At 45.4% G+C, this 144,179-nt stretch overlaps 2 protein-coding genes across 4 annotated transcripts; one reads left to right on the top strand and one right to left on the bottom strand.

Annotated features, from left to right (window-relative positions):
- The first annotated feature begins 33,728 nt into the window (after nucleotides 1–33,728).
- LOC144127524 (uncharacterized) lies at nucleotides 33,729–138,854 on the top strand. 3 transcript variants are annotated; one of them, XM_077660518.1, is made up of 5 exons: nucleotides 33,729–34,218; nucleotides 38,820–38,863; nucleotides 113,648–113,942; nucleotides 127,882–128,081; nucleotides 138,158–138,854. In XM_077660518.1, exons 3-4 carry the CDS (start codon nucleotides 113,651–113,653, stop codon nucleotides 127,989–127,991), a joined length of 402 nt encoding a protein of 133 aa, XP_077516644.1. In that variant the 5' UTR covers nucleotides 33,729–34,218; nucleotides 38,820–38,863; nucleotides 113,648–113,650; the 3' UTR covers nucleotides 127,992–128,081; nucleotides 138,158–138,854. The 3 variants fall into 3 exon arrangements, with proteins under 3 accessions (XP_077516644.1, XP_077516643.1, XP_077516642.1); XM_077660517.1 differs by lacking the exon at nucleotides 38,820–38,863 and having other exon boundaries at nucleotides 33,803–34,218; XM_077660516.1 differs by lacking the exons at nucleotides 33,729–34,218; nucleotides 38,820–38,863 and adding an exon at nucleotides 60,649–60,785 and having other exon boundaries at nucleotides 138,158–138,295.
- Nucleotides 64,733–66,500, bottom strand: LOC144127523 (uncharacterized). Its single transcript, XM_077660515.1, has one exon. The coding sequence runs from the start codon at nucleotides 66,462–66,464 to the stop codon at nucleotides 64,752–64,754; it is 1,713 nt and encodes a 570-aa protein (XP_077516641.1). The 5' UTR covers nucleotides 66,465–66,500; the 3' UTR covers nucleotides 64,733–64,751.
- Nucleotides 138,855–144,179: the final 5,325 nt, after the last annotated feature.

Raw genomic sequence — 144,179 nt, 5'->3', positions numbered from 1 at the left:
TTTTTATGGCAGTCGTAACTATTCAGTTCTAGCGCTGAAAATACTTTAAGAGCAAGATTTTGTTATGCATCAGAACTATAGAACAATTAAATCAATAATTTTAAAACACTATCATGCAATATTTCATAGTTGCCACGCAAAAGTGATATAGGATCGGAGAAGCAGCGCTTTGATTGGCGGATTTCACTGAGCCAACTTGTGTATGCGTAGTCCGGATGCACGCGCGCTCAATTAAGTTGTAAAAAATTAAAATGGTTATAAGCCTCTAAATATTTCATTAGAGCTGGAAAAATATCACCTATATTTCACTCTCTCACTCATTTTCAGGATGTTAGCGCATGAACGGGCTTACCGCCAGTTCCAGCGTTAATATGTTCAAAATCAGTGACAGATACTAAACAAGAACTTCGTGCCTAATTTGTCGCCCTCGTCTTGTGAGTCACGTTCATTTACAAGATTTCCTCTTGTAACACTAACCTAAAACTCAAACGTACCACAAGAAATACGACACACACATGCGGGCGCTAAGTATTACAAGACAGAAGCCTACCAACTCGCCCAAAAAGAAGCTTTACTCATGATTTCTTTGGAAGCCCAAAAGAAACATTTCAGCTTTTCAGTTCTACTTTCAATTTATTTCATTTGTAATACATAGTGCGCAGTAAGAACGATAAACAACGACGCCCTTAAGTTTACATTGACAGCGGTGCCTCGTTTTAGTAAGTACGTTTATAAAGCTCACAAATATCAGCTAAACAATGCCAGAAATATTTTATCAACAACAAATACGAGTAAACAGTAATAGAAAATATGCAAGGTCTATAGCTATCCTTATTTCACCAGAAACGAAATGTGGTTCGATATATAGATTTGTGATGTCCGTCTGCTATACTGTGCTCTTATAATTTGGTTTTAAAAAATGCGAGAAACCAATAGATTTCCTGACGTAGATGATCTTGTTTCTAATTCTTCCTGTTTTGTGACTGACGTTTCATTCCACAAAAAAAATACACACAAATTAAAGTAGCCTGCAAACCCTTAAAACATTCCGTATCCCTGCCACATAGGGCCGCGTGCCAAAAAACGGGCCCTCGCAGCCTAATAGATGCATTGCAACCAACGCCACTCGTACCCACTATAGCGCGGATTTACTCTGGCGGCCTACAGCGAACCGGTTTGCGAAGGACGTTCCTTGCAGTGGAGAACGCCCCGTCGAGAGGAAGGAGAAAAAGCCTATAGTAAAATGACACTCACATCGGGACAATGCGTCCCATCCAAGCGGCTTAGCCACCTGACTGAACTCGCAATATGAAAGCGCTCGCTTCCCCTGGCGTCAGTGCCTTCCGCTGTAGGTGCCAACATCGTCCTCGCTACATGTCAGAGACTTTGTGTGAACACGGAAACGGGAGAACGAAGAAAGGAATGAAAGGGATAGTGTAGGAATATCGCTTATCGTAGCTTCTCAGTTCTGGTGGAAAGAAGCGCGGAGGATAGCAGAGCAGTGATGTAAATGCGCGCAGAGAGACCCTATCGTAGGGACGGACCGTGTAGTGAAGCTCGGAAGTTTAAAACAGTGTAGAAGGGGCGAAAAAGAGTCAGCGTACCAAGGGTGACCCCATTTCGAAGGTAGCGGCAGTATCGGTGTTAGGAGAGCGTAGTCCGTACTCCCGTGCTGAAATAAAGCTTTTTATGTGGTGGTAGGGAATAAACATAGATGGCGCGCAAAAAAACAAAAACAAAAGAGGACATACGTTTAGTAACAACAGGCAATTCGAGCTATCCGGTGGTCAGAGCTTACGGGTAGAAGAAAATAATCAGACGTTCACCCATATCATAATGCTAATTTGAGTGATAGCTGGGGTGATGCGAATGCTGATGTCAGTCGCCGGTGTGGGCTAGAGTTTTCAGGACAACGTGCGTCACCCTCTGTCACGCAGGGTCGCTGATCAATCTACATGAGGCGGGCGGTCGGCCTAACGGGGAGAGGCGGGACAGGCAGCGTGGCGATTTGCGTTGACATAATGCGTGACGTCACTACATTCTGGCCAATCAGCGCGTACCTGCTTTCTCCCTTCCGCTCCTGTTTCTTCCTCGTACTCATTCGTGTTACGACAATGCAGCCGAATAGGAAAACGTGCCGTTAGTAGCTTCCAATGTATAAAAAAATTCAAATAACGCGGTAAAAAAGCCCAAAACAGGTTAAAGTAGTACCAGTAGAGTAAGAAATATTGATGTAATCTATTGCACATCACATTTCGCGCAAACGATTGCGATGACAAGAGAAAAGACACATGTATACGCTTGTATGGAGTGGAGAATTGCCGGTAATTTAAAGGAAGAAGTTTAACAGATTGGGTTTTGCAAATGAAGACCCCGGTGTTGAAGAAATGATGCATTTACTTTGCACGCTTCTATGGACACTCCATGCACGTGCCGAGACAGGCCGATCGCGTTATGTCTTATGCCGGCGGCACAAATAAGTTGTGTACTGCTTTTAGAAACGTTACAAGTTACGACAGATCAACAACTTTGGTAATTTGGCTCGCTTGTGTAACTGCGCTTCTGTACATAGTACCCGACATCATAAATGGCTGCAAAAAAAAAGAAAGAGCTACAGTTGAATACCACGATTTTTTACAGCACGAAAGTAACATGAGTTTTCGCATATAACCTGGGGATAACACATTCGTATAGCACGGAGTGCTCTCATAGGCTGAACAAACACGACCGTCGTCATGTTGGGCAGCATACTGAATGATGAGAAAGAAACAGCAAATTAAGATGATCAAGTGTCGGGGCGCAGCTGTCGTAGCGTATGATCAGCATTTGAATTATCGCATACGAATGACAAAGGCTGGCAGACTTGAAACCACTGAAAGGTGAAGGCGCTAAAACGCGTCTTCAGGTTTCGCATCGCGTTTGACTAAACGAAGATGTCTCGTTTTTTGTTTTTCTTTACGTCCGCTTTCTGATACACATAGGTGACATGGGTCTGGTCACCGTGGAACGTGGCTACCTGCCCATTGTGTTACGAGATACCTCCTGCATGGCACGTGGAAACGAAATTCAAATAAATTCAGCGCAACTGCAACGTGCCCACCGTGGAGCGGCGCACGAGGCTTACGGGAGCTCTGGAAGAGCAACCTGTACCTCACAAACCGCACCGGTGGCTGTGTCTTAAACAGCTCCTTAATTGCAGGGCGGTGGCACATCGCTCAACCGCTGCACCACTCCACGAGAAGCGGCATGAGGACTCCTAGCCACCTATGAATGCGACTGAGAGGGTCGTGACGTCATCAACGCCACGTGACCACCAGTGGGCCAGTCACAGGGCACCACCAAATGTGGAAATCTGAGGACCCCCAAATTTTGGAACGTGCACAACCCCCAAAACTTCAAAAGAACCTCCCATTTTTGAGTAGGCTCATTGCAGGAAAATGATTAAGGTGGATTAGTGGGGAGTAGTGGATCGGATTAGTATAATTTCTTAAGATAACTCAGTGGATTGTAATCATAGAGGATGATGACTGATGCATACGATATAAGGGCTATGAAGCCGGTTCCAAGTTCCAGCTAGAGTTTTGGCGGGTAAATAGCCAAAACATCAGACACTCCTTGGTTTATGGTTTATGGGGTTCAACGCCCCAAAGCGACTCAAGCTATGAGGGACGCTGTAGTGAAGGGCTCCGGAAGTTTCAACCGCCTAGGGTTCTTTAACGTGCACTGACATCGCACAGTGCACGGGCTTCTAGAATTTAGCCTCCATCGAAATTCGACCACCTCGGCCGGCATCGAACCCGCATCTTTCAGGTCAGTAGCCGAGCACCATAAAGACTGAGCCACCGCGGCAAGTTTTGGACACTCACTGCATAATCCGTAGTAGCAACCTAAATGTTGTCTTATTTTCTTTCGGAATGCTGTTAAGAAGGGCTTTGGTTTATTTTTCCTCTTGTATTCGGGGAATAAGTTTTTATTCTTCGTATTTTAGCCAGCAGATAACCAATGTGGTGGTACACGAGTGAGTGGAGGTACAAAGAAGGGGGATTCGGTTGCTTGTAGGAGCAACATTGAGCAGACAAGGGTAGCGAATTAAGGGGATCGTTGTTACGAAACAGATATAAAGAAAGGCAACAGTCATTGAAGTTTGAAGGTTTATTTCCGCAACAAAGTTTAGGGAGGAAAGCGTGCAAAAAGCTGTACACAGAGCTTCAGAGGTTCTGACTTCCTCTTTACAGAGCCGCACTGACGGTAGTAAAAGTATGATATTAAAGAAAAGGAAAAATATGACTATAATTTGAAGACCACGTGTGCTCAGCATAGAGAAGCCAGGAAAGTACCAGGTAATTTCTCTCTCTCTCTCTCTCTCTCTCTCTCTCTCTCTATATATATATATATATATATATATATATATATATATATATATATATATATATATATATATATATATATATATATATATATATATATATATATATTCAATTTGTGGCGCAAGTAAGTGGCAAATGAATAGCGTAATTACCTTTTAAGCTGCAATATAATGACGTAGAAAACACAAGAAAAGCCAACCACATGGCGCCGGTGAAATCCGAAACCACGATCTCCGAATTCGAAGGTCGTGGGTTAGGATCCTACTGTCTGTGATTTGTATTGCACTCTAAAATGTTAAGTGCAAAGACATCAAAATGTAAAAGGTACGCCGTAAGTAATCCACACTTTCTGTGATCACACGCCGATGCGCTAAAATAAAAAAAAAAGCTTTTTTCGCGTTAAATGGTAAAAGAGCCATGGTTCGTGTTTCTAGTAGTTAGCAGCAACCTTATCCTTAGCATGAGTGCCGCTACATATATGACAGCGCAGAGGCCCTTTTTATTTTTATTATTATCATCACAATAAATAGGAAGCTCAGGATGAGTAAAGACCATGTCTTGAGTCTCGTAATGTCCTCAAGGAGTTCTGTTACAGGTATACGCAGAATTACCGATGAAAACTTTTGCAGTATTACCACCGTCGTTAAGCTCACGCGCCTTCCGTTTCCTTTTTCTTTTATGTTTTACTTCTGAAAGAACTGAGCCCGTTTTGAGGCGCCTCTAAACAAGATATTCCTTTTAACGCAATGAGCTAATTCAAGCCAAGCCGAAGACTTTACATTAACCCAGACAAGATGGATTCAAGCCGCGTCCTATGTCCCAAGCACGGCTATGGCTTGCTTGTTTGACAACAAATCAAGAAATACGGCACACGGCTTTCTGGCCAAGCACTGAACCGGATAGCTATTTAAGGCTCACAAATTTTATTCACTCCCTTTTCAGGGCGTATTTCTTCATCAGTGAAGCGCGTGCTGCCTTTAAAGCCGCATGCGACGCGTGTTTACTAGTAGCTTCCTGTGGTCCTTGGTGAGTGATGCGAAAACTCTTTCGAGGCCGCTTTCCTTAAAGAAACAAAAGTGTGCGGAATTCACGAGACATTTACCTGTTTTGCTTCGCTCATTATGCGCTTCCAGTGAAGAGGTAAATGCAAGATTGAGGTTAAGAATGCCAACATAAGCGCTGTTACATTAGCCTCTATGCTTTGAATGTTTTCAATGGCACAGCGTGCGAAACATTGCGTATCAAGGGCAACTGCATCCAGTACAGCTTCCTCATCTAGTGTATTTATTTTAATTTCTTATTCTTCATATTTCAGTGACGGCGCATGTAAGCTCCAAGTTTGTCTCCGAAATAGCATCTGAGGCCACGAGCTGCAAGCCCATTAAATGCGCAGAGGTCGGCTTTCCAGTTTCAAAGAACCGAAAGGGTTTTTTTTTATTCGCAAGCTGTCGAGGTAGTCCTTGGAATCGCTAAGAGTGGCAATGGTGAGCTTGCCATGACCTTGTTGGTTCGTCAAAGAGATACCGAGGACAAGGCCATACGATCACTCTTTTCGATAGAAATTCAATCTTTTGCTCTTTCTGGGTATGTTGGCGTTTGTCGGGTCTGGGAATACGCATTTATCGATAAAAAATCTGAATTAAAAATTTCTCGCCTGTTAATTCAAACTTCTAACTTCTTCGCCGCAAAGGACAAATTGCCGCCGATTTGAAGGGAATGCCGATATGACGGAGCTCCTGAAATCTGCGCCCCACAACCAGTATCTACGCGGGCATTTCTCTTGCAAATTCGGCCAACGATAGCGACACCTGCATTTCGTTTTTGGCTCTCTCCTAACTTATAAAAGTTCTGATTTCGGTGAAAATGGTCGCCTTGAGATTAGAACGCGATAACCAATCGACAAAGCAGGCCTTCTTTAATTTCTCCTGAGGGTTCTTTTAAAAATGATATACTTTTAACTTCCATCCTCGGAAAATTCAGCCGCACATCGCATGGAAGCCGCGACGAGCCTGAGTCGAGAAATCAGACGAACATTTCGGAAACTGAAATTTTTTTCGCAATAGTTCGAAGCCCTAATTACGGCGTCTTTCATAGCCCAAATGGCGCTCCGTGGCGTTTAACCACGAACGCCATGCCACATTAACCATACCACGCCATATTATATCATATATAACAACCATGAATACCACACCATACCATACCATACCATACCATACCATACCATACCATACCATACCATAACATTTTTGTCGTCAATTCATATCCTTTATCCTTTCAGAGTTCTTCTTTCCTGCATTATTCGAGAGTAGTGAGTACTGTCAGAATCGCCCTGATAAATCACCAAATCCACCCCTCCCTCACTAAATTATACTGTGCATCAACCAGAATCCTTCATTGTACTAGACAGTAATAGACACTACCTATAACACAGTCAAATCTCTAACTTTGAAGCTCAAACCTCGTCGCAAACTTGGTGAAAGCCTACCTTTTGAGATAGTCGTGTGAATGATTCATGAATTTAAATACAGCGCCTGCCACACATCGCAGATGTCACGCCAGAAAATAGAAGGAAAGCGAACTTTAGATTAACTGCGAGTGTGAAAACAGGCAGGCCTTCTCCGCCGTTCACATACACGGAATAATTAAAAAAAAACCGCAGCGCCAAAACAATTGAAACACGCAAGAAAGCACACACGGGACCAGCGGTGTGCTGTGTACTCTTTCTACCGTGTCTTTGTGCGTGTCGCACTGCTTTTTTCAAATTATGAATTGTACACCAACACGCCCAACTCGTGGTCCTTCTTCAGTACGCAGACGGCAGTCTGGCGCAGAGGCTGCCAACACGCATTTGCAAGGACAGATCTACTTACGGCCACGACCAAGCCCCCCTCCATTCCCTTGGTTATTTCACAGCCAGTGCGCACATAAACTGGCGTCAAGTTTGCATGCATATTCATGCGCAGGTTTAAAATTGCAGCGGCCTCGAGAGACACAACCTCGGTAGGAGGAAGAAAAAAAGGAAAAATGCCTTGTTCAGAAATTGTAAACCAGCCCGAGGTACCTGTTTACACTATGTTTTTTTTTCGTTTTTCAACGTTCGACCCGTAATAGGCGAGTGGGGAACTGAACTCCGTTTTTAGTGGCACACGTGCCTACTTCGTCTTGTCACACCGACGGGTTTTTCAATGCGTTGACGCGGCGTTACAGTTGCTCTAATCAAAAAGCTTCAACAGCACAGAAATTCAGGGCCGTTAAATTAAAACATATGTTCACCCTCATAACATATATCATAACTCATTTAATTCATAACAGCATCAAAAGGCAATGATAAGTTTTTCACTGTGCTTCTTCGACGCATTTTCTTCTAGCCGTCCTTCAAACAGAGCGACATTCAATCCTGATTTGTGCCGTGAGGACACTAAATGATTATCACAAGCGTCCTATTTTTGCCACATCCATGCCATTTTTTTTTTCACTGGGTCATGGATTAAGTAGCCATGTTCTGGTTGATTAATACTTGTTCTGAAACCTCGTTGCAGTCTGCAGGCAAGGCGTTCAGTGCATCAAATAAATAGGGCCAACAAAGCGAACTACACAGACATCCACCCACTGCTTTAATCCCTGACTACGTGAAGATTTTCTGAGGAATCAGGTCACACGACTGTTAAAAACACTGCTGTGTGCGATAGAACCTGAAGCGAAGGCTAGCAAGCGCCCCCCCCCCCCCCCTCCCTTGCATATTTTTTGCAGAACCAGAAGTGGACGTGACGTAAGCCTCGCTTATCGTCGAGGCCAATTTACATTGTGCCAGGGTGAAGCTTCAGCACGGTAAGTTTACTGACCCCAAACTTGGCTCGTGTTCCAAACAAATGATGTCGATAGATCAAGCCTTTCTTCGTAAATGCGCCCGTCGGAAAGTGGGGGAGAGCGAAAGAGCGTCTTAAAACTCTTTCATGGCGGAGCACCGTCCCGACGTGAGTTACAGCTTCACCGCCGAGAGGGGCCGCCGTAGTGGCTGTTACCAAGAGTGGCGCAGAGGAGTTTTACAAGTGCGTTTCAGCGCAGGACCAACACGCTACTAATGTCCGTGCCGAAAATAAATAAAAATAAGTCTACTGCCGCTGGAGCTTAGCAGAGACTTGGATGTGTAGCGCTGTTCGTGGGAATAAAAGCAGTCCGTTCAGTAATACGCGCCACTCATACAGAGATCTTTCAAATAAGCTTGGCCTCCCTGGCGAATGATGAGTGGGCGCCAAGTTGCGAAAGACATTAGAAGATTGCACAGGTGCGATACAAACAATAGTAAGGGCCTGCATAACATAACGGCTCAAAACGGCAATTGAAAAAAGCAATAATTCCACAAAAAGTGCAAAAAATAATAATTAATAAATGAGCAAGAAATTTAGGTAACAATTACCGGACCAGCAAGAGATGGTAATCAGCGCTTATTGTAAATAAATTAATTTGCAGGAAATTGAAGTAAAAAACAGACTCAGGAGAAAACAGCCGTTGACGATTGGTAGCGAGGCGCTGGAAGTAGTAAGGAAATAGTCTACTTAGACGTGGTATTGACCGCAGGTCCGGCTCACGAGAGTGGGTTAACTAGAAGAATAGGAGTTCGGTGGAGAACGTTTGAAAATTTTTTTCTGTCCATGACTGGCAGTTTACCAATATTCCTCAAGATAGAAACATACATCAGCTGGCATCTTACCGGTACTGAGCAACGGGGCCGAAATATAGAGGCTAACAAAAAGGGTTCAGTTAAATTTAGATCAGCACAGCGAGCTATGTAAAGCAAAGTTTTAGGTGTAACGTTAAGAGACATTAAGAAAGCAGAGTTTTTCAGGGAACAAATTTGGGTAAACGAAAGCCTAGTCGAAATTAAAAAGAAGACATGATATTGCAGGGCATGTAATACGAAGGCAAAATAACCGATAGTCGTTAAGTGTAACGGAGTGTATTCCAATAGGATGCAAGCGTGGTAGAACGCAAGGTCCGGAAATGACATTAGGAAGATTGCGGGGATAGGGTAGTCATGGCTGGCACAAAACACGGTTAATAGGAGAGATAAGGAAGGGGTCTTTGTCCTGCAATGGGCTTATCTAATAGAAACCCGGCTTATCGAAGCAAAAAAAAAGTTACAGCGTGCGAAACAAAGCATGCTCGTGAAATTAATCAAATGTAAAAGAAAATTAGCATTATGCATTCCACGTTCTTGGAAAACATTCAGCCAATGAGAACTGAATTCTTTCTAATAAAAAAAGGAATAGCAGAAAATAAAGGTTCTGCAGAATTCAGATCACTGGTTGCTATTGTTTGCGGCGTATGCTGTCTTCATGACGAAAATCAGACACTGACGAAGGAAACGTTCTGCTTGATTAATTTCCAGCGGACTAAAAGTCTACGAGATTTAAGAAGGACCATTATAGTGCCCGAAAAGATTCATGTGAGAGGATTTGATTCTCCAGAAAAGAAAAAATATGATAAAGGACAATAAAACAGAATATCCCCAAATATTCGGATGGCATAAGACAAAACTTACATTTTCATTTTGTCCATGAATGTTCTCAAAAATTCGTCGGTAGTATGTCTAAGCAAGTTTTCTGCGGAGACCTCTTCCTGTATGGTGCAAGCAAATTTAAGGAACGGCATTCGCACCCTTTGCCAGTCTAAATTCGAAAAATATTTCTCAATGCACTTCAGTGTATACTGACTCAGCTAGTATGCACTAAAGGTACAAGCGTCTAGTAAGCCTCCAAAGCTTACATGCAAACATGCAAAAGCTTCCTGTCCTTTTGCCGCGTGTAATGATGTACAAAGACTTCAACAACAACTTTTCATATATTGAAGACGAATTCGAATCAATATCGGCACCGACCCCATCAATTTGGTATCTACAGGTTCTTTTGTACTAAGATTAGTATATTTATGTTCTCTTAACCTCCTTTATCTCTTGTCACTGGTCAGAACGGTGGCAGGACAGCGTTTTGAGACTGGGACTCTCGAAGGCGTGTCCTCGTCAAACAAAGAACAAAAACAAAGCGCTCTTCACCATAAAGAGTGTTATTCTTCTTGAAATTCAAATTCATCTATTGTACTTCTCGCACAGAGATCAAAGAGGCTCCTTTGCGTCATAAAGAATGCAAGAAAAAAAAATCATTCTGTATTGTGCAGCCAGCACGTACGCAGTCTACAAACACGAAGGAAATATTCAGGCTTTCTGGCATCACTACTTCTCTGGTTCTTTCCGGGCACTGTATTATTCATACAACTGGTTTCGACAAGGGTCGATAGAAGATGTCGCGGGGACCATCGCTGCGCCCTCAACTTAGACACCGGGCAGAGCAGAGCGTAGCTAGTGTTGGACGTGACATCCTATATCCAAGAAGAGAAACGTTTTTTTTATCTTTTTGTCTTTTGTCTGTGCAAGGAAGACATGCATGGTCAGAAAAAGTATATTTGACATTGCCAACGGGAACGAGAGGTGACAAGACGCAATACAGCGTTCACATCAGAACAAGAGAACATCACACAAGTACAACACAAAATGGATCGCTATGTACATGACAGAGCGTACAGCTTCGTACGGATTTAACTCGTGGGCTTCCTGAAACATCGTGGCTTCAGCGCTGCTGAATATTGGCTTGGCAGTGTCGGCTCTTAAGTCCCCAGAAAAGAGCCAGGTCTGTGGCTAGAAGCAAAACGTCGCATCAGAAACACTTCCTGAAGGACAAACGCATTTCACTGTTTCTGCATTGTTTCGGCCTTTACCGCTTCCCCTCCCGGGACATAATAATAGTAATAATAATAATAATAATAATAATAATAATAATAATAATAATAATAATAATAATAATAATAATAATAATAATAATAATAATAATAATAATATTAATAATAATAATAATAATAATAATAATAATAATAATAATAATAATAATAATAATAATAATAATAATAATTGGTTTTTGGGGGAAAGGAAATGGCGCAGTATCTGTCTCATATATCTTTGGACACCTGAACCACGCCGTAAGGGAGGGGATAAAGGAGGGAGTGAAAGAAGAAAGGAAGAATAGGTGCCGTAGTGGAGGGCTCCGGAATAATTTCGACCACCTGGGGATCTTTAGCGTGCGCTGACATCGCACAGCACACGGGCGCCTTAACTAGCGTAATGCTCAATGCAGTAGTTGTAATCTTTTATAGAAATTTTCCAACTGGAGACGCCAGCAGAAGCGTGTGTAAGCTCGTGAGCACTGCGTTCCTAGCTTTCTTTTCTTGCTCTTTCTAATCTCCCCCCCCCCTCCTTCTTTTTTTTTCCTTTTCCGCTCAGTTCTCTCGGCCAATAAGCGCCAACCCCACCTCATCGATTCGAGCAGAACTTAGCACCAGTGTTCACTTAACCATACGTGCTGGGGTTAAAAATATCGGTCATGCAGCGAGTGCCAAGATTCTTTGCTGAGAGAGCGGCCGCGTGGGTATGAGATTATTCATCTCTGAAACGCCCAGGATGTCGACACGTGGCGGAAGAAAAAATTGGCGGCGGTTTAGCTCTGGTTAAACCTGGAATGGCGCGATAGCGACAGCTGGCTGAGTGGAACTTGGTCACGTGACCAACCACGTGACGAACCAGGTGATCAGCCACGGCGCCGCGCTGCCGGCAGCTGCTCCGCGCCACGTGACCAACCACGTGACAGCGTGGCGGCGTCGCCACGCTGAAGGCTCGAAATGCTACTGTAATATAGCTATAGCTACAAAACTCTGAATGCACTTCATCATTCGAAATGCAATGCGGCTGGTCTTTGTCTTACTCTGTATAGTCAAAGAGAATTGGAATTGTAGTCCTGTCTAACAGCTTGGATTTAACACCAGTCCTGAATAAGAACAGGGTTCTTTATTCATTCATTTCATGCACCGTACGATGGTGTAATGCGCTGTTTGATGAAATAGGCACAGTACTTACTCTAAAATGCTCTGAGCAGTTTTACCACCTGGATGCGCAGTGGATGTCTAAAAGCGAGAGAACAACAGGGCTTGGCAGTCAGGAAAGATACGATGTTGCCAAAAATACATGTCACGAATTAAAACAAAGGATGCTGCTGGCCACAAGAAATTCGAATTTCTTAGTCCTTTTTCCCGCTGGCCAGGGTAATTACTACGATCTCTTCTGCGATTTCAAGAGTGAACAGATTGGCCCGTCCAAAAGCAAACCAGCTGTCGGCGTGTCCCTTATTTCATCAAAATTTCTCTACATACACCTTTGAAACGAACAAAATATAGTCACTCAGCCACTGTTCTCCGAAACTCACTTTAGCCGCCCGTAAGCTTTGAAAGCTGTTCAAGCTAGGTGTAAGAGGGAGGCTGATGAACAGGTTTTGTTCTCAGAACCACTTAGGTATCGAAATGAGCAACTGAGGAAAAGGAAAGGTGCATAAATTGCCGTCAGAGGCTTGAAGGTTTAAACGAACATGGTTTTTATGAAAAGGCTACATTTTAGCCAAGAGGCACGCCAAAAGGGTCGATCCTGTGTAATTCTTTTCTCGTATATGTCTTATAGTTTACTGAAACATCGAAGTAAGATGGCTTATACGTTCCGCCCTGATTGTTGTGCGGCCTCTGAAGCAGGGTAAAGATTCAGCGACCCTATCTAAGCAGCGAAACGAAAACAGCAAGTCAACTGGACGTGTACGGATATTAAGGTTCCTAATTTCTAACTGCATTAACTTTTGGGACAAAAAGGAAATAATTTATTTTCTTGAAAATACTTTGTAATAGTTTATCAAGCGCATGTACGTATCTTTAGAGTTCATAGGCAATTTCGCCTGAAAAAGTCTTCAAACTTTATGACATGGAATTTCAAGCTATCGCCTAAACTTATGCTCCCACTCATAGCAAATGAAGAGAGCTACTGTTGCGAGCAAGAAACTCAAATCAGTGACATTGCCTAGTTAATGTGGGTCACAGTGCTGTAAGAAGTGCGTGAAACATGCTTTTTATGTTAAAATGCGCGAAACTTGCAGGATTCAGTGGCCACAGAGTGCGCAGATAAATGCACTTCATTTGCTTTGTGTTCACCAGTTTGAAACCACCAGAAACAGGGTCGCCGATCACGACATTTTTAAAAATATTTTTCTTGACGCGATTCGTGGGTTTCCAAACAACAGCTACTCAATGAGTTACCTTTAGGTGCTTTGTTTTGGTTCAGTGCAGTCTTAAATGAGAAAAAGAACTATAAAAATTGGCTACATAATAGGTCGCTGGTTAAAGTCGAAAAGCAAAGTCGTTGCCGTGATAACGAAATTGACCAAAATCTTATAGCAGACTAACTTCGCAGGCGCTGCAATCGCGGCAGCGCGCAGATAAAGGCAATTTAAGGCGGGATTAAAGAAACAAATACAACCACAATTCACCTATGTGATCTTTACACGCGTAAATAAGGCAGCCACCGTATAAATCCACGGAATTTCTTTCAAACGCACGCGTAGTCTCGATGTCAAGCTAGGGTTGTCTTTCAACACATTACGCCGTTTTTCAACATCTCCACGCGAATGCTCGCGAGTGCACTTCATTTAGTCACCCCCTCTGGTCCACTCACCTAAACGCGCGCCACTACCTAGCTTGTTTTGTGGACTTTTATCTCTAATGCGACATTACAAAGTCTCATTTTAACGTCAACTGTAAACAGAAAGGGCCCGAAGGGTGATATTTAAAGTCAGGTCTACCCTTCTTGCTCTCCGCAGTAGCAACTCGCTTGCTCGAATCTAATGCTGAGGTACACAACGCCCGTCTCCCCCCCCCCCCCCCCCCCCCATCCTCCTCTTCATGCATTCCACCCTGTCCGCTTCAAACCAGGCGAACCCGAAAGTGCTTCCCTCGGAACAAAAGCCGCCGAACCTCATTTAAATGGGGCCGGCTGCACAGAGCGCTCTGCACCTCGCAACTTCGTGCTCGAGCTGGCCCCTTTTGTTGGCGAACTGCCGTGACCGCTTGCTGCTGAAGCCGCTGATTTGCGCCCCGGCGCCGCCATCGGATTGCACGCCACGTCTGTTTGGAAAGGGGGTCCGTACACGTGTATACTCGACTGACGCCGGCTCGCAAGGCGCGGCCGGCTGTTCTCCGCGGCTCTCCCGAGCCGGGAGCCCACTCTTCCCTTTCCCCACTTCTCTCTCTCTCTCTCTCTCTCTCTCAATTTTCTGGCCGTTTCTCCCCTTGAATTACATGAAGCGGACGCACCGCACGAAGATGTCAGCGCTGACGGCACGACCTCGCACACGCCTGCCAACGACCTCGCCCATTCAATCGTTCTTTCGCGGCCTGATTCTTCGCGTTTCCCCTTTTCCCGAGATTCGTCACGGAGACAAACGTATCGTGACAAGTAGGATGGCGAGGAGGGCACTGAAAAGCAGAGAGAAAGAGAGAGATTATTTCCTGTTGGAAAATAGATAAGAACTTGTGCTCCGGGATGATTTCGACCACCTGGGGATCTTTAACGTGCACAGTGCGCTGTCAGTGCACGTTACAGATCCCCAGGTGGTCGAAATTATAATTGTTTTTTTTGGGGGGGAAAGGAAATGGGGCAGTATCTGTCTCATATATCGTTGGACACCTGAACCGCGCCGTAAGGGAAGGGATAAAGGAGGGAGTGAAAGAAGAATGTATTCCGGAGGCCTCCACTACGGCACCACTTTCTTCCTTTCTTCTTTCACTCCCTCCTTTATCCCTTCCCTTACGGCGCGGTTCAGGTGTCCAACGATATATGAGACAGATACTGCGCGATTTCCTTTCTTCAATTATTATTATTATTATTATTATCATTATTATTATTATTATTATTATTATTATTATTATTATTATTATTATTAACTTGTGCACCTCCGTGCCACTGTCTCTGGGGGCGGGGGTCACATTAGCTGCACTACATTGGGTAAAGAATGGGATGTGGGATCAAAAGGAAGGCTGAGGAGGACGGGTCGGCCAGAAAGGACGAGGGGAAAAGAAAGCTAGAAGAAACAATCGGTCCACGTGGCTTGCCAAAGTTTGTAGACAGTGAACGCTCGTTTGGATGCGTCTCTGGATGGATACATGTTGATCTATCCGCAGTGATCACGTGCCGTGACGTTTTAGCATTAGCCTGGGCTTCTGATGTGTGCCGGTGTTTGAAAACTCTAGCTCTGCTGCCTTTTCATTTTCATTTTCACAATGAGGTCATGACCCCTGGTACGCATTCCGGTTGTCCTCGTGTGTACATTTTATCAAACAATGAAATCCTGACACCCGCCGCGGTGGCTTAGTGGTTAGGGCGCTCGACTACTGATCCGGAGTTCCCGGGTTCGAACCCGACCGCGGCGGCTGCGTTTTTATGGAGAAAAAACGCTAAGGCGCCCGTGTGCTGTGCGATGTCAGTGCACGTTAAAGATCCCCAGGTGGTCGAAATTATTCCGGAGCCCTCCCCTACGGACCTATTCGTTCCTATCTTCTTTCACTCCCTCCTTTATCCCTTCCCTTACGGCGCGGTTCAGGTGTCCAACCATATATATGAGACAGATACTGCGCCATTTCCATTCCACCAAAAACCAATTATTATTTATTATTATTAAACAGTAAATTTGCTGGTTATTTGCGCGATATGCTGCTTATTTTTTGCAACCTCAGGCGCTTGAAAGCTAACACGAAGATCCCCACAACTCGTGCATGATAACACGCAATGTCGTTCTGGTAATTAAGGACACACTAGCTATTATACATTAGTTTCCATAATACACAAAGAAATAAGAAAATGTAGACAGGCGAAAACGAACTTGCGAATTTTATTTTTCTCCACAGTGCTACGTTATAGCAGCCAAAGAAATACACGCATGCCAAAAATTGAACAAGAGCACATAAAGGAGGCCACAGTGAGTAGTGATGTCGATATGTTGTTGGGATAACAAATCAAGCGTTGCAAGGGATGCAATTTATAAGAACGTGGAGCTGAAACATCTAGAAAGAGCAGCAACGTGATCGTATTATTGTGTTGCCCTTGCCTAATACGTAGCAACAGAAACCTGCGTCCTCTTATTGCACCAAAGACTCTTCGAAACGCGATTAAAATGGTCTCTTGGCGCTGCTATCCAACTTTTCTTCCTTCGAGCTACGACCAGCTCCCGCACCCCCAGACAAGCCAACTAAGCGAATCGATGAAGCACTGCTCTTCAGAGCCACCATCGAAGGCTGTTACCATAAAATAAAAATTCTGTTCGAAAGCAACGTACCCGTTTAGTGACAAACATACAGCAGTTTCGAAGAAATACTTTACCACAGAAATTTCGAGCTTCACATATTGTCTGCAGTTTCTCGCAATCCATCGAAAAACGAGTTCGAGAAGAAAAAAAATAAAAAACTTCGAGACGCAGCATCAACTACAACAACTCATTCGAAAAGAGAAATAATTAGAAGTGAAAGAGACGAGAATGAAATGTCTGTCCTGTGCGTGGTCTCTAAGACGCAACACTTAGTCGATGACCAAGTCGCAATTAACTCTGCTGTTATGTACGTACTAGCATTAAGCCTGCGTGCTTCAGCTAAACCTGCGTGTGTGAAACCGGTAATGTAAGCAGCCACGGATTTCAAACGGCCGAATCACTTGCGTGCTTTCCTATTAGATCGGCTGCAGTGATGGATGGCTCTTCCATTTAGGACGACCTGACAGTGTTATCCCAGCTGTGTACCTACGCTCGAGGTGCTGCTAATTTCACCACAAGAAGGATTGAGAGAGAATTCTTCGGGTGACTTCCAAATCTGACCGTCACATATGCCTGACAGGCTTAGGTCGCTCGGCCCCTGTTCCGTTACCCACACCTCATGTGAACTTCATACGAGCAGCTACGATCAGCAGCTTAGAAAATGCTCTCCAGCACAAGGCACTGTCATCAGTGCTTCGAATTGCAGGAATTTTTTGACGCTGTCAGACTATAATCAACGTTAAAATAGAGCGGCTTGGTCGAAATCAATGTCAAGGCTGAACTAAGCATTTCTATATTGCCTGTGCACCGTGCACCATAATGTTTTGCAAAACAGGCAGTCTGTAATAGCAGCACACTTTGTGACGACTGCGATCTTGATTGTATTTTGCCCGAGCTCTACTGTCTTTTACAGTTTGCTGACCTGAGATTTGCGGCCGCCATCTTGAAATCTCGGACGGACAAGAAATGTTCGAACGCGAGTAGGAAGAGCTCTGAAAACTACGACGGCATTGAAGCAGCTTCAGTGGAGAAAAATGCCATAGCATTGCGTCCTGAAGTCTGCTTCAGTGGAGAGAAAAGCTAAGTATTGCGTTTGTTGCACCTGCTGCGTTTGTCTGCTACACCACTTCAGCAATTTCCGGCTACGACTACTACAACCACTTCGTTATATCTGGTGTTGTTCGTTACATCCATTTTTGGTTGCGCATAGTACGACACGACACCGAAGAACCGGTGCGTCACAATTTTAATACGAAAATTGGTTTTCGAGGAAACGGAAGGGCTCAGTAACTCTCATCTCGACATCTCGGTGGACGCCTCAAAAATGCCTTAAGAGAAAAGGCAGTCTCACAAAGCATAGAATTGAAGGTGCATATGTAATTGCTCCGAACTCTGTCGCAAATTAGCCTCCAACTCGACTTAAACATGCAAGTTATGTGCAGAGAGAAATGCAATGAGACCATCCGGAACGCTGTACGAATAACGGTTTCTCAAATTTTTTGTGCGAAAGTAGTCGGGAATGCTGCCACCACTTGAGGTCAACCAGTGACGGCATCGCTGGGATTTCATCAGCACCTGCGTAGTTGTTGCTAAAGCTAACGTGGTCGCTCCGGCGGACGCCCTTTTGTGCCGCACGTATGTCGTGTTAATGCGTCCGTCATGCCGAGACTTTTTCTAGCCGCGTCTGTTGTTTCAGTCATTCGCTCAAATTCATGAGTTCGGTTAAATTATCGATTAACGTGTGAAGTGATTAACTAATTGAACTGATTAGTTATTTCGGTTTATATATTTGGTAAACAATTAATTAATCATTTGGTACTTTAATTAAATGTAATTGAATTTAACTTCCATTGAATTAAATCAGTAATAAAGAAATTCTTCAATTCTGTTAAATTACTGTTATTTTGTCAGGTAATTCAGTAATCCAGCTCGTGAATTACTTCGTGCAATTATTAAATTAATTGTCATTTTAATTGATCATTTCGGTGACTTAATTATTCATTCATGCCAATTACATAATTATGAAGTCAAACTAATTATTTAATTGTTGAACGAAATAATTACGTAATTCATACATTCGAATAAAATGTCGATGAATGTGTGAAGTAATTCGCTAATTTAAGAGAATAATTAATTCAGTCAAATAACCATCAAACTACGCAATCATTTGCTTCAATATATTGAATTTAATTATTTATTTAAATCAGTAATGAACCAATTAAACTATTCGATTGAATCAACGAATAATTTCTGCGGTAATTGACGAATTAGAGTAATTAATCATTGTGCCCAATTAATCCACTGTTTAAATAATTATCTGGTGACTCAATTATTCATTAATGCTGGTTGCAAATTTTCTTAGACAGCTATTCTATTAATTACTCCTATAATTAATTACTGAGAGTTCGCGAGAACACGCTTCGATCACGCGCTCTGTCCACATTCTCTGCCGACATGCTCTGATATGACAGGTTCTGTAAACGTCACTCATTAGACAAGAAATTCGTTCGCATTAAAACTCCATTCCACGAACCGACTTCGAAGTTCACCTTCTCCCTCTCCAATGTTGCGACTTCTCACGTAGACCATGCACACCACAAAACAATCTTTATCACGCCGACTTCCCGGCCCCCAAGGCACTGAAACACAAGCGATCTCTGCCACCATCTGTCACCACCGTCTACCAATAATATCATATAGTATTATTGTGGGCGCAAGGAAAACCAGGAAGTCTTTCATAACTTAGTCACATAACTTAGTCACAAAGAACATGGGCATGTCGAGTACCTCTACCCACAAGCACACCCTCCACCACGTTTTTATGGAATGTGTCCTCGATTCTAAACTGCGCTTTGGCTCTTCACGATACGTCCCCAGTCAACCCTTTCACTTTCAGTGGATGATTGATTACACACACCAAAAACTAGCGAGCCATACACCACAAGCTCAGATGAAAACACGCCAATTAGTTGCCTCTTCGCGTCAATACCTCGAATTATATATTCCAGAGCCTGTCTACTTTATCTCCAAATTGAACGATAATTTGCAACCATCCGACCCTAAGGAATAATATTTTTGTGGAGGGATGGTAGTGATAGAGTTATACTTAATTCGAAGTTTCAAATGTCATCACTTTTTTACATATCCTCTTCTCCTCTCTCGCTCCCCGCCGTCGTTATTATTAAAGAAGAGAGGCCTTTATCCCAAGAAAAACCGATTATAGGTAGTACACGACATTGCAGTAACAGTTACAGATTGAAAACACCAATGCGCACTAACTTCGTTAGCAATTCAAACCTATTAGCAAGCACTTCATGTCTGTCAAGGCTAAACAGCTCACCAGCGCAAGGACGATGGAAGAAGAGACGGCACGCAGCGGTTATGTTGCCAACCTATTAAATAAGGCTATCTGCAGCTTAAGACGGATGCTTAGGAAAGGTTGGCTTGGTTTATGGCGGTTTAACGTCCCAAAGCGACTCAGGCTAGGAGGGACGCCGTAGTGAAGGGCTCCGGAAATTCGACCACCTGGGGTTCTTTAACATAGCAAAGCACACGGGCCTCTAACATTTCGCCTTCATCAAAATTACACCGCCGTTGCCGGGGTTGAACCCGCGTCTTTCGGGCCAGCAGCCGAGCACCATAACCACTGAGCCACCGCGGCAGCGCAAGGCTTCAAAAATCTATAAATAAAATACAAAAGCTATATAAAAAACTGGAGGCGACACTTAAGCTCTCCCTTAAAGGTATGACGCGATTACGTTAATGGGTTAATACGGCAACTGGCAATATGCCCAATTGGCCATGCTCTACTTTACAGTCACACAGCGCTGGGAGTAATTATACTACTCCAAGCGCAGCGTTCCAGCGGTTAAGCGATGCGCCACTGTCCGGGCAGGTGCTTGTTTCAAACGCAGCCACCGGTGGAGGTGGTGAGACCCAGGTTGCTCTCTACCGAGCAGCTTCTCGCGACCAATCATTAATTCAACTGCTACCTGCCACGGTGCGCAGTTTGTTCACAATCCTGTGGACGGGTTGTGACGACGTCACAAGGTCACGTGACGTATGTGGACCACTCGCCTCATGAGTTGCTTCTCTCGGGATTTTCCTCTCTCACCACCGCCGACGAAGGGTTTTGATGATTGTGATATTTTTACGGCGCAAGAGCATCTGGGTTCAAATGGCACAAGGTATATTTCTTCTTCTCAAGGTGGGGTCAAAGACCCATTTCCCAAGCTTTCCACCCAAAAGAAGCCGAGCACCGAGTCAGGGGAAAGCATGCACCCATTGTGTCATTAGTGGGTACCCGGCGGCACTGGGGATCGAGCCTTGAACCTCCCGCATGCGAGGCGGATGCTCAGACCACTAGGCCGCCGCTGCGGTTAACGACGGGTTTTCTGCTGAACGAGACCCTAAGCGCTATCACGTTAAACTCTAAACTGAAACGACTGGGGTTCAATGGCGTTTACCAGCAGTATGTTGGCCACAACACATGTGCCTAACTTTAAACACGACAGCCAGCAGTACAAAGCATGCAATGCGATAACGTCGAGTAAGCTACCTTATACGTGACACGTACTACAAAAACCATAAATCATGGACAGCCGTGACAAAGCTACAGGTTCATGCAAGCACTAATACTTTCTTCGTGTTTATACGCACCCTTCGTTAGAACCAGTGATTCTGACCTGTTAACCTTACATGCTTCTGTTTACTGTGCGAGGTCGGAGCGGTAGAATGCGGGGCCGGTAAGTGTTACTGTGGCCATGAGCTGCCAATGTACGCCTAGACACTTAGCCATGTTGTACGCTTTACTCTCAGCACCGTTATCATTTATAAATTTCAAAGAACAATATACACAGCTGCAAGTTGGTAATGCGAAATCAGAATTGGCAAAATGTTAGTCATCATCATAATATTGAAACAGCGCTAAGCAACAAGGACAAAGAACGAAGGGAACACACACAACGGCGCTGATCTTACAACCTTCGTTCTTGGGCCCTGTTGCTTAGCGCTGCTTTAATATTATGGAGCATTTCCTACTCGCCCAGTCTGCCGTTCCTCTATAGTCGTCATAAGCCTGACTGCACCCACTGCAGGGCAAAGGCATCTCCCATGTCTCTCCAATTAACCCTGTCCTTTGCCAGCTGCGCCCGCCCTATGCCAGCAAACTTCTTAATCTGATCCGGCCACCTAGCCTCCTGCCGCCCCCTGTTACGCTTGCCTTCTCATGAAATTCACACCGTCACCTTTAAGCGTAGCTTTTTAACTCCGTTTTCATTATCATCACCACCAGCCGTCTCGATGATTACATAATGATAAGCGGAGTAAAAAGTCAATTTTTTTCTGTTTTCAATGCTGCAAATGCTTATGTGAAGAGATGTTACGTGAAGAGTCAGTGCTTCTAATTATAGATGAGTTGTTCGATAAAGCGCTTGAAGCGGTCATGGTTATGTTGGAAAGCAGCAGTAGATGTCATCCAATGCCATCCTTTAATTAAGATTTATAGCGCAGTAAACAGCTAGTAGCTGTAGGCGATAAACTTGCCTGCTCGTAAGATACCTCGTAACTGACTTTTAGCAAACTTTTTTTTAGGCGTCACCGCCATGGGTGCGCCAGAAGAACGAGGATGGTTGTTTTGTCTGACCCCATTATAGCCAGGACTTCGCACCGTCGAGCTTTTGGCTCCTTCCCAAGATTAAGGGACATCAGACGGGCGTTGCACTTCGTGACGGACGGAGGGATCATCAATGAAGGGCGTTGTTGTTGTCGTCAACAATCACTTTCGCTCTTATAAACGACGGCCTGCAGCGATCACTCAACCAGTGGCCGAAACGCATTACCACTGGTGTCGACTAAACAGAGAAGTGGTGAGCTTCTGGACAAAAGCGGACATTCCAAGCTTTCGTTCGAATATGGCATCTATGAATTTCGTCGCATAATAAAGAAGTTGGAGCTCAGGAAGCGGAACTTATTGAACACCCCTCGTAACTGGAAAGTGAAGCATAAAATTGCGTCATTGCGTTAACGCACGCTGCGCAGTTTGCTCTTCTAGAGACACCTGCAATTCTGCCTGAGTATACATAAACCGGTTTTACCAGAGATGTTTCTGCAGCTTCTTTTTTGTTCCCGCTCATCTGGTACTGAAACCTGCGCATTGCGACACATTGTGCGGCTTTACTAATAAACAACTGCGAAAAGTGACACCGGATGGTTTAAGCATTGTGTATATTTTGAGAATACGCGCGCAATACATATTTCATCTTTACCAACGCTGGTAACGGGGACCTTTGAGACGAAAGCCGAGTCGACAGGCTATTAGGCCCTAAAACAGTCGGGCAACAAAATTTCAAGCAAAAAAAATGTCTACCCGGATCACAACTTCATCAGTGAGCGTTTATCGCTGCTTGAAAAAAATAAAAATTCACATGTGAATACGACGTTTGCATTAATACAATAAATAATAAAAGAGAAAAGGCAATAACCAGATACCGCGATGCATTTGTTACCGATTCAAACAGAAGTTCTTTAAGTGAAGACATCAAATAGAGGGGCGTTATTTAGCAAGGAGGCTGTATCAAATTCTTTTTTGTTTCTTATGGTATAGGGCAGCCTCATCAACCGTAGCGAAATAGACGAGTGTTAGAACTCGCTAACTATCAGCCATAACGTCACAGTGGGCTCCTACCGTTCGTAGAGCGGCAGAATAAGGTATTGAAGGGGCTGCGTTTTGCCTCTGCTTGCTAGTAAAATCTGCGTCATTTGACGGTGTTATGAATAGTTAATCGAAATTCAGCGTACCGCTAATGTGGCATACCGAACATGTTTCATGGTGTGAACAATGCCTCTCCTATTTTACCAACGCTGATGTGTTTTTCTTTTCTTTCCGTTTAGTTCTGAAGATGCCTCTTTCGCGTCTTGACTGCTCCGAACCTACGAGCTACATTCAGTTGTGTTAGTTTAGCGAACAACATTAACTGGCAGCTTTGTAATAATCCTCTTTATATAAGCACGCTTATTACTCAAGACATGCCTTGAGGTGATGAATAGATAATATCTGAGAACGAAAAAGTTGAAGTAGCATATGCCGTCAGGCGCTTCGGCGTCGCTACCACCTTCGGTTTATGATTAAGTTTCGGTGCCGATTTTGCCTCAGTTTCGAAGCGATGGTCCTCGGAGATTGCAGAGAGTGGGGGCTCAAACCATTTCGTGCTTCAAATTGGCGGAGAAAAGGTACAACCGCCTCACTCATTCTATTTTAAGTGCCTTTGATTGCTAGTAAACAAATTTTGGCTGATATAAACATTCTACAACCAACTGGAGCATCCACTGCAGCCTTACCGAGAGAACAAGTTCTGATTTACTTTGGTGACTGCAGTAAAGCCGATGAAAATTCTGTGTGATAGAACAATGTCAGTAATTAAGACAGAAAAAGTGTTCACGAGACTTTAAATATTGGACGCTAATTATCAAATTTGGCGAGAAATCATAATTTCTTTCATTATGAACAGTGAAATGATAGTGACTGTCATAAAAAGTAATGTTTGAGCACATAGACAGCATGCAAAATTCAGTTGCAATAATTAAAAGTGATAACACTTTATGTATATAATCTGCTTTTGCTAGAGAATATTTTGCGCTTAAATGGAGAAGTTTTTCTGTCATATGTTTGTTTTATTCTTCAAGAAGTAAGTATCCAAATTCATTCCTTCGTGCAGCTAAACCAAACGTGCGAATCTTTCCGCGATGTCCTGGCGTAATTCTAAATATACGAAAATTCCCAGTTCCACCCATTCTTCTCTTTGCATCTATCTTAGTGGAAACCTGTGTGGAAAATCAATGCTTGTAGCGAATTTCTGCGTCTGTGTATCTTAAGAGCGTCGACGATGTATGTAATTGTTTAATCAGTGGAGGTACTGTTCTTCAGTTATGTCTCTTTGTTATTCGTAAGTCGCACCATTGATAACCGATTTGACAAATGACACAACTTGACAGCCATCAACAATGGCGTCACAAGTGGTTGATACAAATTGGTAGAGAGGAAAAAATTAAAACGGAATAAAAAATATTGTTGAAAGATAAGACTCCCATTTTCGACATGGTACAAAAAGCAAGTAACACAATCATCCCAGTAACTGATCAAAAGGGCTAGAATTTTTCCCTGAGGTTAAAAATTTGTGAGACGCTTAAGCACCGTCTTAAGCGTATGACACGACAGCTTTAATGGTTATTTGCTACTTTCTATCGTAATTAGTAAATCTTTCTAATCCGACTCACTCGTTAGCATGCATCAATTAGGCATACTAGACCACGTGATACAACACAAAACACATAACTTCTCCCTTCAACCAAGCCGACCAAACATGCTTAATGGCCAATGGGTACAGCGTCCGACTCGCATCCCGAGGGTCATGGTTTCGATTTCAAACTAAAGCCCCTTCTGCTTTTTAGCGTAATAAATCTATTTCCATCCTCATGTGTCACAATGATATTTTAGTCATGCTAAGGCCTCATAGTCACAATCTAACACGAGTTTGACTACAAACTTTTCAGGTAGTTCTGAGAGATTGCATTTTCGAGTGCACAGCCAACGATGAGGTCTGAAACGAGTGTTTAAATCTGGCTTGGTTTGCTCTAAAACGACGTTTTTCATCGTTTTAAGCACGAATACATGCTTTTCATGCAGTTATGAAAGACTGCGTTTTCGAGTGCATAGCCAAAAATGAGTTGTGAAGCGAAAGTTCTGAAATCTAGCTGGTATGTCGTTTTCATAACACAGCTCAACGTGAGACGTCTCAACACTACCGACCCTTCCTCAAGTAGTGCGACAACGCACGCGGATTTTCCTCTCAAAATCCGCTCTAACACTTCGCGTTAAAGAAACAAAAAAAAAACTGTTGCCTATCTCGTTGGCATGAAATGAAATGCGCAAGCATGAAATGCGTTGCAGGAAGCGCGCTGGGCATCTAGCACGGCTCACAGATGGTGGCAGACGCGCACCAGTACAGGCCGGGGCCATCGGCTGCTGAATGTGGAACTGTCTTCGCTGGCTGCTGTAGTTCGAACTTGGCCCAGCACGCATCTTCTGCCTGGCAGTTTCACGCTATGAGAAGCCTCTGCCAACACCCGCTTCCTTCGCGGCTTTCGAGGCTTTATGTGCCTCCGCGATCTCCGGCTTCTGCTGTCCGGGATGAGCAGCACACTGATCATCGCTCGCCGCTTACGCTGTTTGACGCATGACAGCGTTAGCTGCTTTCAGCCGCCCTTAGCGATGAGCTTTGTCGCCTTGGCCACAATCTCTGTTTTCTGTGCGGCGGCATAAACCTGCAATTGGCGACACAGTCGAGCGTATACGTCGGCAGCATGCTAGCTCCAAGCATTTGGAAGCGCGGAACGAACGGATGAATGATGAATACGACGTGAGAACACGTTGCGCCCACAGGCTATCAGTTAGAACAATCTTCGTGACAGCCTGCGGCGGTGGTAGAGTGGTCTCGGGAAATGAAGCTCCTCTCTTTGAGTCAGCTCTGCTTCGAATCCCGCTCACGGCACAAGTGTGGTAAGCTTCAATGAGTTAAGTTTCAAGCGCCCAGTTCAGCGGTGAACCGGACGGCGTCGGCAGCGTGTCGAACAAATCCCAATCGGTCGAAAAGTGTTGAAATCAGACGTAGGGTAGCGCGGAATTTGAAAGTAATGAAAACATTGCATAAATTGTGATTACAAGGTCGCAAAATCATTCAGATATCATTAGGATATGTAAGTATATAAATTACATGAAGTGCGCTGAAAAGAAAAATTGCTAGGTATCAGAGGTGGGTAACCCCATTAGGTTTTGACCTCATGAGGTCGACTTCAACCTCAGAATGACCTCAACATCACTTCGTGAGGTGTGGTTGAGGTGAAGTCGGCGACGGCTCGAAATTCTGTGACTGAGGTCAGCAAATCAGACCTCAACCTCACGCGTGAGTTTGAGGTTGACTCTGGTCATCATTCAGTGAGGTAGAAATTTTGAGGTTGAGACTTTTTGTAGTTGTCACGCCCTACTCCGACGAGTGCCGCTTCCGAGGCGGAGTTGCAGCGCATCACCGCAATGTTTGTGCAATGAAGCTTGGTGTTCGGTTTCCCTGTTTGGACAACCGGATGCCACAGTTCCCTCTTAGCATCCGGTGCTGCGCCGTAATGTCCGATCAGTCCGAGCCTACAGGAAGACGCGCCCCTCTGGTCTTCCCGGAAGGAGCGTTACTGTCACAGCACGCCACTCTCCCTCCCCCTTGCCCCGCTGGCGTAGCACCCAGCCGCCTGTCGGTCGGCTCAAACTCCCGGGAGCGTGCAAAGCACGTAACTCACGTTAACCCGCGGTAGTTTTGTTTGATGCCGCAAACAAATAAGTTCAGTAAAACAAGCACGCAATAAATTCGTCGTATCGCGGATGGTCCCAAGCAAGACTGCTTCGTGTTCATGCTCGCTGCCGGCGCTGACGTCATGGCTCTTACCTTGCAGTCGAATAAAGGGGATCCTGCGGTACGTTACAAGCTGACTTAACAGAAACTGGAGTAGTCGGCACAGGCAAGAGAATGTGATTCAGGTGGTTCCTAACAAGGATACCTGCCGATTTGATTAAAAAATCATGAAGCCAGAAAAACCTGTGTAACAGTGTCGAAGCTTTTGATCGGTGACTTCCCCTTTCGAATCTTACACTAATTCTGTATTTTCCCGTTCCTTAATGCAAGCAGATGCAAATATAATTTCACTTCTTTATCCTTCCGAATAACATCTCTTTTGGCCTCCGGTTCCTTGTTCCTTCTCGCAAACTCACATATTATGCCGAAATACCGCAGCACGGGGCGAACGTACCAGCATATAGCGGTGTTACAGCGGTAAAATATGCAAAACTATAATGAATGTGTGGTGATGTGGCAGCCTTTCTTTTAATGTTTGAATGAAACTGATAACATGCTCACGCTTTGCTGCTGAGTAGCTGTTTCCAGCATAATGTGACGTTTGATGGGGCACACTGTTGTTCGCTTTTGTTTTTAGTGAGCGATTTTTGTATGTATGTTTCTAATCATTCTCTGATTTTTTTCTTTTCTCGTGTGGGATCAGTTAGGTTGGCGGCCTGCCTCGCAGACGACCAGGCACTACACGTTATATTTCTTTTAACTATTTTGCAGAGACCCATTGTTCGCCTTAAACGGCTATGCAGAATTCTCGCGCGGTGCTCGTTAGTAAAAAATGTCGAGGATGCTGGCGTACCATTGATTAGTTCAGTTTTGAAGGAAAACAAGTGACTGACTTGAAGCAGCTTGTCTGAGACTGGTTGACGAAAAGGCATCCAGAATTCTGTTGAGGCATATGAATACATAGGCGGGTTTTTTACCCCGGGGTAGGGGGGGGGGGGGGTAGGAGGGATGTGGAAGGGGGGGGGGTGGCTCGGAAAAATATTTCGCTGCGGGGATATTTGAGCGGAGAGCCATGGTGTTCTTGACAGAGAGAGTGGTTCACGCTTCACACTCTAGGCCAGTTGTTTTGACACGTGTGATTTTAATAGTTGGTACACTGTTCGAAGACGTAATCTAGCCCTTTCTTTCAAAATGCCGCGGGTTCTCCGAGTCATCGGAGAATTCCCAGGATTTCGAAACCATTACCTTTGCCACCTGGAGGGAGGTGGCGGAAACGTGGGAGGGTCTTGACCTCCCAGGAACATCAGCATCATCATCCTTAATTATTAGCTGCAGGTATTCCTATTTTCCCGCACAATAATTGTCTTCGGTTGCTGGGTAATGTACAATATTTAATAAATATTCTGGCAACATTTAATTCGGTAGCGGTATATCAGACTTCCCTGGGCTCATAAGGATACATTGTTAGCATCATCATGATCGCCATCATCTCGAGAGTCGAATGCTTGTGTCGTGTCATGATCTTTGCAGCATGTCATGCATGAGAACTGGCGCGTTTACCTGCTGGACAATCCGAATATCATTAATGTGGACAGGGTTGTGGGCACGCTTTGTAATGCGTCATGCGCGCATGTGTAGTAATGTGGGATCCCTATGGATCTTAAAATGGGGTGGAAGGGGGCTGGGTGGGAGCCTGGTATGACGAGAAATTACATCGTTGTCAAGTGAGTAGGCGTTATGTCATATTACAGAGTCGTCACGTGACTAGGCTTGATGGCGCATTACATCGCTGTCACGTGACCTGGTATGACGTCACATTCACATGACATCAATAATTATACTAATCAGTCTTAGAGTTACATAGTTATATTAATTAGCATTATATAATTATGTGACGTCAACATCTTCGTCGCGTGACTCGTCGGCTTGTGACGTCGCATGGCGCCGTTTCTTGCGGGCACTTTTTTGCGGATAAGACCTTGAAAATGAGCCATCTAATGCTTTCGGATTAATAAAACAAGCCGCTCGCTTGTACACAGACATAAATACAACGTGCTACTGTTGCTGTACTACAGTCGCAGCTTGTTAAGTGTTTTCGAAGGCAACATACAGAGGAATGAAAAGAGCATTCGCGCAATGCCGGATAGAGCTAGAAAATCGAAATATACTGATATGCGTCTGCATAACCGTCATATTGTAAAGAACATCGACGACCAGTTTCTTTTTATTCGGTAACTATTTTCAAACCTGAAAAGAATATCGTGAATGCCTCCCCCTCCTCCCAGTTTATGGTAGATGGTGTAGAAGAGCTGAGTTTGTCAATTTCCGGTTCGTGCGTGAATGAGCGAGAAGCTTCGAATACGAACAAGTATACACAAAGCAGTGTGCCAAGTATTGACACATATAAAGTACTGACCGACGTACTGGTGGTAACCACGTGTGGGACACCTCTGCCCGCAGGCACTCTCTGAGGGTTCATCCCAGATATTAAGCTTCTCCTATTGCGTGCACATCAATAGTGTCGGTTTAACGTCCCAAAGCGACTCAGACCATAAGGGACGCCGTAGTGAAGGGCTCCGGAAATTTCGACCACCTGGGGTTCTTTAACGTGCACTGCCATCGCACAGTACACGGGCCTCTAAAATTTCGCTTCCATCGAAATTCGACCGCCGCGGCCGGGATCGAACCCGTGTCTTTCGGGCCAGCAGCCTAGCGCCATAGCCATTGAGCCACCACGACGGCTTATAGCCCACTCGGAGAAAAAGCTGCGAGGTCGCTATGCACATGGTCACGTAGCACGCGCCTTTAAAGGATAATAAAACGGTTGTCTAGTTCCACACCGCAGAACCTACGTGGGAGGCCGAACTGAGAGCCCGTTGTCCCTATTATCATTAATTATGAATATCCTAGCTCATTTTATTGTACTAACATTTTTGCGCCACCTCTTTTGTTTGGGGAGTGTCGGATGTACGTATGAACGCAGCAGTCACTCAGTTATGTGCGATTCATTAAAGCATAAATTGTGGTTTCGTTATCCACGGCATTGCAAGCTGCTTGCGTTTACGCTCAGGATGGTGATAAGCACGGTTGTGCCCTTCTTGTGTGTTCGTGCTGAAGGCCGTGCGCCATGCCTAGCGAGCCGCTGAATGTCATCTAGGTAAAAACACCGGCGCCTCAATCGCAGAAGCTGACCAACGCGTAAGACATCAATTCGAAGAAAGCGTTCCCAACTTTGAAACGCGCCCGATGTCACGCGAATCAAGCGCGCTTTTCATCCTGACGCTGCGGCAATGAGAACCCAAAAAATGAAATATCTACTTATACTGAGCGTGGGACTCACTGCCTGCGGTGAACGCAGCACCAGAGGTTACAGGTGGGACGTCCGTTGCATGTTTTTTTAGGGAGGGAAAGAGTGTAAGGAATTACAGGTTTATCACACATATCTTCATTCCTCATGCAGTCCGTTCTAATAGATTACAACACTATTTTTTTTATTTTTCTCTTTATCATACATATTTCTATGCGGCCTGGCGTGTAATATTTGTTCTGCAGGCAAAAACAGCCTAATGAGCAAACATTCAAGTAACACTCCAGCAGCTATGGTAAATATGCGATCTCATAAGGATAAACAAATTAAAGCCACGCGCTCTATTACAAATCGCAAGGAGCGCTGAAACTGTTACTAAAACATAGGAAGAAAACGCAATCTCTTAAACTGAAACTTTTAATTTTAATGCACTGAAAGCAGAAAAATATGTCGTGTAGTCATTAGCCTAATAAAGTAGGATGGTATGCGATTGCGGTTATGTGGTTGCGTCGATTTTATGTGCCTGCCCCAGCACGTTTCACCTTTTATTAGCCTAATGTCTTGTAGGAAAGATACGCAGTCGATAAGGAAAGGCAAAATACAAATTCAAATATGTACAAGCAATCTCGAACGCCAATAATTTGGCGTGCGGAATTGTTCCACAAAGCCAATCACAAAACATGTTCTGCTACATGCTCATCAGTTGCCATGCAGCGCAGTCATGCTAATCGTTCTTCGTACGCCCAATCCTTGCAGTACCGCTGAAAAAACACGTTGCCACTTTTTAATTGCGCGATCATAGCACTGCCCTAACCAATTAAGCTGGGCTTGGTTCAGCCACCTGTGTTCGTTTACAGTTACGGTCAGTTGCTGCTCAGACAGAAAGCGCAGAGTCTTAAGACGCTAAAATTTCCCAAGACTAAAACTACTCTGTCTCTGTAGGACCGTTTTTCAGTGGGCGTGCAACCATGTTTTTTATCTTCAGTTCTCAGCACGATGCACGCAACCTAAGATATCGTTTCGCTTTGCTGTGCAGTTTAGTACTTACATTAAATTTGTCTTTTCCAATTTTTTTTTTGCAGTACTGAGCTTTCACGACAGTCTCCTAAAGCCGGAAGGGCTTTACGGTGATCTCAGTTCCACAGACACAAACACGTAAGCGGAGAACTTGAGTTGAGTTGTCGTTTCGTTCGTAGACAGTCGGCGTGTAATTCGGTGGATCAGAAAAAATGTTAAGAGATTTTTGTGTTTTGGTTTTGCTTTCTTGACGCTTACAAAACTTTCATGAACTGGCACCAAGTTAGCTCAGGAGGGAAAAGAAGCAGTTACAAAACGCACATTTCTGTTGCATTTATACAAAAATATTTTTCCCACTTGGAAGACGAGCCTACGCAGGCGTTTCGACAGCATCAATTTTACATCCTTCTACACCATGGAATATGCGCATTAAACGTACAGAAAATGCGCAATCTCAATGCTTGAATGCTTGCGCAACCGGAGGCTATGTTTAGCTTCATATTTTTCGCATGTATTTCCTGAACGATGTTGCTATAGCGTATCTGTCCTGTTTCTGGGTGGAAACAAACGGTTTCAATAATTTTTTTTTTGTAAAATTATAAGCGTATCTCCCTCTGTCCTATACGCACCTCACGCTGCATTTTAAGAGTTTATTTCCTATTTCCCCATTTACTGCTTCTCACCGAAAAGTATTTGGTCGGAATGAGAAAAGTTGTGGCTTAATTCAACCATGACTTCCTGCTCTGGACTCTTTTTTTTTTATTCGAGCAGGCATAGCAGCTGGGATTCCGAAACTCAAATAAGTTAAAGATGGCGACACGGAACTGAGCTGACAGATCACCCCCTTAAAAAAAATGGCCTATAGAAATTAAGTAGATTTCTAACAGACTCTATTGCATTCTATAGATATTTCTTTTTCTCTATTCATAGTCTATAGACAGCCTGTAGACAAAAGTCTGCTAAAAGTGTATGGCCATACATCTATAGATTGCGTATAGAATCTCTATAGGATTTGCATTGCCTAAAGACTGTTCTGTAGGTTTTGTCTATAGAGTGTCTATAGACTTTATGGACAAAAGCTTATGAACAGTCTATAGACTGTCTAAAGAAATTTTCGTAAGGGACGCTAGTATGCTAGCTTATTCTATGACTCCGTTTAAGTTTTACTGGAGCTAAGATTATACAATCGCTAATAATTTCTGGCAAGTTAGTGATTCTCTGTGTAGAGCATATCAATGTGGCAGTGACCGCTGTGGTATTTTTATTCAGCGCGTTTGGAATTTTCTCGAACTCATTTAGACTATAAATTAAACCGCTTCGCGTGTTCTAGACACTTCTGTCGTGTGTCAGAAACTCTAAATGTAAGTCATATCTGCAAAAGAAAGCACTTATGTTCCCAAGCACTCCACCTATGCTCGACACATGCTGATTGCTCACCTCCCCACTTTCATATTCCCCACAAGTACCGCAACTTGATCACTTCAATGTATTGTAACGGCCGTGAAATAGCATGAGCTCTTTTTAAAAAGCACCAAATCTTTCTTCTCATTTACTGTTATGACCGACTCAGCGCAGATGCTGCATGCAGAGAGGCAGTCATATACTCTTGATCAACTTTAGAGCTCACTTTTCAGGATAGGCGAAGGCCTGCTATGAGAGCCAGTGGTGCAGTCCAACTAAAACCTTTACTATCGCTAAAAATAACCCTTGATCAAGTTTAGAGAGTTCGCTTTTAAGGACAGGCGAAGGTCTGCCATGCGAACCAGTGGTGCGGTCTATCAAGACCTATACTATCGCTAAAAAACAAAAACAAAATAACCGGCTTCGTTGACTAATCGCCAATCGCCGAAGGTACTTTGCTCCCATCCCTCCGCAACGATCAACCGCTTCACGAGTCTCAGAGTCGTTGAAAACGGCCTACAGCCCGCATCGCGGAATAATGTCCTTTGCAGAACTCGGGGGCGTCCAAAAATTACAGCCTTCACCGAAGAAGGCCGTGGCGGCGGGAAGCTGTAGCGCGGCGCGCCTTTTATAAGTGTCCCTATACGTTCGTGGGGAAGATAACCGTTGTTTCGATATGGGGACGCAGTGGAGAGGAGGCGAGGAAGGAAGAAGTAAGGTCGGCCGTGATTAACCCTCGAACAGGCACGGAAAGAAACAGCACAAACAGCGGCGGCCCGTGGCAGCATTGGCAAAGGCACGCGCAGAAACTGGGAACGATCGGGCAACCCTTCAAGGGAGCCGGCCCCCCTACAAGCGCGCGCGAGCTCCCATTGGTCCGCGCTGGAAGTGACGTGAACGGGCCAGCGCGCGCTCCCAAACTTGCGGGCGAACGGTGCGGAGGCAGGGAGGAGGAGGAGTGAGGGGATGGGGACGAGAGGAGGAAAGCGTTCCAAGATGGCGGCTTCCACACTTCCGGCGCCACAACGCCCACGCACAGGGCGCGCGCGCGTCAGCCGAATCCCGGGTACAAAAGCGACGACCGCGAGCGGCTCCGATCCCGACTCCGGAGTCAGGACCCCCCCACCCGTCTGCGGGACGCTTGCGAAGAGGCGCGAAATCTGAGCACGCGTGCGACCTCTAAAGAATATCGAGCGACTAGAGCGCAAAAGAAGTTTGGTATTGCGAGGCATAGGGAAAGTGAGAGAACCGCAGAAGGCAGTTTCTTTCGGCTCGACCTGAAAAGTTTGTACCACTTGTTTCCGCGTTGCCCGAAGAGCGCGATCGCCGGCAACTTTTCCTGAAAGATCGGCGACTGCGATCGAAAGCCGGCCTCTGACCCCGAATTCGGGAAGCGGTGAAAAGAACCGACCACAAGGCCAAGCTACCATCGTTGGCAGCGACCGGCTCTGAAGCATTTCGCTCCTGAGTGTGCCCCTTCGTCCGCTGTTGGAGAAAGACCTGCCTGAAGAGTGAGTCTCTCACTGCATGTGCACGTTGGGTGACCATCTTGATAACGGAGAAAGTGTCTTAACTTTTAAACGCATGCAGTTGGTTCCACCTTCTTTTTTCTTTCTCGCACTGGCGCGTATGTTCGTTCCGATAGCCGCAAATAAGCTGTGAAAGAGTCCTAATAAATGTGCACGCAGAGAGGGTAAAAGTGCCGATAGGTGTACCTTCCAGATGTGGATTTACAAAAAAAATTTTTGTAACTTGATACCTTTGATGCGAAGACCTCTTTTTACCTGTCTGCGGCACACAATAAAGGATATCTTTGAACTTAAAGCGGTGTTTACGTTTCTCGCAGCGTGATAAGATATGAAAAGGTCATATCGTGATATTAAGTAATGACATTGAATTTGAACTGGCCACGATATCAGGGTACTGTACTACAGTGCAGTTAGCCAACACTATTTGTGAATTAATTAATAATATCTGCTATAAAAAGTAAAAGACAATGTTTACATAATTTTTGAGACTTTTCACAAATAGAACAATCATATTTGTTTAAAAATGTAGTATCTATGTAGAAGCAGTGTCAAAAGGCGCAATAAGTGTCTCTAAAAATACGTCGTAAAAATATTAATAACTTGTCTAACATCAACTTGTACCTTATAAAAATTGCCGCTGTAGTAAAAAAGCCAGGCTTGGAAGACGGAAATTTTTCGTTGCAATCAACATTTTTCAGAGAGCCTTAGAACAAATACTGCAATGGTGAGCAACTTCCGCGACTTACCCGGCGGATAACAAAACGCACCAAAGACCGAGTGAGGGCCTTTCTTCTTGTATGCCAACACGATAAGGGATGATTATACAGAGGGCAGGTGCTAAGTTCTCACACTCTTTTGACAACATCTTTAAGCTGGCATGCTACTTTGAAGTAACGCCCGAGAATGTTCTCGTTTATCTGATGCCGTTTTTGGAACCGAAGAAAATAAAAATCTTTTATCGCATGTCGCCAGGTCAGAGTTAAGTGCCTCTTAGCTGCGCGTCCATTAACTCGATAAGGTACGCCGTTCCTAGCATACCACTCGGATACATCTTAAACGCAACTTGTATATGTCCTGGCGACAATTCACAATGTTTGTAACAGCGCTCGCACGCAAGCAGGGAATTCCTGAGCATTACGATCTGGTTGCTGCGCGTGTGACCATTAAGCTGACGGTGCACCTCTTGTTATAGCAGCACATTAATGAGAAATAAAAACAAGCAAACTGAGAATTACTTCCTTGTTGCACGAGGCAAAAAAAAAGAGAGCTTGGGCTACCTTTGTTATTTTTGCACGCATAAAGGGTGCCATCGAGGTAAGAGAGGAGGTTTAAAGAAGAAAACTTGCTACGCTAGCAACCTTAAGGGAAATCTGCGACGTTTTATTTTGGTCTGATTTGCTCTGTTCATAAGCTGTTCCGATATCAGTTATGAACTGTTCTGTCTTGTACACTGAAAACGATATATTAAGTAATGACATCCGTACCGAACTGACCATTAGCATTGCACTGAGTGAACTGAGTGTCCATTAAGAGAGTGTCGTTAACTATGCCAAATTAATTTACCTTCCTTAAGGACTATACGAATGCAACATAAAACAACTGATGAAAGACATAATAAAAATGAGGTGAAAGGCATTTCGGAGACAAATCTCGAAGCGTATCTCTTTTGAAGTAACGTACATGCAATGCCCATTCGATTTTGCTCGAGTGAACAGGTTCAAAAGAAGGCCGAGGATTAACTGCCTAATTTTGTAGCCAAAGCATTAAACGAACGCTTAAATTATATCTAGCAATATGAAAAAGAAAATACTCCGTCAAGTTTCCGAATCCTCTTCTAGTTTTCAAATTTAATGAATTAGAAGGCCAATGTGCAGTTAGCTGCTGCTGTTAATCACAAAATAAATATTCAAACTTTCATTGTGTGCGCAAAACACTTCCTTATGAGCAAGGAAATATATATGGTTCAAATATAAAATAATGTCGATTGCGGGGCCGGGAAGTTTAACTTTTAAACGGCAAAAAATCAATTCATTAGCCCGCTCGAATTTCCCATCGCAATGCTTATCTCGAACTCAAGGCTAAGTAATGAAAATACTTGTAGCGATATTAAACGGTAACACCAGATATATCTATTACGAATTTCATTTCATCCCAAGCTTTTCTTTTTAAGGCGAGTTGCCGTGTCTGCCTTGTTGCTTTGTTAAGCAGCGAGCTTAAAGCTTGACGTAAGATAGAATGAAAGAAGAGGAAACGTCACGTTAGCAAGACCTGTTTTTTCCTGTTATGTGCACTCCACGCTCACAGAGAGACGCGAACCAGGTCTATCTGAAGAGTCCTGGTGTTGATCTGCCGTGTAAAGCATCGAAAGATTTGAAAGCAGGCACTGGGTTATACCAACCCTCCTTTCGTGCTCTAACGCAACCACATACACATGCAAAACGACAGTCATGAGCACCGTGTCGCTATAAAGGTGCTGAGCTGAGAGTATGCTTCATTTTTTCATCTGCATACTACTCCACTTGCCTGCTAATGTCTGTACCTGGGACTTCTCCATGCATTGGGACCGTAAGTGAAATTTAAGTATTTCATGATCAGCACTGAACTGCTCCGTTGATGCCCCATGATTTTGATGTCAGTGGCCGACACTGAGTGAAACTGACACGCTTAAAACTGGACTCTAAAACAGGCGCGAAATTAAAAAAAAAAGATTTCTGGGGAAAAATTACGAGCGTCTCGGTCAAATTGTTTGATTAAAGAATATTCCTCAAAAAGCTTCCCGTTGAAATTTAAGTGCAACAAATAAGGAACGAAATGAAAGAAAGTGCCAAGAGTTGATTGCGGCTCTGATGAAGCCATATTGAGAGACGCCACGAGGAAACGTCATGGGCTTGCAATAAATAGAAACACTACAGTCGGGTTAAAATCAGTTGCTGTGGACAGACTGCAATCACGAATGCCTGTTAAAAGCGGCAGTCTAGTTATCGCAACTGATTTCAAGCTGCAGAGGTAAGAGCTGTGATATGCGGATAAGCGGAAAGAGACAGTAGGATGGGCTATAAAATAAACAAGAATGTGCGAGTTGAAGTTTTCCGGCGCTAGAAAATCTCTTGCTTTTTTGTGAAGGTGCAATAACTTAGATCGCATCTGGAAAGGGGTGGGGGGCATTCCACATCGCCGTCATCTCGTACCTTCAAGCGCAAGCTTAGTTTCCTTTACGAAGCGATCTAAAGGAACTAAACGACCGTCTTCTTTACAAGCACATAATCCGTATGCGTCTGTGAGCTGAACCTTTCCCATCGCGTGCGAAGCGCCCAAAAGGCAGAGGATCGTTTGGGCCTCCGCTGATGGCCTTTTCAATTTGTAAAGAATGATCAGCTATTTTGCCTCTCAAAGGTCCCTTACAAAAGAGCCCCTCCCCCAGGCGACGCCTCAAGATCACTTCCAAAAATTAAAAGTTTTTTTTTTATTCCCGGAAGTCTGGCATTCTTTGCTCACAATTTTTATCTCCTAGATGGGCTTCTCAGCTAGTTAAAATAAACTAATTTCAGCCTTTTAGAAGTCCAGAACGTAAAGCAATGTTTCGGCATTTATGCGAGACCTGTACGCAGTTCTTGAAAACTAAATCTCCCCGCAAGAATTTCCGGTAGCGAGCCCCTGGTCGATCAACATGCACCCTAAACTAAGCGAGCTTACCGACGTTTTCGTTCTGTTTAGCTCTCCAGCCAATCTCATCGACCAAACAATCCTGGACGCGAGCGCCAAACACAGAAATGCTGGGACTGCCACCGTTTTCTCACAGCACGCTAAAAACGGCACTGCGCCGCTACAGTCTGACAAGCACATCTGCACGGGCATGGTTGGGGCGTCTATCACTGTACCATTTTAAAATTTTTGTTTGGGTTTCTAATAAAGGAACGGTGACCACCTCTTGTCCTTAATTAAAGGTTATTGGTAGCGTTGTCACCGATAACTATTTAGTGGACGCTGAAGATTACTACCATGGAACTCGACGATGTGTTGGCAGCCAAGCTATTTTCCCTTCTGTTGTCCTAATGGACGCTTAATATAAATAAAAGATCTCTGCGACTCCTTAAATACAATTTTGAAAGATAAATTTTCAGCCTGTTCAATTCGTTTCTTTTGACCAAAAATTATTAATTTATCTGTTTTTATTGGGTGGTTTTTCTTTTTTAGGCTTGATATTACCGTTTGTTTGTCTGTTACTCATCACCACATTATGATGTTATGTAAACGCTGTGTTATGAACATTCAAAAAGAAGCTCTCCAGCTTATCTGCTCTTTCAGAAAATGTCTTTTTAAAGGCATTTCTGCCGCATATGACATGAAATGTCATGAATGTCATACGCCATTCGTACGTTTCATATTAGAGCATACACGATGTGGATCATTCGTGTACAGTACCGAAAGAAATGTGCGTCCAATTGTCTCCTCCACGCACTTTCCTGGTTTCGTATACTTTTGTCGTTGGCTATCCGCACGGTTGATGATAACCGATTGAGCATGTGCCAGGAGAAATGAGATGACAGTGGTGTTTAATTACCCCCCTCCTCCTCCCCTTTCAGAAAACTCGCAAGGCTCTTCAAGGGCCTACACGACACCACCACTCGTGAGTGATCGCAGTCCAAAGCACACCATGCTCGTGCCCATCCTTTTTCAGAGAATGAGCTGAAAGTTTTTTAGCCAATTTATATTGTATTTGCAATTTAGTCGCATTTGAGAAGATTTCTACTAACTTCGCGCGTTTTGGTTAGCTACTAGACCGCGAAAACAGAACTGAACGAAAAACCATGTTTCGATACCAGCGCCTTCGAACGGCTGTCGAACAACAGCTGCCTGTCTGTCTCACAATACGCTCACACTGAAATTTAAGCTACAGTTTGCTCCACCGGATAAGGGACCGAACTATCAAAGCGTCCGTATTGACATTTAAGCACAGTGTGATTCCAGGGGAAGACAGGCATAGCAGGGGCCAGCAGGAAGTTAAGTGGGCGGATGAGGTTAAGAAGTTTGCGGGGATATGGCGGCCGCAGCTGGAAAAGGACAGGGTTAGTTGAGGAGATATGGGCGAGGCCTTTGTCCTGCAATGGGCGTATTCAGGCTGCTGCTGATGACGGTAACGAAAAAACTCCTTTTAAACAGAGAAAAAGACGCCGACGTAGAAGGGACACACAGGACACACAAAGCGCTCTCACTGTGTGCGTCCTCTCGCACGGGATGGGCCCATGAGTAGTGTAATGACGTACTAGACTATACATTGCAGAAGACGCTATACGGCTCTCCACGCCACGAAGGCGCTATCTGTGAAAGGCCTCACGGTGTGTCTTTGCATTTAATATACAATACGTCAGTGTGCATGGATGTACTGAATACCTTCACTTATTCTCTCGTGATCTCTCCCTATCGACGACTGTAGCTTGTACAAATTGCTGAGTGCACTGTTTTTTGCGCTAATGTAAGATGCACTGGGCATAGGCATCTGGCTAGCTGGAAGTACCCACTTCTCAGGCCTAATGATGTGAGCAGATGCTCGCTGATAGAAAACAAGAAACAAAGCATCTTAGAATAAACATTTTAAAAAGGCACGCACTGTATTTTTGGCGCTGGTGCCTCAAAACACCACTTTTCGCCACTTTGATGTTAACATATTTAATAACGGCACAAGTTTAAAAAAAATGTTCGGGCTAAAAAAAACATACAGCAAAATGGTACACCAGCTTAAGCAGCAGAGATGCTAGCTCTGAGTCTGGTAAACCTGTAAGGCAGTACATTTAATGTGTGCCGTTTACTTTGTGTCCTAATATACTGGTGAAAACAGGAAACTTCTTTACTTGCTGCGTATTGGTATTCATTTGTGGATAATGGAAATTACAACAACGCTCATTACGCGTACAGTCTTGTCCTGTTCGATCGATCGACGTGATTCCTATTACTCATGGACAAGAATATATCCATAAGTTGAAGTTCTGTGGACCTCGTGTAGAGGAAGAAAGCAACTTGGCCAATATTAATTTCTTATTGTTCCACAGAAACCTTGGTACTGCCAATTGTGCTTAGTCACTAACTCCAGCATACTCTGTTCTTTACAATGAAACTTGCAACATTTGCAATGACAACTTCAGTTGCATTCATCACCTGCACGACAATGTAAGTTGAGGTTTGTCGCATTCAGGTTGAAAACCACTGACGCTCAGCTGGTCGTTTTTGGGCCCTTCTCTGCGTCGCACGGAAGCACTGATAAGACCCCGCTTTTAGCCATGGCTAACTTCCTGCCTAACAGCATGTTGCGAGAAGAGAACGTGAGCATTAAGTACTCAGCCTAGAAAGCCAATTTGGTCGAGGTAGTACGAGTGATTGTGAATGCGGGCCCTTGGCCTCTGGTTTGCTTGTTATCGACGCCGACAGCTGCCCGCTATTGTGCCACTACAGTAGACAAGCACGACTTGTCAGAACAAAGAGGAAAAAGTGCAGAACGCTGCGGCCTAATGTTTTTGCGATCCGCGTCTTGGATCTTAAAACAAATGTGGGCTGTGCAGTGCGGAGTACCGTGTTTCCTTTTCATTTGCCAGCGCCCTCTTTTCCGGCTCTCTCACTTCAAAGCCATCACGTACTTCAAAGAGGACGGAAACAGCCCGGACGGCTACTTCTTGCTTGACATTGCCTGACGCTATAGAAGCCTGAAAAGCGTTTATTAACAGATGCGTCGTAAGGAAGTGCTAACAGGTAAAGGCGAGACGGTTTGAACGCGCTTTGGATTGGGTTAAGTTCCGGACTCTAAAGTGGCAGATCATTCTAGCTCGATTATTTGGAACGCATTCATAGGACACGCGGACGCAGATGGCGCCACAAGTAGCTTGGTCATGGTGAATTTAGGCACAGCATGATTTTGTGACTGAGTCGTCAGTGCTCTCAGTCCGCGGACAAAAACGCGTTTTCACCTGCTCTGTGCCCAGCTGAGCGTTACCACTCGGCTACAGAGGAAAGGCTTCGCAGTCGAAGAAAATCTGTCCTGGCTCAGGGATCGAACCCGGGGCTACCGCCTGTCCAAGGCGATCGCTATATAAACTAAGCGAACTAATAAGGTTAGCAAGAGGTGTTGAGAAGCCGAATTAATCTGCAGCATGAACCGGGAACGGTGTTAGTCCAGTGCACTTAGGGGAAACCCCAAGGTAGCGTAGGTTTCCGCTAGAGAGTAATTACTCATTAGGATCCACCTGATAAAAGCTCATTCTAGCTGAAATCTACTTCACCGGGTTTTCCCTTAAATACGCTGAACTAACACCTTTCCCGCTCCAAGTTGTTGAGAAGTTTGCCCTCTCTTATCCGTCTGCTGGCCGTCCTGGTTAGCATAGCTTGAGCGGGGATTTTCGCTACGAACGGGGCACCTCTTTTGTGTTGTTATGGCGGGAGTCAGCGGCGAGTGATGTGTGGAGGTCTTGCTAAAAGCACTCAAATTACACACCGTTTGGTTCCTTTTAAATGCTCAATACAGGACAGCCGCCGTTACTTAATATACAATATGCGATGACTGCCCAATGTACCTCAACACTACACAGTAGTGACTCACCGTCTTGACACCAAAGCAGCGAATTTCTAAATTACGCTAGCCAAAATGACGCCAGCCGAAGAGGACGGCATGTCTCGGTGATACTGTTACAATCACGCGCATGACGCGTTAACGCAAACGCAACAGGACTAGCCGCCTTCAGATGCTTGCCATTGCTCAATGGGCCCGGAATTTGTGAGCGGAATACCATCCCAAGCCCTCCCTCGCGTCTACGCAATCAACAAGACAAGCATCTAAAAAACAAAAAACAACCTCTATTTTGCACCTCCGGAAGACGCGACTGCTTTTGAAAACCGTCGGACGCTGTCGGCACCCCCTCCTCTTCCCAAGCTCTGCCAAGAGATTACACCGGCACGTTCTATTAGAAGCAGGAAACATCTCACGTGATGACACATCTAACATTTAAGAGACAGTATCACGTGTTCACGCTGTATGGAAAGAAAGAAACTAGTGATACTACCTACTTTATCATTTTTTCACTTCGTGCGCAGCTAAGATGCCATCTACACTTGTAGTGCCATCAAAGCTCGCCTGCCTTCTTTCTTCTTCTTCTTCTTCTCCTCAAGTAATATGGCACACTGACTTCTTTGCCGTCCCTGCTTCATCTTTCACAGACAAATTACGCGGGTATTTCTAAAAAGTCCCAAAAGAGAACTGGCTTCAGACTTGAATTATGAGAGAGTTCGCCACGGGAAGCAGAAAGCTAACGGCACCCCATCTAACGGTTTTTCCGTCCGCGCATTATTTTCTGGTATTTTTTCCTCCTCCTCTTTTTACCTTTTTCTTGCATCGTCGTTTATATTTTTCTGCGGCAAATTTATCTCCCAGCTAGCGCAGCGGTGGGCCACATTGGAGATGACAGCGGCATTATTAGGGGACAAGTTTTGCCACGTCGTTTGGCAAAGCTAAATGATGCAAGAGATCTCTTTCACGTAGGATTAGAACAAGCCGCGAGGCTGCCTCGTCAAGATATAAGCCTGTAATTGACATTTTATAAGAAATGGAAGCGTATGTCAGGAAGGTAGGCGTTCAATGAAAGCTCTCTTACGAGGGTGCTAACCGATGATTCGGTATCAGGACTTTCTTGATGAGGAAAAGACCAAAACAATGGCTAAGACTAGACGGTTGCTTGTTCTCTTACCAACACACCATTCCTCAATTTGAGTTATTTTTGAACAGCCAGGACTCAAAATACGTATGATCGCAAGAATTTCCAATTCTTTTGGACAGCTGTTGTTTTCTTTATAATTGAGAGACGCCGAGGTATCAGAAAGCGCTCCGACATGAAGTTAAGCAGCTCTTTTGGCTGGGAACTTCAGCTCAAACACGTAGAACACTGACATAACTGTGGCATAGAATTAGTTATCAGTGCTTAGATTTTTCCTTTCGTTAGCCAGCAGCCACAGCTCAAATCGAATGATAAGCGCTCCTTCAACACATCACTGTGGCCAGATCTCGGAAGCCAGAAAGGACCACAGAGCGGCCAGGTCATGCATGTCCCTGCATTTCTTCAATACCCACTACTGACCGCAAAAACACCCGCCCCCTGAGCTTGCGCTGGAGCACACAGTGAATGCAATTCTCATGTATGAATCGCACGTCAAGTCACACCTGCCATTACAGTGGACGCCATATTGATAGCATCCACTGGGGTCATGAGATCAGATGGCGGAATGCGGATTAGATAAGAGCGCAGACTTTCACCGGTGCCTCGGTCCTTCAATATGTAAACCTCCTGTGACGTCAGTGGAAGGCATCCATACTGCCTTCCACAATATGTTCTTCAGTAAAGGGATCGCTACAGCCAGCGCAATAAAAAGCTGTTTACACGTCTTAAATATGCACAAGAGAGACGTGAACTTTGCTATCCCACAGCGGGTTATCACGGTTCGCGAAGCCGCACTCGGGTATTGGTCACGATGTCAGTGCACGTTAAAGATCCTCAGGTGGTCAAAAATATTCCAGAGCCCTCCACTACGGCACCTATTGCTTCCTTCACTCCGTCCTGCACCCTTACCGCCAGGCCGTGGCTGAGGTATTCACAAAGAAGTCGTACAGTTAGAGGACCTTTGGTTTTCTTACAAAAAGTTTTTTTAAAAAAAGCACGCCATTGGAAGCGCGAAACTAAAGAACTTAAAGAGACGAAGACGACTAATAAATAAGCGCAGTAGCACCAGAGACAACCCATTGCAACCGACACCGTATGCGGCTGCGTTGATAGGCAAGTGGTTTCAGGTATCGGGATTAACTGCTCTTTTTCTGCTGGCGATGGTTTGAATCCTTTTCGCGGCTAAAGTTTCCTATCACCGAGTACTATTCGGATGGAAAATTTCGAAAGTCTTCGAATAATTTCGGCCTTATGTTCGGCTGCATGTTCGCCGCAGTTTTCGAATGGCGTTCTTCCTAGTTTGCCGAGCATAGGAGCTTAAAAGATTTTACGCTTAAAAATCGCGAAGTAAAAAGATCCACAAATTGAAGCGCAAAGATTCTGTCACGTGCCAGCATCATTGGTGCAAATGGGAATCCGCAAACAGAGCGCCATTCCAAAGGCACGGATAAGCATTTTATTCAAGAAAATGCGACGAAATTTCGATCTGCCAACCATACAAAGCCAGGCAGTTGGGACTGGCTCAGATGATTCGCTGGTGCTTAGCAGTATCCAAGGTTCTAGGCAAGAACACAGAACTATGCGATTACCGAACACGACGTACTAGTTGCCTTGTTTCTAGTGATGATGATGATAGTATCATTGTTGTCATTTAAGTTATAAAAACCAGAAAAAAAAGCCCTGTATTCTCATTCCTGTTGGTTCCTTCTAAGGCAGATCTGTTACAATATGCTCTTTCCACGCATCTACCAAACAGCACTTAGACAAAAAAGGCAAACTGAAATGTAAACAATTTCAGATACTGCAGACAAGACTATGAGTTGTATGAATGTTTTGCCCACGCGGCTGCATCACGCTGGTACCACGTCTGGAGGGCTAATGTCAATATATGTTGTTTTTCATTGCTTTTTAAAATAGCTCGAACTGTTCAGTGAAAATATTGAGCTAAAAAACACACATCCTTTATTCCCGGTACATTTTGCGCTTGGCCCCTGCCACCGCTGCTCGGTGCAACGCACGTTCCAGCCGGCATAGCCTGTTAGACAACGTAGCCTAAGACAAAGTAACACGTTGTGCTTGGGATATGGCTTTCTACTCTTAATAACCGTTACAACACATCAGATCGGAAGGCCAATGCTATGCTTGCAATTTCTTTGTGCTAGAAAGTATGTTTATGTTGCCTTTCAAGCGGTAATTCAACGCGTGCTATCAAGAGTGATGCTCCAAGTGACAACGGGCTTAAGAGGCTGTTCGCTGTCAATTATGTTCGATTGCAATCCGATTCCTTACAGGGAACCACATATAGTTAAACGACAGTCCTATTGGACCTCCGAGACAACTTTTGGCGAAAGCATGCAGAACGCTACAGATGCAGACCTTAAAATACCTTAATCTATGAATAAATGCAAAATTATTTTACTTGGCATTTTCTCCTTCATGTGAATGACATTGATAAGGGCGGTTAAGTTTGTTTTGCAATGTGGTGCGTGCGGCGTCAAAGTGCAGGCAACAGATGCGCTGCCATGCGCGCGCTCGTGTGTGATTTCCTATTCTTGCTAAGAGAGCACAGACTAAAACAACTGCAGCCGCCAGAGAACGCGTCAGTATTCAAAAGTCCTTTCACAGCGCGCTTCGCAAGATGCTTCGACTTTGAGGGCCCCCGCTTCCGTTTCCTCAACAGCTTCTCTTGCGAAGTTCATCAGAAGTGTGGTCCTCTGAGTGCAAAAAGCCCGCCCACGTCACCGGACGTTTCCACGCTGGACGTCGCCCCATTAAGGGGACCTTACTAAGAGCATCCCCGAATGCAGCTTCCTTCCGGCTTCATCGAGGCTTTTCTGGGGAACCGTACATTTTTAAAAATCTATCATCTTTTCCTGGAGGCTGCTTGCGTCCGTTTTTACTAACGCGATGCAAGAAATGTGAACCTCTGGGTGCCTCCGAATGCGCCGGCACAGTGACTCGGATTACGCTAAGCTGAGTGGGCTCGCCAACCATTCGAGTGGCCACAGGCGCAAACGAGAACCTGAATCTGGGTGCGGAGTGCGCTGGCCCATGTACTTTCCTTGAGAAACGTGCGATGTGTACCCATACGTTCCGATGGTGCTGTTTAAGTTTCATATTGAAGAAGCGAGGTTTGCTTTATACAGCTTTTGCAACACCCACCAGTGAAAGTGAATGAAGGTTATTAATGCTGCCCTTGCAGTGATGAAGGTATGAAATTTTACTGAAATATCAGTCTAGAACTCGAAGAGGCCATCATTAAGCATTACACCAGGAAATGAACAAATACTTGGAGGCAGCTCCAGTCTGTCAGCCAACGTATCGACTAGAGGATTCATCTTCGTCGCGTCAAGTTCATTGCCAGGGTTTAAACAGGGCCCCCTTCACTTCACGCCCTCACACCCGCCATGGGTGCTTCCTCCTCGCAGTGAAGGCCCTATTTAAACCTTGCCTGTGATGACCGCAGTTGCAGACAAAGATAAGTCATCTTGTCGAAACGTTCGCTAGTCGACTGAGGCCTCCCACCTTGTTAATGTGTGCTGTCAAGAATTCCATTTTGCATGATTTTCTCTTCCGTGGATCACTGAACATAATATCTAGCTTTCGTTACTGATTTTTTACCGGTTCACCCTGTTTAATACAACGATTCTTCTCAAGTTAACTGCACTATTCAAGTTTGCGTTTTTTGCCCTCTCTTGGGCCTGATGTGGTCCTATGCTTTTACTCGTTGACATCACTCAAACTAAGCGAACTATATTTGCTCCGATGAAGGTTCTGTGCATCAGCAGCTTTCCGCGGACGTAGTAATAACTGCTCGTGTCAGTCGCAAACTTAGATTGGTTTTAAGTTCTTAATCAGAACATCTATCGTGTCGATAGCACATGAAACGTCAGACGCATCGGGATCCTGTATACACAGGCAAATATAAACAATCCTCATTCTTCACAAACTTCGCCAGCCGCTTAAAGCGATTAAGAATTTGCTGTGAACTAATCTGCTCTTGTGTTTTTGTTTGGTGGAGCAGAAACAATTTCAAAGCTAGTAACCAACCCACGGTTTGGATGTTTTAGAGGCATGGAATCCGCACGGCCTTTAGTACAGATGTCCAGAGCAAACGTACGCAGGATAGTTACTGGTTTGGTTTATTGGTTTATGGACGTTCAACGTCCCAACTCAACTCAGGCTGTGAGGGACGCCGTTGTGAAAGGCTCTGGAAGTATCGACCACCTGGGGTTCTTTAACGTGCACTGACTTTGTACAGTACACAGGCTTCTTGCTTTTCGCCTCCATCGAAATTCGACTGCCGCGGCTGGGATCGAACCCGCGTCTTCGGGTCAGCAGCCGAGCGTCATAACCACTCAGCCATCGCGGCGGCGGATAGTCATTGGATACGTGGATGCACTCAGCTATGTCATGGAGCTTATACCAATTGCCTGAGAGTTCAGCCACTTATCTACACAAGATACGTTGGTTTTCTTTATAATTTTCATTATTAAATGCGTTATGAGCGTGGCCTGGTTTCTGGGGTTCGACATCCAAATTATGCATGTGGCCTGTAAAGAATGTCTTAAGGAAGAATTCCTGATTAATTGCATAATCTGGGGCTCTTTCACGTGCACCGAGATCTCACAGCCCGCGGGCCTCGATCGCATTGCCTCCACCAAAATGAGGGCGCTGCATTCGGAATTTGGCCCCGCGGTCTTGGTTGAGCAGCCTGGCTACATAACCGCTAAGAAACTGTGGCGGATACATCCAAAGTGGAGAGCTTTCACCGCTTTAGTGTAAAGAGATTTAAGCCTTTTCAGAAACCTAACTCGTTATTAGGCTCCTGGCAGGGTTAAGCTAGTCACGCGACGCCGGCTTTGATGTAATTGTAGCGCCCTAGAATAAATATTTTTGAGGAAATAAATCATTAAAAAAATAACTAGAATTCTGTGAACTTCTCTTCTTATGTGACGCCTTTTCCTCAGGAGCGCTTTTACCTGAGTTAACCCAGAATCAAAACTAGGAGGCTGCCAGCGAAGAGGGCTACGCGGCTGTCTGTGCAATAGGGCTCCTTGGAGGTTAGCACATGATGATAAATAACGCCTTATGCCATGAGGCATCGTATTGAAGTCTGATTATAAATCGATGAGCTGCGGTAATTCCGGGTCTCGATTCACAACTATATTCGCTCATGCGATAATGCCCTAAGGCACAAAATTTTCCTCTATCAAACACACGACCTCGGGGTTGAAATTCGGCATCCCAGTCAATCCCAAGGCTGCAGCAGAGTAATATGTTCCCATAAACCTTGCGAGTGCTGTAACGAAGCTTTTTCATCGTTGCGACTCTCACATGCGTAGCAGCCAAAACATTAAATTGAAGATATCGCTGTCCTGGGCAGAGGTAATTCGTTTTACGGCGATAGTTCTATAATGGACTTTCTCCGAAGCCCTAGGGTCCACCGCGGCCCGGTACGTCGTAACAAGAGACAGCCACATTTTGCCTACTGGGCCTCTGAAGCAGTGATTCCGGCAGCCCTGAGTCAAGTAATCACTTAGCAGCGAGTGTTGACGATGCTGCCTCATTAGGCGTCACGTGGTCAAAAGGGTTAGGGAGCAAGAGCCCTTGTGGGATCCGATATCGCTACCCCAGGCACTTCTCTCCCACGAAACAGAGCGAGAAGTTCAGAAATTTGCACGCGAGGTAGTGAAACTGAAGTGGTATTTCTTATTCGCTCATTCAGGCATGTTGCGCAAAGACTGTTCTGCTGTACTGTGTTCTATTCTATTCCATTCTATTCGATTCTATTCTATTCTATTCTGTTCAGGTTTTGTGATCAGAGCTATTATGCGCTGAAAGCGCTCCTGGAGCCCTTACTTACGAGCATTTTGATTTTTTTATTTCGAACGGTTCCGAATTTTCCAAATACCACAGTAAGTCTTTCCCCACGCAAACTCTCTGGCGTGCCAACTTCCCCTTGCGCTGAAGAGGCGACTGCATTGCGCCTCCTGCAACCTTCATTTCCCTCGGCGAACTCATTCGTCTGCCACTACGAAGATTTGGATCATCTGCATCTCTATGATGAAAGATAACACCAGGTGCAATCTTTTGACCTAGCTCTATTAGTATGCTACGCACTTCCGGACGGTCAATTGAAAGCAGACGTAGGTAGAAGTTCCACATTTACCATTTACGATATAGATGGAAGCCAGTTATCAGCTCTGCCTCTCAAGTCTATCGGCCTCTAAACCGCAGTGCGTAAATGCGTGCCACACACAACGTGTTCTTTCTTTTCTATCAAAGGGCTTCTGGCGTTCAGTACAGAGATAGTGCACACATGCTCTCCGCTGCCTTCAGTGCGTGAATTTCTCTAATGGAATGAGATCTAATCGAATCTAATGAAGCAAGCAGAGTAATGCGCCATAACGGTCCACACTTTCAGCCTTTAGCGACCACTCCGTTGCTCGAACGGACCAGCAGCTGCGTAAAGTGGAGCGAAGATGGCGACTTTTTTTGGCAGCAGTCGATGACCGGCACGCGTTGCGGATAATGAGAAGCTCGCAGCCTGCATCTCCTTGCATCTGCTGGCCACCGCGTTAGGCATCGCGCCGGATATGCACAAGCTCAGCCTGAAGCGTCGATGAATTTCTGCGCCTTATTAGTTCTTTTTTTTTGCGCTGGTTATTGCAGCAACTCTTTGAAAAAGAGTGCTCAGAACTGAACGCAACATCTTTACTATCCATATTAGTGTTGAAGCTTATAACGCCATCCAGAGAGAGCATATATCAAATTTGAAAAGTTACCTAACTCTTCTCATGGTATTAACCGTTCAAAGTAAGAGGTGAATTCTTATCTGGATACTCTAACTGCTTCTATCACACGAACGTGCAATATTAGACACGACCTCGGGCAGAGAGTGCATCTGAAACACCTGAAAGGGTTCTTGACAATTCTCGCTGAAGCGTTTGGTGTGTATTCCATTAAAATTTGGTTAGGGGCAATTTAGAAGAAACCCGACGCATCGCTGAAATGCCTTTTGAGTGCGAAATTAAACTATTTCACCGAAGATGCATTCCCGGGCACGACGCCAACAAATAGAAACAAGAGACACCTGCGGCCACCGCAAGGCCGACGATTCGCTCTTATATAGAAACCTGTTTGTGAGCGGTGACCGAAACCCAAACATAGGCGGCTCGGTGGATGCTGCGATTTCATAAGCGGCGCTGCCGAACTACTTCGCCAGGGGTGGTTTTTCAGGCGCCTAATTGAGATATATTGCCTCCCGCAGGGCGCATCGAGAAATCTTACGCATCATTTACCACAAATTAAAGTGGCAGTGCAAGCGCTAGTTTTGATCTTGTTTGAAAAAACGCCGCTGGGATCTTCTCGGCAAGGTTTTACGTTGAAAAAATGAAATGGATAATAATGCGCATCTAGACGCGAGTCTCTCTTTTTTTATTATTTCGTGAGCTGATTTTCGCTTTCAATAAAGAGCTTGACAAGAATAGCGTGCATTCCTCCCTTGTATCATTAAATATAAAGCAGCTTGTTTTGGGCACAGAATGCCGTCAATTACTGAGCTCCACGTGGCATGCATTCGTGGTTCACAGCGACTCAAAGTCATGAAGAGTATTGTCGTCTATGGAAAAGGAACTGCTGCGAGGTGAACGAGATGACCTTTCATGAAAGTATGGCTCACATTTTCCGAACATTACCTGGCCAAGACAATGGTCACCTTATCTGCAAATCTTTTTATAGTAGACACTATATATGGTTCTTCATTCAGACTGTTAATTATAGGGCAGATGGCTTAATAAAGTGTCCACATACACTGGGGACAATTAACGATTGTGCCTTCAAAATCTTTGTACAGGAGCATCCAGCGCATATGTAAACTGGACAAATTGCACGATAAAAATTACAAATTCCTCAGCGTTACTGTGTAAAAAATAGCTTTTTTTTTTTAGCGAATGATGCCCATACCTAAAAAACACCACGCAACACATTCATGAAGCGGAACTGCTCCAAAGTTCGTAAAAGTTCTGCATTGATACCAGCATACCCTGTCCCATTTCTAAAATTACGAGGTCTGCAAGGAATAAAATTGATATGCGTTTGCGTGTAAACATAGGGATAGTTCTTTTTTTTTTTCAAACCGATGAAACAGGATACGCACAGCGGCTGTCTTTTTCGACTTCTGCTCCTGGGCCCAAAGTTGAGGGATCGAATTCCGACCACGGTGGCCGTATTTTCATGAGAGCGGAAAGCTAAAGAACAAGAAGATCTCCAGCGTTCCTTACGATGTCAGCGCAAGTTAAAGAACCCCAGGTCGTCCAACATAGTCGTGATCTCTTCACAAAGTCCTGATAGCCCACTCTCAGCATCTCGACGTTAAACCCCATATTTGCTCTCTGGGGACTACCTGTCATAATTTTTCGGTCACAACGCCGATGCCTACGACGACAACGCGGAGACTGGATTTTCAGGAGCACGGGGCCTCTAACGCTATCGCGTTGAAAGTGAATATTAGACAAAAGACGAGGATGGAACGCAGTTTGTTGCGAACTCACTCGACGGCTCTCTGCGGATGAAAGTGCGATACACGATCACCTTAACGTGTACCCAAGGAGCTGTGCTTCCTAAAGGCAAAACGTTATAGATCAAGTTTGATGATTAACGCATACTTTAATAGTGGCTACAATATAAATATTACAGAACGAGGTCCCATAGTACACGACTGTCTGGGGGAGTTCCCAGAGCAAAGCAAGTGGGCTAAAATCGCAGAGAATGGAAAGAAGTGTATCAAGTAAATAGTATAAAATACAGCCTACAAAGAAATGCAAAGGTAGCAATAATATATGTAAATAAAAACAACATAAAGTACATGCAGCGTCAACTTAGGTTCATAATACAGACAAAATGAAACTTTAAACATGAATTATTACTCTTTATGGATGTTAAGCAAGTCAATTAATTACTCTTTAATGCGATGAAGAAGTGAGTGAATCATAAACGACGCTTTAATTTCACATGGTAAAATATTCCAATAGGATGTGCCTCAAGCGCGGTAGCAAATTTTTCATAATTATTCTTCACTTTAGTGAAAAAATATTGCGCGTTTTAAGCGTAGTAGGATTAGTTTTTACAAGGTCATAAATAGCGCCATCAATAGAAGCGTGACGATTAATCAGTTTGTCCATAATTACGGAAAATTTTAGATCCTAAGTGTTCCCAGTATATGTTCATTTCATTGTTCCTTCGGTGCACTTTCTTTTTTTCCATACTTCTTTCTGCAAGGAAAGTTCCAGACTGTACGTGTGCTGTAAAAAGTGATGCCCCTCCCTGATTGTTCACCCTTAATAGTCGCCTACTGACACCCCTCAGAGGAGATAAGACACTGAAAAATATCCAAAAATGTTGTCTGCGCATGCAGCTGTCATAACACAGGTGCTGTTTATCACTGCTTTTCTGCCTATTTTCTTTCCACTCTTCTTTCTTATCTCTGGTAATTATCGAGACGAAAAAAATTAGACTTGTGCCTACACGTGTAGTCAACATGCTTATTGCTAGGAACCTTCAAGAAATTAAAGTAAAACAATGTCTTCTTTTCTTATAACTTCCTATGGCTCTTGCCGTACTCCACAATTTTGGGGGGATTTAATAATAATAATAACAATAATAATAATAATAATAATAATAATAATAATAATAATAATAATAATAATAATAATAATAATAATTGGTTTTTGGCGAAAGGAAATGGCGCAGTATCTGTCTCCTACATCGTTGGACACCTGAACCGCGCCGTAAGGGAAGGGATTAAGGAGGGGGTGAAAGAAGAGGTGCCGTAGTGGAGGGCTCCGAAATAATTTCGACCACCTGGGGATCTTTAACGTGCACTGACATCGCACAGCACACGGGCGCCTTAGCGTTTTTCCTGCATAAAAAAAACGCTAAGGCGCCCGTGTGCTGTGCGATGACAGTGCACGTTAAAGATCCCCAGGTGGTCGAAATTATTCCGGAGCCCTCCACTACGGCACCTCTTCTTTCACTCCCTCCTTGCTTTAGGTACAAATGCTACACAGACCACATCAGACGCTTCATCAAGAAGTTATTTGCTTCAATGCGTAGCATATTTTGAGAAATGTCTTTCGTGAAATGAAATTATAGATAGTGCAACGCAAACAGCCTTGGAACTAGGCGCACTTAGGACTGAATTACGGCGTTACTAAAGCGCATCGAAGATATGCGTCTACGACGCATGTATCTCGTCTCAATAAAATATCTATTACGAGCCACTACTTCCAGACTGCATAAATGTGCAGAACAAAGTAAGTTTTTCAGTTCACGATAAAAAGTTGGCAGACGACAACGGTGGAAGCTATTGAGATGTCAGGATCAAAGCATGCTATTTTATGTGAAGATCTCAGTAAACGGTAACTGCATAAGCTGCGCTGAAAAACAAAATGCAGCCAGCAGTGACATAGAAACAGCTTATCGTTTATGTGCACGGAAAAGTGTCTTAAAACTTCAACATTATGTGCTATCAAGAATCAAGCTCGCGTAATACTTGTAAGCTGTTCCTCGGGTAAAATGTGTTCCTAGACGCCCGCTAAAACTGCTTGCAAACTGCGTAAAAGCCGTGCTGAAGTTTTTCTTTCGCAAACGTCTTCGTCAAGGAAACTGAAGATGCTCGTTCTCGAATGGCAGAGCTCCCGGCTCTGACGCGTGGCATCCATACCGCATACGCGGCTATATTGTTCGCAGTCCGCGTGTTGACACAACAGAAAGCATACACAGTGTCCCTCGTAGCATCAGAACTATTGATCGGGGCTCATATGAACGTAGCGACTGTTCTTTCCCAAAATAAAAATCTGAAGACCACAGAAGAGTCTATAGAGCTGAAAAGGCGGTGTGTTATTCCGATCAAAACCTACATACGACGGGTGTTTTAACCTTTGGACATTTTTTTTTATCTCCCTGCGGCAATTTCAAGTGCGACCGTAGTATTGGTGTAGATGCTGCATCATGCCTCCAGGGGCCGTTTTTATTTATTTCACGTCTGTCTCTTCACTGCGCATGCGCTGCTTTTCCTTAAGGCTTAGTTTAACAGGAACATATAGAAGGTGAAAACAGAGCTAAGGGATAGGTAGTCGTAACTTCGCAAAGTTCTTTTGCCAGACATAGGAAGATATAATGCCGCGTGCTAGTCAGCGAGCAGAAGACGAGGGCAACTGTGCTTTCTGAGAACTTCCGTGCCCAGTGTTTGCTACACTTTCTGGAAGAGGTGCTCCGTGTACAACACCCCGTTACAGTGTAGAGAGATACGTACACCACAACCTCCCCTTTTTCATGTTTGTGAGTAGTGGAGACTTAGACAGTCACACCCACTTATAGAAACGACGGGTAATCATTACGCGTGTGGCTGCAAAGGCGCACGCAAAATGCAGTAAACAAACAGGGTTATCCAAATTGTTCACACCCACAGCAGAGTGACGGCTACGCCACCGCCGCCTAGCCATCGCGCTAAGTATATGAGGGCATGTCTTTAAGTCTTTTTGTTTTCATTTTCATCGTAAGAGCTCTTACAGAAATCTGATATGGGCTTATCGATCTTCTACTCCATCTAGGTCGACGTCTGTGCTCTTTCATGTAGCGACAAGACTGATCTGCTCGCCGTGATTTAAGTGAGCCCAGCTCTCTTCTCCGGAGTACCCGTGTAAGAACAGAGCAGAGTGAAACCGAAACCGAAATAGTGTATTTCCTGGAGCTTTTTTTTTCCGGTCCGAGGAAGATGTCGGCAGCTAGTGTTACGGCCAGGAAACACATTCTAGTCGTATTTTCGGGACACGTTTCTCAAGTTTCTGCGCGAGTTCTACTTAAAACGAAAATAATATACCGGCCACAGTTGGCCGTCAATCTTAATGTCGGAAGTGCGTAGGTTCCTTCATTCAATATAAAAACAGAAAACAAACAGTTTCCGCTAAAAGACGATTTTTTTGTTATTTCTCTACTAAAGTTGAAAAGTACTTCTGAATATTATATACCAAGACAGGAAGTAGTTAAAGAAAAAGAAAAATTGTGCTAGTCGCACATAAAAATGAAGTAATCACTCATTTATTCCTTTTCATTCCGAGGGGGGGGTGACAGGTAAGCTAAAGAGTGTCATTATGAAGCTGTTTTATAGAAAACGATATCTCTTAGATAACATTCCACGGAGTATAGTTTTTCAGTCGTAGTCAAAGCGGCTCTGAAGCCAGTAGAGCAAAAGAATGCCGGTGTTTCACGTGCGCAAAGCCAGTTAATGTGTCACTTGCAATCACCAAGAGGTCTGTCTCCAAGCAACCGTAGCGTACAGATTGGGGCAGTGCTGCGCCTATCATATGCTCGCACATTGCACCCTTCCTTGCCTTCATTAACCATCCACCAACCCTTTGCCCATTTACCAGCGCAAGGTCTCGAACCGTTATATGATGGGCAGTCACACTCTGCCTACTGGTGAGCGCAGTTCCCACTTAATCAGGCGGCCTCTGACGGCAGACTGGTGTACTATGTACACCATGTACAGTACTCACGGATTGAAATAGGACATTCGGAGCGCGTGGCCGTCGCTTCATGGAACGCCGCCCGTAGACGCTCATGGAACCAAGGTGGTGCATTGTGGTATGGCGCGAGAGGGAGAACATCTACAAAGCAGAATTGTTCCTTCCAGTAGCCATGAGCCGGCCTGTGGTTTACCACATGCCTGCGTGGCACTGCAAGGCTAGCGCTCCGAATGTCCTATTTCAATCCGTGAGTACTGTACATGTACTATGTACTAAAATCTTGCGTCGCCACCCCAAAACTGAAGGACCAACTTGTGTGGTTTTTGTACCAGCACTCCGAATCCTTAATGGTCCATAAAGCGAAATTTAAATTAAATCTCAATTATACATCTATGCGTAGCCGCCATTATGAAACCGCACTTGTACTCGAACGGCGCACTCATTGGGCGGAGGAAACAATAGCGGCAGCCACATAGCGAAACGATATTCGGCGGGCATATTTACAGGCGACGTCGAACGCAAGGACCATTACTGCTCTCTCAACGAACAGCGCGGACTTCGCATACGCACGCCACAAGAGGAACTGCGCACACACAGAGAAAGAGAGAAATAGAGATTGGGGGAAGGGAGCGAAGCGGAGGAGAGTGCTCGACTAGTGAAGCGAAATAAATGGCCGTAAACCGTCGCATGCCGCAGTACCCTTCATAGGAGCCAAATAAAGGGGGCGCTCTTGGAGGTAGAACGTGCTCCCGGCCCGACTCGGTCCCCTAACCTCAGAGCGCGCTGGATTCCCTTCTTTTTTGCTCCCCGCTCCGTGAGCAACTCCGGCAGCACCGGACGAGCCGGTGCTGCATGCGCAGTGCTGTCTCGGGAAGAACGGCCTCGTGAACTTTAGAACGAATGAGACGACGACGACATTGATCATTTGGCTACGGCCGCCGTGAAGGGATAACGACGCTGTTTGTACGACGTACTGTCTTGCATCTTTGCCTTTGCCTTTTTTTTTGCGCGCGTGTGTGTCTTGAACGCGCTGTTTTAGGGCACCCCGCTCGCTATGGGTTGGTCTGCTGCGGAGGGAAGAGCCTTGTTTGCTTGGATTATGAGACCCCCGGCGAATATACGCCGGCGATTCGTACCTCTCGCGTTTTGAACAAGCAGCAATGCACTGTGCTGCGAGCGGTGCAATGCTTTGCTTCCTCCGTGCACCGCACTGGTTCTTTGCTTTATTTTTGTTTTCTTTGCTCGGGCCCTTGTTGAGCAGCTTAGCATTACACATATACCCACGCGCACACACGTACGCATGCCATCAGGCGGAAATGTACAATCGTCCACACACTTGTCTAAAGCGCTCGAACGGTGTGCTCTTTTGTGAATTGATGAAAATTGCCGCTGCCTGGCGGGCCAGACACAGCTTTTACATACATGAGATAGATAGATAGTTAAAGAGGAGAGGGGAAAGGCAGGGATGTTAACCAGAAAGAAGTTCCGGTTGGCTACCCTGCACTGGGGAAGAGGGATTAGGGGACTAAAAGGATGAAGAGAGAAGGGAAAAAGGCATAACACACACACGCGCACAACGCTGTCATAATTTGTCGTCGCTCAATCCAGTCGCTCTCAAGTAGGCAAAGAGTGCCTTGTATGCCTTGAGGGCAGTCGACTGCTGTGGCCACGGACCGAGGATCTTTTTCTCTGTTAATGGGCGAGGATCGAGGCGGTCCAGGGTACAACACAGTGTATACATGAGGAGTTGAAAGCAATCTATGGGAATGTGCAACGGTAGGGTCAGGTTTCGAGCACTCCTAAATGGCACAAGTGTACAACCTCCCCCCCCCCCCCCCCCCCCCCCTACCCTAGGCTGGCCGTTCGAGAGCTCTAGACCGGCATGTGGACGACTGTACCGTGTAAATTAAGGAGGTTAAAACCAATGTGGAAGGCAACGATTCACAGCTAGCGGTCAAGTCGCAGCAGTATGGCATCCTTCAAAGTTCTTTTCTACACTCAATGCCAAGTTTCCAAAAGCGATAGGTATACCTGCTTACAAAATCTTCTTTAGGCACTCTATACACTGTCCATAGGCTTATGTCTATAAAGTCTATACACTCGCTATAGACGAACGTATAGCCAATACAAATCTTATAGACAGTCCATAGACGACTTATGGCCATGCACCTTCAGTAGAATTTTGTCTACAGACAGTCCGTAAACTATGAGTAGACAGAAATAAATATCTATAGGAAGGCAATGGAGTCAATAAGAAGTGTAAAGACTGTCTATTGACCATTTTTATTAGGACGGTGTGCGCAGGTTTGATGACTGCCGTAGGACCTTTTAGCCAACGACGGTTGTAGATGAAACATAGAGCTCGATGGTCGCGCGTCAACATTTTCTGGATCTTGGGGAGCGGACCAGGCGGCTTTCACCTCATATCAACTCCACATTTGTCGGCCAGTTTCTGACTCCACGAGAATAAACCAATGCGTAGGCCGAGTTGCTGCATTAGTTGTACATGTAACCACGAAAAAAAAATTATAAACGACAACTTGGTGACAATTCCTACCTCTTTTGTTCCCTGTCAGAAACAATAACCTGTTTCAAATATTACCATCCTTTGTCCTCATCATACCGGTGATGGCATTTTGACGGCCGCACCGCGCTGAGCATATTGACGGCATCGCCTGAACGCAGGAAAAAAGTGTCAGAGCACATCGACTAAATTTGTAAAGCAGTGCTCGTGTAGCTCGAGGCAATAAAGCAGACTGCTCGAGTTCATGGTGATCTCCAAACGACCAGTTGTGCTGACCGTTTTTCGCTGCATTACAGCGTTGCGGAGGGCATTTTATTCATTTATTCATTTCTATATACTGCTGGCGCTGTCTAGAAGCCAATGCGGAAGCAGTACTCGGCTCGAAAATGTATACTTCGCTGAACAGGAACACACACAAAAAATTTAATCGATGCTATGGATCACGCATGCGCCGATGCATACGCGCGGACCGGACGCTTTTCAAGTCAGGAAATAAAATTAAAAACAATTTTCGAAATAGACAACGCACAACTGCGCTGGAGGTAGCTCGAGCCTAAGCATAAACCTGACACTGTCAGAACGTCAGAAAAAAATAGTAAGAGAAATACTTCAAATGGAACCTGGAATTCGAATGAGTGAATACTCGAAATATACAACTGAGGTGACAATGCGGTTGAGAATGGCTTCAGGGACCAGGAATTGAATAGCTTTTGCGGAAGCTTGCTACATTCGCTTACCGTTGAAATTGGTGGACATTAGTTTTGCTAACCGGCAACAAAGCAGCCTTGTCAGCCCTGCTTGGAGTCCGCCTTGAGGTAGCATGGTCTGTGCGTGTACATTCTATTTTTGTCGTATTCTTGGGTGTATTAAAAAGAATTTTGACCTATTCTTTCTGTATGCTTCGAGCGTAGGGAGACTGGATATAATACGAAGATTGGTAGCTCATGCATTTACGCAGTACGGTTTCTAAATAAATATCAGCGTTTTTTTTCCTGAATGCTTTCAAGAACTGTTGATATTTTTTTAGGAAGATACCGAACATCATTAGCAAACCTGAGTAAAGGGTTAATAAGACAATCGTACGGCATCTGTTTGGTCCTGTTTGAGCAATGTTCAGAATCATTCTTTCGCAAAAGCGCCCCTGTGCTGTGCGATGTCAGTGCACGTTAATGCTCCCCAGGTGGTCGAAATTTTTCTGGAGCCCTCCACTACGGCACCTCTGTCTTCTCTTCTTATCTCACTCCCTCCTTTATCCCTTCCCTTACGGCGCGGTTCAGGTGTCCGCCGAGATGTGAGACAGATACTGCGCCATTTCCTTTCCCCAACAACCAAAATGAAATTAAAGCCTTCGTGACGACAGACAGGTCAGCTTTCAAGCTAGCAAACACGCTATGTTTTTTGTTGATGCTGAAGCATGCGATCGGGGTTGAATCGGAAGCTGTTAGATTTGGAAGCACGAGACAGCGATATCGTTTTGTGTTGAGACATTAGCCTACAGTTAGTTCTCATTGAGCTGATAGTTTGAATTTATCTCTTAGATTCTAGTCAGCCTAGAAGTCATATATTAAAACAGAATCGATAAGCAAAAAAACAACGTGTTCGAAGACATATTTTGAGAAAGAGCGCAGTTTCATTGCACCGCACCGCAGATAAATTATGATAAGCGTGAAATTGGGATGTACGATTGACGCTAAATATTCTGTACAAGAAGAAAGAATTTTCTTTTTTTCCTGGGGATGGCAACACCTGCAAAAGTAGTTCACTTCGTTCTATTTCTCACTTTTTCAGCGCCTGGGGATCGAACGTTTACGATTCATGTTGTCGTCCTCACCCCATCGGCAACATCGCGTTGGACATAAGTAACTTTTATATCCCGTTTGTATCCCGCCAGGTTGATATTTCGTTCGCCTCGCAAACGTCCTGGCGCGAACCTCCGACTCCGTACCATTAACATCTTAGACAAATATCATATGTAATAATAATATTAATAATAATTGGTTTTTGGGGAAAGGAAATGGCACAGTATCTGTCTCATATATCGTTGGACACCCGAACCGCGCCGTAAGGGAAGGAATAAAGGAGGCAGTGAAAGAGGAAAGGAAGAAGGAGGTGCCGTAGTGGAGGGCTCCGGAATAATTTCGACCGCCTGGGGATCTTTAACGTGCACTGACATCGAACAGCACACGGGCGCCTTAGCGTTTTTCCTCCATAAAGACGCAGCCGCCGCGGTCGGGTTCGAACCCGGGAACTCCGGATCAGTAGCCGAGCGCCCTAACCACTTAGCCACCCCGGCGGGTAAATATCATATGTGCCGTGAAGAAAGCAGTGCCGAAGCCTAGTGACGGAAACGGACAAGACAGACAATGTACCGTTTCTCTGAACGCAAATGCCCAGCCCATACTTACTTCCACCGTGGGTGCGCCTTTCCCTCCATACGCGCGACGGGTTGCTTCCGCTCCGGAAGTGGCGTGTAATCTCGCCCCGCTGCAGCGCTCTTCCTTCGGCTCTGCCCTACGCGCTTGCCGAAGTCAAGGTTGGCGGCCCTCACCTGCCCTTCCCTTTCCCGACCTAGGGCGGCTGCCTCACTCCGAAGATATTGCCGTACCGGGCTTTGCTTCCCGCTCCTCTGCCACGAGGGCAAATATCAGGTGCAGTATACCGGAGAGCAGCATGTCTTGTACGCCTCGTGAGAGCGGGGTTTTAACTCTAAGGCTAATATTACCCGCAGAATCGTTCAGCGTTATCCGCAGTGCTGTGAACAGTTCTTGAGGATGGTTCCTTGGTTACGGTAAAATGCGAGAGGTGAGTGGAGGAAATTTTAATTATTACTACGGAACAAGCGCAAAACTGGTAGAAGTTGGTTTGGTTTGGTTTACGGGGGTTTAACGTACCAATGCGACTCGGGCTATGAGAAACGCCGTAGTGAGGGGATCCAGAAATTTTGACCACCTGGGGTTCTATCACGAGCGCTGACATCGCACAGCACACAGGCCTCTAGAATTTCGCCTTGGAGGCGAAATTTCAGAATCCAAAACTGCAAGTTTGGATTCTGACACTATTAGGTGCAGTATCTGCTGAGGAAACAAATATCGGTACCGCTATGATATGAAGAGGAGATGTCGGAATAATGAATGGCTGAATAATATCTACTTAGAGGACACATGCGTCTTCAAGATGTTTGAGGGCAGATCGGCATTTTTTCACAATTTTCGATATGACCCCGGATGACGTCGTTGTTATTTTCGTTTATACAAAAAACAGTCTGCAATAGTACCAGACTGTGATCCGAATTCACTTATGCAATACACACCTGTGAATATGGCATAAAATCACGGTCGGCATGTGCATTCGAGCCCAGGTCACTGTGCTAGCTTTGGAAGGTCTTATAATGTAAGGTATAAGAAAGAAACAGGAGATATTGCGAACTTGGCAATTTTTTAAATTTCTTTTCAGCCAGTCTTGAAGCATCATGCTCAATATAACTTCAGAGATGAATTTCTCGAGGCGTTCGCTAAAAAGTTCTTCTCATTAAAGCTTACCACTCTGTTATAGTAGGACTAACTGCACTGTTAGAGCAGAAAGACGGGCCAGTTGGTCTTGGTTATTCGAATCCATTTTTTTTTTCATCGCGCACATAGAGAGAGACACGCAGACACACATTTTTTTTTTCAGAGACACACGCAGTTCAAAGGATGATGTCCTGTGGGTACCTTTTTCTTGGGCTTGCTGATTCACAAACATGTTGGTAACAGCGCGAAGATGGGGCAAACAGATAGAGTTTGTGTTGGGTCTTTGTCTGTTCGTCCTCTCTTCGTGCCGTTAGCTACATGACCTCTTTGCTATGTCCAGTCCACTTTAGCTATAAAAAAATTCATTCGAACTGCACGACCAGCGCGAAGCAGCACAGACTTGATTCGCTTCGCTGTTGCATCTTTGCGACTGAACATGAGTGGTTAACGCTGAGGAAAGTCGCTGCAAAGTGTATGTATAGTTTAAGGCTCACGAAGATTACAAAAAGAGTGGTTTGATTGTTTCTAAAAAACAAAACAAGTAATGGGTAGTCTATGCAATGCCTGAACATTATAAATTAACAGCCAGGTAAAAATCAATAATTAAAAGAGCGCTACAAGATGGTGAACGAAGAGACACCAGACACTTTGTCGCAAAACTTTAGCATACAGTTGCGGTTCTATTACGACCTTTCAAAAGAGCTGTCGTGTGGTGATCTGTACTGACAAGAGCGCTGATCGTCTATATATTACCACGAAGTTTCCTCGCAAAGAGTCAGTGTGCCGTCCAACACTGTGCCACATCTGCGTAGTTGCGTACGTAGTGGAATCTTCGAATCCCTCATGTCTTCAGTATACTTTGCATTCAGAGGCAAAAGAAACGACTCCACGTTGTTTCTGACAGCTTTCCACATTCACTGAACACGCGCGGATGAAAACAGCTGAGAGGAGCAGATCGCGCGAATAGAAGCATCAACAAGAAAAACGCGAAAGCGCCTACCTGAAACAATAATGCTCCATTGTGGCTTTCTTACAACCCTCCAGCCGTGAGACGAATTTTACATGACCACCGGGACAAGCTAAAGCAAAGGTAGAATGAATACTACAGAATGCGAGATTATAGCACTGTTATCGGTTGCTAGTTTAAATGCAGGGCATCTCTGATTCCGAACACGAAGAGCCGTTACTAATACTTACAATAAAACGGCACCTTCAAGAATTACAGCATGGATTATACAGGCTAAGTTACCACCTTCTGTAAGCAGCCATCTACACGAAAGGTGAGAGAGTAGGCGCAATTGGTATTCCTGCTATACAACACCAGCTCTTAACGACTGTTTACCGTGTGGAGAAGGATCCTAACGATTGCCCCTAGCAAGACTGGGGAGAAATCACCTCGCGGCTAGAATATGCTGCAACGTAACAAACCGTCTTCTCACGTAGACCAGGTAAGGACGGCTTTGAAAAACAAAGTGAAAGTCGAAACAATTTTTCTCTTTATGGTGTCCAAGGTTTTTTTTTTAAGGCAGGAGTGTAACCGCAGTCGTATGTTTGCCATTAGGTTTTCAATGGGCTTTCGCTGTTGGATAGTTTTCACTACGCTGGCCGTAATATTTCCGTGCAAGCACAACTTCTAGCGGTCACTCACGTCACGTATTTGACACGCGCACAAAAAAGGCTTGAGCATACTAAAAGAAAATCAGTGAGGCAAATTGAAACTGCATCGTGTCTGCTCACACTGTAAGGGTGAAATCTAGAAAGCGCCCATTTGATGAAGCCACTTGGTGGCTCTTTCAGCATGTTTTCATTACCAGCATACAATTTCCTCTTTATGCGCTTGCCATCAACACTAAATAATGTGATCTCATGGAGGCCACCTGACGTCTGAGTAACGACTGCGATTGTAGTCCGGCACTGCTCTTAACCAGAAACATCAAGCACGGGCTCGAAAAAGACCAGCTAGTGGTGTGCTAGGGTTAGCATGCTGAAGCTTAGTCCGCTCTTTCTGATGGTTTCTGATGGAAGAGATGTGTGACCGACTAGAAGAATTCAAATTTGCACTCCAGGTAAGTAGTGACTAAGCAAAGTGTTTCTCCACAAAACTGACAACGTTCAGAGGTCCAGACACTAGCGAAGGCCATATGCAGATAAATTCAAAGCGACTCCTTTTGCCTTGGAGCCTGAAAACAAGGAAATTCTGCCGATTAGTTGAAAGCTATAAAGCCAAATCAGAATAAAGACTACTTTCGCAGAGAATTTTTTAACGCATGCAAAAGAGCAAATAAAAATTACGGAGCAATGATACTCAAAATTAAATAAATCCATGGAATTACACACGTTTTTAAACTGCCTTGAATCATAGCTTGTAGTCAAAACGGCTAGAAGGCGAACATATAAAAAATACGAGTCCAGCTGCATCCAAGTCTATCAATGCATTTGCATGCGCAAACAAAATTTAGCTCAAATAACGATAGCAATCGGAAAAGTAGGAAGCCACACTTAAACTGATCGCCTTTTTAGGCTTTGATTCAGCCTGGCAATCAACAGAACTTTAATTTGGCCCTGAGAGGTATCACTTATCTGCTTAGACAAAGACGGGACGAGATACAGGTTCAAACGTGGTTTTAGGTCTACAGCGCGCTAGCCAGTAAGCGTGACCTTGGAAGAAACCTACATCAGTTGGGACTTTAAATAAGAAAAAAAAAATGGCGGTGGTTCAGCTCTGGTTAAATCTGGAGTGACGCGATAGCTACAGCTGGCCAAGTGGAACTTGCTCAGTTGAATTGCAAAGTCAGTCTTTCGTCGCTTCGCTGGGCGTTTCATCTTCGTCCCCCTTGACACGGCGCATGCGCACAACTGTGGCAGTTCGGCTTCGCCGGCGCGCCGCGCCGCCGGCAGCAGCAGCTGCTCCGCACCACGTGGCTGGTCACGTGACCAACAAGGTGACGAACCATGTGATCAACCACGGCGCCACGCCGCCGGCAGCTGCTCCGCACCACGTGACCAACCACGTGACAGCGTGGCGGCTGAAGGCTAGAAATGCTACCGTAATGTAGCTATCGCTACAAAAAAAGCGACACCACACGCAATACTCACACTCGCGCCACGTGACACTTTTTGTGCACGGAACGGCACCATAAATTTCTCCATTTAAAGCCATTTGAAAAGCACATAGAATAATATAATTTTATTTCTGCAGAGAATCGCACTGCGGCAGCTCGGCAAATGAAATGTGCCAGTCTTGAAACCACATGACCTGTCACTCAATAGCCGCCGTCTGCCGTGTGTCCCCAGCAGACGGCTCGACCACTTCCTTGTAGTACGCCACAAGCATATCAGTCATGAATGCCCTAAGCCGACCTCCAGTCATCTTGTGCACCGTGGTGGGAGGCTGGGGAACCACTACGGAAAACCAGCCTCGGAGGTACGCCAGAAAGCTTGCAAAGTCGTCCTGAAGATCTTGTTCGTGCATGTAGGCATGCTTCAGCGGCACCTTCTCCGTACGGAATAGGTGCAGGGCGTAGGTGATGGTAATCTTCGTCAGCACAGTTACGGCCCTGGAAGCCAAGGCATCCAGCGGCTCAGTGTGCTGCGCCTTCAGCAAGGACAGCTTCCGGTGACGAAGCGACAGCGCTCGGAACACCTGGTACAGGCAATCGTCCTTGAAGCGCGGTATGAGGTTCAGGCAGTCGTGGCAGTACTTGTGGGTCCTCTCGTCGCGCCCGACTTCCGTCAGAACGGCTGCGGCGAACGCTTCGCCGATGCTAGTCAGAAGCTGAGTAGCCAGCTGCCACGACGCTACGGCGCTGCCCAGCCGGCACTGCTGCAGGGTTCTAACGCGCAGCTGCTTTGACGTCGCCCCTTTGAGCACAAGCGCGGAGGCTCGGGACATGATGGCTTCAAAAAGGGCGTCCACAACGCGAGTGCTGGGGTCGAGGAACATCTCTAGGACGCTCTCGGTCAGCTGCTGGCGGACCGATACCACCAGGACTTCGTCAGCGGGCTCCTGGACGATCTCGGGCTCGCCGACGTTGATGAAGACGAGGTACTGCAGGACACTGTGCGTGATAAGGACAAGACGATACAGCAAGCATACTGAGACGTCCCGCGACGCGTGGAGCTCGTGCCTTTCAGCAGCCAGTGCTCCGCTGTCGACATTAACGTCATCGTCGTCCGCTTCGTAAGGAACTCTGGCCATGCTGAGATCCGTCCAGGGCCAAGCTTGGATCGGAAGCACACGCTCGCGTTTCTTCGACTCCACTTCGACGTCGAGCACTGTGTTCCTGCACTTGTCTCTCAAAGTGTGCATCTTTTTCAGAAAATCGGCGACGTCGTGAATGTGCTGGTTGAGGCCGCAGACAACCGGAAAACCAACATGGTCGTGCAGTTCCTGGAATGCCTGCAGTGCTTGAGACATGATTTCGTTGAGATGTTCTTCGTAAACTTGTGGAGGAGTGAACACGACCCCTGCTACGCAAACCAGGCGACCCAGTTCCGGAGGCCGCTTCAGCATTTTGTGTTGCAGCCACGTATGGCGCGCTAGGCGGCAGTAAGGCTCCGCGAGACGTCGCGACCTCACCATGAGCGTCGGCTGCCCATAGTCGTAGCCGAAGGCTATCAGGTCGCTCGTGACGTCAGTCACGCTGTTGTAGAGCCTCAAGACCGGTCGGAGCACTGTCTCGCGAACCCTGGTCTTGTGGACGAAGTAACCCTTGCTGCTGACGAACTCCCAGAGCCAGCGGTTCCGCGCCAACCGGTACTTGGTGGAATAGATGAGCACCGGGACCGGCGCGAAGGCGGAGAGCTCGTCGCTCATCTCGAGCACAGTACCGATGTCCAGAAGAGCAGCGACGGGCTCCCGCTTGCAGCTGCTCTTGATCTTCTGCTCTCGGTGCGGCAGGTCCTTGGATCGCTCCCTGAAAGATGCCGAGGACAGGGAGCGGGACTGGCTACTGCCGATCAGCTTCTGCATTTTTTCGAGGCACAAGGGCACAGCCGCACGTCTTCCTCTTGTTCTTTCTCTTCTTCTGAGGGCTCACAGCGCTCGAGCTGCCTGTGCGATTGTTAGCGCGTGAAACTACGTCGTCTTTGTCAAAATCAGTGAGCCCGACGCCGATGGTCGGCCAAGATGGAGTCGAAATATAGAGGACAGCGGATATCCTTTCACATTAGGCAGCGATACTTAAATGTCTTCATAAGTTAATTGAAGATTTCGCGGAGATATTTCTCAAGTTTCAACAAAGAATACTTCGGTATGATATCGGTTATGGCCAATCATGGGGATTATGATTTTACGGTTATGACTTTAAACATGGAAACCTGGTGGCTGCGGAAAAGCCCATCATGATTAGTTGGAGCGTTGGTATCATGATTAGCCATAATGACTACAACGAAAATGTGTATCCCGTGAAACTTGCCTAATGTAGGAATCCTTGTAAATTAGTTGTGTAAAACTTGTCGGCCAATCGCATCTGAAGCTAGATGCTTCACGTTGTTGTTATCTACGACCACAGCGTGACCTATGAGCTGTCAATGGTTGTGTTCAATTTACACCTAAAGCGTCCTCAGTTGGTATATAGGAACAAAAAAAAAACTTTTCGAGTTGAATAGGCCTTTAACTGCAGTCATTCAACTGAAACTGCAACTGCAATGAGTTGCTTCTGTGCAAACGGAAGGAAATAAGAAACATATTTCACCGGCGTGCGCAGTAATAATAAATTATTACAGTTTTAAACAACGAGGTTGTAAACGACGTTATATATTTTCCCATTCTTTTGGACATCGAAGAAGAAAGCAAGTCATCAACAACACACGCACGTAAGCCGAACAGTGCTTTGGAGTTCCGTTTTCTCATTCATTCCAACTCAAAATAAACAAACACCCAGCAAACACACAAAGACGAAAGCTTCGATGAAAAAGGCGGCTCCTGTTGCAGTAGCACTCACTCGCTTCACCACTATAGACGCAAGGTTTTTATCCGTTGTCACTAGAGGGCGATGTGCGATGTTTCCTACAAGTGAACGGCGCGTGACGCCATAAGTTTTGAGTCACTCATCTTGAAAATGGGGCTACTGAGACAGAAAACTTGGACAATGGAAGCAGAAGTGAACTGCGCGCGTCTTGATCACTTTCGCTTCTGTTATCCGTGGTTTGGAGCGCAGTAACTTCGTTTTCAAGGCGAACATCCACCAACTAGCGCAGCTTGCCGCTCTAATTGAGTCACCCTGCCTGTTGCCATAGAAGTAAGTTATTACTGCTTGAAAACTCGTGCGACAAACCTGCTCTGTGAGCGTCCTCGAGTTTTCGCTTTGGAATTCTCAGGTAATGATCCACGTGGAGTAGATATTAGCTGTGCGTTTATATAGAATATATGAGCGGAGTGAGGCCCCCCGTTTATTCTAGTTCATTTTTGTCTCGTGTTGTCTAGAACCAACACCTTCGTGCCTTGTCTCCACTGTGGATAAAAGAAAAACTGGTTCCTGCGATATTCCTACATAAAGCTTCAATACATTATTATTTTCTATATAACTGCTGATGAAGCGTGTGCAAGATTCAGCAGCCTATAAGAACTGGGGGCGCAATCCTAGAACCTGAGAACACCATCACAATCATCATCATCATCAGCCTGACTGATTTCGTAAATCTCGTAAACCATAAATAAATGCATACACTAGCGTAACTTCGTCGTGAAGCAATCGCAACTCTGTGTAGGTCGGAATATTTGTTAAACGAAATGCAGGTAACTTACAACGAATGTTTGTTATTAATTTAATCCACGGAAAGAGAATCTCTGAAACGAGCCGCATTCATTTTTTAACATTTAGAAATTGCAGCCCCCTCGAAGAGCGTTCGATTCTCTCTCAAAGCTCTATGTAGAAGTCGACATAAACAATGCATGGCTACTTACGCAAAAACGTGATTTATTACGTTGCACCTACAGAAAAGCGAGCTTTACGTCTGGATGGTTTAACTGCACCATAGCTCGGTTAACCGCCTGACCACAACAAAAGTGCTTTTCACTGGTCATCTTTCCAGATTTCTACCCGCTAATTTTAACTGCTAAATAAAGGAGTACGATTCCGTTCCGATGGGCGCAAGCCACATGAAAGATCAGTGGCCCTGAGGCTGACAAGAAAGGCATCGAAGCGAAGCAACCCGATTACTTCGCGCCTCGTTGGCTACAGGGGCCATAAAAGTCAAGAGGAAAGTATGGGAGAAAGAAAGAGCAATGTTGCGCAGGCGTCAGCTCAACTCAACTGCGAAGCTCAACAAAGAGGTTGGATTGTATATAGACGCTTGGAATGTTTTGTTGTCCACGACGCGAAGGTTCTGATGTCTGCATTTACTCCCCCTGTTTCGTGACCCCTGCAATGACACTCATACTTGCAGTGTTATTTCCAATGGCTGTAAGTTCATTTTTCTCAGGCTATTCATGCTACAGATAGTCCCACGTGGAGAGAAGCATCTTGGCATTATCGTATCACCACGAGCTCTCACAATATCGGCATTCATCTTTTGAAAGTGCTTCTTCTAGACAGAACATCGAGGAAACGAATTGCCCTGTACATCGGGATATGCTGGTGCTGCTTAGAATAATTGAAAAAAAAAACAAATCAACATGAACTACAAAACTGTAACCACGACACCAAACGAAAACCCATCTACGAAGCGCAAGCTCAAGAAAAATAGGATGTCATATAAGTCCTTGAGTGGCTATTTAAACCGGCCCAAAATTCTTCACTAAGTGAAACCTGCCCTTCTTTGAAATACGAAGGTATTATAGAGCACGATTAAGACACAGCTTTTTCTGTATCAGCTGTTATACAGCCCTCGGCCGAATTATTTCCTCTTACAGTCAGACTAGCACGAATATGCTATTCCTGATCAGAGAATCCAAATGCACGCTTATCTTTAGAAGGAATCCCTACAGGGAAAAGATCGGGCCGGTCGTGGATTCCAGAAGCTGCCAATTGTATTCAGAACATTAGAATCAATGCAAAAGGTTTACAAAAGGCGTCGAAATTCAGAAATATTTTAGCATAACAATAACGACAGAATAAAAAGATGAAACCAACAAAGGCCCTTTTCAATTAAGCTTCACACATACCTCTCGCTTCCATTGGCCATCCTGAAGTAAAAATTCCGCAATGAGCTTTTATATATTTTTTTTGCCTTGAGAAATTCATTTACACTTTTAATGTCTTAGGCCTGAAAAGTCAGTGCAGAAGAAGTAGCCCCAAAGTTCAGTAGGGTGACATCGCGCAACGTTTGGTCCGTTAAGGTTAAGAACAACAAAATCGAAATCGCTCTTTGCAAAGCCCCACCAAGACGTAACTTTGTAGGTCTGCTTTTTATGCTCTTGTTTTTCAATCCAATGCACAGTCCAGGGCAATTCGAAGGTTATCATGTTCGTTCGGGTATTTTTTCAACATTTTTTTTCCTGGCATAACGGTCACTGATAAACAGCATGACGGTGCAGGATAGAGGAATACTTCGGCTAGCTAAGCTCATGTATTTGTTGCAGCGGTCTTGCAATAAAAACTGTGGGACGCTTAAGCCACGCCTTTAAGAGTGGAACGCGACAGCGTGTTGCAGCGCTGCCAGGGAGTTCACGGAACGTCATCGTCCGTTGGGCGCGACGCGTTGCCCGTTGGATAAACCGCTCGCAGTCTCTAGGAGGCCTCTCAAAGCAGCCCATCCGCCTCCCGAAGAGATCACGACCGGGCTGCAGTGACGCTGCTCCCTGAATTGGCCGTTGTGCGTCTCCGTTCACCAGCCGAGGTGGCTCAGTGGTTAGCGCGCGGCTACTGATCCTGAGTTCCCGGGTTCTAACCCGACCGCGGCGGCTGCGTTTTTATGGAGGCAAAACGCTAAGGCGCCCGTGTGCTGTGCGATGTCAGTGCACGTTAAAGATCCTCAGGTGGTCGAAATTATTCCGGAGCCCTCCACTACGGCACCTCTTCTTCCTTTCTTCTTTCACTCCCTTCTTTATCCCTTCCCTTACGGCGCGGTTCAGGTGTCCAACGATATATGAGACATACTGCGCCATTTCCTTTCCCCCAGAACCAATTATTATTATTATTATTATTATTATTATTATTATTATTATTATTATTATTATTATTATTATTATTATTATTATTATTATTATTATTATTATTATTATTATTATTATTATTATTATTATTATTATTATTATTATTCGTTCGCTTTGCGTCTCCGTAGGCGTCGCATTCGTTGACCACAACAGCACACAGACGCGTACATCACTGGCGCTCGGGTGGTACGGGTTCCATGACATCGCAGTTGTTGACGCCCTCGCAAAACACGATGCACTCAGGTCCTATCGCAGCTGCCTGCCCGTCTGAAGCCCGAAGAGGTCGCGAATGGTTGCACCCGTGCGGCCAATCGCAGAAGCGAAACCACTGAGCTATATAACCAGGCCCCGCGTTCGGACCAGTTGGTTTCTTCGAAGGTTTCATCTGCTGGTCCTCTAAATTCAAATCCGCAGGTCCTGTGCGGTGTCGGTGCCGATCCCTTCACTACGGCGTCCCTCATAGCCTTGAGTCGCTTTGGAACGTCCAACTTCATAAACCAAATCTCAAACCGAACGCGGTCATAACACCACCTATCACGCGTTAGACTGCCAGCACTAGCGCTGTTACACATGTAAGTTACATGATGACAAGACAATGTAAAGTCATCAGAGTGAATAAAGTATGACACAGCGGTACCGCCACGACATGCCCCTACGTCATTACCACGGTTCCCCGCAGGGAGCGCAATCATGTGGTGCTGTTGCGTATTCGAGAAATGTTTTTACATCATTATCATTTCCGGAGCATTAAGTGAACTGTATGACTTTTTTTTGTTGTTTTCTGCATGTCGGTGCAATGATATATCGGCATATGTGCAGCTGAAAGATTTCCCGTAAAAAGTTACTACTTATATCTAACGAGAAAATTAAAGTAAACCAGATCCCGGAACCGAGATTTAGCATTCCTTAATGGTGTTATTTTAGGAATTCACACTAGCGAAGAGTAGACATATTTTTTAACATATCTTGGTAACATATTTTATGTATAGGTATCCAGGCCCTAAGCAAACTGTTTTCAGAGCGCAGCTCTTAGACGCACGTTCCTGGCTTCCGCATCGCCGGCGTCGGCGTTGTCGGCGTAGTCGTGGGCGTAACCGTTTGTCCATGGATGGATGGATGGATGGATACGGCTGAACCCTTTACATCGGGTGGTGGCTCAAGCCACCTAGCCATGTCTTGTGAAATTTTACTCCTGTCTTGCTTTTAGCCACCAATCAGATAACCTCCGCTTGGTTACTTCTAACCTCTTAAAATCCACTTTCCCTTCACTATCCCTAAACCCCAATGCCTTGGGTAAGTCAGCCCCGCTGCCTTCCACTGTAGGGTGAAGCCCTTTACAGAAAAGTATCAAGTGTTCAGCTGTTTCCTCCTCCTCTCCGCACGCAATGCACAAAGTGTCTATCTCCTGGTACCTGACTCTATACGTCTTAGTCCGCAAAACTCCAGTCCTGGCCTCAAACAACAAAGAACTTTCCCTACAATTATCATAGATATTTTCTTTGACAATTTCCTGTTTAAAGGTCCGGTATGTTTCCAGTGCCGATTTCGTCAGCATCCCTGTTTTCCACAAAGCTCTCTCTGTTCCTTTAACCTTTTTCTTAACCGATAATTGCTCATTTGCCCCCTTACTGCTGTCCAGATATTTGCTTGTCAATTTTCTAGTTCGCTTTCTCCATTTCGTGTCAACATTCTTTATATACAGGTATCTGAAAACTTTCCTAGCCCACCGCTTTTCCTCCATCCTTCTCAATCGTTCCTCAAATGATATCTTACTGCTAGCCTCTGCTAGTCCATGGATGGATGGATGGATGGATACGGCTGAACCCTTTACATCGGGCGGTGGCTCAAGCCACCTAGCCATGTCTTGTGAAATTTTACTCCTGTCTTGCTTTTAGCCACCAATCAGATAACCTTCGCTTGGTTACTTCTAACCTCTTAAAATCCACTTTCCCTTCACTATCCCTAAACCCCAATGCCTTGGGTAAGTCAGCCCCGCTGCCTTCCACTGTAGGGTGAAGCCCTTTACAGAAAAGTATCAAGTGTTCAGCCGTTTCCTCCTCCTCTCCGCACGCAATGCACAAAGTGTCTATCTCCTGGTACCTGACTCTATACTTCTTAGTCCGCAAAACTCCAGTCCTGGCCTCAAACAACAAAGAACTTCCCCTACAATTATCATAGATATTTTCTTTGACAATTTCCTGTTTAAAGGTCCGGTATGTTTCTAGTGCCGATTTCGTCAGCATCCCTGTTTTCCACAAAGCTCTCTCTGTTCCTTTAACCTTTTTCTTCCAAGTAGCAGAGCGAAGCGCCACCTAGCAGGTGGCCGCCAAGGGAAGATCACGGAGGGTGACTGCGCATGCGTAAGACCGCCCCTGCAAGCCCTGAAGAGCCGCGCCCAAATTTCCCATTGCCGGCTACCCCAATAGTCTGTCATTTTCTCTATTTTGTTATTCGCCCAGAAATTCGTCATAGAAGCAACGAAAGAAATTAAGTGTCTAAGACGGGAAATTTGATTATTGATTTTTCGAAATTCCACCCCTTTTTCACATTGCAGCGAGCAACTTCACAAAAGTAACAACTTCACTTGGTTCAACCTAAACGAGCCGGGTAACCTAGGCGGTTTTCGCTCTGTGCCGCAGCCGGATGATTTCACAAAAGTAAAAATAATTTCGCGAAAATCCTCCTCAGGGAGGGGTCGCAGCACTGACGTGCGTACCTAACACGATATCTTCTCGATAAGGCAGGACGCAAATCGTTCAATTTATTCCTCCTAATTTATTTTTGTCTTTGGCGAGAGAATGTGGCCATTAGAATTATATCCCACTCAGGCTAGAATAATTCGCACTGATGTCCTGCAGGGCTTATTCACAGTGTCACGTCTACCAGCTCTTTCTAAAACCAGCTGAAACGGCAAGATTAATAAGGGCTCTTGAATGCAGCGGAGCTGAGATGTCTCCTTTTTTTTTTTTTTGGAGCGGTGCGCATCTGCGGTATCGTTGCTACTATAGCGGAAAAAAGATATCAACTACGGCTGTTACTCTTTTGGAACAAGAAAAAGCTCGTTAAGTGAACTTATTTCTCTCTCTCTCTCTCTTTCTCTCTCTCCCTATCTATCTCAGTGATCTTAGCTTCAGAAAATATACCACGTATGCGACAGAACCTAGCCATTTTTTAAATCACTTCGTGCTCTTGAGTGGATTGTTCCAAATTTGTTGCTTTCTTCTCAACGCCAATCACTGAAACCCTGCAGCTCTTTTATCCTCATTCCACTCCTCCTTCCCAGTCCTATTTATCCTCCTCGCTTTGAATAAATACACGTCCGCCACCATTCAGTGAAATGGGTAGAGGACTTAAACGCCCACCGTGCGTAGCGTTTGGATTCTTACAAAATGAGAGAACTCGCGCTGGCGCTGATACATGTTCAGGAGAAGCGTATTGAGCGCAAGAAAAACATAAAATCCTCTCTGAACTGAGCTGACGAGCTAGTTTTTGTCCCATTTCAGAGAAAAAAAGCCGGATAGGCTAAAACAATTAAACGACCTTTAAAGTGAACCCTAAAAATTTTGAGGCAGTGAGGCAGAAAATTAGCTGGCTAATAGGTGCCTCTTTATAATTACAAAAAAACTGTTTTATGGATATTACACCACCTACGCTTCTCTCTAGGGTCCGTTTCTGATAAAGGTGTGTCGTCTTGTGTGGTCACAAAAAAATAAAGAAGGAAGAAACGACCTTTTAGACAAGCTCCAATCTCTGAAGAGTCGGAAAGTCGCTTCAGGAGCCCGAAATGTGGCGTAACAAGTTCTTTTGCGTAAAACAATACTAAACTCACGACGATATTCTACGATACATGTTCCTTAACAAGGTGCGCTATAATATAAGGCTTCATATACTTATTTTAACCCCCTGAGGCACTGTGTCCACGTTTGTGGACGCAACATTTCAAACTTTTTTTTTCGAAGCGCCTAGAGCTTTCTTCACTTAGTCAGTGATGCCGGCTATATTTTAAAACCCAGATGCGCAGGATAGTGCGGCAATTTCGCGCCTACAGAAAAGGATCGCTTTTCAAAAACAAGTAAAGATTGACGTCGCGAAGCGATACGCTGCGCCTAAGAAGTGCTGTCTGGTACCGTAACTATTTATCGCGTGGTGGAATGTTTTACTAAAGGACACTGTAGCTTGGTTTTCATTGCGAATATAGCTTCGGATGAGTGAGGAAGTGATCAAATGGGCATCAATCTGTTTTTTTTTCTAATAACAGGGATGCCGCTGACATGACTGTGAACGTGTTCGGCATGCGTGAATTTAGTTTTTCAACCATTGGTGTTACATTTCTGAAATATATTTCACCGCAAGATTCGCAAGTATTTTGAGCATCCTACACGCATACGGAAGGTGCGGAGTTCGATCCCCAGTCCCATTGGGTATTCACCGGAGATGCAATAAGTACATGCTGTCCCCTGGCCTAGCGCTCGGTTTATCTGGGGTAAAATTCTTGGGAAATAGGCCTCTGGCCCCCACCTTGTGTACCCCAATATAGTTCGTCTATAGATCTGTTAGGCCAAAGCTAACTTGCGCCATAAAAACACGTCATCGCCATATATCTTTTAATTTAAGCTCGAAATATACGCGCATGAACTGTCAGATTTTTGTCGATATTGAAACATAATGCGTGCCTGAAGGGGTTAAATGATTCCCCTTTGAGTGCACGCCAAAGTACGAAATCTTATATTTTATCTTTAAACTGATACAGTCGCTGCTATTGGGTTTTTTGCCCACATACATTCTGTCCTGGACTATGTAGAGTATTTGCTTTATCTCAGGTCTGTGGTGACGACAGCAATTTCGAATTGCGTGGAGCGACACATTGTGACGGGCTAACATTTTGATGAAGGAACAAATTTCTCTTACCCGTTAGGCGCCATTTCTTCCCCAAGTCTTCTTGAAGGCGTTAAGCAAGTATTACGGCGTGTCTTGTAAAGCAAAGCTTCAAAAAATTCTGCCTTTATCTGCTTGGCAAGCATGTAAACTGTTTGAAATGCGATTAGCACTTGTGAAGATTGATGCAAATGTGCATTTGGTATCGGTGTGCGTCAAAGGAAGAGCGATTTCACCTAATATTGTCGGTACATTTAAGCGGTGAAGACAAAATAATGCTGCACGCTAGGCTTCACTGACATATTATTAGTTGTGTTCATCCTCAAACATTTGGAATACCGTTCACCGATCTGTTCTCCCGAGCCGCTGGAGACGGTAGCTTGGAAAGGCGAAGGCTCCACCTTTTTTCGAGCTTCTCTGCAGTGACATTTTGAAATTGAGTCTCCCTTTAGCCACGTCTTCGCTTCTTTATCACTTTTCTGGCAGCGACGGACTGGTGCCTAGGCCCTCATCTCTAATGCAGCCAATAATAGTCATTGACTCTCATCACCTGTAATGGAGGTCATCTTAGCCCCAGCAGTAAAAGAAGTGTTTGCGCACATTTTCCGCAACCTATTAGGCTATTAATAACTGGAATGACAATGCTTACTTTTCGGGATGAAAAATGGTCTTTGGTAACGACCACTCCGAAAATTTCACCTGCTCGTACGGCACAATTGTGCTATAGGAGCAGGTATAGCACAATTGTTCATGCCCACCTAAAGCATCGTTGCTTTTACCCCATTTCTGTTCTTTTAGATGCCTCTCATAAAAGCCTCTTGAATAGGATTGTGTTTGAGAGAAATAAGAAAACGATAACAGTGTTCTACATGATCTACGATTGTCTCACACCAGAAGGCTCGCACATCCTGCGGATGCCACATTGACCTGAGGACCTGCTTTGAGGTAAAAGTAAAAAAAAACGAAGAAAAATCTGCCTACATAAACATGTTTGGGCTCGCCCTACTCGGAGGACGTGATCAGCATGCTAGGCAGGATTTCATTTATTCTTCTTTTTTTATCCTTCTTTCAAGAAAGTGCTTCACACATCCCCGCCGTCCAGGCACTGACGCTTAGAGCAGTGAGTGAGTTCTGCCATTTCCGATGGCAGAGAAATCCGGGGTCTTGTCTCAGTTTCCTGCTTCATGAAACAACGCGGCCGCAATTTAGATAAATATTTTCAGTACGAAGAAAGATATCAGTATTTCAGTTCTGTAACTGCCATTTCTCTATGCTGTGTCTGAAATGCTCTCGCATCCATGTTTCTAACTGAAAGAGGTTAGGTTTAAACCTCTGCGTCTTTTTATATGCGAAAACCTGAACAACCCTCATTTGCCAATTGAATAACTATTGCATAATAGAGCTACTTCTTGACACTATAGTTGAGAAAGCGTTATAATTCCTTTATTGAAAGTGCAAGACGTCTGTGAAGAAGAAGGAAATACTGTATTTGCGGTGACGGAGCACACTTTTGGGCGCCTCATTATAAATTCATGCATTATAAATGCATGACGAAAAGAGAAGACCTGAAAAGTAGTACAAGAGGGCCAGAGCTTTTCACCAAGTGCAACATCATAATTTAAGCAGCTTCAAATGCCTTCACTTCGCCTTCTCGCAACGGTCCGTATTCACGAAACACTAGCGTGCAGCATTTACGTAGCACTGCTCTTCTTTTTGTTTTAGACATTGGCAGCCACATTAAGATAAGGAGACGCAGCGTCTACCTATAAGGAAGACTTAAATTATTTCGTGGTAAAGCATGGAGTAAACACCTCTCGCGCAAGATTTACCACATGTTAATCGGGTTCGAAATATATCTTCGTCATTGCGAAAACTACAACATGTGGTGAGCGGAAATAAAATATCAAATTTAGAAGCAACTACGCAAGGTAACACGATCTTTTATGAATCTGAGTATAGGTTACATAACAAAGATTGGAGGGTATTCGCGCCCATTGGTTAGGTGTGCACTAGGGAGTGGACACAACAGGTTCATTTCTGTACAGAATAACAGGTTAGAAAATTTATCTCCAATCAACACACATTTTTTACAGAGATAATGGGCTTACCAAACCGAAACTGGGACCTCTCAATCTATAAACCACAGCCTACAGTTTAACCGCAAATGAAATTAAGCGTGCCCGTGATGGTTAAAAGTTCAATGGGCCTGGAATTTCTAGGAATCGCACCTAGCAATGGATGAGGACATTTACCATTAGAGTGACGAGCGCAAACTTGGGCAGTTGCCAGACATTTTCAAAATTCTCGGGACTTTGAGCAGATTAGCTATCAATTCCAAAGTTTGCTGCGAAAAAAAACATCTTATGAATCAGGCTAATTGTAATTGCATCTAATATATTTGATCACTGAGCGACAACAGCTATCAACATCATCATCATCAAATGGTTTACGTAGCCGGAAGGCGGAGCTTATAATCGTCCTTTCCCACGTTCCGTATTCTCCGCCAGCAGTGTTAGCCTTACTTTCGCCCCGCCCCATTTAGGATATCTTCGCTAGGATGAGGACAACACAGAAGAATAGACATACCGTTCACACCTTTCCCTTTGGATTGTGGTGGTGAAAGTCGTCAGCAAACTTAAAAGCCCTACTACCCACAAGTCTCATTCTGAAGTGATTACAATCTCTTGGCTCAGCTGCGCACTAGTTCGTCTCCATGAATAATGCACTGCCTTTTAATCAGTGCAACTTCATTCCCCGGACGCCAAAGTGGGACATGGAGAGGATACATACAAGTACATACAAGTACATGCAAGTAAAATTCTTCTGTATATTTTATTCAACGTTCACACATCCTTTGGCTCCGTCACACACGTTTGGCCGCTAGTATTTCGGCTATACAATATGTCGTTTTCAGGCATCCCCACTGCTTAGAAATTACGCGCCAACTATTCCCCGCACGTTATACGCGCCTTCAGGTTTACCACGAGCGTTGTGCTCAGTGTTAAGCGTCGTTACTTGAAGCACTTTGTGTCGTAACTGCTCTGCAAACTTTATTTATCAGATCAAGCGCTCTTTTCACAGGTTTATAACACCTCAAAAAGACATTCGGCATTCATCAAGCACTCGCAGGTTTTCACAAGGCGCCTTGGTGCGGTGAAATTAAGTGCTTTTCCTTGATACCTTGGACCAGTTTCACCAAGCGCTCACCGACAGGCTTCTCCAAGTACTTTTTGCTTAGCCTTCTTAATTCACTAATTTGTACTATCACACGCTAAAACACGAAGAGCCGTGAGATGTTAGTGGTCATGTGTCCAGGTAGCGCTGCTTTTCACCCGGTATTTGTCGCGTCCTTCACCCATTTATGTGCAATTAGCTTCAGCTCGAGGTTTCGGGCGCTCAACAACACGACTGAACATTATCCCACTCGCAACTTGCTGCGACAGCGGGAGACGCTCTTCCTCAATCAAAAAGCCTGTTTACTTTACAATTCACTCTATCCTAGTTTCCGCATATTGATTGCAGCTTGTGTGCTTTCGAACCGCAAAGCATTTTAAATCTCCAGTGGTGGTCTCCCGTGTACGTATGTATTCAGATCCTTATATTGTACAAGAATATGCGATGTTGTTTCGCTGCCTTATGCACAGTGACAACGAACAAGTATTCTCATGGCATCAGATGTTTTTCTGTGGCACATCATGCTCAGGCAGACAGCCGCGGCTAAAAAAGAAGAGCAATTTCTTGGAATTGTCGGAGATACTACTGTTTGAACTTTTATTTACTTTTTGTGCATCCTATGCGAAGCTCAATCTGCGGAGCGCCATCTTTCAGGATGCAGTAGGATAAACTCTCGTTTTCAGGTCGGCCGGCGAGGTTTTCTTTACTTTCTGTTTTTTTTACCTGTACACCCATGACGTCTCAACTTGGGGCAAGAGACTGTCAGATATCGGATGAAATATGTGTGGCGCTCCCTGTGAGTATTTGATACCTAATGTTGTGACGTTCCGAAGGCAGAGCTACGTTTCCACGGGGAAAATAAACAAAGAGAATAAACAGAATGGCAACCCTCCAAAGGGCACACACGGCAAGCACCATGGACACTGCGTGTGAAGCATACCGCCTCTTTTTCAGCTCCTTATTCTTGAAGCGATAAGGATAAGGAAACATGATTGACATGACTGACAGAGCTCAACACGTAGTATGGCAGTGCAAGCAAACGTTAAAACCAATGTGCAGGCCGATAACAGGAATCGGTCATGCTGCTAAGCATTGAAATCTTTACATCACGCTCGCGTCGAAATTCTCAATATGAAAAAAAAATTTGGTACGCAAACCCGACGGGTGCAATGACCTCCCGCCTAAACCTTTCCGATCCCTTCTTCCACCCAAACACCGTGGCTTCCCAAGCAGCACAAGTGATTGGCCCAACATTGGAACTGTATTGGCAAAGTTTGCCCTACAAAGAACCAGGATGGGGCCATCCTGTTGCAATATTGGGCCGATGACCTGTGCTGCTAGGGTTTGTGTCCGTTTTCTAATAATGAGGCCGCTGCAAGCACGTGGCGATAAACACCGTTTCGTTAAAGCACACTGCGCCAGGCGCTGGTCATTTCCCTACTGGACACGGGGTAAAATTTGTCCCCAGGGCTCCATCGAGAACACTGGAGTAATGTTATCTTGCACATATAACAGCTAATGACTGCCCCGCAGTGGCCGGCAGTTTCATATTCTGGGTGAAAAGATAGCAAGCGCGATAAAAAACACAAATCTTTCTGACTTATCTCTTCTGGCCGCAGCTAAATTAACGCAGCTCGATATCTATACTCTTAATTAACCTGCCTCCTTGGCCCCAATCGCGTAGGACACATCTTGTTAACTTTGCCCAGTCCTACAGCGCCTGCACCGGGCACTGCCCTTAGACGATGGTGTTGCGTGTAAGGCGAAGTGGTGCATTCCACTCTAGATCGAACATTTCCCTCACTTTGTATTTCTCGTTACACAAAGTGCTCATATCCACGGCACTTTCCAGCACTTCATTCACTCTTTTGGTTCAGTGTTCAGACGTGTTGCTCGCCAAGTTGAAGCGTACTCCACCCGAAAGTAAGAAAAAGCATAGACACTAACGCACCTTTTTGTCTAATTAAATTAATACCCGGCTGTCAGTACACGAACATCCAATGAGCTTTAAATGATGGAAGGGGGAGAGAGCACATGGGGCCATGCAGAGAAAATGAAAGGGGAGAATAGTTAGAACTTCCGATAAAGTGTAATGTCTTCAACAAGCTACAAAACTTCTCAATCGTTGCAGCGGCGCTAGGCTACCTTAGTGGATAGCGCATGAAGTCCGTAGGCTATTACCATATGTGTGTCCAGAGTTTATATTGAATGGCGACCCCCTCAAAACTTGAGAACTGTAGTTACGAAACACTGGCTATTTCGGGTAGCCGCGCATTGTTTATGCAATACGGCCGCAAGATTTAAAGACTGTACGGAGATGGGAGCAATAAAAACCTTCAGGGGGAGGTGTTCACGGAAAGTGAATACTATGCAAGTCAGAAAGCGCAAGTCAAAAGCGCTAAATGCTTCTCGAGTTGTAAAGAGTCCAGAATTCATTCGATAACCTATATGTGTTATGGCTGGAACAAAATAAATGTGCATTTAACTTGAAATTCCAAGTAACGGAAACGCACCGTAGTACTGAGCAACTACATTGGAGCTCAAAAACAGAACCCGCGAAAAAAAAAATTACGCCTACTGAATACTCTTACGGACCTTTTCGGTAGCAACAAGCAAGCAGAAACGCACGCATGAAAGACCAAAAAAAAGTCTTGTTGCCATCTCACAATTTCACAGTGGATTCCGGGAGTTTTGTTTTAGAGTTGCATATATAGCAAAGCAATTTCCAACGTTCCAACTACCGGCGCCATAGAGAGCTTTTATTTCTTCGTGCATCTAAGCAGTTTTGTGTATGATTTTACTGATGTCAGAACTTGTTTTCGGCCGTACAATAAAGCACTTTTCAGCTACGGGATGCACCGAGAGCAAGGCGCTCTTCCTAGTATAATTTACCTCTACTCTTTGTAGTTTTCACACTCTCTTCGCTCAGCGGTTCTGTGTGTCAAACTCTTTCTTTGCAAGTGGGCAATAAATGAATAGGGACAGTAGAGAACGGTGAGAAAATAAGAACACCTGTCACAGCTGAATTTCTACCTGTGCGAAGTAGAACAGGTAAAGGGGAAAAACAGGAAGCAAAAAAGGCAAGAATGGCGCTACAGTGCACTCAGGTTTTCAAGCTTCTGTTTTGTTTAACTTTCCTGTTTGTGAAAAAAAAATGGAAGAATGCTCACAGAGCTGTCACATCTCATTATCGTTCAGGTTTCGCGCACCGAACGACAACCGAAAACTCTCTGAACGGCAGGGTTTTTGCTCTCGATAGTAATGTAATGCAGCTGTTAGCTCCCACTTAGAATGTAAGAGCGCAGTTTTACATTTTTAACAGTCGCTTGACGCATGTGCCACCTGGTGTGACAAGTCGCGTAGTTTTATACTGCGCATTGGAGTAGACGAGTTTCGCGGCAAATTGTGAAGGCGCGCATGTTCAAAGTTTATCTAAACGGAAACAAGCCACAGCTAAGACAAAAATGTAATAGATTTCTTAACTACGAAGCCTATTACAGCAAGCGACAAAAGAAAAGAAATACGCGTAAATTGAGAAAAGCTTTAGATAATTTTTCGCTAGCCTAAACTTCAGCCACTGCATCGGAAGTGTGTACGAGGCATGCGTTCAAAATAAATGGCTCTCCTTATTTCCTATCATAAGAAAGCTAATGATATATAGCTAAAAGAAGGCGTCTGGAGAGTAAAAGTTTGAGAAAAGATAACCTTTTTCGAATCAAAAACTTAGACCTCTCCACGTTAAGACCAACATGCGTAAAGCGAACAGCCTCTTGACAAATGAAACTCCTGGCTGGTGCGAAAATTGGTTTCAGATCAGAAAATTAGAACTGTCTGCTCCGTTCGTAGTACCAGACACGACAACTACATATTCCGACGCAGTGATTTATTTTGGCGTACAAATGCACTTTGCGCTAAATTACCAAAAGCCACATTCCAAGCGAAGCGCCGGATCGAGTTTCTTCTATATTTAGCGAACAAATCTCGTAAAGTGCCGTTTTTTCTGCGCAGCGCACAAGGAGATTGCACTGTCAGGGTCGTGGGTTTTTAGATTAATCGGAGGAAAATCTTTTCAGATTCGGTTGAGGTGGTTGCGACACCACTGAAACGCTTAGTCACAAGTGACCGAAAATACGCCCGGCTACGCTATCCGTACAACTGCGCGCGTGTCCTAACGACTGCTGAAATACTTTGTAAAAAAGGCTTTTTAGCATTGTTATCAATAAGCAGTTGTCACAGCAACAGGCCTTCGAAGGCTCAAATTTCATTTCTTCAGGCCATGTCAAAACCCGCCACGGTGGCTCAGTGGTAAAGGCGCTCGGCTACTGATCCGGAGCTCCAGGGTTCGAACCCGACCGCAGCGGCTGCGTTTTTATGGAGGCAAAACGCTAAGGCGCCCGTGTGCTGTGCGATGTCAGTGCATGTTAAAGATCCCCACGTGGTCGAAATTATTCCGGAGCCCTCCACTACGGCACCCCTTTCTTCTTTCACACCCTCCTTGATCCCTTCCCTTACGGCGCGGTTCAGGTGTCCAACGATATATGAGACAGATTTTTTTTTATTCGAGAAGTGTGCCATGAGGCATAAATATATGAGACAGATACTACGCCATTTCCTTTCCCCCAAAACCAATTATTATCATTATTAGTGCGTTCGGCGTTCCGACCTGGAAACCATCGAAGAATCTGTCTGGTTAGAGGTCACTTTAACTCGACATCAAAAACTCTTATTGGCAGCTTTCTATATTTCCCCTAATCTGCCTCCTCCTGCCTACGATGATGTACTACATTCTATTGAATATGTTATCACTTCTCATAGCAAGCACAAACTGCTCATTTTAGGGGATTTTAATACTCCAGGTATTAACTGGAATACCTTTACATATTCACACAACAATCATTATGTAGTTAGTAAGTGCAACCGGCTTTTAGATTTCATAGCTTTTAACACCTTGCAGCAACACAATTTAATTGAAAACTGTTGTGGTAATGTTCTTGACATTTGTTTATCTAATTTTGAAAATGTTCGAGTTTCGTCATCTGGCATCTCACTTACTCGCTGTGAGAAATTTCATCCTCCAATTCTAATAACGGCTTTGGTTTCTGTCCCACCTTCTGCTAATTCAAATCGTGCGGGGAATTCCCCCCGTTTCGCTTACGCACTTGGCGACTATGTTGGTCTCTTCGGTTTCTTCTCTTCTGTCGACTGGTCTGTTTTAAGCGAAATCAGCGATGTTGACGAACAAGTCAGTCGCTTCACTGAAATAGTTCTCAATGGTATGCACCAGTACATACCTCTGCACACTCCTACTCGCAGCAAGTTTCCGTTCTGGTTTTCCAAAGAACTTAGAACAGCGCTGAAACTTAAGGAGCGGGCCCACCATAAAGCGAAACGCCCTGGGCTGGATACATGGGCAGATGAATTTCGCCGCTTGCGTTCCCTTTGCAAACGCCTGTACAAGCGGGATCATGAGTCCTACCTTGATTATTTAGAGAATAGTGCCTCTAATCGTCCTACTGAATTCTGGCGATACGTTCGCAAGCGTTCTAATAAATCTGATAGTCATATTCACTTAGTTGACTCTCATGGGAATGAAATTCGGAATGTCGCTGACGGCTTTGCTCAACACTTTTCCTCCGTGTACAAATCTCCACTTTTCGACTCCGTGTGCCTTCCAGCTGGCGCACATAATTCCGTTCTTCTCGACGAGAAGTTAGTAACTGAGAGTCTTAAGTGTTTGAAACCATCTTTATCCCCTGGACCTGATGGCATTCCAGCCGCCATAATAAAAGCCTTCAATAGTACCTTCGTCCCTGTTTTAACCACAATATTTAATAACTGTTTGAAAAATTCTGCCTTTCCCCGCGTGTGGAAAACGGCGCGTGTTTTTCCTGTCTTCAAATCAGGAAACAAATCTGATGTTTCGAACTACCGCCCCATTTCTCTTCTTTGTGCAACCTCTAAGCTTTTTGAATTAGCTTTGCACAAAGTACTTTCCTTCCACCTCAAAAATGTAATCATTCATAATCAGCATGGTTTCATAAAAGGTCGTTCTACTACAACTAACCTTGTGACTTTTATGACGTATACATCAGCTGAAGTCCTTCAGAGGAGTCAGGTAGACGCTGTGTACTGTGATTTGAGCAAAGCTTTCGACGTTGTTACTCACTCATTACTTCTTCAAAAGCTTCTGCTGTTTGAGATCGACGTTTCAATTGTAGCCCTCCTACGCAACTATCTTCTTGATCGGTCCTGCTTTGTCAGTGTAAATGGACAGACCTCATTCGTTTACACTCCAACCAGCGGAGTTCCTCAGGGCTCGGTATTAGGCCCGCTTCTGTTCTCTGTTTTTATCAATGACGTTTCCTCCGTGGTCAAAAACTCCTCATTTCTCCTTTATGCGGACGATATAAAAATGTTCAAGGCAATACATACTCTTCACGATTGCTTGTCATTGCAATCTGACATATCCGCCTTCTCTGATTGGTGCTTGAAGAATGGGCTCACTCTCAATTCATCTAAAACCAAGGTTGTCTCATTTACGCGTAAAACGCACAGCCTTCTCTACTCTTATTCTGTGAATGGTAGGCCGCTGCCCAGGGTTGATGAAATTAATGACCTCGGCGTACTTTTCGACCGTAGCATCAGCTTCTCCTCTCATACAAAACACATTGCTCTACGGGCTATGCGTACACTCGGCTTCATCTGCAGGCTTTCGAGAGAGTTTCAATCCCCACTTCCTTTCTTAAAGCTCTACCTCTCCATATGCTTGCCGCTTTTGGAATATGCGTCTGTTGTTTGGAACGGCACTTGCCAGTCGAACTGTGAAAAAATCGACAGAGTTCAGCTAAAGTTTTTACGCATATTTCAACATCGGTTTTCTTGCAAAACTTCCAGCTCTCGTCCCAGACGGAGTAACTCACTGCAGCTTCCTTCTCTTAGCTGCCGTCGCGTGAGGGCAGATATAATTTTCTTGTATAAGCTTCTTCATGGTCACATTCTATGCCCTCAGCTCCTAGCGCGTATCCTTTTGCGTGTACCGCGAAAGAGCATAAGGGAATTCAGACCATTCCAAGTTTCTGCGCTCCTGCACTCCATCTCCCCTCTGGACAGAATGCAAAAGTTGTTTAATTCTCTTTGTCCTCACCTAGATATATTCGAAAATTCTCTCCCTTCCTTTATATTGGATGTCCGTGACGTTCCACTTTGAGCACTCTTTTTCTCATACATAACTTCCCCTTTCATGCATTTTGTCTTTACTACACTTGTGCGTTTGCACCGGTATTATATTGTTTTTTCTCTCCTTAATTGTTCATCACGTGTACTTGTTTTCATTAATATTATTTCTTTTATACTGTATACTCACGCCTGATTGTCTGTAACGCGTTCACTAATTACGTTTCTTATTGTGTATGATTGTATTTCTAGCTTGTATTTCAGAGGTTTCATATTCGTTCATATTAGTATTGGCTTTATTCTTGTTTGTATTTTGCTATATGCTGTACTTGGCTGTTATCGGTCGTTCATTCTCTTTGTTTATTGTTTCATTAGTTATTTATATGTCTGTTGCCTGTTCTAGCTGTTCTCATTTACCGCTGTTCTCGCTGTTTTCTTGTTTTCGCTTTTTTGCTTCATGCTTGCTGTCACGCCTAGTTTATATGTCTTTTTTTTTCTATCGCCTTGACTGCTGCATTACCTCCCCTGAGTGTCTTCCTTTGTAGTGAAATAAATTTACATTTTGTGCGTGTGAATGGTGTACCAGCACCAAGACCTTTGGGTTGTTCCTGGGCACCGAAAATAAAGATTGATTGATTGATTGATTGATTATTATTATTATTATTATTACTATTACTATTATTATTATTATTATTATTATTATTATTATTATTATTATTATTATTATTATTATTATTATTATTATTATTATTATTATTATTATTATTATTATTATTATTATTATTATTATTATTATTATTATTATTATTATTATTATTATTATTATTATTATTAGGCCATGTTATCAGCACTAGCCTTACTCTTGGTCGCGGAAAAAGCTTTCACATGCATATTGCGGACACGCACGAGCCTATGCGCAACACAATGAGCTCTTATGCTACCAATATATTATTTGCATGGGAAAAAAATGGCAGCAATTCTCCTCTTTCATACAAATTGGTAAGAACACAGAATGTGAATACACACATAGCGAAAGCATCTGTGTCATTCGCTCTATACAATGGAGACATGTAATGAGAAACAGAAATATGGCCACCATCTTGTCTCCCATGTGCAACCGACGTTTTTCGCACAAGTGGCAGAGGCTCCCCGAGCAATTGTTCGGGAAATTCTCGAGAATAAACTCGCCCACCGTTGCGTATAGTATCTAGTGCTATGACGTAACGAAGTCGCGACTTTCTACCGCCGCACCGCACCGTCTGTCCTCTCGGCTGGCAGCTTCGTTTCGGCTCAGCTCATTTCGCCTCCTTTGCACAGTCTTGCACTGCGATAATTTTAAATCAAAAACAAATATTTTTCACCTAAATAGTGCAGCCAACCGCACGCTTAACGCTTAGCCACGCTTATTCGTGTGAAGTTCGTGAGCTGCGGTATGTTCAGGCTTTAGGAAAGAGAATTCGTTTACCATTCTAATGCAAAATGTGAATCTTTATTTTTTAAACGGATGTCTAAAATTTTGTGCAAATGGTCGCAATTGATGGAAATATCAATATTGAAATGCCAGGGCTTTCCACGTACACACTTGAAGGATCATCGAATCAATCATGCTTATTACATTAAGCTTGAAAATGCGAAAAAAACATTTACGATCTAACCTGTGGAAAAATCTCAGCACAAAAATGGCGGCCAAGTGCCACCTCGCCGCTGCTGAATGTTTATTTTGTTTGCTGCGCGGCATAAAAAAAAAACCATCTTATTTGCGACATGTACGACGTTAGATTCACCTGGAACAAATAAATCACCGCTAGGTGGATCACGCACTCAGAAAAAGCAGTGAGTTAGCCTCGTGTACAATTGTGTACGAAGCGCCTTAAAGAGATAATATGCAAGATTAATCGAAGGCACTGCCTCAGTTCACTAATCAAAAGAATATACCACCCTCGCTGCGGCACCTTCTTCAGAAGCAGTTGCATTTCATCTTCTCGTCATTTCACCACCACCCTTATTTCAGTGCCAGCACCAATTCCTTTAATTTTGTACTCACTTAAATGCAGTATAAATAAGATCAGCACGACAACGAGAAGCAAGCAATAAACACAAATAAATATACGTCATTCCTGATAAAAGCCACAACAAAATTTAGCCACGTTTCGCAAATAGTGCGCGCACATCCTGACGTTAGCGAAAACACTGTTTGCGATTATTGTGTCTGGTAGTAAAGATAAAAAATAATCTCGCGCTATTTCTAGAGCAGCTATTGCTACATAAAAATGCATGCCCTTAGACGGGGTATATATATTCAAACATTCAAAATTTCATGGTTCTTCGAGCTTACTTCCGCACACTGCTTAAAGTGGTTTGCAGCGCAGACAAAACACGGGAAGAAACGAAGTGACAGCCGAACGGGGCGGGCAGACGAACGCTGAAGCCGTCAGGGTGTGCTGTTTTTCGTTGTTGTTGTTTTCCAATATTTTGTCCTTTAAATATTACTTGTCTGGCAGTGGAAGTTCTTATTTCCGCACTTTAGAGACAGACTCTGCTCGACGGCTGCTTTAACCGCTGTGCACTTAACCAGCCCTCACGCATACGAACGCTGACTTGCCTACACTCGACGTAAGGAAGTACAGCAACGAATCGTTTCGCTGGCTCCCTGTGCAATGATCGTGGCAGAAAACGCCATCGAGGTCACGTCCGAAGCTGCATGTGACACTGATTCGTCCATTACAAGGACGACACTCTCGGAGAGTGACGCTTATGACGACAAGCACGACAAATGATATCGTTCATGCCGCAGCATGATCCACTGCTCCGAATTGATGAAGAAATAGGCCTAACTCGAAATCACTCCGCTGGCTTCCTGTGCGATGTTCCGCGCCGAAAACACGAACCAAGAGACATCCACAGGTGCACCGCACACTCATTCGCCAATGACAAGGCTCACGGTCTCGTCTGATCACTCCTGACCACAAAAGAGAAAGAAAAACACTGAATATGTGAGCGCACGATCACTGAACAGCACTCAGCCCTACGACACGCCCAGAGAACAACTAACCGCCGCGTTGTGACGTTGCTGACGCCTTGTCACGTGAGGCGCAGGCCTCGTAGTCTAAGAGATGGCTCCGCCTTCAGCTGCTGCTTGTGAAGACGCGCTACGGTACACGGCAGTTGTATCGGCTCTCACAACAACGCGACGTCGGTAAGCTCAAACAACGCGAAGCAAGTCAGAGTTCAACGCGATATAAATGACGGAACTGCGGGCGCCAGAGCCACTCACGTCAGGTAGCCCTGCCATGCCATCAGTGGGAGCCGGTGCAACACCTCTGCAGAGCCGATAAGGACGACATTCCAAATTACTTTTAGCCTACCCAAACTATTTCAAGCCAAGTTACGTCACGCCAATCGAGCAGGCATGACACAGGAATGTCGCGGTGGCAGACCGCCGGAACCATGGTGTGCATGCGCAGTGCTGCAGCACTTGAACTTCCGCGGTAGTCCGCTTGCTCGGCCGATATCTAGCCGCGCTCCCAATCACGCCTATGCCCACCACTAGCCCTACTATCTTGCCGGGCATGAGTGCTGGTACCGCACATGAGTGCACTGGCTGGCACCATAGACTGCCACACACCGTGCAGCTAGCTTTGCGCGCCGAGCCATAGGAGTACCGTGAGCCCGCTTGTTAATAGAGAATTTCTGCATAATGGAGACTGGCTAGAGTTCACGTACGCTGGACCAGCTACGCACGTACTGCGCATAGGCAAATACCCAGATACCAAGGCGCGCCTCCCGCTGTACAGGCGCAGTTGGCACCTGTCCAGACCGATGTAATATGTCTAAGCCAATAGTACGTTTCAGGTGCGTTAAATGTATTAAAAAGCTCCACTCTCCCAGCGAGGTCTAAAAAAATTATAGACAATATCGCCGTCGACAATAGATGTGAGCATGACATGCACTGCAGGAAAGGTATACCGTATACTAGGACGCCTCATAGATATAGCCGCACGCGAGTCTTGGGGAGCGCTCTTCATCAGCCACTTTTCTCTCCTCAGCTTGTCTTCACGAGCTACAGCTCGCCCGGCTTTCTTGACCGCTTTTCATGCATGGCGACCAGCGCTCGCGACGTGCCTGTGAAGACCGAGCTAGCGCATGCCACACAGAACGCTGGGTGCTGCTGTCAACGCCTCCGTCGTCCACCAAGTTGAGAAACAACAAACTAGAGCTGGTCATTGGTCGTGGTGATTGACTGCACCGCGGTGCCTGTGCTCCGTAGGGTTCGCGCCTTAAGTAATGACGGCAACTCACGTGGCACTGTCGACTCGCTTAAAAAGTGCCAGTGCACGTGCGCCTCTCGGGCTGCAAGACAAAACTTTGGCTCCTTCGCGTCGCGCGATGGCTTTGTCCGTCATGGTACCACGAAGACTGACGCATGCGCAGCTTTGGCGGCAGCGCAGCAGTTTCGCCGAAGTTCGTTTATGTTCGCCTCCCTGTCCTCCCTCCGCCTTGGCGCCAAGGTAGCCCTCGGCGCGCCGTCAATGGGAGCAAAAACATTTCCTGATTAAAGTTACCCGTCGAATCCGGGCCACGCCTAGATTACGCCACTGCAGGAATGCATCCGTGAAGTTCAATGTGTCCATCTCATGCAAACACAAAGAAAAACATGAAGAAGGTTGTCACTAAAAAAAAGAACTATCCACTGGTTTAGCTACGCTATTTGTAAGCACCCAGCAATGATGTTGCATGTGTACATGCGGCCGGCTACCGATAGCGGCTGACAAGAGGATCTTGAATGCGGTTGATTTTGAGGCGGAGTTGCCTCAAGTGGTTTCGCACATCCTGCTCGGTCTCACTACGTTACAACCCTACCATTCTTTAGGAGGCGCTAAGGTGCATGCGTTGGAATTCGCTGAAAAGTTCTCTTTTCTCGCCCTGCCCCGGTTAACCTGCGATATCCCCAGTGTTCGCTCGGCCAACACGACTAGAGTTTTAACCAAGGAGTGTGGTAAAAGCAGTCGAATTACACATTTACTCCACTGGTTTTCACAGTACCGCGATGGTATACTACGTCCTGTGCTGGAAACTTCACATGGTGGCGGCGACGGCCATGAACCGTTCAAGGTTTGTAGCCCGCGCGACGTTGACGACTGTAATCTGGAAATATTACAGACTCGTTGTTAGAATCTAGCTTGTCCCGGTTCCGAGTAGTCAGTGTCACCCTGGGCGTACCGTTCGCATCACGTACCCCTCCACTTCATTGTCTGCGAGCGCTCTCACCAACTAGCGCGAAATATTGAAAGCCTACCGACTGGCCCACCGCAGCTGCCCCGCGGGACACAAGACGCTGCCCAAGTCCCAGGATCATGCCTAGTGCCGCTTGCAGACCACAACACATACCCGCACCCCACTCTACGACCACATCTATATCGACCGTTACTCCAATAAGTGTAAGCTTTGCAATAAACCCGAAAACCTTAACCCACATTCTGTGGGCGCGTCTGCAAATATCAACTTCAAGCTGTAATACCCATTGCATGCAGCAGTGGGAGATACGGATGTGCAGTTCTATCCTTGCCGCTCAAGAGGCGCTAGAAGGCTGTGTCGCGGAGGCCGGTGGGGCTCAAGGGTTCCAGGGCGTTTGATTCACCACCCTTCTAACTTTCATTGCTAATAATAAAGTGTATTTCAATAATCAATCACTCAGTCTGCGGCTGTGTCCGGCATGTTATCGTGCGGTGCCATCGAAGCATTTCTTCATTTAGTCCCCTTCAAGCAGCAGTAGTGGTAATTAGGCGCCTAAGACGTCGATGGCCTGCTGGACGACCAGGCGTTGTTCGTCTTCGCCTTCATCTCCAGGCGAGTCTATCCAGCTCGCGACAATAAGGGAGGCGGTGGCAAATAAACAAAATCGTGTCTCCAGTTATAATACGTCACGCTACAGTGCTGGGACGTCCCTAGTAATCACTCTTACCGTAGCAAGCTTCATAAGCCAATCACTATCGCAGTAACGACAGTTCTCGATCGCGAGAAATAACATTTAGGGAGTGTTTCAACGTGAATCATAATATTATTTCAGAGTTTATTGCGTCCAACAGTTGGCCATGGACGTCCTTCATATAAAGGAACCCTATGGCAGGAATTTTATAGCCTCAAAATTTCGTACCTCAACCCTTCTAATGAACTGCGCGAATACACTGAAATTTTCCTACCCGCAGAGCAGCACTACAGGGCGCTAAGCGGTTCTTCTAAAGAGCCGCAATCCCAGTTCATTTTCAGAATCACGTCAAGCGGCATTGCAGCCCGGAGTGAACCGCGAGCGGCAGTACTACGCTGTCATCACCGCCCGACGATCATTTCACGCACTCTTGGAACTCGCAAAGAACTTCTTCACTTCCATCAACCCACTTTGTGTGCGGTGAGCGAATTCAGATCGACGAAGCACTTCCAACAGTGCACACAGCTGACCCCGTCTACACTGACGGCAGTTATACGAGAACAGCTGAGCAATGGCACCCCGTTAGCCTTATGACGTTTTTTTTTTCCCCCCTAAAGAAGATGACTTCGGCTTACAAGAATAGACTGGCGGCCAGCCGGGGGTCGTCCACCGTTTACGAATGGCCGAGCAAGACAAAGGGCCAATTCAAGCGCATGAACAAGGTCGGAGAGTCCGAACTCACCACTTGAACGCACCGTCGACGAGGAAAGGGGTGGCTTAGTTTAGCTTATTTCTGGGCAAGGCTCCAAGTGGGCGGTAGCTGAAATCACGGGCCGCTGTTGTCCCTCCGCGATCTAGCGCCTTTGTTCCTGTATATGTTTACCAAAAAGAAAACGAAAACAATCACAAGGATTCCATAGATCCAGAACAAAATCAAATAAGAAGACCCGGTTTTGCGAGTAAGCAATGCCGTGGTTCTCACAACCTGACTGGAAGCTACGGTTAGGATGTGATGATGAAAAATTACTCGCTTGAACCTGCTTTTCTTTTCGCATAATCAGGGACACTTTATATTGCAAAATGGCGAATCGGTCAAAGGGGGCGCTGCAGAATGAAATGTCAGGAAAGCCAGCATCAAGTCTTGGCTTGCGTTTCTGTTAAACCAGAGTTCTTATTCGTTATTCAGTAAGACTAATAGAGACTGGTATGCATGGAATTACACGTACACACACATACACTGCTAAATTTAGCGCCGGCACTTTGACACAGATCTACTGATCCGGAGTTCCCGGGTTCGAAACCGACTGCGGTGGCAGCGTTTCGATGGAGGCGAAACGCAAAGGCGCCCGTATGCTGTGCGATGTCAGCGCACGTTAAAGATCCCCAGGTGGTCGAAATTATTCCGGAGCCCTCCACTACGGCACGTCTTTCTTCCTTTCTTCTATCAGTCCCTCCTTTATCGCATCCCTTACGGCGTGGTTCAGGTGTCAGCCGATATGTGAGAGACATACTGCGCCATTTCCTTTCCCCCAAAACCAAATTTTTTTTACCTGCTGTTAAGCCAGGGACAGCAGCCCGAGATCCCAAGCGTTACGACGCATATCGACGTGGAGAGCTTATGGTCACCTTAATCTATCGCTCAACAAGCCACGTTGTGCAACATGGGACGTACGTGCTAGTCTGCACGAACACTCGTGCTCGGTGCATAACGCTAAGAATGAGAATCGTCGGAATACCTGATACGGGTCCCATTTGAACTTACTTATTTTTGAACATACTTATTTTTGGAAATGTCGTGGTGTGCTTGAAGGTTGCTTCATTTCCGCCACCGGTTGGCCCGGTATTACACTGCCTCCGGGATCGGCTTCCGGGATCCTATCTTTAAACTCTCCTACTTTCAGCACGTGGTAGCGATTGTGGCTCAGCTTGAGCCAGTGGGCAGGCCTGTACACTTTCCTTTTCTTTCTTGCTGGCAACAACTGAAGAAGAAGAACGCTAAGAATGAGCACTCGGGCCCTTTCGCGGCCGTTCTCGGTGTTCTACGCTTCCGCCAGATGGCGTTGCACGTACAAAAAAAAAAAAGAGCAGCTCCAGGTGCAGGTATTCTAGCACACTGTGTTGCAGGCATGGAAAGTGAAATTGCGGCCTTCGAGATATGCCGACGTGCGCGCTTCCCTCGCCTCCGCTATGTGCGCTGGGATGGAAAGTCGGCTAGAGTCACTGCAAAACGTATTCAGAGACTCTGAAGTTTGCTATACATTAACTCTAAAGCTGGCCGCACGGGCTTACGGGAGTGTAACCTTTTATCCAGTTCACTGTATATGTTTGTACTCTATGTTCGGTGTGCGATAGACTCCGGCTCGAGCAACATTTCGCGCCCCTGCAACTGCAGTACTTTTATCGCTTACGTCGAGACTTTCCGACTGCAGATTTCCACCCGTTTGAACTGTGTGCCACCGACAGCAGCTACCTGCGCAGCGGCAAGGTGCCATTCCAGTCTGCGCCCAACGGTCCCACGAATCTGAGGATCCCAGGCGTATCTATCGCCGCTCAACAGCGGCATGATCTCAACAGCATCCGCTCTGCTTTCGCTAACTTTCGCCAGCAGAGTGTAACCAATGAGTAATAATATGCCTTTCGCCTGCACCGAAATGCAGCCGCCGAGGGTGGGATCATATACGGCGTCCTCAGACTCAAGAGCCACCGCGCGCGATGCCTTCGGCGGCGTCGCGCGCCAGCATCGGATGCCTTCGCCCGCACTGATTGCTTGCTGCTGCTGGTACCGAAGAAATAATGAAGAACAAAGCGCACGGACAGGTTTTCTGGGGCACAACCGCTGCCGCAGGCAGATAAGAGGGAGTTCAAAGAAAAATTAAGGGCAACACTTAGGCTCCGCCTTCAAGAATCTGACGCAACAGCATTAATGGCTCTCTTCAGCGGTTTTTCCACACACACTGCTCTTTGTTAACATTCAACATTAACATTAATCAGAATTATCAAACAGCAACTTCCAAATTCTTGGTTTTGACCTCTTCCGCACTGCAGTTTACGCGCATAAAGTTATTCTAATTAATATCTCTAATTACCATATCTCTAGTTCCCTCCACTAATTACCACATTATTAAGCTCAAGATAAGCCAACACCACACGCACATCATCCCGCTTGCACCTTAGCCAGGTCACCGTGCCTGGCTTGCCGATGGTTGTGGGCTCAAATCTAGATTGAAATTTTATGATGGCAATAACAAAAAAAATCCAGGTTAAGCATTGTTGAATTTTTATTCCCATAAAATCAGCAACTTTATAAGGTTAATTCGTCTGAGACGTGCGCTGGCTTTAATTAACTATACACGTCGAACTTCATTCCAGACATACACGTGGGGGGTCACGCGTGACGTGGGTTGGTTAACACAACAGTGCCGCCTGGACGACGCCGGGTTATCTCCTAAACGGGAGCCTTACCGCTGTTGTGTTAAAAATGTATGAAAATGATAGTTTGCTCTAAGGCGCCCGTGGGCTGTGCGATGTCAGAGCCCGTTAAGGATCCCCAGCTGGTCGAAATTATTCCGGAGACCTCCAAACGGCACCTCTTTCTTCCTTTCTTCTTCCACCCTTCCTTTATACCTTCCCTTACGGCGCGGTTCAGGTGTCCGCCGATATGTGAGATAGATAGTGCACCATTTCCTTTCCCCAAAAAACAATTTTCATTTTCATTTTTCTGCGGCGGTGCCTGAGTGGTTAGCGCGCTCGATCGAACCGGACCGCAGCGACCGCGTTTTGATGGAGGCGAAACGCAAAAGGCGCCCGTGTGCTCTGCGGTATCAGTACATATTTAAGATCACGAGTAGGTCTAAATTGATCCGGAGCCCTCCACTACGGCGCACATAGCGGCTGTGTAACTTTGGGATGTCAAAAAAACACAATTTAGAATATTTGAAATGCGAAAGTTATTTAATCAAGGTGTGAAATTGCCCTCATCGCATAGCCCGTTTAATTAAATTATGTCGTCTAAGCGCTCACAAACCTTCGCACGACTTCGCACCGATACAAACTACAGGTCCTGCGAAAGCCGCCAAAGGATGAAGCTTTCTGTCGTACTCGGTGCCTCAAGTATTTAAATCCACCCACTCCGACAAGAGGGGCATCCGCAAGAGAATAAGAAAAGGAAAATGCTCTTCATATAGAATAGAAATATTAATGGTTTCAAGAAAGGAATTGGCGCAGGAACTGTCTCAGTGCTCGGTGGGCACCTCAAGTGCGCCGTGGGGGAGGGCAGGAAGGTTGAATTCAAAAGGGGAAAAAGACTGAGAAGTGCGAAGTGCAGGGTTCCAGAATAAGTTCCATCGCCTGGGGACTTACAACCACCTCTCAAGACTTTTTAATCTTAATTTCTTTGCATAATAAATGCCCACTAATATTACTATTACTTTAACGTGCACTGACGTTGCACAGATGACGTGCACACACTTCGCTTATTTGCTTTCTTCCTCGTATTACGCTATCCTACTTTCTGAATGAAGTCGAACATGTACTGCCGGACATATTGCTACGGCTGTTTATACGGAGATACGAGCCGGAGACTAATGCTTCCACTAGTTCGGTGCTCAAATGGCTTATGACCCCAACACAGACGTTCGAAAGCTGATCGCAAGTTCCCGCAGCTTTCCTTGTGCCGGGACAAAAAGTTATTCCGGAGTATCGTCGCCTTCAGCTTTACTATCCCTACAACGGCAACGAGAAACCATTGCTTACACGAGCGACCATTAGCCAGGATGTTGCTAGCTGCAATTACAAAAACATCATAGAAGGCATATAAGCAAGCACGCCCAAAAAAACACGAACAAACTCAGGTCGCTGTCATAGAACTCTGAATAGTGCTGTCAAGATTTCGTTTCACCGCGGTTCGAAAAAAGAGTGTTGTATATTCCAAACGGAGAAATACATGGTGGGGATTCCGCATATCTTGTATGTGTTTCGCAAAACTTAGAAGCTAGGTGAAGCCCTACTGGTCACACTCGCAACACTGATTGATCTGTGCGGCCCTCTTCGCTTCCGTATGAGCGTCATAACAATCATGTTCACTTAACTTTCCAGTATGCTATGTTATTCTTACAATCCCCACACATTTCAGTACATTCATAAACTTGGGACCTCCTCCTTTATGTTGTATGTACAAAATAAACTGAAAATAAAAAAAATCTGAAGAGTAGACGCACATGACCCTCAATTGAAACATGAGCTCGGGGTAACACGCCGTACTGTTCCTTTCGCAGCAAAACTAGTGTCGTATAGCCTACCCTGTCTTCTCGCTCTACCCTCCTCACTTCTCGAAATGTGACACTTAAATACAAAAAGGAAAAGTAAATACTTAAAACTGGTGAAATAAACACCGCGCCTGTCGCTTCGAGGCTCGCTTCCAGAATACAGAGTGGCTCGTTCCACTAATGGCGGAAATCAGAGCGATCTTGTTCGTTTTTTGACGAGCCTGAATCCTCGATGCGTGATCCACAGCGTCTTGTTCCCGGAACTCATTTCCGCCACAGCGTCCGAGCGGCTGCTTGCTTACCGAGAGGAGCGCATAAAGTTTACAAGAGTGTCATCCGTTTTTTTTTTTTTTAGGAAAGAGAGCGGGATACACCACAATCAAGCAAAGTTGCAGGATGGTCATTCAGTAATGAGTTGCTTGTGACTCCTTCGCCTGCGTCGTAAAAACAAAACAAAGAAAGCACGTTAAAAAAAGTGCGTTCTGGCAGGCATGGGGTGAAAAGCTGCGCAATTCTTCAATGAACACCGCAAGTCCCCGAGGACCCATAACGCATGCAGGCCTGGTATCGTAAAAATAATCGCATCTTGTGAACGGTCGATTACAATACACCTCCGTCGCCTCCTCTCCATCCCTCCTGTCTTCATTTTTTTTTTGTTCTCGGAATGAGGCCTGTGCTAATTTTACCTGCCGCCTTTCACGTCTCGCGTCCTCAAAAGTGCGTTCTGGCAGGCATGGGGTGAAAAGCTGCGCAATTCTTCAATGAAATTCTGTCGAACCGACATAAATGAAATCCTTATTTACACAAGGGATGCCCAATTTTTTACACCTCTGCAAAGCGGCACAATTGCGACCAGACTGCTTTGTCAAAAAGGCAGAAATGTAGCAAATATCTGCAATAAAAGCCGCACAATGTCACAAAAAAGTCAGCATAAATGAACAGTATACTGTGATAGTAGCTGAACTATTGGTAAAGGTTCTAATAGTAAAAAAAAAGTTTCGATACGCATAAAACGCACACTACAGCGTTATAAAGTTTACTAAAAAGCAAGCATCACATCGTACTACAATAATCAACTAGCGTATAGCCCATAATACGTAGCGATATTTAAATAAAAGCCGGAAACACACCAGGAAGTATTTCATGCACAGATACAAAAAAAAAGCATCGCTACACTCCTGGAAACAGCAACAAAACGATTGAGGAGCGCATCACAATACGATTGAGAACGAATCGATTGTCGATGCAGAGAAGTTGAAATGGCATAGGAGAGTTCAAACAGGAAAAACTAAAAAACTGGAGGCTACGCGCTAAGAAATCTCAAATGAAGTTTAACTGCGAAGGTGGGGCAATTATCCAATGCTCACAATCATGCCAGCAGACAGAGTGTTGCATTTATAAATTAAGAAAGACTTGCAGTATTGCCTTTCGCAATGCGCTTTTAATACTGACTACAGCGTTGTCTTTTTGAAATAGTCAAATAGATGGTCCTGCTTGTTTGCGTTTTTTGCAGCAGGCAGGCCAAGTTGCGATTGCATGTGTTCTCCGTGATTATTTATTCTCTACCGAGAATGTGTTTATGTTTGACCGACATATTGCGCACGGCAGACTGTGCACTCTAGAAGACGTTACTGTAGTGTCAAACCTAGAGTGTTCTGGGACACTAAGTCAGATAAAGAACGCCGTTCTTCGAACCGATATGGCCACATTAACGATCAAAGTATAGTGACAGGTTTATTGTGGAGGTGCGAATCCTGCGTGCTGATGGTTATCGATAGTTAGTCTTGAGGAAGTTATCAGTCCTATGGTGCTGTTTTCTTTTTTTTTTTTACTCTAGAGGGGTGAGGGACGGTTCGGGAAGTAAGCGCTTAAATTCGTAGTCTCAGAAAAGTTCACGTTTGGGCTTATGGTTCATCCTGACTACAAGTTTGGTCTCAAAATCTTGAGAGCGACGGTTTGGTGTGACCGAGAGTTCAGCGGCCACCCTATTCCGAAGCATTTTTTGTGACTTTGACGATAACAAACATCGGCTAGCTGCTGGGCCAAACCTTTTCATGGTTTCTCGCAGTTATTATCAAACTTCGCTTTAGGTGAGCATATAGGTTTAAACGGCAAGTCTGGCTGTAAGTCATTCGTTTATTGCTATTTTTTGCTTGGACAACTTCAAAATACAAGCATTGGTCCTGTGTTACTTGGATATATAGATACATACACCCAGTAGAGATGGGGGCCAATTACGACATTCTGTTGCTTTGTGCCCCCTAAGTTTTAAATGTGCAATCATATTAACTTTGCACAGATGGCATAAGCCATAACATCATGCATAGAAAAAAATTGCAAAGTGACCTTGGCTGTTGAGGAGAGCGGTCGAAAAAACACGAAATTCTGCATGCCATATTATTCAGGACTGCGCAGCTCAGTCGGATTTATGACTTAGGCTAACGCAATTGTTTCCTTGTCGCAACTGGTTATTGATCTCATCTGATACAACGTTTAGGAATTTTCACTCTTCGATTTCCTAAGAGAAAATATATTAGCAGCACTTTACTCGTGGGTCAAAACGCGACTATCTGATTTTCTGGAGGGACTCAAGTTAAGGTAATAGTTTCATTGCTTGCTAAAGCTTTACTGTCATTTTCACGCTCTCTGGGATATTCGGAACGCAACAAACTGAAAAAATGAACGCCAAATAGCGCGCAGAAGACACGAAAACTCCCTGAGAAATGCAAGCAGCGTTTGGGTGTTAACTCCCAATGGTGCCTGCCACAGCACACAGAAGAAATTGCGACAGTACGAACGACAGCCCTGTACAGCATAAAAAGTCTCGAAACCTCAGCATCACACCACGTCCGGTTGGAAAGAACAGCTGCTTGTGCAACGCATTCCACAAACAAAGCAAGCTCTTTTCGATATGACCTGCAATCACATTGGAACCCTCGTGTTCACGCTTTACGAATCACACCAGATCGTATGTCCATTCAACAAGGCCCAGAGACAGAACAACAACTGTGAGACCAAAACTGACAAATGGAAGTAAAAAAATATCGCGTTGCGAGGCAACGCTCAAAGTACGGCTGTAGAACTGCCTTGGCGCTGTATTGAGCCATGGAGCAAAACATTGCCATTTTCGGTCTGGGTACATTGTCCGTGATTTGATTAAGGTATCAAAAATTGCACAGGTGTCCATGAATCTAAATTTGCATGCGTTCGTTGCATAGATGATTAATACGTTGAAGGGCGTCGAGTTTGCTCAGCACACTGTGTGATTTTGCCCCGCGGAGTTGGGCAAAATGCGACATGATGAAGTTTCCAATTGCAATAAATTTTACAACATTCCGCTTCAGCTGGTCTTTTTTTATAATTTAAGGGGCTGATGCGGGGATGGCGGGAAATAATTTGGAAATATTTGTGCTTTGATACTTGTGAATAACAAAAAAGAAGGAGACAATTTGCAAATTTGTGCGACGTTTTGCCCAACTCATCCCCTATAGGCGATACATAATTAGTCGGACGCAAATGTAGAAGCATTATTTCAAGACAAATATATACATGGAAATTTGGACTTTATTTACACCCCAAACATTAACGTCTCAATGTGAAAAGAAGAAATCATACCGCACCCTATCAATTTCCTAGCTGGACGGTAGTGGAGTTTGGAAGCGATGAAAGGGCATGCATAATGACCGGATTTCCTGAAACACGGCTGAGGCAAGAAATTCTAAATGTTTGCGTACTTTGTATTTCTACACCTGTCACATTTTTACGTTTTATCTGGAAGACGGCTTCATACGGGCGGACGCTGTTACAGGCGAGAAACTCCTGCAAATGCATCAGAACTCGTTGGCAGGTGGACACTAACAATTAAGCATAATTTTTCACCTCAGATTAAGATGGACGCGTATGAAAGAGCACAACCTATAACTTCGTGTTATTTCTTCTTACAGTTCTTTTTAATGCCCTGTAAAAACTTGACTCCATCGTTACGGTGGTATACAAGCCCAGCTTTATTGGCAAAAATTTTGACATTTCAAAAATTGTAAGACATGATTACGGAAATACTGAAGGTAACGGTCGGTTATTTTGATATGTAGCAAAATCATTCCTTTAAAGTGTTACCAGCGATCGCATCGAATACTGCCATAAAAAACTAATAGAGAACGCTTTTTACGATAAAAAAACGTCAATGGAAAAAAAAAATACAGGACTGCCGTCGGGTGATCTGCGGATATATTGATCTTTATAGTGAAATCTTACATTATATGTAAAATTGCGTTCATGAGCGGTTTTTCACTCAAATATGGTTTTGTCCAGAATTGTTTGGTATGAAAGCGAAATTCAACAAACGCTAGTGCATACTGCATTCTGGATATGGCGGACGGAGGAGCCTTTCGCAGGACCGAGTGTCAAGGCGATGGGAATGCTAAAAGGTTGTTGCAAATTCACTAACGATCATACGCAGAGAAGCTGTAACCAATGTCCCAGGTTTTTTTTTTTAAATGCCTTCGTTAAAGATACTTCTCGTGAAAGCTCCCTGTCTTTGCTGGAATGAATTTGGCCCTGCTAATCTGTACTTGTCGTAAAGAGAAGGCATCCGTGATGGGAAAGCCTACCTGAAATGAGAGCGTTTCATTTGGTGTTCAGGGTCAGTTCAGAAATCTAGCCATCAGTGATATTTGCGATTGATGGGAAGAATTAATCTTATGTTTGAAGACAACACCCAAGCTGAGGAAAATTACGCCCAGAACTTCTGGAAGCCTCACTGTTCAGACATAAATGATGCGAGACTTGCGCCAAGGTATCCCTACCAAGCTTAACAAACGGTTGAACCTGTTAAAAAAAGCCAAAAGCACGGCTGGTGCTGTTCCTTTATTTTAACTGATTTCTTCGCCTCGTCTTCGTTTTTGACGTCGCTGAGCGTCGTTCCCGCGTCTATTCAACTAATGAAAACTATCAGAAAGCGTTTCTCCCCACGCAAACAGGGTTTACTAAGAGCTATAATTTTCCTGATCTTTCTACCGTGCAGACAATAATTCACTTTACAGCTACCCAGATTTTGGATCACGCACAAAGGAAAAAAAAAACCCGCGCGGTGGCTCAGTGGTTAGGGCGCTCGGCTACTGATCCGGAGTTCCCGGGTTCGAACCCGACCGCGGCGGCGGCGTTTTTGTGGAGGCAGAACGCTAAGGCACCCGTGTGCTGAGCGATATCAGTGCACGTTAAAGATCCTCAGGTGGGCGAAATTCTTCCGGAGCCCTCCACTACGGGCACCTTTTTCTTCCTTTCTTCTTTCAATCCCTCCTTTATCCCTTCCCTTACGGCGCGGTTCAGGTGTCCAACGATATACGAGACAGATACTGCGCCATTTCCTTTCCCCAAAAACCAATTCTTATTATTATTAACAAAGCAAAAAACAAATTCGGCAACGCGTAGTAATTATATATTTTATTGCACCTTGTATTTTGTTCTATCACATCCCGCTGCGGCCCAGTGGTTCTGAGGTTCGACTGCCAAGCCGAAGGTGACGACATCGAATCTCTCCCGCAGCGACCTTATTTCGATCTGGGCGAAATGTAAAATCACTGTGTGTTTTGAGATGTCAACGCCCGTTAGAGAACCCCAGGTGTGCAAAATAATCGGTGTTTCTCTATTCCAGCATCCCTCAAACTCCCTTTGCAGCTTGGGGACCTTAAGCCGCGCAAACCAAAACAAAGAAGACCAATTTCGTTCATTCGTATATATGCGCTGCTGAGATAACGTGTTACCTTTTCTCGCAAAACATATAACAGTAGCGCCAACCTCAACACAGCGTATGTGACTAACGAAACTGGGGTGCAAGAAATCACTGTAGTTAGCAGCAATCAGCTGTCTTAGATGTCTGCGAAACTAAATGTTATTTAGAGTCCCTTGAAGGAGATAGTTCGCTTCCGGATGTTATTTGAGGGGCGCAGGTTCATCCAGCAGCAGATGTGGTAGGCTGCAAGCCAGGCTGTGAGGGAAGACAACCCGCTACTCACGAACAATACTGCAACCAGTTTGCACACCGCCAGAGTTCCGAGCACACAGAATGTCGAGCTTGAGTTCAGCAGCTTTCTGTTCATTCAAATTCGCTTCACCCGGCAAAAAATAGCAGGCAATACTCGTTCCAGCACTTGTAAATATGGGGAGGGAGAACAAAGAGTCCTGTATCTTTCCACCAAAGGTCGACACCAGCTACTTTGGAATTCCGAGGCAAACAATAATCTTTACCCTGGCTCTTCAGTGAAGTCTCAAGCCAAGACAACGTCTAGTACCGTTTGCCCGTGCTTCCTTTGCCTAACGGATAGCACACCAGTGACCGCTTACTGCCGCACCAGGCAGCTCATGAATAAGGCAGGGAAACTTCGAACCCGAGAACTTTTCAGCTCCACTGCGCTCTTGCCGACCACCTGTGCTCCCTTGTAGGCAGGCGCTTCCCACGCACCGAGGGGGCGGGAGGAGTTGTGAGTCGAAAGTCCGTATGGGAGAAAAAAGAAGATAAGGAAAAATTGTGGCGAGGTGTGTGGTATTCAGGCGTGAGACAACAAAGTACCACGTGTGGTCACGATCAGCAACTAAGAGCAACGATTGGAAGCCACGGGCTACGAAAACGCGTTGGCGCAAGATTGTTCGAGGGAGAGGAAGATGCGACGAATCGGGGATCGAAAGGAACAGATTCCACGCAGCTGCGCTAGCATCCGGGTGATGTTTTCATTGCTTCCGAAAGCAGCTACGGTAGTGAGCGTTGGTTGTAGGGCTGCGCCTTCATCAAAGAGCGAGATAGCTTCTCCGGCCGCATAATATCTGCGACATCACACATAACATTCACGTTACATTTCGGAGTCTGGTGCAGTCGAGATTCAAAGGTGTCGGAAATGCTGCTTTGGCGGAAAGTACCTTTTTGTCTGCCTCTTCCGTGCTTCCCTTTTTTGTTTGTTATTATAAGAACGTGCGCGATCTGCGTTGCAGGCACCGAAAATTTATACAGATGCGTTCATTCTGAGCGGATGCCACCATGTGCAGCATGGCGCTAAACACGCGAAAAACACCGCGAGAATTTTGAATGTTTGATACACTTTGTTGGTTTTCTGTGGCCGTCAGGACTAGCGGACGCGAGCGCACCAACCATCTTACAAAGCATATTTTGCAGCGCATAGGACTAGGCCATCACTATCAATATTTTCGCACAGCATCTGATCGAACTTTGTAAAACTTTCTTGAAATTAAAGTCAAGATATATTCACTGAGTCACACGCTGTTCGCTATCGGTGTCCGGGAGATGGCGCAAGTCTACGTCCAGAAAAGGTTGGCTTCAGAGCTAGAGCGTAGCATTAGCGCAGGTAGATATTGCGGTGCCAGGGCTGTAAACAGATATAGCTCCATGAACAACTTGCCACACTTGGCCTACAAATCCGTCTGGATAAATGAAAGCACAGATACGGACTTGATAATTGCAACCGCTGCTCACTAACATACATTCTTTACTTCGGAAGGCTTAGTAACCTTTTCCTAAACTTTTGAGACAATAAAGACAAGTTGTTGTTTCTTTTTTGGCCGGCCGGCTGTTGAGCTGTACGAAAAGCCGATGTGAATGATGTGTCTGGCTTCACACCCAGCGTCTGAAAGAACGCGTCTGTTAGCTTGCTCTAGCCTCTCTACTGATCTACTAAAAACACCATGGCGTCAAAGCGAACATTTTCCCGGAGCAAAGTGAAAAAAGCCATTTGCGAAAGGCTGGCAAACAATTCAGCCTGCATTTCTTTGTCTCAAATTATCGGGTGTCTGCTCTCAAAGCCCACTCTCTCCTAAAACAGCGAGGAACGGAATGCAAACAAGAGTCGCCTCGGCACGCTTTGTTTGAAAACGAAACAAAATTTCTTCTCGGGACGCCGTCGAATCACCTTTTCCACAACCGAAGCGCGCTGGCGAATCGGGGGCCCGATAGGCGTGAGTGAGCGTCGGCGACCAAGTGAGCCCAGGGGACCTTTTCTCCAAACATTTAAAATGAGTCGAGCCGAGCCGCCTCGATTTCGAGGTTCTCGCGTACACCGCAGGTCCCCGAGGACCCATAACGCATGCAGGCCTGGTATCGTAAAAAATAATCGCATCTTGTGAACGGTCGATTACAATACACCTCCATCGCCTCCTCTCCATCCCTCCTGCCTTCTTTTTTTTTGTTCTCGGAATGAGGCCTGTGCTAATTTTACCTGCCGCCTTTCACGTGTCGCGTCCTCAAAGATCGGCGGCGATGTTTCCAGATCTGTTTTTTTTTCCTCTCCCGTCGTTCCTCAGTGGGCGAGCTCTCTGATGAATACGGCATTTGATAAAACATCGCAGTGTGATTCGCGCTTCATCCAGGCGCACACTTCAGGCTAAGGAAGTGGTTTGTGGTGGAGATATTGCGCGCGCGCATATTCCGCACCGCTTTTGGCTAGCGCAAAAGATTTGTCAGGAGAGTACACCATTTTTAATCGCTTGAACCCGTCATCTTGCTGCGCCCATAAATAACGTGCCGCATCGTTAATCAGGCACTGCGCAAAAGGTCTTATTAACTGCTTCGCGAAAAAAGGGTACAAAATACGGTTGCTGGAAAAGCGGAGATCTGGATCGTAACAAGCTATTTCTTGTAACCTGGATCATCATTCAAACGTCTGTTTTGCATTTCGAAAAGAAAGAAGGCGAAGGAATCAAGCAGCCAACTTGGTTCGGAGTTTAAGAATACTAAGACCCTGCGTCCGTGTTAGCAGGATTTTCGAATATTGAAGGTATCCCTCGCAAACAAGCAGAGTTTGAGGAGTTATAAGAGTGTTGCTGTTGAAGTAACATTTTTTCCTACTAGCAGTTCTTAGGCAGAAAGAATGGCTGAAAACAGTCGAATCCAGCAGAAACAGTAAAAACGTGGATGCTGCTCTACATTTATACTATTCCTTCGCTCTCTGAGTTTCTTGATAATTTCGGAAAATATGTCTTGTGCAGAGGGCTGGACGTTTCAGATCTTCTGTGAAAGCCTAAACTACAGCCGGTGAGAACTAAAAGTTAAGGACTTCCATAAAAGTTTGTACTACTGTGGACACACATGGAAAGGTGCATGACACGTATGGATTTGCCCGTTTCGTTTTATAAATCCCTGTTCCTGTATGGAAGATGTTTTCCATATTTTCTTTCATTTAAAGGCTACATGAGTGCTACTGTTCGATTCATTTTCAAAAGTTGCTAACGCCTCTGCAGAACTGTTCTCATTCTGTACCGACGCTCTGTTTCAGCAATAGTTTCCACTCATTTCGGTATTGCTAACACCGCTTCCTTCACCGCCTAACTAAATTATCTAAACACCAAGTTAACTAAGAAGTTAAGTAAATGAGAAGAACTAGCTTCATTTCCATTGCAAAACACGCCCCTTTTGGGAGAGAAATCTGAGCACTGCATCTAAATTGTGGGTTCTTTCAATTCTATTGTCAGATGCGAACTCGTAGACAGGTTATCAACACGAACAACTTTTCACGCGCACTAATCAAACCCAACGTGATCAGTACGACATGCGCCTACAAACTGATGCTGAATGCGCAGCATGGCGACTGAAAAGCACCTTGCGTTGCTTTGCCGTTCGCTGAAACGGAAATCTCCGCGAAACACACAAAGCTGCGTTGCTGAAACAAAGGATAGAGTTGGGACTCCTTTGGACGTCTCAATGCGCATCCCAAGTAGGGACCGCGTTCCGGGCCAAATTGGGGAGTTGAACCCTCGCATGAACGCTGCTAAAGCATACGAGCTTCCGATTATCACGATGTATGAGACTAGTGAGAGCCACTCGGAAGCACCTGAATGACGCCTACGCGCGCTGTGCAGTACCCTTGCTTCACAGAATTTTGTATGCTTTGTTTTTCCTGATTCGCTTTTAAAGGCCTCCCTCATCTCTCTCCGAGCCGTGATGGTGGGTGCTCAACTGCAATCATCGAATTATCTCAGCTCGGTTCAGGAATCAGTGTTTCCAAGCGCTGAATGCATTCAAACTCTGATTTGTTCCATGGCGTTGCTACAATCGTTTTCTTTCAGAAAACACGATGCGTATGTCGTACGTTTCATTTACCGGGAACTCTCAGGGCGCGATTTTCAAACCTGCTTCCCCAGTCGCTCACTCATGACTGCATCTCTTGATGTCGAACCTAGGCGCTTCTTTTGTTTTCATGTGAAGTTGACTGCCTCAGCAGAGTATTACAGGTTCCTCAATAGGCCGTGCTGCATTGTTGAATTTAGAGCAGAGGCCCCATTAGGGAGCATTTGTTTGCAGGTTCATCATTTTTTCTTTTTTTTTCCTAACAGCTTCTGCCTGTGAAGTCAATGTTAGCTCTCTTCTCAAAGACAGGGCTGAACTATGCCAGGGAAAAAAAATGGAACGTGAACAACTCCTCTCAATATACGGCCCACAGTTCCAGCTAATCAGGGGCCAAACTTCGAAAGCTGCCATTTCCTGAAAACGCCTGCTGAATGGGCGGCACCTTGCCTGTCTTACTGATGGCAGCACAGGGCTAATTTGCCGACTCACAACAGGCGTGAATTTCAAGAGCCGTTCCTACACGAAAAGAAAAATGCTGTTGATTCAACTTCAGACGATACTGCAGCTGCTCTCACTTCCCACGTAAACTTTCCTCAACTTAAGCACGGAAATAAGATGTGACATTTAGATTTGGCACAGTTTCTTTCCCCTCAACTTAAGCACGGGAATATAATATGACATCTAGATTTGGCTCTGTTTTCTAACTGCAGCTCATAGATGGGTAATTTTGGAAGCATTAAAATCGCATTGCTGCCAGATTACACTTTGTAAACGCCTTTTGTGTTCCGGACACTCATCTATTTATTTCAACATAAAACACCAGTGTCGTTGCCATATAAACAAACTATTCTATTTCGATTTCATCCAATGATCTTTTTTGCCTCCTCAGAGAACGGTTCTAAAGCGACGCCACGCCCCCCCCTCCCCCCCCCCCCCCCTCATTGCTACGCGTGAGCCAATGGCGAGGAGATGCCGCGGCACATGGCGCCATCTAATGAGGTTGCAAGACACGAGAGAAATAAAGCTGGATTGAAATGAACGCTTTTTTACTATGTATCATAAGCATGAGATCTCGATATCGGTCAACTGATTCGTTCTTTTGTTTTAAGCGCCATCATTACTACATTATCGTAATATACAGCGCGTTTTTTACTGAGCTGAAACGCAGGTGAGAAAGGTTGCATCACTATCGCCATCCATACTAAAACTACGCCAAGTATGTTAAAACCGAAAAGCCAGCTTGCCTTCAACTTTTGGCCCCGCCGCGGTGGCTCAGTGGTTAGGGCGCTCGACTACTGATCCGGAGTTCCCGGGTTCGAACCCGACCGTGGCGGCTGCGTTTTTATGGAGGAAAATCGCTAAGGCGCCCGTGTGCTGTGCGATGTCAGTGCACGTTAAAGATCTCCAGGTGGTCGAAATTATTCCGGAGCCCTCCACTACGGCACCTCTCTCTTCCTTTCTACTTTGACTCCCTCCTTTACCCTTCCCTTACGGCGCGGTTCAGGTGTCCAACGATATATGAGACAGATACTGCGCCATTTCCTTTCCCCCCAAAACCAATTATTATTATTATTCTTCAACTTTTGTGTAGTGCTTCCACTGCGTCGCTTGACCGGGCAACTTAAAACGCTAAACTGATAAATGCCTTTTTAACTAACACTCCATATTCATTACAAAAATACCTGTTGTCTCAATAATTCATTTGGTACTTATTATGTGAATATGTACACTGGTACATCGGATCACATTTATGATGCATTATAAGAATAAAGAACGCATCATATGAATCAATAACTAATTGAAGGACTAAAGATCGATATGCGCTTTTCATCACTTTTCTTGTAATCAAAGTTCGTTTGATATTTCATCTTCGTATGATATTTGTAGCTTTCTTCTTCTTATCACTACCCCATGTGCTCCAATATCCGCAGACGCGTGTAAACAAGCGTTCACAAGGAAGTCTACTCTTAATGTGTGAGGCCAAATGGTAACGCTTAATTATACACTGAGGATAACACAGCGCTTGCATCTTGCTTCCAAAGACTGGCAAAGCTACACCGTACAACGGGGGCAATTTTCAGCAGCCACGCTGCGACAGCAGAACTACTCGCCCGCACTGTCCCCCCTCTACCTCGTCCCAGCACCGAAGATTAAGACAGCTCCTCGCCAGTTGACCACTCGCGCAAGTTCATTCACACTCTCGCCCCCTCGCCACTCACACAACTACGTCATACACGACGGCGACCGGGAGACCACAGAGCAGCCGCTCCGGCGTAAGTCATGATCGCACAAAGTGAAGAGATCAAGGATACAGGAAAAATGCGTCCGTCTGGCACACAATGGGCCACGCCTGAATCGCATAACCGAATTAAGGCCGGGTAACACGTCAGCAGAAATGGGCCGCGTTGCGGGATCAGCAAGCTGTCATCGCGTAATAGAGTTAGCCAAAACTTCCAACAACCAGGAAAGGGCCATCGACCTCTCGAGTTAGGTGGGGATCCTGCTGCAGAGGGACTTCGACGAGCGACCGCAGGAATCTCAGGTGCGCGTCGATGCTTGGAGAAACGGCCCTTTTCGCGATAACTTAATATGGTTAATAGCTCTCTTCTTTGCTTAGCCTGACAAAGACAAGGCGCCTGGCACTCCGGAGCATTTCGTCACTTTGCCCATAGCATCCCGTGTCTAACCTATCCCCTTCAATCACCAACCTGGTCGGTTTTTTTATTCCTTCAAGATTTAGTTCCTAACCTCATCAAATGAGTTATCTATTCTATTTCTATTTTTTTTTTGTACAGCTTATCAATACTTCGTCGTTGCGGATGTTGTCATGGCGGCTTAATATATTCATTTCAAACTCTGCAGCCATGTAGCCGCATTGCTATTATGAGAATAGTTTTGCATAGGTAAACGGAACAGACAGAAAAACACACGCCACCAGCTCTACCTCTCAATAGAGAATTTATTCGATTCTGGGTGGGATATCGAACAGATGTTCATTTGGAAGTTAGTGATCGGGATTTGTTTTGTTTTGTTTTGGTTTGGTTTATGGGGGTTTAACGTCCCAAAGTGACTCAGGCTATGAGAGACGCCGTAGTGAAGGGCTCCGGAAATTTCGACCGTCTGGGGTTCTTTAACGTGCACTGACATCGCACAGCACACGGGCCTCTAGAATTTCACCTCCACCGAAATTTGACTGCCGCGGCCAGGATCGAACCCGCGTCTTTCGGGCCAGCAGCCGAACGCCATAACCACTCAGCCACCGCGGCGGCTGATCGGGATTTGTGTTTCTCTGGCTGTCCTGTATGCCTGCTCTAAGTTATTCTAATGATGAGTCACCAACTGGCCCCAAATTCTTCACTTATGCCGCACTGCTACTCCACACGGCTTCTCTATACACACATATCGGAATGATATAAAGAATTTAAGAAACGCACTTCAGGGGCACAAAACAGCAAAGGAGAAAATAGTAGAGAAATGTTTTCTGAGATATTGAACCATATTTGGCGATAGCTATCGCGCAGCAACAGGCACAGTAGGAAGGTAGGAACTGGGGATGACTGTTTAATCGCGCAGTGTTCCGTCTTTCTGCAGTCGGATGCAACTCAAGAACACAGCGGCGAATTCCCTTCAAAGGAGGCCCTCTATTCAATGGGGTCGACTGGTTCACGGTGACGCCCCGCTTAATCCCTTTAGGTGAAAGCACAGGAAAATCCCGTGAAATGGGAAAAACCGCGACGTCATGGCAATCGGTCAACGCAATGGGCTGGAGGGCCTCGTTTGAAGGGAATTTGCCGCTGCCTTCTTGAGTTCAATCTGTCTGTAGTTAAGCTAAACAGAAAAAGAGAGAACAGTCACGGCTGGCAGTTTCGTCCTAGACATTTAATGAAATTTGGTCACACAGCAGGAAGGTAAAAACTGCGGCTGGCTGCCGAAACGCGCACTGCTTCAACCTTCTAGTTAAATTCATCATCACCATCATCATCAGCCTGACAACACCCCCTGCAGGGCGAAGGCCTCTCCCATGTCTCTCCAATTAACCCTGCCCTTTACCAGCTGCTCCCACCGCACCCCTGGAAAACTTCTTACCGCCCCCTACTAGTTAAACTATTGTACCGTTTTTCATCGACATATGCTCACTGCTCACACATTCTTACAAGCAGAAAACTCTAATTGTCCGACACAGCTCTTGGCACTTATGCGAGTAGTCAGTTAGGTGCGAGCGCATGTAGTGTGATTCTTGGCCCCGAAAGCCACATTTGAAATACAAAACTGAAATGCGTTTCGGGGGAGGCAGTATAATACATAAGCGCAAAGTAAAAAAAGCACACACCTGGTTTTAAAAAAAATCCAGTGCTTTTCAGCATGAAAAACTAATCACTGCATTTCACACGTTACTTATTCGTGGGGATCAGCGGATCGCTAGCGTTACTTTGATTTGTATTAATGATTCTGTAACGTTATTTCATTTGGATTAGTGGTTCACAAACGGCACTGACGCCAGAGCTCTACAGCGTAGCCTTATCTCAGGCTTCAGCTAATCCACGCACTGTGTGCTACTCCTTATCTCTGCTCATCGCTATGCAGGCCTCGCCGCAAAATCACTGCGAAGCACTTCAGTCGTCACTCAGAAACCCAAATAAACAAGATTAAGAAAGCTTGAATGCGACACTGCCGTCCCGAAACGAGACAAAACAAGTTTATTTAATCCCGCGTTCCTTACTGCTTACACGGTACGACCCGTTCCTGCCCACAAAGTGAAGAAGAACGGCCAGTTAATCGGCTAAGATTTACTGAATTTTGCAATTTTGCGCGCTTAGCAAGTGGTTACCTTTTACTTACGTGCCCGCACCTGTCAGAATAATTTTAGCTACTAACCTCTCAGCTGCCGGTCTTTTGTGTTGTCCTGTGGTGCCCTTGTATGCTCTTCACCTTCCTAATCTTATATGCGTCTTCCTTTCATGTTTGTGTTAGTGCGTGCTGGCGACTGCGTTTTATGCAAGCTCCGCACCATTTATTTTCTTTTCTTTTAATTCACCCTTCTCTCTCGCGTTACTTGTTCTCCTATGGTGCGTTCTTCCGAGTTCCTTGTCTTTGTTTTTTTTTATGTTGTCTGTTTCCGACTGTCCTGTGCATTTCTTCTTTCACACTGACTCGGCTAGTCGCAGTTCGCCACCGGTGTTTCACCGAATGAATGCATGGGCAAGACACAAATGTTAGGAGCTTCCGCGCATTAAAAAAATACTGTATGGTACGCTGAATAAAACCGCATTGTGTTTCCAAATGCGGGAAAATAAACATTAAGGCGGCTCTTCTAGCTTTATGGCCACGACTGTCTCAATTTACCTTAGGCGCACACTCCAGTCGATGAATAAGAGCAGCTTAATCACATTTTTGTGAGAATTCCTCGCCTGTTATTCGCTCAGGCTTCTTTGCTGTTTGTCTGGCAACCGCTGTGTTGCTCTTCTTGTCGAAACGGAGCTTTCATTTGTCTCCAAGCGCATTGAGCGCCCACAGTGCTTTATCCAATGGTGTACGGCTGGTGGTTGAAGAGACACGCCGCTGCCACTGAGAAAGGGGAGCGCCCGGAATTTTCTCTGCACTGTACAACATTGCGGACAACCGCGCCCTGTCTGAATTCGGGTACCGTTCTTCTTTCACTCCTTCCTTTATCCCTTCCCTTACGGCGCGGTTCAGGTGTCCAACGATATATGAGACAGATACTGCGCCATTTCTTTTCCCACATAACCAATTATTAACGCTATTAATGCGAAAATGCATTAATAGCAGCGTCACTGGCGCCAAACAGCGTTCACCACGTACCACGACCGGTGTCGCTGAAGGGATACAACGGTGCCAGAAAACAAGGTCGAATCACAACCGACATTACTCGTCTATCGTGTCCTTGTCCTTTCACGTCGTTGCATGGCGTCAGCTATGTTTCGTAACGATCAGCTATCTTTAACCAAACTGTCGCCGTTGCTGTTTTCCCCCTTTGGACGTGGGTCAACGATTTGTCACCAACTCTCCTGTCCTGACTTGGCAGTCGTGAACGCTTTCAACCCTATCAATTACTTTTTCATGACAGTTTTCTTCGTTCGCAGCAAAACGCCTACAACTACTCACAGGCGCGTAGTGCCCCCGTCACGCACAGCACTGTAAATGCATGAGTGCTTGCGAGGGTGTGTGCGACTTCAACAGTACTGTACAATAAGGCAACTGATTCTGGCTCTTAGCGCTATATGCCTTTGGTTCTTACGTATTTAGACTGTCAGCTGATGGTGCACCGGAAAAAAAAAATCTTGTGCACGCAATCGCTGAACGAGAAACCATTACACTTAGCGGATGCAATGTTTCAATACCTGCGCTATCAGTGTCCGATATTACGCACGCGTTTTCCAAGTGTGATGACTTATCGGGAAGTATCCGGAAGCCAACGGGTGACTTGCTTGCAATGCGCGCACCAGAGAACGTTTCCAGATATCGCCAGATGGTGCGGGACGCTGATAGCTGGCTCGTTCCGGCTCATTAAAAAGAAGCCCCGCGCGTCGCTCTGCTCACCATCGTCAATTCGGCGCAGGCCATGCACCTTGGCAAGAGCCGCAAGAGCCCGGTCGCCTGGAGCCTCCGGGCGTCTCTGCTCCTCCTCCTCCTGGTGGCGGCGGAGCAGGGAGACGCCGCCGCCTACCTGTCCGCCAAGGAGCCACCGGGCGACGAGCTGCAGGACAGCCGTGCCGCCGAGCTGGGCGAATTCGCGGGTCTGGCGGCGCTGCTGCGCGACTACCTGGCCGGAAGGCTGCAGGAGCTGCCATCGTCGTCCAGGGCACGCTTCGCAGACTCCGCAGCGCCGCAGATCAGCGTCGCCAAGAGAGGAGGTGCGTCCCCTGCCCAGGCTCCCTCCTTGTCACGCTGACTGTTGAGTTGCGGGTCCATATTCTGACTCCAAACCCTCGACCCTTATAAAAATGGCTTTTTGACAGTCTGTAGATTGTCCATAGACTTCTGTCTATAAAGTCTGTAGACTCTCTATAGACAAACCCTAGAGAACAGTTCATAAACAATTCAGATCCTATAGACAGTCTATAAACAATCTATAGGTTTATGACCATACATTTTAGTAGACTTTTGTCTATAGACAGTCTACAGACTATGAATAGACAAAAAGAAATATCTATGGAATGCAATAGAGTCTATAAGAAGCCTATAGACTGTCTATAGACCATTTTTGCAGGGGGAGGGGCTTAAATCAATCATTAGTTGATGCCTGCCGCCGTGGTGGCTCAGCGATTATGGCGCTCGGCTGCTGACCCGAAAGATGCGGGTTCGATCCCGGCCGCGGCAGTCGAATTTCGGTGGAGACGAAATTCTAGAGGGCCGTGTACTGTGCGATGTCAGTGCACGTTAAAGAATCCCAGGTGGTCGAAATTTCCAGAGCCCTTCACTGCGGCGTCCCTCGTATCCTGAGTCGCTTTGAGACGTTAAACTTCCATAAATCATAAACCATTAGTTGATGTCCGTGGGTTAACTGAGTACCGCGTTTCCCTCTCCCCAGCTCTGGATTTGGAATGAACATGGTTGCCGCTGCATAATGCTCCCAGCACAACAAAAACCTTTGTGGCGCTGTCATTATCTTCTTTCGCAGTGTTGTTTTCATAAGGGATAAATTCCTGTCGATGAATTAACACTTCGAAAAAACGTCCAGAATATACTCCAGGGCGTTACTCTCAGCAGCACCCTGCGCAATTAGGCAGGCCCCAGAAGACACCCCACCGACACATGAACGAGACGCCGTTCTTAGACAATTTTTTTCAGAAATTCTCGCTCGCGTTTCTGGCAAGATTGGAATACGGCAGGCACTGTCTTATCTTACCGGTGGGCCGTTATTATCAGGTACTCTGTTAAAAAGTTTGAAAGCACCATAGTTCGGCAAACTACCTTTTCGAGCTAAGGGCAAAACGCGCTCAAAATTTTAGGCCGTAATCAAATGTCATCCAGATCACCTACGTCTAGAAATGTAATTTTGCTTATTGGCTTAAAGAATCACGTTTTTGGCCGTTGCTTTTGATCGCAGCTGCAGTGCAAGTGCGGTTACATCTGGACTGCCTAAACGCCACAAGCGATTGCTCGAGAACTGGCGCAACCTCAAGACCATCAGCGCAGTGTGCAGTGGCGGAAGCCATGCGGCAAAGAGTAGGGGTGCCGAATCGACCGAAACGCATTTTATACACGGCTAGGCCAAAGACGCCCCGTGTAACTATGTTCCGTGGTATGCAGCTCAGTGACACGTCCACTTCCGCCGCTTCAGCCAATCGGTGACCGTTTCGAGGGATCGATTTTTTGAGAGATCGAAGTGAGAGTATTGACCCTCGTTTTAACACGCGTGCAAGATGATCACTTTGGTTTGCGTGAACACGGGTGCCTACTGCATCCTTCTAAGGTTCGTCAATTTTTTAGCGCTATACGGTGACACAAAGACCAGACAAAACTGGCGTCTGTGTAGTTCATTTCACATTAAGAACAACTCAACGAAAGCGCGTCAACTAGCTCAACGTCTCCATTAAAGGCTCCATCCAGACGAAAGAAGAGAGAAAGGAAATAACACTTTATGAGACCAGTTTGACGATTTACCCATGTTTCTACCTTGCAGCTCCTTTGTGTTCGTAATGCGCTCGTTGGCAGCAAGGATTGCCAGAAAGTTATTTGCTTTTCACAGCACCTATGCTGTGATAACTTACGCGCCTTGAACACGCAGAACGCCTTTTTGAGATCCACAAACACCAGACACGAGCAACAAAACGTTAGCATTGACGCATTTCAAGTAAAGCGAACGCATTCAGCCCGTGAAAGGCAGTGTTTTAGGGAAACTAACGGTGTTTCTGTAGGACGAAAAAAAAGTGTGATTTCGTGTAAAATGCCTCAAAGATTGAAATCATACCACATTTAATATGTCCCATATTGCAAGAATGCTGGGAAGATGTTTCGTATTCGGACTGACATGAAGCGTGGGTTCAGCCGTAGCAGGAAGACTCTTCTGAAGGCCAACCTTGAAGAGGTGTTGTAAGAGCTTGCATACCCGCCTAACCCTTTCGTTCACTTCCTTTAAACATTTGACTAACAGAAGTGAAGGAAGCAGTATTGAAATTATTTAATCTGTGCACAGAGGACACCATGTAGGCGCACCTGCAGATTCGATCCAACACAAGCCAAGCCAAATAAGAAAACTCATCTTTCCTGCATTTTCGCAGTGTATAATAGGCTGTTTAAGAAGCTCTTGAAGACGGTACTGCCAGCTTTCCCTCTATGTAATATTGAGAAACCCTATTCTTACATGACCAGGGCACATACGGCACATAACAGATCACAATCGAATCGCTGCGGCCCGTTAGATGAATGAAATGCTAATCTTATCTTTTTTTTGTCTTGCAGCCAGGAATAATTCCGGTTCAGCACAAGTTGTCTGCGCTGGCATAAAGTCGACACTATCGATTGATAGCCTCTCAGCCTCTGACGTAGGTGTTCGTAATTTCGCACGCCCCGTTGGTGATAGCACCGGCTAAAGTCGAGGCTTCCCCGTGACGTAAAACGTTCGGCGCCGCGATATGCGCCCTAAACGTAGAGACGAGCCACAGGTGTCTTCCTTCTCTCGCGAAGCGTCTTCAGCTACTCGCGCTATTTTTTACGAAGCCAAGTATTACGTTCGGTAGCTTCAAGCGCAAGATCTACCATTCCTAATTCATACATCCACGAAAACTGCGTTCTTCTTCTGCATATTTATGCACGTATTACAATTCTTCCAAACACTGGCAGTCCTCCCATACGCCTTGTTCTCTGCTTGTCAGGCTGCCGCACATTTCACGCTGAAACAATACCTAACCCGTAGCTCAGACTAGTAAGGCGCCGAATCAGGCAAGTAATTCGGTAGGCATAACTTCAAGTGCTAGAAAAACCGCGCCTCGAGGAAAGCCATAGACGAGCCTCCTTTTTTTTTTGTTCACTGTTTTGGTTTGTCGTGTGCTTGTTAAGTGCTTATCTTATTTCTGTTTAATACGCTGCATCATTACTCATAACTTTGCAGATTAAGGTGTCTGCATGGCGCGCAGACATTGTTAAAAAGACAAGTTGTGGATATAGTTTCTGTGCTACGAATACAAGTAGTTGGTAGCGTTAGTCACCCGAGCAGGTTGTTGCGTGCTAAAGCCGACTGTTCATGTGCTGCGCATATTTAAAACTCAGAGAACACGCTGCAAGTTTTTGCTTGCTCTCTCTTCTTACATGGTAAATTGCGATAGATGAGGGGATATCTTTAAATAACCTCTTTTTGCCAGCTTACTTTTCCACAGTTATTTCATGTTTTCTTTTTTTTTTTGTTTTTCGCGTGCACTTGTGGCCGTAGCCCTGACTTAAATATTCAAGTCCACTCAAATATTCTTAAATCTTAGCTGCGGGACATTTTTTTTTCTTTCCATACACCCGTTACCAAGGTCCACATCGCTCAAGGAATATATATTGCACTCATGGTTGTAACAGCACCCGCTTGAGCACACATTTTGTCCAGGCCACGTGTTTGGAAGACAACAGTAGGGATATACGTAGGGTACCCTCCCTGTTGTTTAGTTAATTATATTTAGTGTGGAACTGAAATGTTTAGCAGTTTGATCTTTTCGATTCAACAGAATATTCCGGCAGGCTACTTGGGGCTTTCGAGAGCGGGCTTGGGTTAACGAGTTCTCCTAGTCGGAATAAGTGACTTCCGCTCGTGTTATTAGTGCACATTTTTGCATGACTTTGGAGCACTCTCACACTTCCTATTACTGAAAATTACTCCATTCTTCTAGCTTTCTGTCAGCAAATTTGTTACTGGTTCATATTAAATACTCAACATTTCTTCTGAAGCTTTCGCGCGCTGAGTCTTTTAAGAGCTTATATTTTTTCCCCGCTTCGAAGGCACTAAGTGTTATTGGGGCTGTAAGCTTCGACGTCAGTGGTTGTCCGCAATGTTATTTGCACTAAATATTTGTGAGGTACACAGGCTCAATTCAGTGTTGTAAAACTGCTCTAAAGAGAAGGTTGAGACTCCTATAAGCAGAAAGCTCACAATGGATGCGGCCCTAAGGCCGATATATTGGATATTTCGTTATAAACTACAATCTGACTACTGTCTTCTACATTTCTAAGTGCGCTACAGGCGCAGTTAAATATGCCCTTTACTGCTTCGCTACAAAGGCTGGCTGTATTTTGTATTGCTTTAAAGATAACGAAGCACAAATTCAGAATTGCGACGCTGAAGGAGCTGAACATTCGTAACGTGAAAGACTTTTTACTGTCAATCACTGCTCCCTGTCAGTGTTAATGATGCCAGTGTCACGTGAGTAGACAGCCTCTTCGTATACCGGAGTGAAAACAATCGATTTTTTTTTCCGCATCAGATTTCTCATCGGTAACATCAAGGAAAATTAGCGAACAGTTAGGAAGCATCACTTGACTATTCCCAGTCGGTGCTTTTGGGGCTGCACACGGCACTGATCTCTTGCACGGGCCTATGAGTGCGAGGAGAGAAATGGTTCATAAATTCTTAGAAATTCTGCGTTTAAAATTCATGCAATTGTTGCACTAAATGTGACAAAAGCCTCCAGGACGCACGAAGAGCAGTCTAGGCACATAGGTGCCATGTTTTTCAGTAATGACTTAATTTTACTGCCAAACGTCAGCGCACCTCAATCAGACCTCCAACTACGCAAGTTTGGACTCAAGCCCCCGGCTAACAGAGATATCGGTGTCGCTTCCTGCTCATGCGTCCTAGAGACTTTCATACCCCACTGCACGTAAATTTCTACCTCGTGTAGCCCAATCTTCTCTCCTGAACAGCACAAATAGCACTGCATTATGTGCACTGCAAGAGCAATACCCACGCCATGCACCGTACATTGAGCACCGTTCAAGTCGTTTTCATTTCTCGTTTGCATTAGTACCTTTTGCGCAGGTGCTTACATTTGGACATTAAATCTCCACGACGCGTGAGTGGAAATCGAAGCCAGTATCTCTGATACCAGCGGGTGGCTCGACACTGCACTTCTGGGAGTGAAGTTGCGACTATCATGCTCCAATATGCGGCTATCAAATGGGGAGGTCGCTCACAGACATGGCGCCTGTGTGCCTAAATCTCTGTTCGCACGTCATAGAGACTTATGTTCCGAGCGTACCTTCGAGAGCTCACTTTTGAGTTGTCCCTCTTAAGAGCGATAGTTTCACGAGTAACTTTGTACGGGTTTAACGGCGCCGTCTAGTGTGAAGCGGCCGGAAACTTTTTTTACGTGGGCCTGTGCCATAACGTACAGCCTTCGTCAAAAGTAAATAGCCCAGTAGGTTCACTTCTGATCCATTTTTCGTTGTCCTTGTAGCATGCTGCAGAATGGAAAGAACCGAAACTTTAAGCGGGACTTAGGGCAGAGAAGCGAACGGTATACCGGTCGTACCATCCATATCTCTATCACATGTCTTGTCCCAAGTCGCCGTTCCTTTTGTCATCAACACGTCACTCCAACTCGCCCGAAACATCACTACGATCATCTTGAAGAGCCCTTAGAAATCCTGAGCTTTTATAAATTTCAGAATGACAGCGCCTCTCACCTTAAAGAGGTCTGAAACACTGGAACAGCAGGGCCCAGAAGCAAACCCACTGGGTCCCAAACTTTGGGCACAGGCTGTACATGTGGTGCGAAGAGCAGGCACCCTAACGAATGGGCCATTTGTGGACACGTGATCCAGGCTACCGTACGAGTGTGAGTACTCATGGGCGTGGAATGCAAAACAACTATCGGGGTCACTAAATTATTACCCCTCAGGGAGGCCGATAAATTTTGGAGCCTTCTGTCTGTGCTTGCACTAAATGTGACAGTCTCGATACTTCAAGGGCACCATGTTGAGGCTCTACGGAGCAACACTGTTCATTGCCGGGGCGAAACTTCGCAGGTGCATTTGTCTCCACACAGCAAGCTCTTTTTTTCTTCGGCTTCATCTCGCTGGATGAGAGCCTTCAAGACAGTATGGTCAAGTTTAATGGTTGAGCTTTCTTGTTGTACAGAGCACCATTGTGGACTACAAGGCACGTAGTGGTGGAAGGCTGCGTATAAATTCCGACCAACCGGGCTTTTTAAATGTGCACCAAATATTTCGGTGCGCTGGCGGTGTTTACGTTGCCCCTTATTCCAAATCCGATCTTCGCTCCGCGACCGTGCCCCTGAACTTGGGCCTAGCTACCACGCGCCACAGGTACTGACCCACCGCGGTGATGTAAAGGCAGTGTGGACTGTACGAGAGTTCGAACACTTAGTGTGTGACATGCGAGTTGCTGGGAACAGCTTACAGCGGGTGCGTCACGCCTTACTGAGAACAGCGGGAGTGGTTCTGCCTTCGCCTTAAAAGAGATTTAATAGTGGGAAACGCGAAGGCGTCCAATGAACCAAATATGTCGCAAACTGACTTGTGTCATAGACAATGAAAAATGATAAAAAACCGATACATGGATGCAGTCTGGACACCAAATGAATCACCGTAAATATATAAGCCAAAAGTAAGGTGACACTAATAAAGAAAAGAGGTATCTTTTCTACGCCAGGTACGCCAGGACTGCATAGCAGGAACCATTTTCACGTGTACAGCATGCCACGGAACGAGTTTGCAAACAGTAATTTTGTATCGCGCTTGTCTAGAGAGCCGAAGAGTTGTATTGCGGAAGAAGTAAGGTGAAATCCTTGCTCAGCAGCTCTGTCAGGAACATGGTGCTCATAGCGGTCGTTTTCAATCACGAACATTGTGCTCGTGCCTGCTTTAAATTACCCGTTTTGTTGACCCGCAAAGCACGGCTCAAGCGCTTTACAGAAGCCTGCTCAGATCTGTACGTTGTTTGGCCGCACTTTTGATGCTACTGAAATTTTCTTCGCAAGCTAAAGCACATGGTTTTGGTTAACCTGCGCGCGAAGTGGTTCCAAAGCAAGTTCTCATAGCAAAAAAAAAATGGTTCGTTCTTGGCCTGCCACATCGCCTAAATATTAGCGTCCGTCGGACAAGCAAAATGTTTCGTATATTTCATGAGCTTGTGTCGCTTTGGGACGTTAAACCGCCATAAAACCAAACCATGATGTGCATATGTGGCCTACAAATTGGTCATTTCTTTACATCTTTCACGAGTGACAACTGTAATAATTCGCTTTATATATATATATATATATATATATATATATATATATATATATATATATATATATATATATATATATATATATATAAAAGTGATTTCTGGCAGCTGATTTGGTCAATATAATATAAAATCACCAAAAATTGAAAAACATAACAGGATTTAATTCACGACGTTTCGGCTGGAGGACCAGCCTTTTTCGAGTGTGACTCGAAAAAGGCTGGTCCTCCGGCCGAAACGTCGTGAATTAAATCCTGTTATGTTTCTTCAATTTTTGGTGATTATATATATATATATATATATATATATATATATATATATATATATATATATATATATATATATTACTTTATCATCAAACAGATAGCAATCATTGTTCGTAAATTTATGAAATGCTGTACGACCATTGTTGTCCTTATTTTGTAACCTTATGCATTGCTATGTAACCGCCGTCTTCCTTCTGTGCTGTCAGTTATTTAACGGACCCGGGACCTTGTGTCAAGCTGTTGCCACAACATTTAGTCCCGGCTCCTCCATTTTAAGAAAGGAAATAAACTTCAACTTCAATCTCAACTTCATTTCTCATGGCAGTAATGGCTATGGAAAACTCGTATCGTATTAAAAAGATAAAAGTTTCGTAATGCACGAAAAAGGGAACTTCCAACTAGCGACGAACACCCCGCACCCATGATGAGACGTTCGCGACGTCGGCTTCAGCAGAATTGGTACAGCGGGGGCTTCTTCACTTTGAGCAAGGAAGTCCTCCTTGCAGGGCCCTCTTTTTAATCTGCAAGGAGCCCCAGCAACTCGTCGCTCATATGTGTTTTTCTGTTCCCGATGCTTTTTTTCTGTGTTTGGTGTTGGCATTGAAAGCGCCAGGCGTGACGAGTACAAGAGGAGATCAAAAGGTGGGGATTCCTTTCACAGCAGATAGATAAGAATAAAGGAACCGCCTCACCTGCTGCGTGACAAAGTTCGAGATAACTTGTGTGGCTTCTTCAGGCGTCGCTGTAGATACGGGACTCGCATAGGATGTCACGTACATCATGCGAAGAGGTGACGACAAAGACTGTCTCTTTCATTGGTCTAGTTCTTCGAGCCTTGAAAGACGGCCGGATGAAAAGCCTCACGCCACGCTAGGTTTCTGACGAGTCACTCAGAAGTGCAAAGACACATTTTAAAACTTTTTTCAAACCGTAAAAAAAATTCAACGTAACACAATCGCATGAATAAAAAAAATATCCAGTTGTTTTCAAATGTCAAATAACCTCATTTCATCAAGGCTTCGCAACATCGACTGTTTGCTAACGCAAATGTCGTAACGTAAGAGATTTCTATATCAAATTTTATAGCTTGTATATCTCACCCTACCTCATTTTTCTTCAGCACTGAAATAATAATAATAATAATTGGTTTTTTAAGGGAAAGGAAATGGCGCAGTATCTGTCTCATATATCGTTGGACACCTGAACCGCGCCGTAAGGGAAGGGATAAGAGAGGGAGTGAAATTTTCCTCGAGTAGAGAGGTAATGTGTCTAATAGCCGCTTCTTTTTAATTTCGCATTGTGCCAAGACGGCTCGTAAAACTGTGCATAAAAACTCATGTAATAAAACTTTCCAGCATTTATAATGTTCAATTCTGTACACGCCAGGAATACGTGCAGATGTCGACTTGTTCTCTTCGCTCAGATGATATCTCAAGATGCTCGTTAACCCGAGTATTGGTGCCGGAAAGCGTGGGTGTGGTGGTGATGATAATTGCGATTCCTCTTTTTTTATGCCACATCTACTTCAGCCGTTCCGTGCTCAGTCGGGTGGTCGATAAATGAACGACATTTACGTCCTTTAAAGTAAAAGCGCTGCAGGCGTTCTTAACTACGTGGTGGATGGGAAACTGCACCAGTGCAGGCGAATGCTGTGCGCCATCGTAATATGAAGCCGGGGATATTGCCATCCTTAGAGCACTTGAGACCACCTGCTCTGCGATGTGAACAGCCGTGCGTAACTAGAAATAAAGTCATGGCAGTTCTTAGGCATGACTAATTTTTTATCTCTTTGGAAAAGCAGGAAGCTCAGAAAAAAAAAGCCAGGAAAGCGAAACTCCGTGTTTTTACGTTACTTTGAAGCAGACGCTGTGTTGGAAACCTCACTTTTAGGATATACACACGCCTGATATTTACGATCAGTCCTTAAATCTACTACGAAAGGCTTCCGAGGTAATCTGGGTCGTCCCTTTTTCCCAGAATTGATTCTATTCTCTTCACAGAGTCTCTGACCTGACAAGCGCCATGTGTGCAAAAAGAGACAGAGATGTCTTGTGAGACGTTTCTCAACAATCCAGGCTCAAAGGACTTGCTTCTCAAGTATTCCACGCCGTCAGGTCATCCCCCACGCTTCGATAAAACTCGCACGGCAGACATACTTCGGCCTTCCGGAAGTGATATACCCGCAACAATAGCACTTCATAGTCCTATAAAGTACATCTACACGACGCAATTCGTACCGAATGTCAATCGAATAACGATTTTTCGACAGACTATACTTTAAGTCTGAGCGAAAAAAAAATATGCGGTTTTAAAGCAGCTTCACATTCAAGGGGCACTCACACTGGAGGTCGCACATAAACAATGCATGAAATATTTGGTCCGGGTCAAACGGTAAGCTTAATATCGACACAGCGCACGTTTCGAAGAGTGCCTGATTCAATGTGAGACGTCGCTGGGTAATCTTGTTACTCCCCTCATGGGACCGGACTGAAAGGTATCGACCACAAAGTGCGCCGAGATACTTCCAATTCCAGGCTATCGGTCGTGTCGAAACTTTACATGGGACTTAAATTTCATCATCTGAATTTGCACCTTTGAAGCTACTCATGGACTCTTTTGTTGTACTCCTATGAACTGTAAAAGAGAGTTCGTTTCTGCTCTTACAAGAATTTTAATAATTGGTTTTTTGGGGAAAGGAAATGGCGCAGTATCTGTCTCATATATCGTTGGACACCTGAACCGCGCCGTAAGGGAAGGAATAAAGGAGGGACTGAAAGAAGAAAGGAATAGGTGCCGTAGTGGAGGGCTCCGGAATAATTTCGACCACCTGGGGATCTTTAACGTGCACTGACATCGCACAGCACACGGGCGCCTTAGCGTTTTTCCTCCATAAAAACGCAGCCGCCGCGGTCGGGTTCGAACCCGGGAACTCCGGATCAGTAGTCGAGCGCCCTAACTACTGAGCCACCGCGGCGGGGCTTACAACAAGAGGTGATTCAGCGTCTGCGCTGTTCAGCCACTGAACACGACAGGAGGATCCCAACCCGGCCTTATTTCGATGAGGCGAGGTGCAAAAACCTCCGAACGCAAAGATTTCACTGCATGTTATAAAATACTCAATGGTCGAAAAACGCATCCGGGACCATACACTACGCAATGCTTTATATCTCACGGCACTGATTTGCAAAGTAAAACTTCATTATTATTATTATTATTGTTTGGAATTTGGCCTGAAATGTTGAAGTTCCACGCAGACAAACATATGCCTATGCCCCTGCTTAAATGTCAATAATTTCAGTCAGCTTGACTCGAAGTCTCCTAGACAAAGGCCCGCACTGATTGACGTCTTTTGCAGTGTCGAAAATTCGCAAACTCTGAAATAATAATAAAAATGCCACTCTTGAAGCACAATAAAGAACTGCCATCGCAATTGTTCGCCGGTCGCTCGTATCGGAATGTCAATACAGCCATTGGCATCCCAGAAAGTTGCCTCGTTATAGGTTCGAATGAAAACAAGGTCAACGAGCGACTGCAGATTAGGGGCTTTTTCGTTCAGTTTTGCTTGTGCGATTGAACTTAAAATGCTCGATGTAATTTTTTTTTCTCTGGGTATTTCTGTTCGAGGTGAATAGCGTCACCAGAACCATTCTTCCAAAAGAGCTGCTTCATCAAGGCATATAATAAGGTCAATATGAAATCTAATTGTCGACAGCTTTCTTAATGAAGCAAATAGGAGGGAGGAACTTTATTCCCCACTGACAAAAGCATTATCACCACTTCTTTTGTTTGATCAGGGCTGCTGCCAGCCGTTGTTAAGCAGTTCGGGAACGCCTTATTTTCAGAGCGAACAATTCGATCCGACAAAAGTACGCATCACAAAGGCATTTTCGTTTTCTTTTTTACTTTTTAAGAAATTCTTATAGCGCCCTCAGGCGATTACTCCATCTAAAGTGAATAAAAACGTATTTAATGTGTTCATAACTTTGCGAGCTGTTATAGCATTTATTATCCATAAATAATTCGAATGGAAAAATGGTATGAACCTTGGCCTTTCGGATATTTGTCAAGTGCAGAAAATAAGTCTTTGACAAGTATTTTGTGCTGAATATTTTCATGCGTCTGAATGAGACGGTACCTGAACTTAATGAGCGCTATGCCTCCAGCGCGCAAGGCAAGCATGGGAGAATAAATATAGGAACGCTCCGTCGAATTTCAGCAGATCCGTGGTAATAGTCCCTGAACTCACAACTTCTTTTTCTTTTTGGGGCCTCAAAGAAACCGCGCAAACATACGCGAATACGATAGGTATATTTTAACTTTTACACCGCATACAACTCTAGACAGTGAATAGCTGCTTATAGAGGGAGACTAGTTTGCCCTCAGATAGTTTTCCGCAAGACCACTTGTGGAAAATATTCGTGCCTCAGTGGCAGTACATGTGTTATTGCACTACTGCGTTCATGACTGCAAGGTTTGTAGCACAGTATGAAAAAAGGAATTGGGGGGACACAAGCTCGACCTTTAAAGGTATCAAGCGTAGCGTTAATGGCTGCCTTCAGCGGTTTTTCTCCGCACAGTCACCATTCTTTGTTTACATTCCAACAATTAGCACAACGCTGCCTCCACACTGTTGTCTCTGAACCCCTCCACAGTGGACTTTACGCAAGTAATGTTGCTTCTATATAAACGCACCTTGATGAGTACTAGCTCACTACACTACACATATAATCACGCGGACACAGAGAAGCTGTCCACCGGAACGCAGGTTCCGCACTGCGAAAAATTTTTACTGATTGCGCGCCATCTTTCAGGGCAGCTGCGTACATCAGATCGCAGGGCTTTTCCGGTGACTGCCGTATGGCGGCGTCGCTGTTCCACCTCAAACAAAGGGGCTGTGAAAGAAACGCGAATGTGCACTTTGCTACTCACCCAATTAATAATTCCCTAATTAATGCTTCTCTAATAACACACATACATATTAGCATACGCTCTAAGATACTACTCAACGTGAAAGACCACACCGTATTGCTACTCGCCGAATTAACAATTCCCTAATTAGAGCTTCTCTAATTACACACATACAGATTAGCATACGCTCGTAAGATACTACTCAACGTCAAAGACCACACCGTATATATATCAGACCACGCTTGTACCGATGCCGTGCAAACGTCTCTAGATGAGCTAGACCAGTCGGTAGTGGGTTAGAATCCCGACTCATCCTGGGTTCGAATCGGCACTAAAATTAAAGAAATTTTTTTTTGGCAAAAATCAATTACTATAAAAACTTAAGTCGCTTGAGACATGCGCCTACCCTTAATCCACATGGTAAATCCTCTTTCACGTTATTTGCATTTCAGACGCCCACGCATGACGTGGGTTTCTCGGCACGCGTGACCTGTGTTTCTCAACAGAAGCCGACGCCGTCTTTACCGCTGAACGGGATCCTTAAAGCTATGGCTTTAACAAAATTTTCGACTAACTCTTCCCCAGCTCTTTCGCGTCTGTGTTTTGTTCAACTATTTCTACACGAATGAAATACAGATAATGTTTCCAGTACTTTTAAAATGTACAGTTTAAAGAGCGACAGGTACGTCTTTCAAAGCGAAAGCTTTACTGGCCTAGTCAAGCCAAGCTCATCGGCACCACAATTTGACCTTCAAGGGGAGGAGCGGTGGAGGCGTGTTAGCCACGTGACATACACGTCACTCACGGAAGCCGCGATAGACTCCCCAGGGGCTAACGAAGAAATTGATAGTAGAGAAGCTTGGGAGACCCTTCTGCGGAGCACGGACTCCGTCAAGCAGAAGCAAGCCATTCATCTGGCGATGGAGGCCGCGAAGAGCCAGCAACTCTTTGCCTGCCTTTAATCGCGGGGGCCCGGCCCCTACCCCCTAGGCCTGCGTGCCGGGGGTAGGGAGTAGGGGGCCTCCCTTCTGATGGAAATAAAGGTTTTTGGAATGGAATGGATGCAATCGCGCGCCGAAGCAGTGCCGACCGCTGCCTTGGCAGCTGCGACCCCGTGACTAAACACGTGACTCGCCGTTTGCTGGAACAAGGAGCCGGCGCCGCTCTCGCATCATTCGCATTGCAGTTCTCGCTATGGACGACAGAGCGAGTCGGCTGGAGCCGTCAACGTCGCCGGGACGATTTCGCTAAACACGCTTAGCTGAGCTAGACAGCAAACATTTTTTTTTTTGTCTTGAGCGTGTATTGGGGGGGGGTGGGGGGGGGGGGGCTCGGCCCAATGGCCACGCAAACTCAGCTGCTCGTGCGGAAGAGGAGCAGTGGATATAGTGGGAGTGTGCGTTGCGCTAAGCCTAACATGGCGTGCCGGCCTTTGCGCGTTCGCAGTGATGATGGGCGTCGACCTTCCGGACTTCATCCTGAACCGGAACCAGCCGTCGATGAAGAACCTGCAGGCTCTCCGGCAGCGCCTGTTCGAGAGCGGCCGGAGGCGGTGATTCCCAGGAACCGCGTCGAGGAAGATGCCGCGGGGGCGCCTACAATTTTTTTCCTCGGACCGCGCCAGCCGCACCATTCTCTCCCGCGAGGTGGGGCTCACTTCCATGCTATCTCTGCTTGCTTTTTGAATACTGTTTTAAACAGGCGTTCACTTGCACACATCCACAGTCTTGATATGAGAAGAACTTGGAAGCGCGTCGCCAAGCGAGTTTAAACGTCTATATGTAAGCCCTCAATCCGCTGAGCTTTCACCACTATTGCTTATCCACATAGATCCTTTTCCTCTCCCTAACACCTGACGCATCAACCGTTTTAAAGTAAACAATATGAGCTTCTGTGAATGATCAGTAAGAACCGTTGAACCGAGGATTCAGAAGACTCCGATAGGCCCGCCTGGCTCTGTTCGTTTTGTTCTAATTCATATCCGAAAAGCGAATTCCCGAACCTGTGTTCCCGGGTTCGAACCCGACCGCGGCGGCTGCGTTTTTATGGAGGAAAAACGCTAAGGCGCCCGTGTGCTGTGCGATGTCAGTGCACGTTAAAGATCCCCAGGTGGTCGAAATTATTCCGGAGCCCTCCACTACGGCACCTATTCTTCCTTTCTTCTTTCACTCCCTCCTTTATCCCTTCCCTTACGGCGCGGTTCAGGTGTCCAAAGATATATGAGACAGATACTGCGCCATTTCCTTTCCCCAAAAACCAATTATTATTATTATTATTAACCTGTGTAATGCTCTACATGCTAAAGTTAGTTCTTTCACAATTTAAGAAAGTTAATATTAAATATTTTAAGTATTTAGGAAAAGTGAGATGTCTATTCTATACACATTTCTTACCTTCAAGGCACGCAGGACAAACAACAAGCGGTTTCTTGCTCGCTTCCCACATGAGAAATTGGACTTGTAAAGGGTTGCAAAACGTGGGTACTCTTTGCGTACTTGAATAGCAAGCAAACAGTTCACGCCGACCAAACGTTTCCACAAATGCACGACCGTTGGCCAGATTTCAAGCGAAGGCAATGAAAAAAATTAGCTGTGGCTTAGCTCTGCTATGCCTAGTATATGTAGCGAAATCTGAAGCAACGAGCAAGGCTTCTGTGCCACTGACGACCGAGCGCATCGCCTCCCGTATTCATTCGACCCCATGCGCAGTAAGGCGCATAGCTATATGAGACAGATACTGCGACAGATATATGAGACAGATACTGCGCCATTTCCTTTCCCCCAAAAACCAATTATTATTATTAAAACCATCAACGCTTTCGAAGAAAACAAAGGCACATCACCGCCTCGTTGGTTTTTGGGGAACGGAAATGGCGTAGCAACTGTCTCGCACATCCCGGCGGACACCTGAACCCCGCCGTAAAGGAAGAGATAAATGAGGAAGTGAAAGAAGAAAGGAATAAAGAGGTGCCGTAGTGGAGGGCTCCGGAATGATTTCGGTCACCTGCGTATCTTTGACGTGCTAAGACATCGCACAGCACACGGGCGCCATAGCGTTTTGCCTCCATCGAAACGCTGCCGCCGCGGTCGGGTTCCAATCCAGGTACTCCGGACCAGTAGCCGAGCGCTCTAACCACTGAGCCACCGCCGCAGGTATCACCGGCTCATGAAGATTAGTTATCAGGGAATGAAAGGCGCGGTGTCTCACTTCTTGATGGAACCCTCAACCATCACCATGTAAAAGCGCCGCTGAGGTTTCCATGACAAAGTGAGCCATTAAGTGGCTTTTTTTCTTTCCTCAAAATGAAGAGAGGGTTTAGACCGCGAAGAAGATTAGAGTGTAAAACACAACTCTTCTTTGCTTCGTGCAAACTGGCCCTGGTCGAGTTGTGAGAGGAGTGGCGCATAGCCCATTCGATTCAAAAACATAAATTACGAAGGGCACTTAAAGCTATTTGCATGCTGTGAATGCAAAATCATTTATGAGGCCGCCGGATCGACCAACGATTGCTGGTCGCTCGGGTTCGAGCCGGACAGGGAAACCTCCTGGGAAGGTAATGAAGGGTGGGGGATGGGTGTTTATTCACCTGGTGGAATCGGGCACTCCCAGACAAGGTGATGGTGTGTTGGGTTTAGATTGTTGCACTGCGGACAGCATTCGGGGTATTGGGTAGGGAGGAAAGGGGGCATATGAAAAATTTTTGGTGCCTGAGAGTCTGGAGCTTACGCAAAGCGCCTTTACCTTAAAAGGCTTTGTCCAAAAAACCTTTAACATAAAGGCCAAACGTAAGGACTTCACTCTAAAGACCCAAAGGTCCTCAAGATGAAGGCCTTTCGCGTAACTGCCTTTGACCTTTATAAACGCCTTCACCCTAAAGGCTATTGATCTAAATGTCTTCACCCTAAAGGCTTTTGAAGTAAAGATCAATCGGTGTCTATGTATATATTGGGTCCTGTGTTGACTTTCTAAACTTGTAACCTTACGTCATCGCCCTGCTTTTGAGCCACCAAGCTGGCAACATGGTGACGTCAATGAATTTTTTGGATCGTTTCGTCTGGACGACAACAACGGGTTTTGTTGCTCACGATACATATAATTCTTTCGCATTAATAAATTCTGACTCCTCCTGAACTGATAAACGATTCATAATTAGCAGCGCAAAAAAACAACAACACAAGCGCTGTCTCAGGATAGGCCTTGAGTGTAAGGCGACAAAATTGAGCGTGCGCATATACTTTTCACCCAACAAGAGGTGCAATTCAAGCACACTTCGGTAACAAACGCAAAGAGACCATCAAAGGTTCACGAACGGAATGAACACGAAAAGCCGTACACTTCGTAGCGAATATTCTTTGTTGTATTGCTGAACGCGCACTAATGCTTCAACAAAGCGAAAAAATTTTTCTCAGCAGACTGATCTCTTACACCATGAAATAAATTTACAGAAATGCACAAAATTTCATCCAACAAATGGCGTAAAGTCTTTAAGCTAAAGTAACTATCCTTTCTTGCTACACAGAGCATGCATCAAGAAATGCTTCTTTCAGCCTGATCTGGTAAACTTCCAAAGAAGGCCGCCGTGTTCTTATACTTGATAGCCCCGAAACAAACTAGGTGAGCTTAGTTTAAAAATCGGCTTTTGAGGAAAGGAAATGACGATGTAATTGTCTCACGTCTCGATGGACAGCCGAACCGCGCCATAACGGTAGCGAGCTTGAAAACTTAGCAAAAAACTGGTTTTGGCCGTCGCGGTGGCTTACTCGCCGCGGTGGCTCAGTGGTTAAGGCGTTCGGCTACTGATCCGGAGTTCCCGGGTTTTAACCCGACCGCGGCGGCCGCGATTCGACGGAGGCGAAACGCAAAATGCGCCCGTGCGCTGTCAGATCTCAGTGAACGTTAAAGATGCCCAGGTGGTCGCAATTATTCCCGAGCCCTCCACTACGGCACCTCTTTCTTTTCTTTTTTCACTCCCTCCTTTATCCCTTCCCTAAAGGCGCGGTTCAGGTGTCCAACGATATGACACAGATACTGCGCCATTTCCTATCATCAAAAACCAATTATTATTATTATTATTATTATTATTATTATTATTATTATTATTATTATTATTATTATTATTATTATTATTATTATTATTATTATTATTATTATTATGCTGTGTGCTTTGGCCGACGAACGACCATGTGTCGCCGTTGCCTAGCAGCACCGCAGCCGCGCTCCAACAGATGGCGCCGCCGTCGACGCCGCTGCCGTCGCCGTTCGCTCGACCAGATGTGCTCCGCTGGAGCAGAGGGAGAGGAGGTGTCGCTTCGCGTGGAGTATATATATATATATATATATATATATATATATATATATATATATATATATATATATATATATATATATATATATATATATATATATATATATATATATATATATATATATATATGGGCTTCACCTCAGTGTCCGGCATGACGCACTCTGGCACGGGTCAGCCCGGTATTGCATTGCCTCCGGGATCGGCCCGGGGCTTATTAGAGCGCGCCTTTTCTTTCTATCTTTGCTCACCTATCATTTAACTCTCCTACTTTCAGCACGCGGCGCCGAGCGTAGCTCGGCTTGAGCCAGTAGGCAGGCCCACGCACTTTCCTTTTCTTTCTTCCTATCAGCCTCAGCAGCGGCAGTGTATTGTAGTCGTTACGGAGAGCGCTAAAGAGATGCGACAACGACAGAACGAAGCGAGGAAGAGACAATGCGGTCTAGAGACGTCAGAAGAACGCGCCACACGACTCGAGCAGCGTTGTAACGAAGATTCGGCTAGGAGTCGTGCCACGTCCAAGAGTGAGTCGTCAACTGCGGAAGAGACCGGTTTGAGTTCTCGAGAGCGTCGGAATGAGACGCTGCGTAAACGACATGCCGAGGAAACGAAGCTTTCGCAATTCAACTAGAGTTAACCAAAGCTAAACCGCAGCCAATTTTTTATCCTCCTCAGGTGTGGAAACTAAAATGGACGCTGCTCTATGCTAAAAATGTGCAATTACTCTCTGGCGGGGATTGAAAATTGAATTTTGAGGAAAGGAAATGATGCCTGACTGTCCCATTTATCTCGGTGGACACACGAACAACGCCTTAAGGGAAGAGATAAAGCAGGGAGTCAAAGAGGAAAAGAAAAAAAGAGGTGCCGTCGTGGAGGGCTCCGGAATAATCTAAACCACCTAGGGATATTTAACGTGCACTGACATCGCACAGTACACGGGGGCCTTTTGCGTTTCAGGCGATTTGTATCAGTTTTTGATAATAATAATAAATGTTTTTTTTGGGGAAACGAAATGGCGAAGTATCAGTCTCATATATCGTTGCACACCTGAACCGCGCCATAAGGGAAGGGATAAAGTAGGGAGTGAATGAAGAAAGGAAGAGAAAGGTTGCGTAGTGAAGGGCTCCGGAATAATTTCGACCGCCTGGAGATCTTTAACGTGCACTGACATCGCACAGCACACGGGCGCCTTAGCGTTTTGCCTCCATAAAAATGTAGCCGCCGCGGTCGGGTTCGAACCCGGGAACTCCGGATCAGTAGCCGAGCGCCCTTAGCTGATATCAGTTTTTGGTAGATCACTTTTGCCGACGTTCAATCTCATCGCCATGCAGTATCCAGTATCGGGATACATCGGGATGTATCGAGTATCGAGATACATAAAACCGGTGCATGCATTTAAAAGTTCTCGGTAAAAATTTTCTGCAGCACTTCTAACGAATCAGTTGCGGAATCAACCCTAGACATTAGGCTCTCTGTCGCGGAAAAAAAAATTTGGCGCTTAAAATCCAGTGTTCGGTCCCTTTAAGTACACGACATACTCATCAAAAGGAAACCGTATGGCCCGAAGACTTTTACCAAAGCCTTACGCTTGCACGCGCGTGTAGTCTGTTATCATGCCTTATTTTTACTGACCGCAACGCCCTATTCCTGGACACCGGTGAGCGAATAAAAGAGCAAGGCCTTTTAAATTGGGCTCACAAGAAAGTTGTGCGTCGTGCGTGAACACGCACAGTAGGCTCCGTTTTGGTTGGCCTATACGAGTATATATAAATACATATAGGCGAGTCACATCATAACGTACTGTAAGGCGGAACCACCTAACACTCTGCATGCCCTCCTCCATGTCCTCACGCTCAGTCCGACCTGGTGGTAGCGCCCTGAAAAGAACAAAAAAAAAACGTACGGTGGTGGGTGCATGCAGTGCAGACGGGCAACGAGCTTTCGATTTGTTTCTGGCGTGAGTGGTGGTTGCGAGCGGCGGCAATTTCCGGTTTGGCTGGCGCCACCGAAGCCGTACGTGGGGGTCCCACAATGCGAGCGGCATCATCCTCCTGCTCCAAGCCGTGTTTGTGTTCCGCTAAAGGCCGTCTGCGGGGCGCGCCTTATAGCCGGGGTCGGCAGACAGGGCTATCGGTTACTGCGGCCATCAAGGCTGGCGTCTGCAGCGGAACAAGCGCATTATTACTCCCTTTCTTGGCTTGTTCCAGCTGTGCCTTCTCGCCTCGCTGCTTTCGGGAAGGCAAACAAGGAACAGCCTTGTTCCCAGTCACATTACAGGGCGTTGCTTTCTTTACAGTAGCGACTTGCCTTTAGCGGCTCGTAAAAGCGTTCCGGAACGGATCGTAATGAGTGCAATGTGAGGAGTCGTTCTACGCGGAACGAACTGCGAGAGGAACGAATCTCGAGTTGGGTTTGTGCATAAAAGTGCGCCACTAACGGAATGCACGCAGAAAGTTATTCGAACAAGTCACAATAAATGAGCTTGTCCGTTGAGGACCTCTCTTTTCTTTTAAGATTAGAAACAGAACTGCTAATTAGCTAACAGTCAGGCGGTGAGCGACAGCAGTAGCACCGCATTCGAGAGGTTTCTTTTTGTGGATAAAACTAAACGGTAGCATGTTGTTCTTTAGATTAATTGCAGAAAGTATGTGCGTCAATAATTATTTGCACTTACAGTCCTGGCTAAGTGACGACTTTTTCTGTTCTTGGAAAAGTCGTAGTCCGCGTCGCTAAAGAGTTTTAGTACAACGCTAACGTAATAGCGGACCTAAGGAAAAATCAATATTTACAGAGAGTTTTAGTATAGCTTTCCGAAAGCAAACACATTTTACATTATAAGGAGGCCGTAGGCTCTATTGAAATGGTCGCCACAGCCGCTTATTTGTCAAAGTAAAATATATAAATCTTTTGCTGCCTATTAATACAGTAACCTTTATTTTCACCAGTGAAATTTTTCAAAAAATGCCTCGGCGATTAAAAGTAATGCGTAAACGTGTAGCGCCATCTAGTCAAGAAAAGGCTACGTACAAATCACTCAAGCAAAAATATTTTTCATTACAATACATGCGATACTCCATTACTTAATACATGAATAATTATTTACTTAAACACATTTAAAAACATGAAACAGGACGCCTTGGCAGGACGCCGCCATGTTTTCACGCTAAGCGCGCAAAAGCCGGAGTGCAAGTTTTCGGAAATTGCGCACATAAATAAAAAATAACAATAAATTGATTTTTGGGGAAAAGAAATGGCGCAGTATCAGTCTCACATATCGGCGGACACCTGAACCACGCCGTAGGGTAAGGGATAAAGGATGGAGTGAAAGAAGAAAGGAAGAATGAGGTGCCGTAGTGGAGGGCTCCGGAATAATTTCGACCACCTGGGGATCTTTAACGTGCACTGACATCGCACAGCACACGGGCGCCTTAGCGTTTCGCCTCCATCGAAACGCGGCCGCCGCGGTCGGGTTCGTACCCGGGTACTCCGGATCAGTAGCCGAGCGCTCTAACCATTGAGCTACCGTGGCGGGTTGTGTGCATTCTCTTATGCTATTTCTCTGTTAGCGTCCTGCGCATGCACACTCTTTACCCGTTATTCCGATAAGCACGCAGTCACGCAAAGCCCGCTATACTAAAACTCTCTGGCGTCTGAAAACTGACCAACCGACCTCAGGTGAACCCGCCGCGGTTGATCCATGGCTTTAGCGTTTGCCTGTTGATCGCAAGGTCACCGGTTCTCTCCCGACCACAGCGGTGGTCCTATTTCGACGGAGCCGAAATACAAACAAGCCTATGTGCTGTGCGATGTCAGCGCGCGTTAAAGAACCCAAGGCGGTCAATATTAATCTGGAGCTCTCTACTGCGGCGCCACTGAAAGCCCATGTGTCGATTCAGGACATTAAATCCCACACGTTACAATTTACTGACCCCAGCAGACCAATTTCTGAGTGGTTGCAGAGTGTGCTGGCCAACCAATAAGCATGCGTATTGGGACATCACAACATTCAGCCAATGCCTGCGTTTCAATGGGAGCTGGTATGGCCTTACTTGCACGTGATCGTGAAGGCAATGACGTCATAACATGCCACCCGGCGTACTCGTCAGTTTGGCTTTTTTATATATAACCGGAAAGGTGTATTCATCGTTACCTCTTAATAGGGTAGCAGTACCAGTGGTAATTGGCACTTGGCAACAATTCCGGCGTGGTCTGTGCAAGACCTAGATGAGTGAAACATCCACCTTCCTGAAGTGCCCCCACCTTTCCACCCTAACTCCACGCTCCAGAAGCGACACCTAGCAACAACCCACCTACCTCCAACCTCCACAAGGCCATCAGCCTTTAGAAGCACGACAGCATAACGCGAAAAAGTAAAGGCAAAATTGAACTAAAAAACGCAGTGGGAAGTTAGTTGCCGTCTAGAAGCACCATCCACCATCAACCTCCCCACACCCCTCCCCTATCTAGGGGGCTCTCAACCCACCCGCCGCCATCCTCGATCCACTTTGCCACCAACCTTCAACCACCTTCACATTCTAGAAGCGTCACCCACCATCGGCCCACACCCGCACACCTTCACCATCCATAAAAATTTTTTCAGGTGCGTGAAACCTCATCTTAAAGTAAACGCATTCATTAAAGAAAAAAAATCATAGCAATCACCAAGGGCGAATCCAGCTGTTATCGCAGCTTTCTCGCGTCAGTTTGATTATCGGCCTGTTGATGTTTTTTTTTTTTATCAGACAAAAAAAAACTAGTAGCTTCATCCTAGCTCTTGAATTTCTTCACCAAGCATCGATTTACTTTGCAACAATTCGTTATTTAGAGTGCTATCAGGTGGCTCGCTCACAATGACCTATTGATCAAATCATTAAGGCCTGTCTTAATACTTCTCAGAACCGGAATGAGAAGATGGGGATTGCTTCGAGAAAAAGAGCGGCAAGCAGGAGGCTTTTTTTTTTTTGAGCTGCACTTTTCTGCCATTCCGAGAGACTCGAGATTTCTGCGAATGGTGGCAGTTGAGAACTGCCAATTTGTCACCTTTGAGAAAACTATTCAACGCTTAAGCACGCTTATATACGGTGTTAAAAGTGCGCCATGTTATAGTAGTTAGCTTTTGGCGAAGCAACTTTCTTTATTTCCGCACTACTTTTTATGTGTGCCATCGTAGATCAACGTCCTATATCGCTCTTCCTACACCATTATCCATTTCTCGTTTTATTCAAGCACACTACTGATGCAGGTCATCATACCTTGTAAGAGTTTTGAACTCTGGGTAGTATTTTGTATACTTAAAAGATTTAACTCAGCATGTATAGACCGGTTTCATTTTCTATTTCTTGGACATCATTCTCGCTTCAACCAAACCTTTGAAGAAAATAGTCACGGTGTTATCTTTTATCTCATGCATTGAAAAGGAGATAGTACTCAAGAAAAATGGTCCAGAATTGGGAACAGGCGAGGCTACTTCTGCGTTTCCGGTCAGCCGCACTACGCAACGAATATTAGTGTAAATATTGCAGCGTATGCAGCGAATGCTCTGATTTCACTTTTCTGCCCCGAAACCGAAGCCGCGGACTACCTGCATTGCCTTGAAGAGTCACTTGTTGACATTTCAAGGCGAAATAATCAAGTTTGTCCGTTCACAACCTCATGACTACTGATACTAAAATAGGAGACATTAACAGATGTGCAATATATAGGCGCTGTACGTACCGTCTTTGCAAAAAGTAACCAAGCAGCGCGATTCGTATCTCAGCCGTATAGTGGAGTTCTTACAGCACGCCTAAAAAATCTAACGGTGCGAAAAGGTGAGGACAAGAGCTCTCCTTACATTACACAGATCTAGAGCTAATGGATGTCATAACTGCTTCCTTATACGGCAACAATACAAACCTTGTCGCTTAGTTACTTTGGCAGGGGGTATATATAAGAAAATTGTCACGCTCATTAAAAGGTCACTCACTCTGACAGTCAGCTTTGCAGGTTTTACAGCGATAGCTGTTAGGCGGCCGTCCCTGGCTGCCTCGTCGGCGTCGGCGTAACCGGTGGGTGCTAGCGTACCAAAGGTTGCGCCGGTCAACCTGGGTCGCATAGGCATACAGGTGGCTGTGTTTGGAACAGCCGCCTGCCAGTGCAGAGGTACATCACGTGACCACTGGTGTAGTGGTCACGTGATTAAGCGCCTAAACAGCTATCGCTGAATCTCGCGTTACATAGTCTTCACCGTCCTGTGAGTTTCTTTTTTTGTGTGTGGGGGGGGGGGGGGGGGGGTAAATTTCAAGCTAACTAAGGTGGTAATACCATTCTTATGAAAAATGCTGAAATTCAAGCTCATTGAGATCATTTACGTGCATGTGAAATTATTTGCAGCTTTGTTGACCGCCAGTTCGATTGCACTGTTTTTTCTTCTCTTTTCAGACATGGCCCGTTCTTTTAAAAACCACTTGATTGAACAAAGTTGCGGACGCGAAGCATCACCGAACTCAACGCGATGAAGATTTTTGAGAAGACAGCATGTGGCCCGCCCCCTCTCTCGAGAAGAAAGAAAACTTCGTCTCCCCAAGCTAAAAACTTAGTTCTTCGATACAAACAAAAAAAAAAACGAAATGTGTAGCGTAGGCACGACAATCGATGCGAGACGAAAGGGCACATAGCCAATGTCGCTAATAAATATAGACGGCGCATGTGATAAGAAGCCACCCAAGAAGAGTACCTTAAGGACAAGAGCAAGCTTGTTTTGCCGTATCCTTGTAGTATTGTGCTTTGGTTGAAAAACAAAAAAATGAAGTGTTGTGTTCGTATCTGCAGAACAGAAATAAGTCACTTTCGTGAGAGTATAGTAACAATGTCGTTTTGCTGGCGAAAATGTGCAGTGTTTTGTCATGTGAAATAGGACACCAGTTTTGTGAAGTGCTGGGTCAAGGCAATGTTTTGTTTTTGTGTTCTGAATAAAACGCTATGTCATGTAATCTTGCGGTTTTTTATTTTATTTTGCTTTCGTCTGTGGCCTTTGTGTCTCCAGAATGCTGTATACGCTTGCCTAAAGTGGCATCTTTGGTGATTGTCTCCATCCTGTTGACATACAAGACAATAAAAATCGACGCCTGTGCTACCTACTTCAGATGTCCAGTTTAATAATGTCACCCTAACACTTCATTTGCGTAAAACAAGTTCTAAGAAAGATTAAAGGTGGGTAAGTTCGGAAGCTGATGAAAACAGAATAATCCAGGTGTGCCTTTGTAAGTGGACGCATTACCAGGGAGACGTCTGGAATGAAGTGAGGGTAGCATATCAGTGCGTATGCGATGCTGCATTTTTGTCTCGAGCCTTCACAAGGTGAAAAGGCCTTCTCGCTTTCATTGCATTGCGCGTTGGTCGAATCAAAGGCACCGGGTTCTGTTTGGAGTTGTCTCAACATATGCAGTAACAACGTATACTAAGGTGACCGCTTGCAATCAGCTGGACTTGGATGTAAATGTTTCCAGGCCTTAAAAACCGCAAAAATAAGGTGATTCTGCCTTCACCACAAATTTTAATGAAACGACGGCAGAGACAGCTGCGGAATTTTTGAGCATCGGGAGGAAAAATCAGTAGGAAAGAAACGAAAATGCTTTAAAAAGGGGAAGCAACAGTTCCCGCCGAACAAGACGGATTTGATATAGAAGAAGTTAGCGCAAAACTTAGACGAAGACAGAGAAGAAACACACAAGACGACAGACGAGCGCTCTTCTATATCATGCAAAGCCAACTTGCCCGACAACACGCTCTTCTGAAGACGGATTTCTTTTGTGGCGGTCACTTAAACTGACGTTTAGGAAGTCAAAATTATCATCTTTATATTGATTTAGACTTTACGTTTCTATTGAGTGGGCCTAAAAACCTTATCACATAAGCGGAACACTAAATACCGTGGTAACCACTCTTAGAGCACAGGCATTATCGCAACAGCCAGCTGACCACATACCTCACCAGGATTTATGCCATGAAACAAACACGAGATAATATCGTCCTAGTCGAAATAAAGAAGAAATGGGCATGAGAACGGCATGTAATGCGAGAGAAAATAACCGATAGTATTTAAGGGTAGCAGAGTGGATTCCAAGAGAGGGAAAGTGTAGCAGGAGGCAGCAGCAGGTCAGGTGGCCGGATGAAATTAGGCAGTTCGCATGGATAAAATAGCCGCAGCTAAATGGTTAATCGCAGAAATATTGGGGAGGTCTTTATCCTGCACTCGACGCAGTTTGTCTGCTGGTGATAATGAATTGTGGCTCTTGGAAAAACGTCCGCAAAATGCGATACGCTCGAGTCAGAGAAAAAAAAAATACTACCAAACGTGTCCAAAGTGTATCATCATAGGCTACTCTATAGTCGTCCCCGTAACTGCGATCAAAGCACTAAGAATAGGGACGAGGGCTGTCATAGAGCTGTGCAGAGTGCATTTTCATCGATTGATTAATGTAAAAGCATTACAGTTGAACCTCGTTATAGCAAAGTTGGAGGGGCCCGGCGATTACTTCGCTACAGCCGTAGCTTCGTTATAGCCAGTGCTGACCGAGCTTCCAAAGGGAATCGTCATTCCTTAGTTAGATCCATTATTTCGTTATAAATCATTCTGTAATAACGAATTATGAATGTATATCGCTCATCGGCAACAAAGCCCGACGTCCAGAAAGAGTGGCGTCCCAAACCCCACGTGACCAGGCAAAGAAAAATAAAATTTGTTCCCAAGGAGTGCCACGCCGCGGTGGCTCAGTGGTTAGGGCGCTCGACTACTGATCCGGAGTTCCCGGGTTCGAACCCGGCCGCGGTGGCTGCGTTTTTATGGAGGAAAAACGCTAAGGCGCCCATATGCTGTGCGATTTTAATACACGTTAAAGATCCCCAGGTGGTCGAAATTATTCTGGAGCCCTCCACTACGGCACCTCTCTCTTCCTTTCTTTTTTCCCTCCCTCCTTTATCCTTTCCTTACGGCGCCGTTCAGGTGTCCAACGATATATGAGACAGATACTGCGCCATTCCCTTTCCCCCCCAAGACCAATTATTAATAATTATTATGATTAGTTCCCAAGGAGCCGGGAATTAAACCCAGGGACTTCAGCCTGCGAGGTGAGGATGCATCTAATACGCAACAAAAAACGTGTTCTTGGCGAACAAGCGTGCACCTAGTACATACGTTGCATTACGCCTGTATCCTTGTGAGTAGGTGTGTCATTAGAAATGAGGGTAATAATAATAATAATAACAATAATAATAATATTAATAATAATAATAATAATAATAATTGGTTTTGGGGAAAAGAAATGGCGCAATATCTGTCTCATATATCATTGGACACCTGAACCGCGCCGTAAGGGTAGAGATAAAGGAGGGAGTGAAAGAAGAAAGGGAGAAAGAGGGGCCGTAGTGGAGCGCTCCGGAATAATTTCGACCACCTGGGGATCTTTAACGTGCACTGACATCGCACAGCACACGGGCGCCTTAGCGTTTTGCCTCCATAAAGACGCAGCCGCCGTGGTTGGGTTCGAACCCGGGAACTCCGGATCAGTAGCCGAGAGCCCTAACCACTGAGCAACCGCGGCGGGTAAAAAGGAATGAATAGCGTATATTACCTTCATAACAACGGTCCTATCAGAGCAGTAATTTACGCTTAGCGATGTCGCAGACAGCCAGTCGTCATGGCGTCTTGATGGTTCAGCACGGCAGCGCGCGCGCATTGTGCAGCGAGTGGGTGCACACCGGATATTTTCCTATCCACAGCTTTTTCTCCTCAAGACAAATGTAAAAAGCCGTGTTGCGTGAACAAAAGCCCCTAATCAGCTGTGCTAATTAGCGACAAGTTCCTCCTAACCTAGCCTCCGTTCCTGCTCGGCTCGCGTCGTCAACCACGTTCTTCCTAATGCGCTCGGGCGGTGCGGCAACATGTATACGAGCGGTGCGTTGGGAGACCTTGCAGAGTTGCGGTTTCTCTGTCGCAAACGGTGAAAAGTATGGTAAATAAGCTATGCACTGCCAAGGAGCGAAACATGCCACTAGTGCGCTCCAGGTTTAATTTGCATAGTGTTCTGCCGCAGACGGTGCGGGCGACGAAAGTGCGCAGCGCGCCGGCCTATTTCCCAAGCGGTTTCGCGCATTCTGTGTCCCTAGTACACAGCTGTTCATGATAGTTTTTCAACGCAATAGCGGCGAGGAACGCTTCTTAATGACGTGTCGCGTCGTGCGGTTACAGAACCGTAGCATTTGTTGAAGTTTGTAGCCGCATAGGCTTCATGACTCAAAGAAGTTAGCGCAGAGAACGGGACGAGAGAAGAGACAACACTAGCTCTGCTAACAACTATGGGTTTATTGTAAGCGAAGCGAGAAATATAAAACGTTGAAAACAAGCAAAAAAGAGAACATATCAGAGAGCGGTGTTTAGCGCAGTCCGACTTTTGGTTGCAGCCATCTAGACAGATGACTACGACCTCAAGTCGCAACAAGCAATTTATGACAACTTTCGGATCCCGCCTCGCATGCGGCAGTGCTCGATCCCCAGTGCCGCCGGGTACCCGGCGGTTATACAATGGGTACAAGGTTCCCCAGTTGGCCTCGTTCTTGCTTTATTTAGGGTGCAATGCTTCGGAAATGTGTCTGACCCCACCTTAAGTAGAACAAACAACTGTGTTACGGCGATCTTTGGCCACAGATGCCCTTGCGGCATAAAAATTCACCATCATCACAACTTTGGGATCATGATGACTGGTGTACGACCAGCGAACGTAAAAAAGAATGCTATCAGTTTGATTACAAAGGTTTGACAGAACTGATCTCAGCCGTTCAGGACAGCCGTGACCTCCGCTTACAAGTCTTTTTTTGCAGCGAAGACACACAAGGATGGCTGCCCTTTTAAGATAGCACGTCCCTCAGTGAGGCACATGGCACCACCACCTTGCACAACAAGCTTCCTAGGTTAGGCAAACAAGTAAGTGGTTCTTATTAGAAGATGGGCTGCCTCAAGAAACAGGAGACTTCTACAACGCCTGGAGGGCGTAGTATGCCATATTCCGGTCTCGTGTCTCGTGCGTTGCACTTCACGCATTTCACCCCTTTCATTTTCGAATAGAGCTATAGCTGCTGTGCGAATAGAAACGTTATCGAAACAACACGTGACGAAAAAGACGTGCCAAAGAACAAAGCTCTTCTGCTTCTCTTTGAAGCAACGCAGCGACATGGCACATAACTGTTAGAATTAACAACGCCCTACCACATTTCCTAAAGATTCAGAGGATAAATACCTGCTCAAAAAGGACGCTTACTCCAAATGCTATGCAACTAGCAAGATGCACGATAAGTAGATCTGTCAGTGAAAGGCAAGTAGACGCGCTTTTTCAGCACTAACACAACCACTAGCCATGTGTCGCGAATCGCACGACACAGCCTAGTCCGCCGCTGGCGTCGTCAAAAACACAATCGGAAACTCAAAATTCGAATTGCGGATATCACCCAACAGGCGGCACAATACGCGGCCCAACTCGCCGACTCCAATTGGGTGCACCGATGCAACACTGCAGCTCGGCAAATGTCGAGTCGGAGTACGTGGCGCCTCTTCCGCGCTCTTATTGATCCGGCACAAACCCGTACTGAGACACAAAAACAGCTTCAAAGGGCTATACATAACTTCACTGGAGACACGGCCAAACTGGCCGATGCGCTCCGCGACCAATATTTGAGTATACACCAGGATCCCCGTGGTCAGGCGTACTCGTATGCAGGTTCCGATAACGCGGATTTGGATCAACCGTTCCAGCTCCATGACCTAAAAGCGGCCCTGGCTAAAATGAAGCGAGGTACAGCACCAGGCCGGGACAAGGTGACGGTAAAGCTTATTGCCAACCTCCCAGATCCCGCCTACGAAACTCTCCTCGATTACTTCAACACTATCTGGATTGGAGGCACACCACTCCCCATAGATTGGAAAACGGCACAAGTAACTTTCATTCCCAAGCCAGGTAAAGCCATTAACACCGACAACCTCCGGCCCATCTCCCTCACTTCGTGTGTGGGGAAGCTGATGGAGACTATGGTCCGCGACAGATTGTCGGCTTTCCTGGAACAACAAAACATTTTCGCAGACACCATGTACGGTTTCCGCCCACACCGGTCCGCACAAGATGTCCTGTTGCAACTTCACAAGGAGATTCTCGACCCCGTCGAGCACCCCAGCAATGATAAAGTAGTCGTCGCACTTGACCTGCGGGGGGCTTTCGACAATGTGACCCACGAGATCATCCTATCCCACTTGTCGCAAACACATTGTGGGCGCAATACTTTCAATTATATCAAACAATTCCTTACAGATCGCCAATCCTATATCCAGCTACAAGACACAGAATATGGCCCATATCAACTTGGTACACGAGGGACCCCACAGGGAGCTGTCCTCTCGCCATTACTATTTAATCTG

The sequence above is a fragment of the Amblyomma americanum genome, chromosome 4, assembly GCF_052857255.1.
Source record: "Amblyomma americanum isolate KBUSLIRL-KWMA chromosome 4, ASM5285725v1, whole genome shotgun sequence".
Taxonomy (NCBI): Eukaryota; Metazoa; Arthropoda; class Arachnida; order Ixodida; family Ixodidae; genus Amblyomma; species Amblyomma americanum.
This window is presented reverse-complemented; position numbering and strand designations above follow the sequence as displayed.

Coding starts and splice junctions, on each gene's coding strand:
- LOC144127524 (XM_077660516.1), top strand. Junction 113,943..127,881: donor CAGCGTCGCCAAGAGAGGAG/GTGCGTCCCCTG, acceptor GCGCGTTCGCAG/TGATGATGGGCGTCGACCTT.
- LOC144127523 (XM_077660515.1), bottom strand. CDS start 66,464: ATGCAGAAGCTGATCGGCAGTAGCCAGTCCCGCTCCCTGTCCTCGGCA.